We start from the raw sequence: 144,179 nt of genomic DNA, 5'->3' as shown, positions 1-144,179 counted from the left end.
ACTCTTACCTTTCCCACTCTTGCTCATGATGTGACCTTTCCTCTTCCCATCCCTAACCAACCAATCCCCTATTCCAGTGTCATACTTTCTTATTTGTTGGTTTGTTGTCTTTCTTTGTTACACACTGTATTTAATGTAGGTTACTTATAGAAGGACGGATGAAGGGTTATCTACTGGATCATGGGCTCTGACCAGTGCAAATAAACATTAAAGAAAATGGTCTTTTCTTTCTGTCTCCACAACCATCAACTGCCTTTATATTCTCAGAGAGGAACAGGGCCTTATGATCTCCATGTTCAGCAGGAAAATGGTGTCTGGCCCAGTCTTGTTCAGGATCTGTGCAGGTAGTCATAGCTACTCAGAGTTCAAGAGTTCAAGAACCCAGTCATGCCTAAGAGACAGGTGTTCCACCACACTGTGCCCTCTTCCAGTTCTGATGTTTGTTTTACCTCCTTCTCCTTTGTGTTCCTTGAATTTTGGAGGGGGTATTTTAGATGACTCAACTTTGATCAGTCATTGTCTCAGGTACTTGAATTGCTGTGATAAAACACCACGGCCAAGCCAACTTATGGAAAACGCAATGAATTGAAGGCTTAAAGTTCAGAGGGTGAGCCCATGCCCATCAGGGTAGGGAGCATGGCAGCAGACACACAGGCACGATGCAGAAGCAGTAGCTGAGTACTTACACTTATGGTTGTTGAGATAACAACTTAAGGCAGAAAGAAAACTAACTGAGAATCGCATGAGCTTTTGAAACCTCAGAGCCCACTCCTCCTCCAACAAGACCACCCTTCCAAATCCCTCTCTAACTGCCCCACCAATCAGGAACTAAGCATTCAAGTATGTGAGCTTCAGGGGGTTATTCCCATTCAATCCACGACAGCATTCTCAGCACCTGATGCGTTATGAGCCTCTGCAGTAACGGCTGCCGAGGCCAAACACAGCTTCTCTAACCAAGGCTGACAGAGGCTTGATCAATGGGAATAAACAGAAGCAGTGAGAAGGCAATTGAACAGAAATATCATATCCAGACAGCACACTAGCAGCTGTAGCTTTCCCGCGATGGCCGAGATGATTCTGGCTACAGCTGCCCAGTGTGGAGCCCGGGCATCACACACTGCTCCTTTGCTTGTTTCCCTTGCTCCGTTTCGTCTCCGCCCATACTCTTCCAAGAATTGCTTTACAAATGGATTTCTCGCGCTTGTACTCTGGTATTAAACACTGCTTCTGAAGAAGTCAAATCACAATAACCGGATTCGCCGTTTCCACTGCAACTCTGGGACAGAAGGGTCCAGGATGTCTGCGAACACGGGTAGCCTTGTGTGAAAGAAGGGAAAGAAATCCTGACAGTGGGTAGAAAGCCCCAGACTGTCCCCAGCACATGGAGTGAGGTGGTGAAAAGTCACTTATTCAAAAACAAAAGCAAAAACCCAGATCTGACTCACAACTCTCCAAGTACATGACACAGGAAAGGTTCCTCTAGCCTCTTCCCATATGAAATATGTGGACAGTTATCTCCTCCATAATTTTTTTTCCGGTTTTAATCATTTACTGAAGTTCTTTCCCGGTTTAAGTAATGTGTACTGCCTCTTACTTTTAACTATATTTTTTCCTGAGAATTTCATACACATATACAACATATTTTGACAGAGTCTGTGATGGCTAATCTTGGTCATTCAAGTTGACAAAACTTAAAACCCAAGCAACTCAGCACACCTGCATGGGGATTGTTCTTGAATGGAATCAGTTAAGGCAGAAGACCCTCCATGAATCTGGGCCACACCTTCTCACAGAAGCCTACACAAAGAACATGGAAAAAGGAATCTTGATTTTTGCCAGCTTCCCCTCATTCTTGCTGGCAAGTTCATCTATCCCGTTGCTGAGTCGTCCCTTCACTGGGGTTAGAACCTGCTTCTGTGGGATTCCGCCACTGACTGAAGACCAGCTGAGACACTCAACCTTATGGACTGGATGACGACAGGATTCTTGGCATTGTTGGAATGGCTGACCATAGCCGGCACGGTTTTGCTTTCTACATGATTTACAGAGAGGGAGATTTTCATTGCATCAGTTCTGTTTCTCTGGAGAACCCTGACTGATACAGTGTCCTTCCCCAGTACTTCTCCCAGATTCCCCAGACCTCTCCCTAACATGTCCCCTACCGGCATCATCTCCTCTTTCTTTTGCTTTTTGATAACTCATTGGGCGCAGTTAATGTTGCCTATATGCACATGGGTGTAGAGTCAGCTCCTGGAGCATGGACAACCTACCAGTGACCATGTCCCCAAAGAAAAGTGACTCTTTTTCCTCTAGCAGCCATGAACTGCTAATAGGTCTGTACATGGGGGGGATGATGGTTCGTGAGCCCATCCTCCTCCATCTGTGTTAAAATTTTTAACCAGCTTCATCTCTTGTGGGTCTAGTACAGGAAACCATAGCTGCCGGGAGATGACAAGTTCAAGGACCTTAAAGATGGCCTTTCACTACACTCTTTCCTGACTTCCCCCAAGACTGGTAAGAGGAAGAGGTGATACAGATGTCTTCCTCATGGCTCACGGACATGGATTCTCAGCATTTCAGCAAGTTATGAGTCTGCTTTAGCCACTGCCCACCACAAAAAGTTGTTCTCTGGTCAAAGTTCAGAGTGCTAATATTTAGAAAGCAGTTTGATGTAGGATGTCCTTCTGTGTTCTGTGACTGTGTGTCTCTCTTATTGGTGGATGAATAAAGCTGTTTCAGCCAAAAACCAGGCAGAATATACCGAGGTGGGAAAATGGAAACAAAGAGACAGAGGCAGAGGCAGAGAGATGCCATGTAGCTGCTGGGGAAGCAAGATGTGAGGTCACTGGTCCACAAGCCTTGAGGTAAAACATAAACTAATAGAAATGGGTTAATTTATAGAGAGAGCTAGCCAGTAAAAAGCCTAAGCCATTGGCCAAACAATTGTAACTGATATTAAGCCTCAGAGTGGTTATTTCATAAGCAACTGCGGGGACCTGGTGGATAGAGAGAAACCGATTCAGTGGGACCAGTGGGATGGAGAAAAATCTCTATCTACAGCAGTTTGACAATATGACCATCAAAATGTTTATAAGCAGAGATTTTATAAACAGTTTTAGATACATAGGAAAAAAGTAAAGATAGTTTCCATATACCACTTTTCCTTACTGCTAACACCTTACATTAAAAGAATATCAAACCAATGTCATACATCATACCTTATAATTAACTGACCTGCACACTTTATTCAGATTTCCCTGACTCCAGAAGCCCATCTGAGGTATCATATCACACTTATTGCACACGTCTCTCTAGCCTGCTCTTGGCCGCAGCAGCACCTCTGACTTTCCTGGTTTAGCATGACCTGCTACTTTGAAGAGTACTGCTCAGGTGTTTTGTAGAACATCCTTCAACTGAACCTTGTTACCTATTGACCTTGTCATTAAACTGCAGCTATAGGGCTTTAGAAGGGAAGCCACGGAGGTCATTTTTTATCCCCTCACACTAACAGTAGATGGTAGCAATAACACCGTCAACGCTTAGGCTGTTCTTAATCACCTGGTTGGTTGGAAGGCAATGCTTATCAGCTTTCCACCCAGTACAGATGAGCTTATTCCCATCTGTACAATGGGTAAGATGAGCTTTCTTACCCATTGTAAGAAAGTGCATATGCACGGTCCCTGCCTCAGGACTGGGATCTTCCACTCTACTTCCTTGAGGATTAAGTGCATACAGGAATTGTTTGGACATTCCACCCTGTGATATTTACCTCTTCTGTATATTAATTAATTCAATCACGTGTTTATATCAGTAAAGACTCATGGAAATTTATAAGCTGTGTTAGAGTCTTTTTTCAGGTGTCTGTTTAACACAACCCCCTCAAAGTAAGGTTGCTTTATTGTTCTTCTTGATTTCTGGTGGTAAACAAGAAACATTTTGATCACTTGTTTCTATGACGGTGTTACTGTTCACCAAGATATTGGTGCTGTCTGTGTTCACTAGGATGTTTTAAGTCTGTAAGTTAAAAATAAATGAGCCTCAACAGGAACTTATAAAAAATATAAGTTAAATATGAATTCTGCCTCCTGCTAGCCTTTAATAAGATATTCACTGTTTTTTATTATTATTCTTGCAGGTTTTTGTTGTGTTCTACAATGTTGGGGATTGAAGCCAGGACCTTGTACACAGTCGGTAAATGTGTTACCAATTAGCTACATCCTCAGCCCCTGGTTTCTTGAGAAAAGATGATTGTGCAAGTCAAACTGGCCTTGAACTTGTCATTCTCCTGCCTTCATCCTCCAGAGCCTTGGGATGACTAGCCTGTGCCCCACAATTGTTCTCTTTGCTCCTGCAGCAGGAGGTGGGCTGACAATACCTTCTTTATCATCTTTATGAAGATAAATTCTATAAAACATTCAAGTACCGGGCCAAGCAACTACATTTACAGTTTTAACGCCATCTACAAAGACCTCATATGTGGTTAAAAAACAATGTGATAACCCAGTCTTCTTACATTAAAGCTAGGCATACACATAGCCCTTGTTTGTTTATCGTTGTGAATGGAGGGATCCTGGGCCCCAGGTCCCGCCTGTGTACAGAACAGAGAGCCTTCAGTACGCCAAGAACACAGAGATTCTGACATAATGAGCAACTAATCAAAGCTCTGCTGAACACAGTCTCTTCTAGATGTAAAAATACCATAGACCTCTCATCTCAAAAACTCTGACCCGGTGTGTCTGCTCACGTCGGTGAGAGTATCCTGTCTCACTTTCAGGATAAATAATACATTAGGATGGTCTGTGTTTGCTATTGTCCTCATTCCTCAAAGCAGACTTCATGCTGTGTATGCAAATCCCCAGAGACTGAGACTGAGGCGAGCAGTATTTCTTTTTCTGCCTTCTACATTCTTATGCATAATTGTATAAAACTTGAGTAATGTACAGCGCAACGAATAAGCCATGTGTTGAATTACTACGATGTATAAAGTCTCGGTTATACAGTAAGCATAGTCACCCTGAAGGGCATTCTGGCATTGCTCACAGGTCCACAATTATTACATTTCTTCCCCTTTCATACCAGAGGTTACAGTTATAATTTCCTTTTTTAAAAAAAACACATCAAGTTTGAGCTGGAGAGTTGACTCAGTGTTTTAAGAGTATTTGTTCTTGCAGCTGCCCCAGGTTCAATCCCCAGCACCCACAGACCACTACCTTCTATAACTCCAGTTTTTAGGGCTCTAACACCCTCTTCTGACCTCAGTAGATGCCAGGCAGGGATGTGGTTCACATACACACATGCAGGTGAAACACTCATACACATACAAATATTACAAATCTGCATAAAGTGTTGTAGTTTTTCCCATGGAGAGATAACATCCTTACTCCTTCATCCATAAGTCTTCTGCCTTTGGTTCCTTGATTCCCATGGTTTTGTGACATAGATTAACAGTGATGAAGTAGAGCCAGGGTAGCAGAGAGTAATCAAAGTAGAGAACACACCAATATTAGTGTCAGATCTCCTGAGGCTGTGAGCCCTCTCTTCATTAAACCTGGCCATATTAATTCTATCTTCTAAAAAAAATCATTTTATTTAATCAATAAAAAATAACTTATAATGGTTATATGGAAACTCAGTTCTGTTATATAAAAATGTCTTTTAAGCTTTTGAAATAACTAAACTGGGTTTTAAAAACCAGAGAAAAAGTTCCAAAGCTAAGATGTTACAAAACCAGATGATGCACGAATGTTAATATTCTAATAAAGATTCCTTTTGAACAAAGGTCTGCTTCCGGGGGCTGAGAGTAGAGAAGAAAAATAGGTAATATATTATGTTGAAAACTAACCTTTACTAAATTGCAGGCTCTAGAAGCCTTGCTTAATAGTGTAGAAAGTCACTTGAAAGTAGGGGCTGTATTCCGTGACACAGCAGAGAGGTGACATGCATAGACGGCTTCATCTTTCCAAGGCCTAATCATCAGCCAACCAAATAGAAACTATGATAGCAGTGTGTGCCTCCTCCCATCACGTGAAGACCTAATGTCTCTACAGAACTGTGAAGGCAGTATTGCCTCCTACAGTCACGTGAAGATAAAGGTGTCTACAGAACTGGGATAGCAGTATGTGCCTCCTCCCGTCACGTGAAGACCGAATGTCTCTATTCAATGATGTGTTTTAATACTAGAGATGGGTCTGAGAAAGCTTCATTCCACTTCCTTCCACTACTTGGTTTTCATGTCAGTATCACATGTGTGTACTTAAATGAGCCTCAATAGGCACAGTCCATCTGTGTGGCCTCCTGACATAATCAAGAGACATAAGCACAGGACAGAGGAGGCTGCTGCCCACAGAACATGGCATACTGCTTTTAATAAACACTTTTATAATTAAAAGGACTTCGAAATTAATGATAAGATGATAGTATAGCAAGCATTGTCATCAAGTAATATATGGTAAACATATTTTATATGCTCTACCTTCATTTGACAGTTTGCAGGTTTCTTTACATCAATATTTACACAGACAAGCATATTGCACTATTATGTTACAAAAGCTACCGTGTGACTAGCAATAGGAATGATCAGTTCCATTCGGTATTTTGTAGGGCTGGGTACCAACAGTAGGGTCTTACACATGCTAAGCAGCTGATACACCCAAACCACCACCAAGCACGTGGTCAGTCATGGACCAAACTATGAATATGCCCTTGGGGTGATCCAAGACTTTGTCTGAAGGTCAGAGAGTTTGAGGTTGAGCAAAAATTGTTGACAACAACCAGGGCTACACGCCCTGACCCAGGATGTGGTTACTTGGTTCTTTTGATATTAACACGGCCCATACAGGTAGATCTACTCCAATCTGTATTTGCCTAGGGTGAGTTCACTGCCTAAACAACAGAATGCTGATGAATGGATTAATGGCTTGATGGCTCAAAGTGCTGAAGCAATTAGTTGTTCAAGTTGTCCTTTGTATCATGTTGAAGTCTTTTATTGCCTTCTTCTCCACCCCCCCTTTGTATTGGGGTATAAAAGTGCATGGAAAATTAAACATTGGGATTTTTCAGTATTCACTGGAACTCCCTCCTGATACTATCCTATGTTTCTGTTTTATTATTTTTCACTCGCGGCTTTGTATTCTTTACTACTTTTATGATCCCCATGCCCCTACCCTGGTAAGTGGTATTTTTGTTGAAGCTGGTCTCCAACATGCACTAAACCAGCACAATCCCTAACTGCATTCTAAATATTTGTCCTTACACTCACAAATAAGTGCAGTCTTCACCTTCATCAAGGAAACTTCTCTTTGCAACAAAGATCACTACCCAGAACCACAACCGATATGAATGCGGTGTTGGAGAACCCAGTCCCAGGAGATACATCCACGCAATACTCCCACACCCAAGGCTCAGGCAACACTGCAGTCGAGGGGGACTGGGAGAGTCAGAGGATCAGGGAGTTTGCTATGAGGCTGTGTCTTAGGATGTCGGAAGCTACACTTACAAAATCCCACCAACATGACTGCCCAGATGAGAGCTGAACAAGAACAAAAGCAATAGGGCATGCCAGAGTGGATATTAAAACCCACAAAGCTTCAGTCCTACATAGAGAACTACAGGTAACTAAGGGATGCTGAGAAATAGTCTTCCCCAAGGAAGAGAATGCCAGTTGGTTATCCAATACCAAATGGTCAGCCCTGAAAGCACATACACAGGTGACATTGTACATACTAAACAGGTTGTATTTAGGACTAATGTATATGTATGTGTATGTATATGTATACATATATGTGTGTATATATGTATGTATATGTATACATATATGTGTGTATATATGTATGTGTGTATATGTATACATATGTGTGTATATATGTGTATATATGTATATGTATACATATATGTGTGTATATATGTATGTATGTATGTATATGTATACATATATGTGTGTATGTATGTATGTATGTGTATGTATACATATGTGTGTGTATGTATGTGTATGTATGCATATATGTGTGTATGTATGTATATGTATACATATGTGTGTATATATATGTATGTATGTATATGTATACATATATGTGTGTATATATGTATGTATGTATATGTATACATATATGTGTATATATATGTATGTATATGTGTGCAATAACAACTAATGAAAAAGGGGCCCATGGATTTTAAAGAGAGTAAGGAGGCACAGGGAAGAGTTTGGGAGGAGGAAAGTTTTATATATTTTTTTTTAAAAAAGAAAAGCTTCAAGATCCCCAGTGGCAGTAGGCAGCAGAGATGCTGTAGGTCCCAAATGGTGGTAGCGGGCCATGTGATGGCAGACAGTAGGCTCTGGGAGCAGCCAGTCCCAGGCAAAAACGGCTGCTGGTCCCTGAGCAATGGCTGGTCCCAGGCAGGGAGACACATGGTGGGCGGGCAGGAGACAGAGACATGGATAGACACAACATGCAGGGTGAGGTTGAATGTTTATTCAGGGAGTTATGAAGGTGTAAGGGAGAAGGGGAAGGAGAGAGAGAGGGAAAAAAAGACAGAGGGGGAGAAGCGGAGAAGTGGGGAGAGAGGCAGAAGCGAAGCTGCCTCTCTGAGAGGAAGATGAGAAAGAGGGCAAGCTCAGGCTGGAAGCTGAAGATCAGCCTGCCTCAGCAGATGGGGGAGGGAGTGGGTGTGGCTTGTCTCTTAAAGAGACAGAAAACCATAACCGAAAGGGAGGGGGGAAATGATGTAACTGTATTATAATCTCAAAAACAAAAGAAAAATGTAAGTGTGACATACAAGAGTGTAGTTGATTTTAAAAGATAAAATGCAGCCTCGCACCCCTCCTCCCCAACCCTTAAAAGCGGCGTTTGTACGTCTCTTGCTTCCTTATCCCGCTCTTCATTACATTGCTTGTCTTCCTTCTTCTCCATAAGAAATCTATCCATGTCCTCCGTTCCTAGGCTTCCGTGATACAGAATCAGAGTAAGTTTGGGAGCAGGTGTGCGCAGAGTCATAATGGCGCAGCAAAATGCACAGCTTGCAAGAAGTCAGAGGAGGTCACAGACTCCAGAGCAGAAGGGAAATTGGACGCTCTGTGAGAGAAAGGGACTTCTAAATTATGTAGAGGTTACTCTGCTGTAAGTTATTCACTGAATAATGATATTCACGAGATGCAAATAAATATTCATATTACCTTTGAATGACTTTTAGTTTTGGATGATGTTTCTTTGAATGTGATTCATTCTACACAAAGACAAGAGGCCTTAAACAGACATTATCTTTGAGGAGAAACAGGGATGTGAAAGGGGATTGAGCTATCAGAGTCCTGAGTGAGTCACACCAACTCTTACTCTCAAACACCTGCCATAATACCTGGTGATGGAGTGTAAAATTACATTTGGCATTGCTTTTAAAGGAATTATTTGGTTAGAATGTTTTAAATATTAAATTCTCCCTACAAGTTCCAAAGTGCTCCCAGGCCCAGGTGTTTAATGGTTGTGCACTTTTATAATCTGTCCAAATGCATGGAATTGATCCTGCACACACAGGATGTCCATCATGTGATTTTACCAAAAAAGGCCAATTTATAGGAAAGGCCATTTTATATAAATTATTTATTCAACTCTAGAATCTCAAAAGATAAAAGCAAAACACACCCAGGGAAATCAACTGTAGCATGAATTCTAATTGGTATTGAAAGACGCCCACTGTAGGAAGACTCTCACTCAGGTCTCGGGATAATACTACACCCCCAGTAACACACGAGAGACCGTCCTTGCTGCAACCACATGAGGTTTATTTGACAGGACAGGAACCAGTGCCCTGGGGCCCAGACTCATAACCCACGCAGCGGAGGAGTTCAACCTAGAGTAACTGGGAGAAGGGGTTTTTAAGGGAAGAAATCACAAACCAGTAATCCAAAGGGAGTAGGGGGGGGGCGTCATTGAAAATTCTGAAAATACCAGTGATAATCACAAAGGGGTAACTCCCTGTTTCTCAAGATTATAATCAGCTAGTTCCTGAAACAGAATATTCCAAAAATACCAGTGATAACCATGAGGGGGCAACTCCCTGTTTCTCAAGATTATTCTCAAGATTATAATCTAACTTTATCTTCAGCTAGTTCCAGAAACAGAGTCACAGAACCTAGATTTTTGGCTCTATTTTTCCTGCCAGAGGGGTCTGGATTTATCCAGGTCTTTCAGTATTAATAATAAAAACCCAGAGTTAGATATAGGGGTGAAAGAATCCTATCCTCAGACTGTCTCCTCGGACTGCATCTGTCTTCACCAAACCTCAGACTACACCGAGTTCCTATCTCCTCCCACCTTATATTCCTCTCTCTCTACCCAGCCATATCACTCCTGTCTCTACCTCCCTAGTGCTGGGATAAAAGACATGGGATCCCAAGTGCTGGGATCAAAAGAGCTCTGTTTCTCTTTTAGACAGTTGCAATCTTGTGGAATCCAGGGTGGCCTTGAACTAACAGAAATCCTTCTGTCTCTGTCTCCTGAGTCCTGGGATTAAAGGTGTGAGCCACCACTGCCTGGCCTCTAGGGGCTTAGCTCTGCACTCTGATCATCAAGCAAGCTTTATTTGTTAACACACAAACAAAATATCACTACAAGATAATCAGTAATGCAGGAGACAGAGAGTTTCAGCAGTTAGTAAATCAAGGGTAGGGTAATTGCAGTGATTGGGTTTGGGAGAGAGGTTCAGAAACGGGGGAATAAAAGAGAACAAACACTAAATCTCTTCGTGTATAAATGAAAAAAACAACTTAAATCCACAGAATTAGAAGTTAAAAAGACACGTGGCATGGCTGTTATTTTTAAATTATCGCAGCACTCACAGTCCCGTGTATGTCGGTGTACACGGTGTAAACATGTACTCCGTGTGTCACTGGCTCTTACTCTCTCTTAGGGGTTAAAATGGGGACATAGAAAGCTACAGTTATCAAATTTGAATCAAGAAGAAAATATACTGTATAACGTCTCAAGTGAGGTGATGGCTTCATGCCAAACAGAGAGCTTACAATATGTGGAACATTTGACCTTCATTTCGCTGGGTTATTTTGTTTCCACTTTTTGACCATTAAATTACTTTATAACACAATCAAGTGATTTATTCTGAGAGTCTGTTATGCCTACAATATATGTTTTAATTATTGCTATAAGTGGATTTTTCCGTTTGTAATCTATGAAAATGTATGTCATCAGTGCTTCCCTTACACACTTACACACACACACACACACACATACACACACACACACACATGCTTTCTATAAAAAAAAAAAACAAGTCTAATTCCATACTGGTATACTTATAAATTCATTAAAGTTTCAGAAAAAGATAGTCTACATACTAACAAAACCATGCAAAAAATATTTAAAACAATGTAATGCCAAAGCAATCAGAAGGAAAAATGCAGTTCTGAGAAGCCCATTTCATTCATCCTCTTAAGCCCCTTTGAGTCACAGGTTTAAAAGACGCGTGCATTTTCTCAGTTCTGTCTCTGAGACGATTCCTCAGCTGACTCAGACAGAACTTACATTCACTTTGCAGTACTTCGCTCTGATCCCAGTGGTGTTAATCCCTCCCACCAATCACCACTGAGCCTGCCTAACCCCAGCGGAGGGTCTGAGAGGATCTGCTTTGAGCCAAGCAGCTCAAGATGGATGGTCACTGGTCCAGAGGTCCGTGCTTCATTCTCATACCTAGAAAGGCCAAGTCACATCCCTGAACGCTTCAGCAAATTCAATGTCATATCTCTAGACATCATTTTTCTATCCAAATTCTCTCTACTGTCCACAGCAGTGTAGTTCTGTGTCTGTGTCTGTGTCTCCTCTGGATTCTATTGCAGCTCAGTCAAATCCTTCCTGTGAACTTGGCAGATAAGTTAAGGTTGTGCTTCCAAGAATAGAGCAAGCAGCTCCAGGATGTGGACATAACACAAGCAACACCTTCCTTCCTCATTAGCAGCGCAAGTGTGAAGTACTGCAAACTGTCATTTATTGTGGAACAGAAATGACAGGTCCCAGATCTCTCAGCCAACAACAACAACAAAAAAAATCAATAATATGTTAAGTTCCTAAATCTTTGCTGGGCTTATTCTCTTACAATGCGAAAAGAAAGCCATACAAAGTACTCAATATTTATTGTTAATCTGATAGGACACTTCCTCCTCTGATGTGATGAGCAAAGGATTGTGTCAATGTCTGGTCTAGGACCTCCCAGACTACATATGGCAAACAAGAGAATCACCACAGCTCTGAGCAAGACCATAAATGTGTACTATTAACCTGTTATTCCAATGTGAAAAGAATGTATTTTCCAGATAAATGCCCACATACCATTGTTGGAAATCACAAAACAAAACAAAAAAAGTATGATGATTTGAAATGGGGTATATCAGAAAAGCCCCTGGAATAAAGCCACTTCTGGCAATCCCTGACCTTTCTCCTTCAGAGCAAACCATGTGCCATAGAAATAGACCAACACCAAGGCCCTCGTTCCAAAATGAGACCTTTCCCAGACTCAGGAGAAAGGCACGCGTCACAGAGAGACCAAGGAGAACCATGCACACAGGCCTTGCTGGGTTCACTTCCCACCTTATAAACATAGTTCTTATCTGTTCTTCACTGAATGAAATATGGCTCTGTGGTATGGTGGTCTCTAAGATATGTCTCTGTGGTATAGTGGTTATTGTTCTGGTCTCTGAGTTATAATACAAAGAACTGTTGGAAAAATAAAATACATGGATAAATGGGTCCAGGTTATAGCAAATAGTGTATAGTTTTATATGAGGGACTTGATAGCCACAAGGTGTCCAGGAACCAATCCCTTGCGGGTACAAAAGGATAGCTCGGCAACATCAGCATAAATGAATCTATCATCTATTTCATTATAACAGTATAGTAAGTGTGAGTTTCTCCCAAAGACCTAAGGGAGTATAGATACTATCTTCCCAAGAATTGACAGATCTAATACAGAACTAACAAGGTGTAAAGAATAATTCATAAGCGTCATCTCCCCCCTACTTTGATTGTGTCAAAAGAAGTGTTTAGAGATTGGGGAGATGACTCAGCAGTTCATTAGTACTTACTGCTCTGGCAGGGGGCCCAAATTCTGTTGCCAGCAACCATGTCTGCTCCCAACAACCTCCAAGTCCCAACCCCGGTCTCTATAGGCACCACACTTGTGTGCATATACCCGTACAGACATTTATTGAAATAATAAAAATAAGCCATTTTAATTGTTTTAATACTAAAGATGTTGGGTTGTTGGTGTAGGAGGTCCTTCGTTCTATGTGTTGATTTCATTGGTTAATCAATAAAGAAACTGCCTTGGCCTGATAGGGCAAAACTTAGGTAGGCGGAGAAGACAGAACTGAATTCTGGGAGAAAGAAAGTACAGTCAGAGAGATACGCCATGGAACCACCAGAGACAGACACTGGGAATTTTACCTGGTAAGCCACTGCCACATGGCGATACACAGATTACTAGAAATGCATTAAACTAAGATGTAAGAATTAGCCAATAAGAAACTAGAGCTAATGGCCCAAGCAGTGATTTAATTAATACAATTTCTGTGTGGTTAGTTTGGGGCTAAGCTAGCCAGGTAGCTGAGACGAACAAGCAGGCCCTTCCCTTCCAACAGGTTGTTTTATTTGTTTTTGTGGATGTGATACTTTGAGGAGACCTCTACTCCAAGAATAAAAAAAAAAATTGGTACATTTCCTCTTTACTGAAGTGCAGAGAAGGAGTTCAAAGCTTTTCTAAGTCAGTAGATATGGTCATCTACCAGGAAAATTAAAAATATAAGAGACAGGTTTTGATCACACACGGTCACACACACACACACCCCACACACACACTATCCCTGCCCCATACCATAATGCATGCATTTTTCAGGACAATGAATATGTGTTTGGGGAAGAGTGGCGTGAACCCTCCTAGAAGAACCATAGTTCACTCTTGTGCAGGACTGTCTGTCTTGGCCTTGAGCTTCTACCAAGTGCATATGTGCTGATGTTAGATCCTAAAACAGTCACCAAATACCTTCATGTCTTGTTTGGCTTTATCATTGCATGAATTCCTCATGCATCCTTGAAATGAGGCTGCAAGAGACTAGAGTGCCCAATAAATAGGCCTGAGTCTGCACTGTGGGCAAAAGGAATGGGAACAGGAGAACCAAGACTAAAATTGTGTATGGCTGGAAATATTTGTTTGCCAGGTGCTGCGAAATCCAAAGGAAAGACAATTTATCCTTGAAAAGGGATGGAGATTAAATTAAGATATAAACCTGGTTCTACAATGCTCTGGAAGCATATAAACAAATGTGAAGACAAGCAAGTGTTTGCTGGAGGAGAGAAACACGAACAGTGGGAAAAGAGATTGGCCAGTTTGCACAAGCTCATATCTGCGAGACGTCATAAGCAAAACAGGGTATGAACAAAGCAGCGAGGAAATGAACTCGTATTGCGGTTGTTACCTAAGAAAGCCTGGTAAAGTGAGACACTATGCCAAATTTCACATTGGTAGACACTGTGGTGGAGGAAAATAGCACTGTGCATCTCACGTCCTTGGGCAGATATTTTAGCAAAAAAAAACCCCAAATGAGACAAATGATGATGGAGGAGGGTCATCTGTCTATGTGTTACTTTCATTAGTTAATAAAGAAACTGTCTTGTCCCTTTGATAGGACAGAAAATTAGGTAGGCAGAGTAGACAGAACAGAATGCTGGGAGAAACAAGCAGATTCAGGCAGATGCCATGACTCTCCTCTCCCAAGACAGGCGGAGGCTAGAATCTTCCTGGTAAGCCACCACCTCGTGGTGCTACACTCATTAGTAGAAATGGGTTCATCAAGATGTGAGAGCTGGCCAGTAAGAGGTAGAGCTAATGTTTAAAAGAATACAATTTGAGTGTTGTTATTTTGGGGCATAAGCTAGCCAGGTGGCCGGGCGGCAGGAACGCAGCCCGCCGCTCTTATCACTACAAAATAAGAACAGTAAAAGAAAGGTACATGAGAGGTGATGGGCTTGTGTTTGATTGGATCTGTGTAAGATACAGCAGGGCTAGTTTCCTGCTTGGTCATATCTTCAGTAGTGTGTCGAGAAAGATTGTAAGAGCCAGAGAGACAGGGAGTTTTGCTGTGAGATTGTGTTTTCTAGGAACATCAGAAGCTATGCCCATGACTTCTCACCAGCATGATGAACATGAGATGAACAAGGATGACAGCAACAGATATCGTTACACGCATGGGTGAAAGCTCAAGAGACCTCAATCCTAGACAAAGAACTATGATAACTAAGACATGCTGAGCACGAAAGCAAGTCATCTTGGTCAGAGAAGAGAGCATCAAATGGTTGTCCAAAGCCAAACACTCAGACCTGAAAACACACATGCACAGAAAGCAATGATGTATTCAGGAATATATGTATATGGATATGTGCATATGAATATTAAAGAAAAAAGGCACTGAATTTGAAATAGAACAAGGGGGCCCATGTGGTGTTGAAGGGAGGAAGGGAAAGGGGAAATTATATAATTGCATTATAATCTCAAAAAATTTATAAAACATCTCCCAGGTGGTAGCTCCCAAGCCTAAATGCCATGATTGGGGTAGTATCTTAGCACACAATCATCTATGGGCAAATGAATGTTAAAACCAAATAAATGCCAGGGGTGTATCACCCACCCATCGAGGGCTAGCCCTGCAAAGATACCCAGATCCAGTCACCAAGTACCCACTGGGCTGCTCCCTTCCCAGTGACACTCAGTACTTAGGTAGAAGTTCCTTTCTTTGATGGTGTTTAGGAAGGTCAACCTATACTTAAAAATCTGACTGAGATTTACATGAGGACAGACAGGTACCCAGGTAATCCTTTTCAAGAAAGCTCTGTGCGCTTAATCTGTACAACATCTGTTAACTTCTGATCTTTGATGATTAATTTAGGATTACATTAAGTAGCATCAAATCTTTGCTTGAGTTCCGATGACTAACAACAGACCCTTGGTTGAACTGTTCTGAGTTGTATGTGTTGTGTCTGTGTGTACTTGCCAACATGCTATCAATCAGACAAGCATGCGCTTGTTTCCAGTATGTGAATATTCAGTAGGAATCAATGCTCATAAGGAGGAGTCCCTTCAGCCAAGACATTCTTACAATGCTGCCAACACTAGAGTGCAGTGACAGGCACCGTGACATAGTCAATCAGCACATACAACCTGGTGGTCTGCTGCTGTGGAATGTTTGTGTACACTGTGAAGATGTGTGTTTGCCAAGGTGCCTTATGATTAGTTTAGTAAAGAGCTGAATGGCCAATAGTTAGGTGGCAAAGGTTAAGTGGGATTTCCAGGGACAGAGAGGAAGAGGAATCTAGACTTGCAAGAGTCATGGGCCAGACAAGGAAGAAGCAGGATGAGCAGTACAGAGTTGAGGTAAGAAGACTTGCGGAAGAATATAGGTTTAGAAATATGGGTTAATTTAAGTTATAAGAACTAGTTAGGAAAAAGCCGAAGCTAAGGCCAAGCTTTTATAATTTATTATCCCTTCATGTCATTAATTGCAGGCTGGTGGTCCTGATAAAAAAAAAGTATAACCACAAATGGCATCCAATGTGCAGTGTGTACAAAGAGTCCACGGTTGGTGGCATACAGAGACGCAACTTTTCTAAGAGGCCCTGCTATGCAAAAGAGCATGTGTGGGAGACTGGACAGAGATACTTACCACAGTGCAGACACAGCAGCTCCCTAGAGCTGGGATGGTTAGGTAGATCTGAAAGGGGCAGAGCCAGCCATAGAGAGCCTAGTAGGTTAAGGCTTGCCGCACATGGTCAGAGAAGGCTGCAGACACATAAAAAGTCAGGTCCAGACCAAGATTAACCCCTGAACAGATATAGTATACTTAAAAAATAGGCTTAGATGCTGAAGAAAGAAAAGAAAATGGAAGTCATAAAAATTAGTTTAAAAATAATAAACTTTTTAAAGAGAGAGTAAAGTAATTTAAAAAGCCATGTAAGGATAAGAAATATTATAACACAGGGATATGGATCTTGTATGGTGCTTTGTTAATTTTGAATTTTTTGAATGCTAATGAACAGAGAATAGCAGCTGCCGAGAGACACTGGACTGTGGAAGGGACTGCTGAATTAAACCAGCCTAAATACTTTAGGATGTCTTGACTTCAAAATGGAAGTCAGGAAGTTTGTTGTATCTGGGGAAGAAGTTGTGCTTTTGCAACATAATTAATAAAAATCCAGAGACAGATATTGGATTTCAACCTAAAGGTCAGAAAAATAAAGCAGCCAGCCACTGGTTTTTACCTATACCTTGATCTGAAATGGTGGTTCTGCCTCCAGGAGTCTCAGAATGAGACTGTGAGAGAGAGCTATCTCCTCCCATCTTATATTCCTCTCTAGGGCCGGGATTAAATACCTGTACCATTACTGTCCAGTTTCTATGGCAAACTAGTGTGACTACTGGGATTAAAGGTGTGTGTCACCACTGCCTGGTCTGTAAGGCTGAATAGCAGGGCTGTTTTACTCTCTGATCTTCAGGCAAGTTTTATTGATTAAAATACAAATAATATATCACTACATGCTTTTGTTCCTACAGAACTGAAAAGCTATGGATTCCTTCAAAACTAATAATGATCAGATTAGACTGAGAGAGACCTTCTGACTTGAAAGATAAAACTACAAGATATATAAGCTAATCCTTCAAGATAGGAACAGTTCTGAGACTGGCAGAGACATAATAAATCTTGTTGGCTAAGGAGTTCTCATGATTTATTATTATATGCCATCCTATTATATGGCATGGGCAGAGGTTTGGTTATACTGTCTAAACTTATAAAGTTAATAGATGCCTTTTACCTGCTCAACCACAAAACAAAAAAATTCATCTTTAACTGACTTGTACACATCACACATTCCACACTTGTGTTAATACAGATACGTATGTGAACTTTAAAAGTTTGTGTATTTTCAAAACAAAAAGAACAGATACCAATACAGACAAGTAGCTCAGTGATCCAGTCTCTCACGATGCTTCTGGTGCTGTGTCCTCAGAATCCTGCATCCAGAACAACTTCAAAGCTGCTTGTAGAGGTGGTCCAGCCTCACAGCCTACTCCATCTGAGACTTCAGATAAGCTCTATACTTTGGTATTACACAGACACTAAACAAAGAATAACATTGCTTGTTTTTCCAGGACTTGACCATTATCCCAGTTTTCTCAGGATCTCCTGAAGATGTTATCATCCCTAGACAATAGAAAACAGTCTAAAGAACATAACAGCCACAATCCCAGAAGGTGTGGGGGTGGCTTATAATCATTTAGTGAATGTTTGTCAACATTGGGGGTGGTGGTTGCAAATTGTTATTGGTTATGGTCAGGGAGAAAACTAAGCAAAGAAAATTAGATACAGGAATCTTATTATGAAAAGAGAAAGGCAAGTTATAGAAATGATAGGATAAAAGGGTAAATTATTGAATCTACTTTTAAACTAAAAAAAGCAACTACTAGTCTCAAATATTTCATATTGGTATGGATTTTATATATTGTTTCAAATTTAATGTTATTTTTGTTATACTGCATATGTTTCTACTTTTTAAGATATTTTAAAGATATATTTATAGGAATTTAAGGTTATTTTGTTATATTATATGCTTCTATTTTTTTACTTAAGGTAATGTACCAATGCAACTCATCAAAAAATATAATGTAAAGTTCTAGTCCTTGAAAGCTATTAGAGATAATAAAGAAGGGGAGGTTAATAGCCATTTGTAATAAATTTTATAGTCATGTTAGGTATGTTTTCAAGATCAGGGATATATTTTAAATACACAGATGGTCTTCAAACACTACAGAGACCTATAGAATATGGCATTTAATATGTGTTAGTAACCTAAGGCTTTCCATGGCAGTAAGATATGTCTGCTCCTGGCAGCAACAATTTATTTCAAAAGATGATGGCCTCCAAAAAAATCTCCATATGGAGTTTGTTTTCAGTAAATCTTACATGGAGACTTGTTATTATTTATGAATGTCTGGTCTTAGCTTGGCTAACCATTTGGGCAAGAAACTACTCTTGCCTTGACTGCTGATGGGATGCTATTCAAATTGGATAAGTAGGACACAAAAGAAGGTGACTGCTGAACTTTGCCAAAATGAGGTAGGGACAGCCCTTCAAAATTCTTGCTTTACAGAAGAGTCTGTTATATTCTAGGCCTGCGGGCTAAAGATGGATGCTCCAATATTGCAGAAGAACAAGACATTCAGATGTCTCTGTCATTTCTACAGTTTCAGAAGTTATTTGCTCTGTGCTTCCTGTTTATGTTTACTCAGATAATATTGTATCCTTCTCACATCTCTGATGGGGTTGAAGATTAGATAATTATAGTTATAATTTTCCTTCTTACCAAATTCAGAAAAGAAACTCACAAAAGAGATGCAAAGTGTATAAGGTCAAGAGACATAAAAACTTACGTTGTTTATCTAAGAAAATGTTTTAAGGTCTAAAAAGATATTTTTAGGATGGTAATATAAATTATGATAAAAACTACTTTAGGTATAAAACTTTGGACTTATCAGGATATGATAGGTAATTGATATGATAGGTAATTGCCCAATACAAATGGACTGGACATTGTGAATGTAATTCTTACCTGATAACTGTTCTTATTTTATATACGTTTACTAGGCTAGACTCGAACCCTTTTCTTTTTATTTAGACAAAAGGGGGATATGTTGTGGAATATTTGTGGATACTGTGAAGATATGTCTTTGCCAAGGTGCCTTCTGATTGGTTTAATAAAGAGCTGAATGTCCAGTAACTAGGCAAGACAGGACAGGAGGTATTTCCAGGGAGAGAAAGGAAGAGGAATCTTGAGTCACAAGCCAGATGTGGAGGAAGCAGGATGTGCAGTATAGAGATGAGGTAACAAGCCTTGTGGAAGAACATAGATTAAAAAAAATGGGTTGTTATGTGATGTTTTACTCTTTGGGGTTTCTTTTGGAGGTGGGAGGGCATCTCCCAGGTCCCAAATAAATCTTACATGGAGACTTATTATTATTTATGAATGCCTGGCCTTAGCTTGGCTTGTTTCTTGCCAGCTTTTCTTAACTTATATTATCCTGACTACCTTTTGCCTCTAGGCATATATATATATATATATATATATATATATATATATATATATATATATATATTCTTTCTATATAACTTTCTATACTTCTCTACTCTACCCTCCTTAGTCTCTTGCTTCTCCCATTTTTATTTTTAGATGTCTATCTAAAAACAAAATCCTGCCACAACCTTATTTTGATGATTTTTTTAAAGTTAGGCATTCTTAAATTATCTAGGCTGGTTTATTCTACAGTCCCTCTTTCAACTCCAGGTCTCTGAGCAGCTGTCCTTTGCTTTTCAGCAATCAAAAAATTAAAAATCAACACAATAGCATACAGGATCTCCAGACTCCTTGTGTGTTTCCAATCTTTACATGGATTTTTTTTCTTTTACATCACTTTTACTGTCTCTTTAAACACTTGATTATTTTTAATTTATTTATTTCTTCTTATAATTGCCTATACCCATTTTCCTTCTTTCTTAAACCTGTATGCATTGTGAAACACACTGGAATCTGCTTAGAGGTTTTTCTGAATAGACGTCTTTTACTGTGCATCTCAGCTTCTTTTGACCCAAGAGCAAACTTTAGACTGTCCAGCCTCACCGGGATCCCCCTCTTCGAGCTCTATAGGCTGGCTCGGTCCACTCTTGGGTTAGGTCGTGAAAACCAAGCTTAGCATTTGTAGCCAGGTCAGAGGTACCTGAGTGAGAACGGCATTAAACCTTTCTAGAGCTCTAAAACACCAATGCTTGTGCTATGGCGGGCATTTTTACTTCTTTTTATTACTACTTAACGTACTGGCTGCTCAAGGGCTCACCAGCAGGCACAAACTCTTAAAGGAGCCACTTCCCCCCTCCCTCCAGTTTTCTCTAGCTCTAGACGGTTATTCGAGCACCAAGATGGAACGCCAAAATGTGTGATGTTTTGCTCTTTTGGCTTTGTGGGGGCCTGCCACCCAGCTCTCAAAGAATCACACACGGATGCTTATTCTTAGTTATGAATGCCTGGTCTTACCTTGGCTTGTTTCTTGCCAGCTTCTCTCAACTTAAATTATCCTGGGTACCTTTTACCTCTGGGCTTTTATCTTTCTCTATTTCTGTATACCTTTACTTCTTTCTCCATGGTTTGCCTAGTAGCCGGGTGATTGGTCCCTGGCATTCTCCTCCTCTCCTTGTTTTCTTGCTCCTTGTTCTCTCAGATTTCTGCTGTCTATGTATACTCTGCCTGCTGGCCCCGCCTATCCTTGCTCCTGCCTCACTATTGGCTGTTCATCTCTTTATTAGACCATCAGGTGTTTTAGACAGGCACAGTAACACAGCTTCACAGGGTTAAACAAATGCAGCATAAACAAAAGTCACACACCTGAAAATAATATTCCCCAATGGTTAATTTAAGTTCTACGGACTAGTTAGGAACAAGCCTAAGCCAATGCCAAGCTTTTATAACTAGTAGTAAGTCTCTGTGTCGTTATTTGCAGACTAGCAGTACTGATGAAAAGTCCAACTACGGTCTCTTGCTCTCAGTAACCACCGTGGATGCTGAAAATGAGAGGAGGTGACAGTTTGGCACAGTTCAATATAGTCCCAGCTCCTGGCTTCAAGTGATGTTGCTGTTATTCTTTCTTTGTGGCGTTGGAAAGGAGACACGAGACTCACGGTGGTCCCACGTGGATAAACTTTAATGGGGGGTGACGACAGGTGAAGGACAGGGGTGAAGAGATGAAAAGGGGGCGAGTTATGGCATTCCCCGTTTTTAAGGGGGATCCAGGTGCGTCTGGGAAAAATGTCCTGCGCATGCCTGGCTTTCCGTCTAACTGGGAATTGTAGTCCAGTGATCCTTCTGCGCATGTGCGATCTTTCCACATGGAAATGTTGTTCCAAAAGGAACAACAGTTGCTACTTCAGCTTTGTGAGTAACTGGGGTTACAAGTGTGAACCACCATACTGAGCTAGTCCTTAAGTCCTGAGTTAGAGGAGAGAGCAGCTTCCAGGGAGCAAATCTATGCTCTCCCTGCATATTCTGTCTTAGAATGTACAAATGAGTTCATTTCACTGTGACATTTCCATACTTGGTTATACCTTAAATCCATGCCACTTTGAAAGAAAAAAGAACCCCAGTAAAATAGAATTTGGAGGATGTAATGGTTTAGTCAATTGAATTATTTAATCTCTCACCTGTGACATAATTCTCTTCTTTTTCCCTCTCCTCTTGCCTCATGTGTCAAAGAAGCATGAATTCCTCAAGTAAATAGAGCTGTCTACAATACAACTCTCGCCCATAAAAAACCATTGATCTGTTTTGAGATTCTTCTGTAATTTCTAAAGGCAGAGGTATACTAAATGTTAATAGAATTTGGCTTTCCTTGACATAAATTTGGACAACCCACACCACACTGACTGACAGAATGAAGTATATATGCAGACAGGCAACTTCCATCCGTCTTCTGTTTGAATCTGTGTCTCCTCAGAAACTCTTGATAATATATTGTCTGGTACATTCATCCGCTTTCCAGCGTGATCCCTTCCAGAATGTAGGAGACTAACTGCACCTGGAAATTACTCACCGAAGTCAGAGCAGCTAACAGCGTCAGTGACTGGTGTGTGGAGGTTAGCCAAGACCGTAAGAACTGCCAGCCCATGGAGTCCAAGCTCCTTAAGGCTGTGCGGCTTCCGGGTAAACTGAGTGGGCGACCTATGCACTCTAAAACCTCCCAAGAGGCTCCTGAGGGCATGCGCAACTCAGCGGCTCTACCCGCCCTGTTCCTCAAAGAAAGACTGTCAGGAGTCAGCTAATCCTGTGAGGATGTGCAGTTTTCAGAAGGGTGACATCTACACTCGAAGAGAATAGTACAGCCCCCCGCTGTTCATGCAATCCCCCAATGCTAACTCCTAGAGGAGAAAAGCGTCCCTGAGAGGGAGCAGTCGCGGGAAGGATAACCTGCTCTCCTGGACCGGACTTTCTGGATTTTCTGTATATGGCCATGAGACTAGAGCTGCCTGGAAATGTGGCTGAGCGTGGTGAAAGGCAGGAAATGGAGGAGACAACACCCCATTGTGTTCAGAGGCCAAAGAGTCAAGTTACAGCACTTTAGAGAGGGAAGCAGGACACCCTCCTGCTGCGTGGGGGCGGCCCTGAAGGTAGAAGACAACCAGCTCTAACTACAAATGCTGTCCTTGCAGTGCAGCAGACCGCGGGCACACTGTGCTGGTGGGACCCTACCCAGAATGCCTCGACTAGAATCTTCACTTCGGTCAGCCTGCCTGTGCCCTGTATTCAGGTTACAAGCTTGCGAAAAAGCCTACTAAAGAGCATCCTATTTGGGGACATAATATTCATCCATGAGCATCCACTCATGTGCTTGTTCTCTCTCTCTCTCTCTCTCTCTCTCTCTCTCTCTCTCTCTCTCTCTCTCTCTCTCTCTCTCTCTCTCCCTCTCTCTCTCCCTCCCTCCCTAAAGTAGATAAAGCAGAAGCTAGAGAGAAGGGCAAACAGACAATGACTGAAGAAAATATAATTAACTCCAATAAGTACACATTTCCTGAGGTCATGTACAGATATGACCTGTGGCTGTCGGGCCTCTGGCTAACATGTACAGAAACAGAGGGGACACTAGGAGACTGTGGGTAGGCTGTCGCTGGTCATCACATGTCGGCTGATGGGCCAACATCAAACCATACCTGAAAGAAGAAAGCCAAGACCGTGTTCTCACCGCTGCTCCTCCCCAACACTAGAGCGTCCAGCAGAGTGGACATGATAACAGACCCCACTTCCTGGGCTCCCAAAATCTCTAGACCTGTCTCTGGGATAAGGACCTATCCTAAATTCATAGACAAACACGAATTCTAAATTTGGGGAGAGTCAGGGTTGTGTATAGCCAAGTATGAACGGCTAGGTAGAACTCCTGTTTTTAACTTTTAAAAGAAGTATTGCTGGCTGAGTTACATTTCGACCTTTTGCTTTCTTATTGAATAACTTTTGGTGAGTTTGTATCAATCATTCCAAGAGTGAATTCAATTATTTCTGAATGAAATCTATTTTGTTTTCCAAACGTATTTCCCTTCTTCATCTTTTTCTGAAACTGGAGTCTGGCTGGCTCCCACTTTGATGGCAAACTGCCCAGTTCGACCAATTTCAGAAAAAAAAAAGCAAGAACTAATAATTTTGGCCCTGACGGAATGGCTCGGCACATCGTATACCATCCAAGATAAAAGCGAACTTGGACATCTCTTCTGGGACCATTCAGGCTTGTGCCAGATTCTTTGCCATTGAAAGGAGGAGCTGGGGCAGAAGACAGACAGACAGACAACACGATAGCAGTGTTCACCTGACCGTCCAGAGGCTTTATCTGAATGCCAAGAACACAGACGGTCGTTTCACTTAGAAGGTTACCAGCTCAGGGTGACTTAAAGTGTGTTGTGATATTTTGTTTGCTTTGTTTCACCTTTAACTCAAGTCCCAGGAGATCCAACACTTTCTTCTGACCATGGCAGGCACTGCACATTTATAGTACACGTACATACATGTAAGCAAACACACGTACACATAAAATAAAAAAATAAGTAAAACGTTCGAAAATATATAAATCCCAGCACACACACATACATATGCATACATAGGCACACATATACACACATGTGCGCACACACGCACACTGACTTTATTTCTCTGAAGAACTCTAATTTCTAATCTTTACCTTCAATAGTTGATCTGCCTCTGGAGACTCCACGTGATTCAGGTTGCATAAATCGTTCAACCCTTGAACAATCAAGAAAGGAAGAGCTAGGAGGCATGGACCTTTCTTGATCCACCTGCTAAAACAGCCTATAAACCATGGAAGTATTTATTCTCTGAGTAAATTCGTGGCTTCCGTAAATGTAGCCAAAAGCATTTCTCAGGGAAGGATGCAGAGCCCATACTCAGTCACAAATGTCTCTTCTCAACAGGGTACAATATCCATTTCACTTTTAAAACCATGTTGCATCAGAGTACAACACAAATTTGAGTAGAGTTTAAAATGGTTCATCTGAGAAAATAATAACGGTTGGTAGGTAACAGTAATTAAAGCTTTCAAAACCAGATGGCTAATGCCTACTTCAGTCAAAATTTTGGCTATCAAATGTTTACAGACATTATGATAAAAAAATAAAACAAAAGCCACCAGGGTAAGGGTGGCCCAGATGATGGAAGTGGTCAACCAGTGTCTGGTCTAGCCTGAGACCCATCCACGAGAGGGAGCCCACCCCGACCCAGGCTTAGAGACCTAGTTAGAACTGAACACAATTAGAGAGAAAAGAGTCACTGTAATGAAGCCTAACGATATTCTGCTGTACCCATAGACTGGGGACTACCCCAGTTGTCTTCAGAGAGCCTTCACCCAGTAACTAATGAAAACAGATGCAGAGACTCACAGCCAAACGTTAGACGGAGTTCAGGGAATCTTGCTGAAGGAGGGAGGAAGGATTCTAGGAGCCAGAGGGGTCAAGGACATCACAAGAAAACTGACAGAAACAACTAAGCTGGGCTCATAGGGGCTCACAGAGTCGGAACCAACAACCAGGGAGCCTGCAGGGGACCGACCTGAGCCCTCCATATATGTGACAAACATGGCTACTTGTGTGACTCCAACAGAGGGAGCAGCCCGCAGCCCTAACGCTTTGGCTGGCTCCTGGGAACCGATTGCTCATACTGGATTGTCTTGCTCAGCCTTAATACAAGTGGAGGGGCTTAGTTCTTACCACAGTTTGCGATGTCAAGTTTGTTGATGTTCATGGAGGCCTGCCCCTTTCTGAACAGAAACAGAGGGGGAGTGGAATGGGAGGGGGCAGTGGGTGGGTTGGGAGGGAGAATGGGAGGAGAAGAGGGAGGGGAAACTGTGGTTGGGATGTGGAATAAATAAATTAATTAATTAATTTACTAAAAAAAGGCCTGGGGCTGGAGAGGTGGCTCAGTGGTTAAGAGCACTCACTGCCTGCTCTTCCAAAGGTCCTGAGTTCAATTCCCAGTAACCATGTGGTGGCTCACAACTATCTGTAATGAGATCTGGTGCCCTCTCCTGGCCTGCAGGCATATACACAGACAGAATATTGTATACATATTGAATAAATAAATCTTTGTGCAGGCTTGGGGTACAAGCATGAAAGTGAGTAAGGTCAAGGATGAAGACTTTCCCATGGCACTGCACACAACGTCTGTCTGTCTGTCTGTCTGTAGATTAAAATAAAAACAGGAAACCTCCCCAAGGCTCACTTATCCATAATGTTTTCAGGAACTGTTTTAGAGATGCAAAACGGTAATTTTTCTCATGATTTCAATGTTTTATTGTTCTTTAAAAAAACCAGTCTGAAACCACAGAAGCTGCAGAGATAGATTCCACGGAGTCATCCAGCTCAGCAACTGGAAGCCAAGGCCAACGTCGTCACAATCATCCAGGGTTTACCGTGGTAAAACATCCTCACGCATGCTCTCTTTACACTCGCCAGACTCCTAAGGTGCCAAGGGTTCAGTAGCTCCATTTTTGCCATAAACCGAACTGAGACTAATCAAGGTGACTTCTCATTTTCCAACAAAACCAGAAGAGGTGCAGTATCAGCCCTACTGATAAAGATGACTTTACCTGTTGACATATCCCTCAGGACCGCTTTCCCAAACTCTGCAAACTACAGATGTCCCTTAACAGGCCAAGCACTAATTTAATTAATTCATTGTGGACACTCGACTATTTCTTAAATAAAATAATAAGAAAACAAATTAAACGTCCCCAAAGAATAGAAAGATAACCGAGTAGCTGGAGCCAAACTAGCAAAAAGCCTGCTGCTGGCCGAGACAGGAAATCTCCCCAACATGAGACGAGTAGCTCCTTATAATTAATATTTGTCAGTTATGTGTGTGAATGGCTCTGCTTGTCAGCACCCTTGGGCCGTTATCAGCTGTGAACGCCTTTTTCTTTTGCGGGTTGGTAATGCAAAAAAATTCAGCCGACCCACGGGCATCGTCTCATGGTTAGAGAGTGGAGGGAGATTGAGCCTGCAGTTTCGTTGTCTTACAGTAGCTTCCTCCTCAGCCTCCTGCAGCTGAGTTATTAGTGTTCTTTCCCCGAGGATGGGACTTTATTTTTAAATCTAAGATGCCATAAAAATAAAATACCTGTGGAAACTAATTTTGATCCTAAGAATAAAGGGTCAGTGCCTGTACCTAAGGCTGCTCTCGGTACTCTTCCTTTGGGATATCAGGAAAATAAGCATCTTGCCTTTATATTTACACAATCTTAAGAAGGAGGGTTTTACATCTGGGAAGTCGAAGCAGAAAACAGGGAAGTTGTAAATGTTATGGTTTAGGCCCCTGGTCCCTTTAAGAGACAAGCCACGCCCACTCCCTCCCCCATCCACTGAGGCAGGCTGATCTTCAGCTTCCCGTCTGAGCTTGCTCTCTTTTCCATCTTCCTCTCGGAGAGGCAGCTTCGCTTCTGCCTCTCTCCCCACTTTTTCACTTCCCCCCTTCTCTGTCTCCTTCTCCTTCTCCTCTCTCTCTCTCTCTCTCTCTCTCTCTCTCTCTCTCTCTCTTCCCCCCACTTCACCCTTTCCCCTCCACAACTCCCTGAATAAATATTCAACCTCACTCTGCAAGTGTGTCTATCCATGTCTCTGTCTCCTGCCCGCCTGCCATGTGTCTCTGCCTGGGACTGGCTGCTTGCAGGGTTCACTGTCTGCCACCACTTGGCCCGCTACCACTGTTTGGGACCTACAGCATTTTTGCTGCCTATTGCTGCCAGGGATTTTGTAGCATTTAAAAAATATAAAAGTAAGCTTTCTACAAGAGCTGGAGCGAAAACTGCAGTGGCTGGACACAGCCATCTTGGGTGGCTCTGAAATTGCGTCTTCATCCTCCTCCTTCTAGCTTTTCCCGTTTTGTTGATGTGAAAACAGACTTTTTTTTTTTTTGGTTTCTTTTTTTTTTTTTAGATTTTTTTTTTGATTTTTTTTTTATTGATAAAAGGAGGATAAAGAAAAGAAAAAAAAACAAATTTTCACCTCCTCCCACCAGCCTCCCATTTCCCTCCCCCTCCTCCCACTCTTCTCCCCCTCCTCCCACCCTTCTCCCCCTCCTCCCACCCCTCTCCCCTTCCCCCCACTCCTCTCCCCCTCCCTTTCCAGTCCAAAGAGCTGACAGGGTTCCCTGCCCTGTGGTACGTCCTAGGTCCTCCCCCCTCCATCCATATCTAGGAAGGTGAACATCCAGACTGGCTAGGCTCCCACCAAGCCAGCACATTGCTTAGGATCAAAACCGCGTGCCATTGTCCTTGGCGTCTCATCAGCCCTCATTGTTCGCCATGTTCCGAGAGTCCAGTTTTATCCCATGCTTTTTCTGGTAACAGTCCAGCTGGCCTTGGTGAGCTCCCAGTAGATCATCTCCACTGTCTCAGTGGGTGGGTGCACTCCTTGTGGTCCCGACATCTTTGCTCATGTTCTCACTCCTTCTGCTCCTCATTGGGACCTTGGGAGCTCAGTCCAGTGCTCCAGTGTGGGTCTCTGTCTCTATCTCCATCCATCGCCAGATGCAAGTTCTAGGATGATATGCAATATATTCGTCAGTATTGCTCTAGGGTAGGGTCATTTCAGGTTCCCTATCCTCAGCTGCCCAGGGAACTAACTGGGGACCTCAGCTTGGGCACCTGGGAGCCCCTCTAGGGTCAAGTCTCCTGCCCACCCTAAAGTGGGTCCCTTAACTAAGAATTGTGGTTCCGTGCTCCCCTATCCAACCTTCCTTTATCCTGATCCTCCTGTTTCCCCAAGTCCACCCTCCTTCCCTTCTACCTTTTCTCTCCCCATCTCCCCTAACCCCCATCCCACCCCACCCCCAAGATCCCACTTTTCCCCCCGGCAATTTTGTCTACTTCCCTTATCCAAGAGGATAACTATATGTTTTTCCTTGGGTTCACCTTCTTACTTAGCTTCTTTAGATTCGCCTATTGTAGACTCCGTGAACCCTATTTATGGCTAGAAACCAATTATGAGTGAGTACATCCCATGTTCGTCTTTTTGGGCCTGGGATACCTCACTCAGGATAGTGTTTTCTATTTCCATCCATTTGCATGCAAAATTTGAGAAGTCATTGTTTTTTACCGCAGCGTAGTACTCTAGTGTGTATATATTCCATACTTTCTTCATCCATTCTTCCATTGAAGGGCATCTAGGTTGTTTCCAGGTTCTGGCTATTACAAATAATACTGCTATGAACATAGTTGAACAAATGCTTTTGACATGTGATAGAGCATCTCTTGGGTAAATTCCCAAGAGTGGTATTGCTGGGTCCAGGGGTAGGTTGATCCCGAATTTCCGGAGAAACCGAAACACTGACTTCCACAGTGGTTGCACAAGATTGCATTCCCACCAGCAATGGATGAGGGTACCCCTTCCTCCACAGCCTCTCCAGCAAAGGCTATCCTTGGTGTTTTTGACTTTAGCCAATCTTACAGGTGTAAGATGATATCTCAAAGTTGTTTTGATTTGCATTTCCCTGATCGCTAAGGAGGTTGAGCATGACCTTAAGTGTCTTTTGGCCATTTGAACTTCTTCTGTTGAGAATTCTCTGTTCAGTTCAGCGCCCCATTTTTTTAATTGGGTTAATTAGCATTTTAAAGTCTAGTTTCTTGAGTTCTCTATATATTTTGGAGATCAGACCTTTGTCTGTTGCGGGGTTGGTGAAGATCTTCTCCCAGTCAGTAGGTTGCCTTTGTGTCTTAGTGACAGTGTCCTTTGCTTTACAGAAGCTTCTCAGTTTTAGTAGGTCCCATTTATTCAATGTTGCCCTTAATGTCTGTGCTTCTGGGGTTATACCTAAGAAGCGATCGCCTGTGCCCATCTGTTGTAGGGTATTGCCCACTTTCTCTTCTATCAGATTCAGTGTTTTCGGGCTGATATTGAGGTCTTTAATCCATTTGGACTTGAGTTTTGTGCACGGTGATAGATATGGGTCTATTTTCATTCTTCTACAGGTTGACATCCAGTTGTGCCAGCACCATTTGTTGAAGATGCTTTCTTTCTTCCAATGTAAACTTTTAGCTCCTTTATCGAAAATGAGGTGTTCATAGGTTTGTGGGATAAAGTCCGGGTCTTCTATACGATTCCATTGGTCGACTTCTCTGTTTTTATGCCAGTACCACCCTGTTTTCATTACTGTAGCTCGGTAATAGAGTTTGAAGTCAGGGATGGTAATGCCTCCAGAAGATCCTTTATTGTATAGGATTGTTTTGGCTATCCTGGGTTTTTTGTTTTTCCATATAAAGTTGATTATTGTCCTCTCCAGATCTGTGAAGAATTTTGATGGGATCTTGATGGGGATTGCATTGAATCTATAAATTGCCTTTGGTAGAATTGCCATTTTTACTATGTTGATCCTCCCAATCCAAGAGCAAGGGATGTCCATCCATTTTTTGGTATCCTCTTCAATTTCTTTCTTCAATGCCTTAAAGTTCTTTTCAAATAGATCTTTCACTTCCTTGGTTAGATTTACCCCAAGATATTTTATGCTGTTTGTGGCTATCGTGAATGGAGAAGCTTCTCTGATTTCCCTCTCTGCTTCCATATCCTTTGAGTATATGAGGGCGACTGATTTTTTGGAGTTGATCTTGTATCCTGCCACATAACTAAAGCTGTTTATCAGCTGTAAAAGTTCTTTGGTGGAATTTTGAGGGTCGCTTATGTACACTATCATATCATCTGCGAATAACGAAAGTTTAACTTCTTCATTTCCAATTCGAATCCCCTTGATCCCATTATGCTGTCTTATTGCTATTGCTAGAACTTCCAGCACTATATTGAAGAGGTATGGCGAAAGTGGGCAGCCTTGTCGTGTTCCTGAGTTAAGCGGGATGGCTTTGAGTTTCTCTCCATTTAATTTGATGTTAGCTGTCGGCTTGCTGTATATAGCTTTTATTATATTTAGGTATGACCCTTGTATCCCTAATCTCTCCAAGACTTTTAACATAAATGGATGTTGAATTTTGTCAAATGCTTTTTCAGCATCTAATGAAATGATCATATGGTTTTTTTCTTTCAGTTTATTTATATGATGGATTACATTGATAGATTTTCGTATGTTGAACCAGCCCTGCATCTCAGGAATGAAGCCTACTTGATCATAATGGATAATTTTTCGGATGTGTTCTTGGATTCGGTTTGCCAGTATTTTGTTGAGGATTTTTGCGTCGATATTCATGAGTGAGATCGGCCTGTAATTCTCTTTCCTGGTTGAGTCTTTGTGTGGTTTTGGTATCAGAGTAACTGTAGCTTCATAAAAGGAATTTGGTAATGACCCTTCTGTTTCTATATTGTGGAATACATTGAGGAGTATAGGTATTAGGTCTTCTTGGAAGTTCTGGTAGAATTCCGCATTGAAACCATCTGGCCCTGGGCTTTTTTTGGTAGGGAGGTTTTTGATAACAGCTTCTAGTTCTTCGCGACTGACAGGTCTGTTTAGCTTGTTCACCTGGTCCTGATTTAATTTTGGTAAATCGTATTTATCTAAGAAAGTGTCCATTTCTTTTACATTTTCCAGTTTAGTGGCATACAAGCTTTTGTAGTAAGATCTAATGACTCTCTGAATTTCCTCTGTGTTTGTGGTTATGTCCCCCTTTTCATTCCTGATCTTATTAATTTGAAATTTTCTCTCTGCCGTTTGATTAGTTTGGATAGGGGTTTGTCAATCTTGTTGATTTTTTCCAGGAACCAGCTTCTTGATTCATTGATTCTTTGGATTGTTTTTTGTGTTTCTATTTTGTTGATTTCAGCCCTCAGTTTGATTATTTCCAGTCTTCTACTCCTCCTAGGTGAGTCTGCTTCTTTTTTTTTCTAGAGCTTTCAGGTGGGCTGTTAAGTCTCCAATATGTGCTTTTTCTGTTTTCTTTAAGTGGGCACTTAGTGCTATGAACTTTCCTCTCAGGACTGCTTTCATAGTGTCCCATAAGTTCGAGTATGTTGTTTCTTTATTTTCATTGAATTCAAGGAAGACTTTAATTTCTTTCTTTATTTCCTCCTTAATCCAGGTATGGTTCAGTAGTTGACTGTTCAGTTTCCATGAGTTTGTAGGCTTTCTGGGGGTAGCATTGTTGTTGAATTCTAACTTTAATCCATGGTGGTCTGATAAGACACAGGTGGTTAGTAATATTTTTTTGTAGCTGTGTAAGTTAGCTTTGTTACCAAGTATGTGGTCAATTTTCGAGAAGGTTCCATGAGCTGCAGAGAAAAAGGTATATTCTTTCCTATTTGGGTGGAATATTCTATAGATGTCTGTTAAGTCCATTTGCTTCATTACCTCCATTAATTCTCTAATTTCTCTGTTAGGTTTCTGTCTGATTGACCTGTCCATTGGTGAAAGAGGAGTGTTGAAGTCTCCTACTATTAGTGTGTGCGGTTTGATGGCTGCCTTGAATTTTAGCAATGTTTCTTTTACATACGTGGGTGCTTTTATATTAGGGGCATAGATATTCAGGATTGAGATTTCTTCCTGATGAATTTTTCCTGTTATGAGTATAAAATGTCCCTCTCCATCTCTTTTGATTGATTTAAGTTTGAAGTCAACTTTGTTAGAAATTAGTATGGCCACACCTGCTTGTTTCTTAGGTCCATTTGCTTGATAAGCCTTTTCCCAGCCCTTTACTCTGAGTAGGTGCCTGTCTTTGTGGTTGAGGTGTGTTTCTTGTAGACAGCAGAATGTTGGATCCTGTTTTCGTATCCAGTCTCTTAGCCTGTGCCTTTTTATAGGTGAGTTGAGTCCATTGACATTAAGTGATATTAATGACCAGTGGTTGTTAACTCCGGTCACTTTTTAAGTAGTAGGGTTTGTGTGTTTCCCTTCTTTGAGTTGCGCTGGTGAAGGGTCTCTAGATGTCTGAGTTATTGAGGTCTTTGTTGGACTCCTTGGTTAGTGATTTTCCTTCTATTATTTTCTGTAAGGCTGGATTTGTGGCTACGTATTGCTTAAATTTGTTTTTATCCTGGAAAATTTTGTTTTCTCCATTTATGGTGAATGAAAGCTTGGCTGGATATAGTAGTCTGGGCTTGCATCCATGGTCTCTTAGTTTTTGCAGTACATCTATCCAGGACCTTCTGGCTTTCATGGTTTCCATAGAGAAGTCAGGTGTAAGTCTGATAGGTTTACCTTTATAAGTAAGTTGGCCTTTTTCCTTTGCGGCTCTTAATATTCTTTCTTTATTCTGTATATTTTGTGTTTTGATTATTATATGGCGAGGGGATGTTTTTTTTGATCCAGCCTATTTGGGGTTCTGTATGCCTCTTGAACCTTCATAGGTACATCCTTCTTCAGGTTGGGAAAGTTTTCTTCTATAATTTTGTTAAGTATATTTTCTGGACCGTTGAGCTGCACTTCTTCTCCTTCTTCTACTCCAATTATTCTTAGGTTTGGTCTTTTTATTGTGTCCCATATTTCCTGAATGTTTTGTGATGAGAGTTTGTTGGACTTGCTGTTTTCTTTGATCAGTGCGTTTATTTTCTCTATGTTATCCTCAGACTCTGAGATTCTTTCTTCTATCTCTTGTATTCTGCTGGTTATGCTTGTTTCTGTAGTCTCTATTCGTTTACCTAGATTTTCCATGTCCAGCCGGCCCTCTGTTTGTGTTTTCTTCTTTGCCTCCATTTCATTTTTCAAATCATGAACTGTTTCCATTATCTGCTTGATTGTTTTTCCTTGCTTTCCTAGGGTATCATTCACTGATTTACTCAATTCCTCGAACTTTCTGTTATACTTCTCATCCATTTCTATAAGGGCGTTTTTTATATGCTGTTTAAGGGTGTCAATCACTGTCATGAAGTCAGTTTTTTCTCCTTCTTCATGATTAAGGTGTTCATGTCCTCCTGTTGTGAGGTCGCTGGCTTCTGGTGGTTTCGTGTTGTTTTTCAGATTGTTGGGTGAATTCTTGCATTGGCGTCTCCCCATCTCTTCCTTCCAATATTCTCCTATGGATCTTCTTTTACAGGATCAGGTCTTCTTGCCAACTGATGTACCTTCCAAGTGATGTCACTCCCCCGTGATGTTTCTCCTGGAGTCCAGTTCCGATCTCCTTGCTGCTTGGTTAGCTTGCAAACAAAGGCCCACCCTGCTTGCTGCAGGCAGGTTATGGAGACAAAGGAGCTACCACCTTCCCCTTTGCACTCACCTTCGGGTTCAGTCCCAGCGCCCAGGCAGGCTGAACAGGGAGGCACTCTGCCCCAAGAAGGGAGGGATGGAGAGAGACAGGGGTAGGGGGATCTGGATGTAAGCTGGATGGGATAGGAAGAGAGAGGAGGTACCGGGCAGTGTAGCCCTGTAGGTTGATCAGGAAGTGTAGGCGGGCTGTTCCCGGGTGCCGCAGCACTCACTCACCACAATGATGTCTCACTAGGTGCCCTGATCGAGACTCCGTGCTGCTTGGTTCGCTCGCAGACAAAGGGCCCACCCTGCTTGCTGCAGGCGGGCTATGGGGACAAAGAAGCCCCCGAGCTCCCCTTTACCCTACGCTTGGGGTTAGGACCCAGCGCCCAAGCAGGCAGAGCAGGGAGGCTCTCTGCCACCAGGGAAGGGAGGGGGGAGAGAAACAGAGGGTGGGGGAGATCTGGATGTAAGCTGGATGGGATAGGAAGAGAGAGGAGGTACCGGGCAGTGTAGCCCTGTAGGTTGATCAGGAAGTGTAGGCGGGCTGTTCCCGGGTGCCGCAGCACTCACTCACCACAATGATGTCTCACTAGGTGCCCTGATCGAAACTCCGTGCTGCTTGGTTCGCTCGCAGACAAAGGGCCCACCCTGCTTGCTGCAGGCGGGCTATGGGGACAAAGAAGCCCCCGAGCTCCCCTTTACCCTACGCTTGGGGTTAGGACCCAGCGCCCAAGCAGGCAGAGCAGGGAGGCTCTCTGCCACCAGGGAAGGGAGGGGGGAGAGAAACAGAGGGTGGGGGGGTCTGGATGTAAGCTGGATGGGATAGGAAGAGAGAGGAGGTACCGGGCAGTGTAGCCCTGTAGGTTGATCAGGAAGTGTGAAAACAGACTTTTAAGGATGCTTCTAGAGCCCTACAGTAACTATACATGATGAAAATGAACCGCATGGTAAGAAGAGAAACTATTACTTACGTTAAGTGGTGAACTTAAGGACCGTTCCATAGCACTGCGTATCAAGCAATGGTGACGAGCACCAAGGTAGAGAAAGGTCAAGACACAAGCACCCCTGGCTCAGCAGAACCTGGCCTGGGGAAGAGCACAGAGAGCCCTAGGTTAACACAGTGGCAGAAACAAGCGGGAACCGAAGCAGATGTGATAAAGAAGGATTAAGCGGAGACTTAGAAGCCTGAAAATGGGGCTTAGCTTTTATTTCTTTTTCTTGAGACAGGGTTTCTTTGTGTAACAACCCAAGCTGTCCTGGAACTCACTCTGCAGACCAGGATGTCTTCGAACTGCCTCCCAAGTGCTAGATTAAAGGCTCCGCCACCGCCACCCCGCTAAAATGGGGCTTAGCTTTAAATAGAGAACGAAGATGATCGATCCACTGATTATCACACTGGTTAACTTTAAATAGAGAGAACGGAAGGGCACTGCACTGATTACCACACCGTTTTACCCTCAGTAACAGTTTGGCGTGTTCCGCAGTCCCGGGAGCTTCAAGCTCTGGCGCAGAGTATGAGGAAACTGCAGATCCCTTCGAGAAACGTGTCCGGACACCTGGGTTTGTTCTTTGCATTTTTTTCTGTTCCCGTTATATTAGCAACTCATTCAATGATTCTCTTCCTTTCCATTCCATTGTCTTGTCGGACCCTCAGTTACGTCCCTGTCTCCAAATTATTTTCTCAAAGCTTTATAACCATTCCCCCTGGCTTTGGCAACCCTCCTTCAAAGTGACTTTTTATTCAGCCTCGGTTTGGTGGGGCTACAAAATCAGCATGATTACATCAGTTTCCTTATTCTAGAAAAATCTATAAAGACCACACCAATCCTGCCCTATCAATTGCTAGGTCTCAAACTCAGGACAAATGGCCGAGTTGCTTATTTAATATACTAAGGCAGACTTTGGCTACCAGTTTCCCTGAGTCCCTACTCACAAGTATCTATTACAGAGTCACTGCCTGCGACTCTCAACCCCTCCAGTCCCTAGCTTCTCGGATCTCTAGAAACTTCAAACATTTTTGGCTATCCGGTCCCTTGGTGCTCTTTGCCCTCTTGGCTCCTCTCTCCTTGCTTTCCCCTCCCTCTCTCCTCTCACAACCTGGTTCAGGTTCAGTCTGGATCTTTCCAGATGCCGCTGGCTTTCCTTCACATCTACAATCAACCTTCTCCTCAACAGCACAGCTAGGAGCAGCCATGTCTCCATCTTTTCTGTCACCATCAACATTGCTTGGTCAGATTTCAAACATGCTTGTGGAACTAGCGAGCCCCTCTTCGCTTTTTTTTTTTTTTCAGTTTTATCCACCGAGCTTTGCTCCTGCCCAGCACAGAAATTTTGTTCCCTGTGTTGGCTGTGAACTGGGTTGAATCTCTTTCTTCTGCTCATGGTTCTCCTTCAAGAGCCAGGAAGTCAGAATTTACCCCTTGCAGCAAAAGGTCGGCGATGTGGGTGCCAGCGGGACCATTTGACTACATCTTGGCTCCTCTGGGGGCCCCGGCATTCTCCTCTCCAGACCTTACTCTAGACCAGTGTCTGGCTGTCCTGAGGCATCCTGTTGTCCCCTTTTTCCCTGGCGCTGGCCCATTTGAATCTCTCTTGTCCCTGCTGTTTGCCCCAGACACCATTCTGTTACAGACTCCTGCCTCCTTTCTTCAGACTTTTTGGGGTTAGCTGTAGTGACCACCTTCCTCGGATCTCTGGGACTTCCCCTCGATGTGTTTGAGCCCCTATGGGAAAAGCCGTTGCTGAATTCCAGCTTCTGCCTCATCTCCCAGCCCATTTACTATTCTTAGGGTTGGCCAGTTAGTTCCCTGAGCCTGGAGACCTTAAAATACCATGGCGGTTCCCGCGGATCTTCCCAGATCGTGTCTGCCATCTAGTGGATATAGGTAGTAACTACACAGGATCTGAGCGCAAATGACTGCCAAAAGATTTTGTTCCCTCTTTCCAAATGGTTTTGCAAAGGAGAATGCTACACATTTAAATCAGCAAGAGTGGGTATTATAAAGTGGATTAGATCAACCAGAGAGGGGATCATGAAGTGGGTTTTATTTCTTCTCCCCAAAGTCAGTTTCAGTATTTTTGCGTTTTTCTATTTGTATAAATATAAATAAATTTATATTTATATTGTATAAATAGGGCAAATTTTAGACATTTTCCAACCTGTAGACATTTGGATTCTTCTCAGTTTGGGACATGCATAAAGTTATTGTGAATATCATCTATAAAACTTTTAGGGACAAGTGTGTCCGCTTCTCTTCAATAAACAGCCAGGAGTAAAACCATTGTCAAAACTGGGGAGAGGTGGTTGAAAGGATGCCGTGATCACATTTCTTAGCAACATCACTGTGCTCTTGGGTACCAAGGCCCTCAGCCCGACCTCTAGGAGTTGGTCTAGTTGATCCTGTATGCTTTGAGGAGTAACTGATCTGGGTAATGTTGTGGATGCTTTCTATATAGTTAATACCTAATAGGGTCTGATACATATGTAATGGATGCTTTGCATATAGGTAATACATAAGAGATTGTTACTCACTATTGTCTACTTTAACATCCATTTGGGAATAGCATAAAAATGTATATGCTCTTGCTTGTCATAAGAAAAAACTCTGGGTGCTTACATAAAAGGCTAGTAGATGTACCACCTTTTCCTTATCCATTTTACGGTCGAGGGGCATTTAGGTTGTTTCCAGGTTCTGGCTATGACAAACAGTGCTGCTATGAACATAGTTGAGCACATGTCCCTGTGGTACAATTGAGCATCCTTTGGATATATACCCAAAAGTGGTATTGCTGGGTCATGAGGAAGGATGTTTCCTGATTTTCTGAGAAATCTCCACACTGACATCTAAAGGGATTGTTCCAACTTGCATTCCCACCAGCAACGCAGAAGTATTCCCTTTTCCCCACAACCTCTCCAGCATAAGTCGTCATCAGTGTTTTTGATCTTGGCCATTCTTACAGGTGTAAGATGGAATCTCAGAGTTGTTTTGATTTGCATTTCTCTGATGACTAAGGATGTTGAGCATTTCCTTAGGTGTCTTTCAGGCATTTTAGATTCCTCTGTTGAGAGTTCTCTGTTTACATCTGTACTCCATTTTTTATTGGATCATTTGTTCTTTTGATGACCACTTTCTTGAGTTCTTTGTATATTTTGGAGATCAGCCCTCTGTCTGATACATTTACACAGCAGAAAAAAAAAATGATGACATCTTGGAATTTACAGGCAAATGGATGGAGCTAGAAAACATCATATTGAGTGAGGTAATCCAGACCCAGAAAGGCAATTATCATATGTAGTCACTCATATGTAGGTTTTAAACATAAAGCAAAGAAAGCCAGCCTACAAACCACAATCCCAGAGAACTTAGACAACAATGAGGACCCTAAGAGAGACATATATGGATCTAATCTACATGGGAAGTAGAAAAAGACAAGATCTCCTGAGTAAATTGGGAGCATGGGGACCATGGGAAAGGGTTGAAGGGGAGGGGAGAGCAGGGAGGGAAGCAGAGAAAAATGTAGAGCTCAATAAAATCAATTAAAAGAAGAAAAAAAACCAAAAGATTTATAGTCACATGACTATAAAAGTTCATGTAACCTTTTACTCGATGGAACATGCCATTTAGAGTAATGTGAATTCATGTTCCAGCATGTTTTTCTCAGAATTAATTATTTTCTTATTTCCTTAAAAAAAAAAAAGACTGGTAGAAATAGCTACTGTAGAAACAGGAACCGAGGACTCCAGATCGAAGACAAATATTGTCAGCGAATACCTTTCTGCAAATATAATCTATATTGAGTATAGATTATTTTAGCTACTAGAGGCAAGCTTAAACCTGAGAGCTTTCCTACCCTGAGATCCTCAGAGCTAGAGCCTTGTGCGGTGCGCGTGCGTTCCCCGCTCGCGTTCCTCCCCTTCTCTCTTTATTAGATACCTTAAGATGGCTCTGGAGGTGCCCTGATGGGAGCAGGCAGCTGAAACAATGACGATTTCCATTGCAGGCTAAACCTTAAGAACTAACAGCGTTAGCAGCCTCCAAGAACCCGGAGGTGCGGATGAGGAAACCGCCTCTCCAAAGGTTTTAAATCCTCACCATGCCTGAGCAAGGGAGCAAAACCGCCCATCTGGCTCCAGAGTCATGGTCAGGGGCTCTGTGTACTCAGGCTGGGAGCCAGGCACCGAGGACAGAGGTCTGCCATCACCAGGGACGGGCCTGCTATCACCGAGGACAGGGGTCTGCCATCTCTTACTTGTCTTAGCTGCTGTTTCTTACCAACAGAGGACTAAGGGCATGGCTCGTCAATAGCAAATGGGTCATGAGGACCCGTACTTTATGTACAATGAAGATCTTGGGCCACCTTCTCCTCTGGAGGTCGTCCCTCACTGCAAGGTCCTTATAGGTCATTGAGAGATCTCTCTGAGTTTGAGGCAAAACCTTTGGTAATGAAAACAAACACTTTGCCTCTGCCAAAACAGTCCTATGTCCTCTGTTTTGCTTCATGGGTCCTGTGCTTGAAATGGGATGCTCTCAGGCACCGTCTGGCTCTGTCCTGTCCTTCCCAGTTCCAGAGACAAGCAGCTGCACCTGTTCTTCCTGCGCTTGGCTGACTCATCCACATTTCCCATCCTCAGAACTTCGTGTCTTCTGCCTGCTTACTTATTCCCTTTGGTTTTGTGGGGAGAGGGACAATGTCAGTGGCTCTGCCGGCAGCTTGGGGGCTACAAGGAGAAGTTGGATAATGTGCCTGTTTTTTTTTAACTCAATAAAAAAGCCTACCTCCAAAATCCCCTTTTCATTCTTCCTGGACCTGGACATTCAGTGTCCTGCCCTTAAGTGAATCCTGCCTGTGTATCCTTGCTCTTGGGTCACAGGGAGGTCCCCATTCCTTGCACGCTAGCTAGCAGCTGGTAAAGTCTTCACACCCTGATTTTTCTGTTTCCTGCTTAGTGGCACTGACATTAAGTAGGAGGGGACAGTCCATGCCAGGACACTCTGGAATGGCCTTCTTCCTAGGCTTGTGGGCAGTCCCTAACTGTTGTTTTCTGCAGAGTTGAGGCCCCCTCCTCCCATCTTTAGTTCCTGTATTCAAATCATTAGTAAAAATAAACATTTTTACACAGAGAAAAAAAAAACACTTCCTGGCCCATGCCTCTGTCTTCGCCCTGCACGGAACTGTGGACTAGGCCTCGGAGCTCTGAGGTGCCCGCCCAGCCATGTCCTTTGCCTTCCGGCCTGGCCTAACACATAGATGCCACATAGGTGACAAATCAGAGGGTGAATACGGGGGTCCTTTGCAAACCTGAATCATGCAGCATTCAAGAGAGTGAAATGGCTTCTCTTTTTCAATTACTAGAAGTAACCACACAAGTAAAAGTTGGGTTTGGTTTGCTTTTACTTTTGTTTTTATACTTGTCTTGCTCAACTTATTTTGTGCCTTGACAAATAAGAGAGATCATGTAAAGTATGATCATATACCTAGCCAGCCTTTAGACCAGCGGGAAAAGCCAGCCATGTCAGGTTTAGATGCTTAGGTGAGATTTTCTGTGTGTGATTTCTCTAAGCTACTTTTGCGCATGCTCAGAAGATACCAGAGAGGCTTAATGTGGTTGCTGCACCGTGTTTCAGTGGGCAAGCTCATCAGGTCAACATCAGTGGGGTGAGCTCTATCTTGATGCTTCAGGCTCCAGATAAAGCCATGCCCATAACCTAGCCTCAAGCATTTTGGCAACCCTGAGGAATCGAGACTGAAAAACATTCCTCAGAGGAGTGCTCAGACCTACCTGAGATGTGCGTACCACATCCCTTCCTCCAAGGCTCAGGGGTCTTCATGGAAGAAGAGGCAGAAAGAGTTGTAAAAGCTACAGGTGATAGATGACTTCAAGGAAATACCATTTTCTGGGTACCACAGGGCAGTCTGACATACGAACCCACAGTGAATGGGACAGCTTGCACAAGACTTGTGCAAAACCCCAGCATGGTGGAGGGCGATTGACAGAATGTCCCAGTACTAGCTAAGGAGTTATCAGCGTCTCATAGCAGCTCAGAGAGGAGAGAGTCGGCTTTCTTTAGTGGCATGACCCCCGGTCTATTGACCACACTCCAGTACAGGCCTCATGCCCAAGAGTAGTTGGGCAGCACACCTAGACACGAGGAGCTTTTCAGAAAGAAAAACAGGAAAACCCAAAAGTTAGGTGGGAAGGAAGGAAGGATAGAGAGGGTCGATCTGGGAAGAGTTGAGGTATGAGGTCAATTTGGTCCAAATAGATTGTATAAATTTCTCAAAAACAGGAAACCCTGACTGCTCTTAGGACTGGAGAGGAAGGAGGCGAGGGGGAGGGAAATGGGAGGAGATGGAAATTTTTAATAAATAAATAAATAAATAAGAAAAACAATAAAAATAAGATAAAAATAAAAAATATAAATAAGATTTGAAAGATTCCACAAAGCATAGATTTCGAACATAAAGAAAGATGGTAGAATACAACAAAATGAATCATGAACAATTCAGTGTCTTCCCAAGCGGAGGTGGGAAATGGGGAAGAGTGCGATTATCTTATGACGCTACATCATCTGATTTCAGGCAATCATTAGTCATGCCACCCTGCGCTCATTCAGTCTGGCAAACTTCCGAAGCACCCGAGACCATCATCATCACATTTATCCTGATAAAATTCCGCCGTTCCCTGATGTGTCTCATTCACGTCTTTTGCTGACTGAGAAAACAGTCTCTGCGAAGTTGAGCAGCTCCATACCTTCCAAGTGTGGACACTACCCCATAGCCCTGCCCCCCACTCTGGTTCATCTGGATTGTGCACAGGGAATAAGTTCCACAGCTTTTCTGGACATCTGAAGCCTGCAATAGTATACTACGAGTATACTATGGTTTTTCCTATACATAACTGTAAAAAAAGTTTAATATAGAAATTAGGTACAGAAGCCAAGTGGTGGCAGTGCAGGCCTTTAATCCCAGCACAGAGGCATCTCTGAGTTCAAGGTCAGCCTGGTGTAAAGAGTGAGTTCCAAGACAGCTATAGATACACATAGAAACCCTGTTTTGAAAAAAGGAAAGGAAAGAAATTGGATACAGTAATAGATTAAGAATAATTAATACCAAAATGAGACAGTTATAGCAATCTAATATAAATATGCCAAAATAAAAGTTATATGGTTATGATATTGCCCTTGTGCCCCTCCCCCCTCTTTTTCTCCCCTCATTTTGCCTTCTCTCTTTCTCTCCATCTTGTTCTTTCAATATCCTGCTATATTATATTACATTTTTCAGACCACGTTTGACCACAGGAAGCTGACATGACAGAGAAATAAATCATAAATGAGGGATCCAACCATTTGTAGACTAAAATGTGATCTCACAGCACATTCAACAGAAACAGAAACGAGTGAGAAAGAAACTCTACAGGCAAGAAAATGGCATCCCTTGGCTAAGTAGACGTCAGCTTCTACGCCATAGCACCTGCTCAAGTGAATCTCCCTCCCCCGGGGCACCAAGCACTTACTCCATCCTCCGTCTTACCCCTCAGTAAACGGGAGCTGCCTCTGCTCTCTGATGTCCTGTGACCTCCACACAACCCATCTCACTGCTTCCCCATAGCTCCTGACAGCCTTGGGGACTCTGATATCTGGTCCCAGCACAGATGTCTATAGCATCAGTCTCACGCCAGCCTGTTTTCCACTCTTTCAGCCACTTCAGACTTTCTTTTCAAATCGGGACGAGTCCCTGTACAGCAACGCCGGCGTGCTCTCATGAGCGGGGTACAGGGCTCAGTGGCTGTCCCATCCCATGCACTTGCCAATATTTCATTTTCAAAATAACACTGTGCATTTTTTGTTTGCTGCTTTTTTCTTGGTAATTTTTTCGTTGGCAAACAAAACAATAGGCTCTGTTATGACATTGGCCTACATTTATATCATTGTACACGGCGCTTCTCTCCCCGCCTACCACCCGCCCCAGTTTCTCCTCCCCTCCTTTTGTTGCTTATTCTTCCTCTCCTCACAGTCTCCTTTCTGCTTTATTTGTGACACACAGAAACACGCATCCTCCCCCTCTTGTCTCCTTCTCTCTCCCCCTCACGCACATTTACAATGAAATCTGAGCTCTGCTTCAAAGAAAACGTCCAATACTTCATCATGCCCCATCACCTTCCTTTTCATCTCCTACCTTTAGGCCTCTCCAATCCTCACAAGACCAGATACTTTCACACTCAAGTTGCTTCTTCTTTAACATAACATTTTACTATTCCTTTAAGAATTCCCCATGTACATGTGATATATTTTGATCTTATTTAATCCTCACTCCCTCCCCTAGCCCCACTGAGATCCATCCCTTTCTCCTACCCCTTCCCAACTTCATGTCCTTTTTTTTTTTTAATATCTCACCAAGTCTAGTTTGGGCTGCCCATATCCTCATGCATGTGGGGCCACCCAAAGAGCAAGGTGGCAACATCCTAAAAGAAAACTGAATCTCCCACCCCCAAAAGCCATCAGTTGGCATGCCAACTCAAGTGACATAAATCCCATAGGGACCCCTCTAGAGCTACAGGTTATTAACAGCCGCTGACAGAGGAAGATCAGTTCTCTCAAGGGCAAGCCCCTTGGTAAATTATCCAATCCCAAGTACCAACCCTAAATATACATACAAGCAGTTCTAAATGGGCACAGCAGGTTACACACACACACACACACACACACACACACACACACCACAGCAACAACAATAAGAAGAATTTAAGAGGAGTGGAAAGGCACAGGAGAAGTTGGAGGGAGAGAGAAAAGGGATGAATATTATATAAATGCAGTACTCAGGTAGGATAGTCCCCAGTTAGGGGCTATGAGACCCTCTCTCTCCTGCTAGAGCGTTGGCTAGGCCAGCGCAGCTGCTGTGAGTTCATAGCACCCAGGAAATCCGAGTTCCATCATTCTGCTCATCCCTGAGCCTCGGCTGAGGAGTAGGTGAATTTGAACCGAGATGTCCCTTCTGTGTCTGAGCAGTCCACAGATGTTTACTCTCTACCCTTTGACCAGTTTTAAGTCCATGTGTTAACAATTACTGCACAAAACGCTTCTCTGATGAGGTCTGAGGGCTGCATCTGTGGGCAGAGAGACTTGAGTTTAAAGGGCAGTTTGATACTATGTCCACTGAGCGAAATAATAGTAAGTCACCCCCGGAGCCTACAAAATACCCTAAACATAGGTTCATAGCCAGATTAATAGCATCAAGCATGCCTTGCTCCTATGGAATGGATCAATCAAAACGTGGTTGGCTATTCCCATAACTACCATGTCACTATTCCACCATGTGAATGCAGATGATAGGCACAGTGATAGATTAACAATAACTAATACTGACATAGAACAATTTTATCAACAGCCCATAAAGATGCTATAACAAAGGTTACGATAAGCCACAGGCATATTTTACCAGCCCAGTCCTTACTGTAGCCCACAGTGTTCACAGCTGATGAGATGGTTGATGACTTTTTTTCTTCCCACCGGACTGCATAACATCTTCAGGTGCAACCAGAACTTCCCTGCACAGGTCCTGAGACCACGGCAGGCCACAAAGGCAGCCAGGTCCCATGCAGGAAGCAGTGAGGCAGGTGAGAGATCAAGACCTATAGGCACACCATGTAGAGTGAAGTTGGATATTTATTTAGTGTATTATGGAAGGGAAGGGGAGAAGGGGGAAGAGGACAGGGAGAGAGAGAGAGAGAGAGAGAGAGAGAGAGAGAGAGAGAGAGAGAGAGAGAGAAACAGGGGTGGCAGGGAGAGGAGAGGAGCCATGACAGCAGCTACCTCTTTGGAAGAGAGATGGAAAGGAAGGGCTCAGACTGGAAGCAGAAGGAAGACCCCCTGCCTCAGCGGTGGATGGGGGAGGGTATGGGTGGGGCTTGTCTCTTAAAGGGACAGGACACAGACCATTACAGTCAGTATTGCATGTAAGGCCCTGTCCTGTGCATTTTCCACAAATCATCTCCTAGACTGCCCCTGGCATGCTAAGACAGTGAGCAATAGCCTCACTTCTACAATTTTATACGTGATAAAACCAAGTCTTCAAGAAGTTGAGTTCTTGTCCAGACAACCATGCAGCATCATGGGATGGTGATTAATAAAAACTCAGGATCAGAAATTGGGGTTTAACCTGAAGATCCGAAAAGCAAAATAGCCAGTCACGGGCTCTTACCTCAACCTCAGTCTAAAATGGCTATCCTGCCTCTCGGATCTCTGAATGAGACTGTTCCTGAGAACTGTCTTCCCTCATATTATATTCCTCCCTAGGGCTAGGATCAAAGGCATGCACCATCTGATTTCTATGGCAACTAGTGTGGCTATTGGGATTACAGGTGTGTGTTACCATAACCTGGTCTGCAAGGCTGACCAGTGGGACTGTTTTACTCTCAGATCTTCTGGCAGTCTTTATTTATTAAAATACAATTGAAATGCCACTACAGGATAGACTGTGCCTCCTCTCAGAGTCTGAGCTTTAACCAACACCTTCCTGCTTGTCTGTCTATATGTCTGTCTGTCTGTCTGTTTTGATCCTTCCATCCCCTCCTCTGTAATAATTACAGTTGGCCATGGGGTAGCACTGTGACTTTGAAGGAGACTTAGTGTGGATTCTGGGGAACAGTGAAGCTTCTGTCCAGCCATGTGGAGTGAAAATGAGGATATTGTGGTTCCGAGGATTCTGTGGCCTCCAGGGCTTCTCATTCCATGCAGTCAGCTCTATCCCATTAGTGTAGGGAATGACTAACATTGCCGAAGTTTATGCATGTTATCATATGACTTTATCAGGATCTGCTATAAATGAACAAAGTTTGAGTGTGTGCCCAAAAGACTCACTTGGTCTCCAATATGGTGATGTTAAGAGATGGTGGAGGGACCGGAGAGAAAGCTCAGTAGTTAAAAGCAAGAGGATTCAGGTTCGAAACCCAGCACCAACATGGCAGCTCACAACTGCCCTTAACTCCGATGCCAGGAGACCTGACACTTCGTCTCAACTCTGCAGGCATCATGCATGCCCATGGCAGACAGAAGCATGCAAGAAAAACATCTTGCACACACGCACGCACACACACACACACACACACACACACACACACACATCCACACCCCTTGGAAATACTAATAAAAAATTGATGGAACCTGTAAGAGGTGGAGCTCAGTGGAGGCCGTTCTAGGTGTGACCCCACCTTGTCACCTTGTCCCTTAGCTTCTCTTCTCTTTTAGAACTCTCTCTCTCTCCCCCCCTCTCTCTTTCTCTCTCTCTCTCTGCTATTTTATTTCACCATACTATTCTAGCTAATGCTCCTACTATAATGTCAATTTCTGTAATGACCCAGTCAATGGGGCTCTCACAAGAGGCCAAATCTAAATGGCCATCCAATCTTGGAGTTTCGACTTAATGGTCTGTAAGATAAATAAATCTCTTTGTTTTATAATATATACAGCCTCCAGTACTTTCTTAAAGCAACATAAATCTAATACAAAAGTCCATAGAGAAAATAACCTAAACTCAAGCTCAGTGTCATTTCTACTTTGTTCAAATCTGAGCCAGGTCCTGTGTGGCCCCAGCTACGGGTTCTGGTTCTGCAAGGACAGCTAACACTTGTCATTTAAAAGCAATTTAATATATAGTGAAGATCCTACAGAGGCCAATAAGTTATTGTAAAAGCAACAACAACAGTATTGGAAGCCATGAGGACAATAATAACAACTAATCGCTGGCAGACAATTATCTACATTAGACCACACTTTTACCCACAGCACCATAGGTGTGGCCTACTCAAGTTCTTATTTTGTGAAGAAACTGAAGTTCATCAGGGCTCAGTGATCTGACTGTGATGTCATCTCAAAGCTGCCACTTCTCACACAACTAAACCACCGTCAACAAGACACAGTCCTAGGGCCATCTCCCGCGGTGTCACCTTAACTCTTAAAGCGTCCTTGCCCTGTGAGTAAGCTAGGGGAAGTCTCCCACTGCTCCAGCCTGAAGTCAGCATCTGGGGTTGCCTGCCGCTGGTGACAGGAGTGTGGAAAGATGTGGGGAGCAGGGGACATTACTGTAATTCCAGAACATGGTCACCAGGTGACAGCGTCGCCCTTTGCTTTGCTATCGTTCCCAAGGACATTTTGCCCTCAAGTCATTCCACCTGTGAGCCCATTGTGAAAAGATCTGTCTTCTAGAATATTTCCCCCAACAAGGAATTATCCCAAAGAGAGCATAGCAATACAAAACTTCCCCGATTCTGTTTCAATGTTGCTAACAATTTGATCCTTCTAATTACCAAAAAAAAAAAAAAGAATAAAGTCATGGTAGGAGTTGCCCAAACTTTCTATATTTATAACGAATATCCATCTCATCTTACATCATGTACTCATGTCAGCTATGGAAACGCCCTGAGCCGTTAGTACCTTGACAACCTCAGTTTGCCTTTGCTGAACAGACATGATGTATTCACATCTTTTCTCCCTCTTGGCTTTGTAAAAGCAAAATTCTCAAAAAGCTTTTGCTTTGGATAGGTTCTGTTTTAAAAGTCAATATATTCTACTGAGAAAAATGTATGTTTTCTAACCACAGAGAAAGGATGGCTTCATCTATTCAGGCCCCATATTTATTCTTTTCTTTCCAGCTAATCCTGATCCTACAATCCTAGGCAGTTAGCAGTGAGGTTTGGGATCTTCTTACTTGCATTATCTTTAATCTGCAGCTGGGAACGCATGGCCTCCAGGCACGCTATGCCCACCTGCTCCTTATTAAGGCTAGCAGGGGCTATCCACACACAGTGACCCAGGAGAAATTGGACACAAGATTAATGCTGCATAAAATCTCACACTGTGAAGGTCAGCTCTGGACTGCAGGATTTCAGTAATTGGAGGGGAAATAAAACCTTACGGATCTTTTCTCTCACTGTAAAACGTTAATCAACAAAGCAGTCAGAATAAAGAGCTTCCAAACAACGGCACAAGAAGTACTATTAAATGGGAGAAAATTCCACTACAGCTACACGGGCCTTCGGAAGAATAGATCACTAGGGAAAATATGAATACAATTCATAGGGAAGCTATTTAAAGAACGAACAGACACTTAAAAATACAAAGGAGGCTAAAATGCTATTTCTGATACCACATGACTCCTTTCTCAACCCCAAGCGTGAGCATTTCTCAGAAGAAACCTTTCTTGTGTTCGTTCACAGGTAGGGTCTAGATCATCTTTAAAGTCATGAATGTAGAAGCTGCCTTTGGAGGGAGTGAGGTAGGAGGAGAAGAGAAGAGGAAAGAACGGTGAATTATATGCATGTGTGAAGATGTCACATGAGACCCATTGTTTTGTGTAAGTAACATATGCCAATAGTAAAGAACTCAAAGAAAGATGACTGGGGTTAAGAAGGGTAAAGGGCAAACAAGCACTCAAATCAAGAAGACATCCAGACTCCTTCCATCCTTTTTCTGTTTGAGTTGACCCACAGGCTGTATTTTTGTGATCCCAGTCTGCCCCTGCTTAATTAATTATGACTTTGTGTCCCAAAATAAAGAGAATATAGTTTTTGTGTCATTACCTCATGTTATTACCTCATTGTCTGGCTTTTAAAATAGTTATGGTATTGGAGTTTTCTAGAGACACAGAACTGATTAGAGTGAAGTGTGTGTGTGTGTGTGTGTGTGTGTGTGTGTGTGTGTATACATGTGACTGAGTGGATCACAGTGGTCCAACTCCAACAATGACTGTCTCCCCATGTTTTCATTTCCAGGAATATGGTAATTATTCAGTCTATAAAGCTGAATGACTCAGTTGGTCTTCAGTGTACAGCAGAATGCTGAAGAAGTAGGCTCTGATGCCAGTTCAGGAACAAAGTTGCCAGCAAGAGTGAGAGTAACAATCATACCACAAGGACATGTGCTCACCTATGTTCATAGCAGCATTGTTTGTCATAGCCAGAACCTGGAAACAACCTAACTGCCCCTCGACTGAAGAATAGATAAGGAAAATGTGGTACGTTTATGCAATGGAATACTACACAGCAGAAAAAATAACGACATCTTGAAATTTGCAAACAAATGGATGGAGCTAGAAAACGTCATTTTGAGTGAGGTAACCCAGACCCAGAAAGACATTATCACATGTACTCACTCATAAATGGGTTTTAAACATAGAGCAAAGAAAGCCAGCCCATAAATCACAACCCCAGAGGACCTCGACAACAATGAGGACCCTAAGAGAGACTTACATAGATCTAATCTACATGAGAAGTAGAAAAAGACAAGATCTCCTGAGTAAATTGGGAGCAAGGGAACCTTGGGAGAAGATTGAAGGGGAGAAGAGAGGTAAGGAGGGGGGGAGAGAAAAAATGTAGAAAAAATCAATAAAATTAATTTTAAAAAAAGAGTAAGGGGCTGGAGAGATGACTCAGTGGTTAAGAGCATTGCCTGCTCTTCCAAAGGTCCTGAGTTCAATTCCCAGTAACCACATGGTGGCTCACAACCATCTGTAATGGGGTTTGGTGCCCTTTTCTGGCCTGCAGGCATACACACAGACAGAATATTGTATACTTAATAAATAAATACATATTTTTAAAAAAGAAAGAAAAGAGTGAGAGCAAGCTTCCTTTCTCAGTGTCTTACATAGGTTGCCAGCACGGAGCGGCGGCGGCCAGACCCAGCGGAGCGACACCGCATTCAGGAAGAGGCTTTGGGAGACCAGCACGGCAGCAGACGCAAGTGGCAGGGTCAGGCGGGCAATAAGGAGAGCAGATCGCCCTACTACAATCAAATCAAAGAGGTAGGCCTTTGTTTGGCCAGGTCACTGGCAAACGGGGAGCCTGGTCCTGTCCGGAAGACCCTTCGGAGGGGTGAGAGGGTTCTTGGCCTGCGGCAGGAACCAGGAAACAAAGCGAGGGCATTTTGTAAGCGGAGCCCTTGGCCAGCAGGGAAACCTGATCCGGTTTTTAAAAGACCCATTAGATAGGATTAATAGGAAAAGATGGGCAGACGCCAAGGCAAGAGCTCACCCAATAATCTGAAAAACAACATGAAAACACCAGAACCCAAGGATCTTACAACAGAAGTATTTGAACAATCTAACACAGAAGAAGTGGAAAAAATTGACTTTATGAACGCAATAGAGTCCCTTAAACAACATGTAAAAAATGCCCTTATAGAAATGGATGAGAAGTATAACAAAAAGTTTGAAGAAATGAGTAAATATGTACATGATACCCTGGGAAACCAAGATAAAACGATCAAACAGGTAATGGAAACAGTTCAAGAATTGAAAACTGAAATGAAGGCAAGGAAGAAAATACAAACTGAGGACCAGCCGGATATGGAAAAACTAGGTCAACGAGCAGAGTCTACAGAAACAAGCATAATCAATAGAATACAAGAGATAGAAGAAAGAATCTCAGATGCTGAGGACACCATAGAGAAAATAAACGAACAGATCAAAGAAAACAGCAAAACCAACAAATTCTCAACACAAAACATTCAGGAAATATGGGACACAATAAAAAAACCAAACTTAAGAATAATAGGTATAGATGAAGGAGAAGAGTCACAGCTCAAAGGCCCAGAAAATATATTCAACAAAATTATGGAAGAAAACTTTCCCAACTTAAGGAAAGATATTCATTTAAATATTCAAGAAGCATACAGAACACCAAACAGACTGGATCAAAGAAAAACATCTCCTCGCCATAGGTTGCCAGCAGAAGGTGTGGCCCAGGTTAAAGGTGGATCTTCCCACCTGAGATGATTCGATCAAGAAAAATCCCTTGCAGGTGTACCCAACAGTTTGATGTTGTCAGATTGACAACCAAGAATAGCCATCAACAGGTACTAATTCTCACTCTCGTGCCTCTCAGTTTTGGGGAAAGGATACCATAAGAAAACCATCTGAAGTCAGGACTGACCAATGAGATCTCACAAGACAGAACCATCTGAAGTCAGGACTGACCAATGAGATTTTACAAGACAGAAGCTTTGCCAGCCATCATGCTAGAATGTTCATTGATAACGTCTATGGAGTGGGTACATCAGGTTCATAAAACAACTCCTAGAGAATTGCTTACAACACCAACAGAAACATCTAACATAAATTATATTTAATTTACCCTCAGATGAAAAGAGTCAGAGGCCTAAAAATTCCCACCAGGTAGAACCTGCATTCACTCATTCATTCATCAACCTTCCCTGCAGCACTCACTGTCGAGGACTTAAAGAGTAGGGAACAAAGTCGGCATCAAGTGCCCTGATGTTTGCTGTGTGAACTCGCAGAAGTGAAACTGGGTGTTGCTCTGTTTTGATGTGAGATGCCGTCAACAGGTTGCTATGGTTGAGCCTGGACCCCAGCTAGTGGCTTGTTTGGGCATGTTGTAAAAGCATTGAGATGTAGGTCCTAGCTAGCAGATGTATCATTGGGGACAAACTTCTGGGGACAGATTTCCTTGGGTTCTGGTCCAGAACCTCTGTCTGCTTCCTGATGGGCCAAGAGACATTGCTATGTTGTGTTCCAGCCACAATGGTGGAAGGAACAGTAATCCAAACCGCCTGTTTCCTTCCTTAAAGTCTTACTGTTTCTGTCGTTCATTTTGTCAGAATAGCAAGGGAAAATAACTAATACAGGAAAGTGACGCTGAACAGAAGGGCTGTTGCCGTGATAAAGCTGTCCGTGTGGGCCATGGGCCCTTCCAATTGGTTTATGGGAGGAGTGTGGAAGACTTTGGAGTCTCGGGCTTGACTCACCCTACCATGCTGTAAGCAGATCTTACGAGGCAATTCTAACATGAGCCTGAAAGGCCAGAACCCTGGTGGAAATGCAGAGTCAAGATTGCTCATAAGGTTCCAAAGAGTCATGACTTTACCAGCAATGGGACAGACCATTCGTGCTATCTTCTGACAAAGAATCTGACTACACTCGGTCAGATTTGAGAGTGAACTCAAAAGTCATGGACCCATGTCTTTTTTTTTAATATTTATTTATTTATTTATTATGTATACAATATTCTGTGTGTATGCCTGAAGGCCAGAAGAGGGCGCCAGACCTCTTTACAGATGGTTGTGAGCCACCATGTGGTTGCTGGGAATTGAACTCAGGACCTTTGGAAGAGCAGGCAATGCTCTTAACCACTGAGCCATCTCTCCAGCCCTGGACCCATGTCTTTGGCAGAGGAAACTTCAGGACAGTGTAACACTCAGAGTGTGGCGTGGCTCCTCGTCACTTTTCACTGAGTTTTAAGGATTCAAAGCAAAAAGTACAGCAGAGAAAACATTAAGGAAATGTTCAACATGTTTAAGAAAATAGCAGGAGTGCATTTAAGTTTATTGACAGAGGAGGTATAGGCAGACAAAACAGCTGTCAGAGTTCTAGAGATTCCTACTGTTGAAGAGAAGCTTCACGCTTTGCTTAAGGTCAGACAAGTGATTTTGAAGGCAAAGCCCCCGTACCCATAGCTTGGAGTGTAAAAATGCAAACTTCAATTTAAAATGAAAGTTCCTGGAAAGAGTGTCAGGAGAGAGCCACTGTTAAGGGTGGCCAGCCTGAGGGACCCCTGGGAGAAGTCATTCTCAGATTTAGCCCACAGCCATTGAGAGGCCAATGCAAATGTGCTTTAAAGAGAAGGCCAGATACATGGCTAACTGACGGCAGAATCTGATTCTGACCATATGCTGCAGAATCCAGTTACAGGGACATCGGGCTGGTGACAGAGTTCCCCGTCAGCTGGGCCAGACAATATCTCATAGGGTTGGGATCTACTAAGAGCAATATTCGAGGCTCTGACAGTGAAGACCAAGTTACAGATGAGACCTCAGAAAGGTGTCGAGGGAATGAGGACATATGCCAAGAAGAGCTGCAGGCACCGAGTGTCTCAGTCCAAGGGAAAGGCAATGTATGGGCCTCCCAAGTCTATTGGAGGACATGTGATCCATCACATGTAATTCTATAACATGTGGTTCTATAACATGTCCCAGATGATGGGCATGGAGCTGTAGGGGTCAGTGTTTCCCCAGCCAGATTTTGGTCTTGGTCCACTTTTCCTTGTGAAGACCTTGTGCCTTCCTTTTGGGGTAGATTATTTCTTCTGTGTATATTTGAAATATGAAAGCTGTTTTCTGATTTCATATATATATGTGTGTGTGTATGTGTGTATATACATATATATACATATATATGTACATTTATACACACAGATATATATATATATATATATATATATGTCTTTAACTTTAGACTTTCTTGAGTCTCAGAAGACACTGAACATTTTTTTTTTTTGGTTTTTTCGAGACAGGGTTTCTCTGTGGTTTGTGGAGCCTGTCCTGGAACTAGCTCTTGTAGACCAGGCTGGTCTCGAACTCATAGAGATCCACCTGCCTCTGCCTCCCGAGTGCTGGGATTAAAGGCATGCACCACCACCGCCCAGCGAGACTGAACATTTTTGAACAGTTTGGAAACTGGTAAAACCATATAAAATCTTAAAATTGGATATAATGCTGTTTGTATTACATGGCAGTCATGAGACTGCAGTGCCCTGGGGTGGAATGCTAATGAAGTAAATTAGAATTAAATTAAAATGATTTTCCTTCCCTTAAGTTGTTTTGATAGGGTATTTTGTCAGCACAACAATAAAAATAACTAATACAGACGAGAGAATATTTAGAAATTCTAATTGCTAGGACTTGGTAAGGGCCACGGGGTTAATTAAGAATATATCAAACAAGTTTCTGGTTTACATTTTCCCAACTAAACAGACATGTAAAACAGAGATGAAAACAAGGTGATTTCTAATCTGGAGGAGACCCTGCTGGACTGCTGACCCAGCAGCTGGATCAGAGCTCCTCAATCCTGCCCAAAAGAAATATCTGGTTTTCTGCTTCCCTGGGCCTAGGCAGACTCCCATTGCCTGGCATCCTATGCACCTCTGCTGAACTGATTATACTGGCTTCAAAAAAGATTCCGGTGTCATCTACACATCAAGAGGTCCTAAAACGTCTATCAGGAAATGCCTAGCAATGATAAATTTAACAATATTGCAGGAAACAGAATTAACTTTCACAAATCAATAGGTTTTCTAGATACCAACCACAAACACATAGAGAAGGAAATCATAAACACACTCCCATTCGCAATTGTCTTAAAGAAATAAGTCTAACCAAGGACTGTTGGACCCTGGAGTCCAATTACCGAGGAGGAGTCACCCCAAGAGACCACTCTCACACCGCAGTTGATGTAAAAGCATGAGGACTTTTATTAATTCTGTCGCAACAGGGTCTTTCAGCATTTGAGAAGCCAGAAAGACCCCGAATAGCTGGTACAGTCTACTTTTAAAGCAAAAAGCCACAGAAACAAGGGAGGAGTCTGGGGGTTGTTCTTTAACTATTATGATTGGCTTATTCAAAGGACTATTACCAATAATTGGCTGGAGAGCAGCTGCAAGATCAGGTGAGGTAAGGGGGAACAACTGAGAGTTACTTTGACCCCTTCCCAGGGACTGAGTCAAAACATCTGTGGATATCTTGGCCCAATTCCAGGAATGGAGCGCTATTTGGAGAACACTCACAAGGACATAGGGAGATGGAAAGTTCCCAACATTTCAGTACTGTGTGGGTAATTGTTAGATTCCTGGTTCCCAGGGGAGGGGGGAGCACTAAGGCTGAGGGGCCTCAGAGTTATTTTATAGTTCTACAGGACCACTACAATGAACACAAAGCATCCTGTGCTCATGGGTTGGTACAATTAACATTGTGGAAATGGCCATTGTGCCAGAAGCTTTTACAGATTCAAAGCAATTCCAATCCAAATCCCCACCTCATTCTTTTCAGAAATAAATAAATAAGTTGGATCATTTTAATGCACACCTTTAATCCCAGCACTTGAGAGGCAGAGGCAGGTAGATCTCTGTGACAGGCTCCAAAGCTACACAGAGAAACCCTGTCTTGAAAAACCAAACCAAACAAAAATAAATGAAATAAAACAAAAACCTATCCTGAGCAAAAGAAACAATGCTGAAGAAATTACAATCCCAGAACTTAAGATATACTACAGAGCCATAGTAATAAAAACAATATGGCATTGGTACAAAAACAGACATGTAGACCAATGGAACAGAACTGAAAAACCAAACATGGCACAATTGACTTCAGCCACTCAATATTTGACAAAGATGCCAAAAACCATACACTGGGGAAAAACACAGCATCCTTAACAATGGTGTTGGGAAAATTGGATGTCTACACATAGAAGAGTGAAATTAGATCCTTATCTATCACCTTGCTTAACAACTACCTTCAGATGGGTCAAGACCTAAACATGAATCTGCTAGAAGATAGGCAGGACCCTATGTGCTATGTGTGTATGAAAGGACTTCCTGAAAAGGACTTCATTTGCCCTAGAGTTAAGGCCAACAATTGACAAGTGGGACTTCAAAATACTAAAACACTAACTCCATGGTTGTATTTTATTGTTTATTATTCTTAACTCTAGCCTAAAGAATAGCATCCTTATTTCCAGACAGCCTCTAAGTACTTGTCACTCCAAGGTCACACAACTTGTAAGTGGCAGGGCAGGGAGTCCAATTCAGGGCTCTTCTGTTTCGAGAAATCTAGGCTGAAAGCCAAGGGTTTAGAAAAAACCTACAACAAGCAACTCCTGGTTGGCTGTAAAATAAATCCGTATGATTGTGGGTTACAATGAGTATTATATGAGATCCTCCGGGATCTCTTAAAGATAGGACAGATCATTGAAGTCTAATAAACCAGAAGCAAACATTATTCCAGGAAAAAACTTCAAAAATTAAAAAATTAAATCTCCATGGGGCATAAACACCTTATCAGCTAGCTGAGGCCACAGCCAGAGATGGACCTGTAAGGCTGTGGCAAAGGCTGGTTTTCAAACTCCTCCTTTTACAGCAAGCATTAGGCAATAACAAAAGAATTTTTACAATCTCAAGGTAAAATTCAGATGCAAATTGCCCTTCTTTGCAATTTCCATTAACAGAGTTTTTCAGTTAAACTAGTGTTTGCATTTAGTCCACTGTTTTTCCCTGGCGTTCCTGGATAGTGTTTACCAAGGCTCTGTACTTCCCTGTCACCCCCCCCCCGTTTTGCATAGCAGGGAAGGGTATAGGAAAATGCACAACCAAAAAGTCCAAAGTCACATATACCATCATTTAAAAGTTAACTCAGCTCACATCAATTTCTGGTCATCAGTGGCCAGGGGGTATCTAAAAGCTGATCCTCAGTTGTTTGCAGAGGCCACTTCAGTCTCTCAAACAGAGCTATGGGTTGTAAAGCAGAGTAACCCCACTGTTAATGGTTAATCCTTAAGCTGTTAACAGCCTGTTCTAATTCTCCTAGGCTTGCAACTTTATATTTCTTTATTTCTGCATTCTTATTTCTGGAATTTACATTTCTATATTCTTATTCTTGTACTCTTCAATTATATTTCCCTGTAAGAACATAAACTATGGGCCATATGATATAATGTATATCCCTTTCATCTTCCTTGTTATCCTTATACATACAGAAAAAATATTTCCTGTCAGGAGGTTAATATTTTTCAGAAATACCTAGCTCTCACTAAAAGCAGAAAAAGCAAATTAGTAGAAATGTAAGGAATTAAGTTGGGAAATATTTAATTTTAAAACCATGTAGGCCCATGGGACCTCATAACAGAACAATCACACTGGAGAGGAAGAATGAGCAGAGCCCATTAGCTTGCCTTCTTGAGGTGCAGGCCAGCCTTGTTAGCTTCCCATTGCTGTGACAGACAGTCTGAGGTAAATTGTGGGAGAGAGGGAAGGCTGGGAGATGGAGCTCACATTTTCAATCCTGTTCCCTCAGCCTTCAGGGAGCTCCTGGGGTGGCAAAGCTGTTCTGGAAACTGGTGAGCTGAAGGGAATAAAGCAAATAATTTCAACCGTGGTCTCAAAGAAGCGTCTAATTAAATGAGAGAAACGCTTAGACAAGATGGGTCAAGAGAGAGAATAAGAGGTCCGGAGAAAACAATAGTGAACTATGGATGAGCAGGTAGCTCCTCATGTCGGGGGACCAGGTTCAACAAGTACACTTACCAGGGTAGCAGCATGAGGATTAGAAAAATGTTAGGAGGAGCAACAGAGATAAAAAAGAATCACTAAGACATAGGATAGCAATGGGAGAGCAACTCAGCGAACACTAGATGCTGAATTCACCCGCAGCATTTATTGTCTGTACGCTTTTATACCCCAATACAAAAGGGGGAAGAAGACAGAGTCTGTTTTAACATGATACAAAGGACCACTACAACAGTTATTGCTTCAATACTTTGAGCCATTAAGTCATTAATCCATGAGAAAAGCATTCTGTTGTTTAGGCAGTGAACCCACCCTAGACCAAGTATCCTGAAGGCAGCCACTCCCTAGGTCAAGCCTCCTAATTCAAAAGAAGGAGCAGAAGTATGCTTGAATTTCCTGACCATTGGTCAGTGTTGGATGGATCTACCTGTATGGGCCCTCTTAATGACAGAAACACCACATAACCACACTCTAGGTCAGGATGTGAAGTTGTCAACAACTTTGAGCAACCTTAAACTCTCTGCCCTTCCGACAAGGTGGAAATAGGCTCATTTGGGGGCTTCCACATCCTCAGACTCCAGGTTCCAAATCAGCAGACATTCAGTGTTTGTTGGGCCTGGAGGCTCCATGCTGAGAAGGGACCGTAGATGAGAGGTGCCCTTAAGTGATGGGGAGGTGCCCTTATGTGGCATCTGTTACCAACACAGCCGCAGCTCCTTCTACAGCCGCTGGTAGGTCTCCTGTGCTCCCATGATGACCTCACATCTGTGCAGGAATAGGCAGCACTAGTTGGACTTTGTGGATAAACAGAAACACAACAAAAGATATGAGGAGTAGGTGTTGGGAAATCCAAAGGGAGTTGACAAGACATGGGAGGTGTATGTGATTGCATTCTCCTGTTTGCATGTATAAAATTATCAAAGAATTGAAAGGGAAGAATAAAAATATGGAGAATTTACTGACTTTAAATAAGAGAGATAAACCTTTATAATGTGGGTGGGTAGGGCCTCAGGCAAACAGTTGGAGGCCTAAGAGCAAGGACTGGTGTCACCTGGAGAAAGATTTGTACCCCAAGTGGTAACTTAGCCTTGCCACACCTCCACCAACTCATCAACCAGCTTTGAAAAGCAGCTTCAGTCTCTCTCTCTCTCTCCCTCCCTCCCTCCCTCCCTTTCTCCCCCCTCTCTCTCTCTCCCTCTTCCCCCATCTATGTGTGTGTATGGGGTGGGGGGCAGAGAGAGAGATTTCTACAGGACTCTAACATTGGAATCACTTCTACAGTTTTGAATGGTGCAATTTTGTATAACTAAGATATCAGGAAGAGGTCCTTTTGGGGTGGCGTGAAGCAGGCCAGAAGCGACAGAGTCAGTTGGTTCCTGTCTCTTTTGTAAATTACTTTTTGTTTGCCACAACATGTGCATAAAGGTCAGAGGACAGCTTGTGGGAGTTAATTCCTCCATTCCGTTATGTGGGTCCCACAGATGGAGTTTGTTCGGCTTAGCAGCAGGCATTCTTGCACACACAGGCCTCTCAATGACCCCACTATGTGGGTTTTCTTTATAGCCCATGTTTGCCAGAGCTAGTGAGAATGGTCCAGACTCATGCCCACAAGACCGTCCTGCTGAAGGACTTGGGCATCATGTGTGGACTTTCAGAATTCCCCACAGGAACCTTTGTGTACTTGCTTATGTTCATGTGCACCGCAGGTCAATAGAACCATTGTTCCCAGAGCCAGAGCCAATGGGAACATGTGGAGGGAAGTGGCTACAGCAGAGGCAGGGGAAACTGTGAACTTGCGTACTGCTGTGCACCGCGCCCCTGTGTCTGCGCTCTATGCACTGGCACCCAGTTCGCGAGCTTCAGGCAAGGGGACTGGAGGTTAAAATACACAGACACACAGACAGAGACACGGGTCATCCTTGAATTCCCCAAGAATGCTCCCTTTATTGTGTTCAGGGGCAGATTATATAGAGATAGCCATGCCCCAGCCAAACCCACCAGAAACCACTCTCCTGCCATCAGGAACTCCTGAAGGTCTCGTGCTCAGAGCAGCTGTAGGCACTCAGATCAGGGGATTACAAGAAATTCAGGATCTGGGGTCTCACTGCTCCCAACAGCGTACTTCTGTAGGCATCTCATCATTCACGTACTCACTCACGGCTCAAAAACATCCATACCCAATGCAGCTATTCCAGGCATTGTAAGATTAGCCTCAGGGAGACTTTCTGTGCTGCCTGGGATTGATACAGGAGCATCCAAGTATAAACAGCCCTGGGAAACCTGTTCTTTGCATTACAGTTAAGAAGCCTAACACACATTTGCTTTCTTCCACACAAACAGCAGCACAGGGCCCAGAAGGAAGGGTCTCTCTTCTTAAGAGAGACTCAGTCCATCTTTGGGGACTAACCCAGCTCAAATTTCACAAAGCAGAAAGCAGAAAAGATGCGGGTTTGGTGAACCACCTCCCCATCCAAGCAATTAAGAACCATATACCTCATGTCCTCCTCATCCCCCAGAAAACTCCAGATGAAGGTCACAGAATGTCATTTCACCACATTGCTAATGGACACAGCACATAAGTTATTACCCATATCTGCAGTGTACAAGATCTCTTCCTCTTCTTGCTGCACACTTCCTCCCCTTCTCTCACCCCCCCTCCCAAGTGTACCTCCTCCTCACCTCTACTCCTGAATTCTCTCCTGCCTGTGAAGAACTACCAGAGCAGAAAATGACATAGATGGGTGATATATCACTGAGTTAGGAGCACAAATGCCCAAATTATTTAAAGTTCATTGGCCGGGAAAGAGGAAGAGATGATACTGAGCCTACTGCTTCTGGGACATTCTAGCATTAGTCCCACCCTCTGGGAGGACTATCCAAGACATCATGTGACAGGAAGTTGTTTTCTTGCTGAAATGGCACAAGCATCTGGGAGTTGTTAATCTTGAAGACAAGCAATGTTCTCTACCCTCCAGAAAAAAATCATGTCAAGTATTCTGAGTTTCTCGCTGCATCTCTTGCACAGCAGTGTGGCAAAGCACAATGAGGACCAAGATGCAGGAGTCAAACCACAAGTGCACCCAGTCAGGTGCATGATGACAACATGGGACACCAGGAGCAGGGGACAGTGTTGAAGAACTCTACTGGAAAAGCAGGATAGCCCAGAACATGTACAGATCTACCAGTACAGACATCTTTGCCTGAAAGCTCATCCGCATCTCAACCTCCTGTTAGTAATTGAATCTGTGATTGAACTAAAGACCTACTACAAAGAGCAAAAGACCCTTGACTAGATTCTTACGCTTGTCATCTCCCCAAAGTTTAATGTAAGCATGTGTTGTCTTGTTAATCACATATTAATAGCTTGCTTTTCTGTTAATTAGATTTGCCCTTGGACAATATTATATTGTATATATGTATATTGTTATGTACACATTACATTCTGTTGACTCGCATACCTGCCCTCTTTGATCTCCCTCCCACCATCCTCAACACCCGCCACCTTACAAGTCCCACGCTCATGTCTTTGGTTTGTGATCCAATGAGTTCAACCACTGCCATAGGGGTAGCCACGGATTTGGACCAAGTCACTGGAGTGTGGTTGGCACCTCAGTAGTATACAGCAGAAGACAAAGATTCCCCTTTTCTCAGAATGTATCCATAGCCGCTAGTTCAGCGGCCAGGCTTTATAAGGTAAATGTACCTCCTCAGGTTGGAGCAGTATTCCCGTGAATGCTGCCCAACTAGGCAGCTGCGTCTTCTTCACTAGACTTCATAGCTTCTGTTGCCATATGTTTCACAAGTGATTCCAGATCGTGAGAGGAATGAACCAGGATCTCTCAAAAAGAAAGGACAGACACATAATTGGATTGTAAGTTCAGAATCCCATTTTATAATTCAGAGTCTGGGTTTCATCAAGATACTTTAAAATATATTTTTTTATCCAGTGTCTAAGAGTTTCACTATAATCATTTTAAAATGTATTTGTTTTTTTCAGTGATGCCAACCCCAGAGCTTATCCAGGAAGAGTCTCAGAAAGCCAAAAGGATACCTGGGTCTCCACGTGTACAAATTAAATGAGAAAGGAAATCAGACCAAAGTCATTTAAAAAAATAGGTTTCCTGTTAATATTTCAAGTCGGCTTCCTAATTCACAGAAGCAAAGGCTGGAAAAGCTTGCAAGGAAAACCATCTATGAAGACGCTTGGAGAGTCAGCAGGCTCAGCTGGCAAAAGATCCGAAGAAACAAGGAAGTCAGCTCATCGAAGCCTCACAATTAATTGGAAACTATCACACTAAATGCAGAGGAAAGAAGTCTCATTTTCTCAGAAAGAAAGGCCATAAATCTGCACTAAAAGAGGAAAGTGGGCTCTCTAAAGTGGTGCTGTTGTGAGCGACGGAAGCCCAGCTAAGCGAGGAGGAGACACTGATGGACCTTGCACAAGAAGCGCCAGCGAGTCTCCAGAATGAATTGATATTATATAGTGGGTCCCTTCATGATGCTCATTCTTCTAGACCTGGTATTTCTGTTTCAAGAGTCTTATCCTTGAGAAAGAATGAGGGAACAAAATAAAGCTTAACCACAAAGACATTCATTTCCCTGGATGCTTAGAATTAGTGAGGGTATTGTATCAGAAGAGGCAAGCAGACAGGCTGGAGAATTGGTTTGTTCATCAAAGCCAAACTTTACCTAAGCGTGTATGTGTGTGTGTGCGCCCATTATCTGATCGGTTTTTTTTTTTTTTCAGTGCTGGGTATAGAAGCCAGGGGCTTGTGCATGCTAGACAAGCTGTCTACCACTGAGCTATATCCCTAGCCTAAGATCTTCTGATTCAAATGAGAAAGGAAGTCAAGGCATTCCTTTTAATTAACCAACAACCCAAGAAATTAGCCCCTTGTAGTAATCAATGAAACTTAACCTCATACATGATCCTTTATTGCCTTCCTGGAGTAGGCTTTTTCTCTCCATATAAAGAAAGGATTTGCACGATGACCCTTCAGTGAGCAGGGATCCCACATTAGAATGGGAATAAAAAACTCGTTTCACTAATGACAATCCACCCATCCTGTTACTGAAGCAATTCACCCATGTGTGTGGATGGTGTTGATGTAAGCAAACCCACTATGTTGCCTCTCAAAGAAGTCATAACTTATAAAATCACACACAGTGCATAACGTTTGATACTAAGCAGATATAATGCTGGCTAAGGTATGTACAGTCTTAGTTTAGCATTGCATTAACACACTCTTCCTACTTATGAAAAGAGTTGACCGTGGGTAGGATGCTAAGTCATCTTACACTGGCAGCAGCGGGCAGCGTGAGTTCACTGTGTCTCTTGATCCGACCATTTCCTCTTGAGCTTTTCCTGATTTCACGTTGTTTTTATTTGTCTGAAGAACCAAAGCCTATACCATAGATCTGAAATTACCTGGAGCGAGTGAGAAGGAAACAAGGAACACTCAACAAACCCACTTAGGAGTTTATTATATTAGAGGGGGCGTGTACAGGCCTGGGGAAGTCTGTGTTCAGAGCAGGGGAGGGGGGCACACGTCCAGCTTTTAAAAGCTGCTTGGCGCATGCGCACAGGGTTTGACGTGCCTACATCATACGCAGACGACAGGGCTCACACATGCGCAAGGGCTTAGCTGAGTCATACGTGGATGATGACTTTCGCACTTCTGCCGGAGGGCTTGTCCGCACATGCATGGCCCTAGAACCCGGATGTGTCAGCCTTATTGTGGCTGAAATCATAATAGTGTTTACCTACGTGGCATGCAGCTGGACCTTAAAGTCCTGATCTGAGCATGCTCTGTGACCACGACTAACACAAGCACACACTGGCGCATGGCACTTTATAACACAGTGATGGTGGCCAGGACAGGTCTGGGTGCGGCCCTGCACGCCACTGGCACGTAGGGACCAGGTAAGCGTGTCCCACACTTGATGGCTTATTAGAAAAGTAAAGGGTATTGCGTCTGTTTGTGAACCAAGTTACAACCAAATCAACACTCCTGGGGACTACTTACTGTTCGTGACTTTCAGATAGTGGCTTGAACAGATGATTTGCATGTTCTGTGGGGTTTTCAGTTTGGCTTTTGCCTCAGACTAACAGATGAGAGAAAGAAAATAAAAACTAACATTTGGGGTATTTTTCCCCAAGTAGGCAAAAAAATAAAAAGAGGTAGAAATGAACTATTATGTCTAACCCAGTCAAAGTGTGTGTCTATCAACTCATGTAATTGGAGAAAACTCACAATGCAGGAAAAATTTAAGTGATCGTCACTGAAAAATCTGAATGTCTCATCTCCCAACCCCTCCCATTTAGTGACCCCCTTCCTTCCCCTCCCCCCTACCCCAGTTTACCCAAGAGATTTTATCTAATTCTCCTTCCTAGGATGATTGAGGTGTCTCTCTTAGGGTCTTCCTTGTTGCCTAGCTTCTCTGGAGCTGTGGTTGGAATGGAAAATAAAATTTAAAATAAAATTTTTTTTTTTTTTTTTTTTTTTTGGTTTTTCGAGACAGGGTTTCTCTGTGGTTTTGGAGCCTGTCCTGGAACTCGCTCTTGTAGACCAGGCTGGTCTCGAACTCACAGAGATCCGCCTGCCTCTGCCTCTCGAGTGCTGGGATTAAAGGCGTGCGCCACCACCGCCCGGCAAAATAAAATTTTTTAAAAGGGAAAAGCTGGAGGGCGTCCAGTTCCAAGACTCACCTGGAATTTTCTTCTTAACCTCTAGGGCGCCATCTAGTGTCAACTTGGAGAAGTGAGTCACTCTCAGGAGTCCCCTGAACCTTTTCTCTCTGTTCTTCCCTAGTTTCTCTTCCTTCTGGATCAAAACGCTCACTCACGGTGTCCTCCTGTCCCAGATTTATGGCAGAAAGCTCTGGGCACTGCTGAGAAAGTCATCAGACCTGGGAATGTCTGGACAGGGAGAAACTTAATTCCTGTGATTCAGAGAGAGAGTGGCATCCACTTGTAAATCCAAATTAGTCTGAGATCCAGAAATACTCTTTAATATAAGATGTATTAAATCATGAGAAAGCCCTTAAGGAAAATTCAGCATGATTTGGATTAGAATGACTGTTCACACAGAGGAAATATTTATGATATTCTGCTAAGAGTGAGGAAATAAAACAAAAATGCCAGATACAGAACATTCCAATAAATGTGTTTGAAATACATAAAAATTCCCCAAATGAACAGGCTTGGTGAGACCTTAGGAACCATAGTATTTCCCTGTAGGCAGTGTGATTAGGTTTTTTTTTTTATTACTCTTCTTTTAAACACTTTTTTGGTAATAAAAACAGTACAAAGTTTTTACAAAGGGTTATAATATGAATAAATAAGAGAACTGGGTTATGTTATTCCTTCATAAATGAGATAAATGGAAGCTGAAAATACGGAGCAGAATAATACATACTTGGGTAAGAAGAAAAAATACATTCGTGAATACCAAGTCATCAGACATGACACACGTCTCCCTGAGCCACGAGCGCCTTTACTCCAACCTTTCTGTCTCCCCCCCCCCCCCCAGCAAATTTTGGTACAATGTTGCCACCTGAATTGTCCTAAGGGTCAAGGATATGTTAAATGCAGGTAAATCAAATCACAGACTGTAGTGAAGCCTGCGGGAATCTAGACGGATTTACCTCCTCAGAACACATTCAAGCTTGTGTCTTACATCTCCCGCCGTTCACCTCCTAATCACTTCTAAATCAAGGCCTCTTTAACGCAGTATTATGATTAACCCCTTCTGAACTTGGCATGTCACACCAAACCTTAATTTCACAATGTGACAGTTGAATCAATACTCACTCAAGAGTACCCAGCAGTACAATCTTTCTATTCAAACGTCCTGGGCAGTCAGGGTTAGCAGCTTTCCTGGACACTAGGAAGCTAAGCCAGCAGCAACGCGGGTGAAGGCGCAGAACTTTAGAAACAAGCAAAGCAATGGAAACCCCCGCTCTGCTACCCTTTAATACTTTTGAAAACTCTACTTCCTTCTTTAAGTCTTAGTGTTCACATTCGTCTGAAAGCAATGGCTTCCTGAGGCTGTGATGTCAGCTCTGGAGATTCCTGTCGTGTTCTCCGTTGCTCATCCCTGCCTGGAGCTGATGCTCTAACTCCTATCCTCGCATCAAGTAGATACCGAACCAATGCTGGTTAAGATCTGGGTCTGTAGATCCGGTTCTTCCACTTCAGGTCTTTACCTTCGCGTTCCTCAGACTTGCCCATCATCTATTCACGCCGGGGGCCACTCGCAGCTTTTCTGCAGGGTTGGTCCTCAGCCAGGAAGTCAGGCAGTAAGCATTCCACCGGACTGAGGAAAAGATTCGGAATTGATATGCACACAGTGCCTACTCACACTGCTCGGCCTCAGTCCTCCCCCTTTGAGGCTGAGCCCCTCGAAATCCTTACACTGCTACTGTAGAAATCTCAGCTCTGGTGTGACTGTAGCCAAGGGTTAACAACTTCGCAAGCATTCCAGGTCTTAATGACTGCTATTTATACTGCTATTCCTGCCTTCAATAAGATAGCTTTGATTTTGTTGAGTAATGTCTCAGTTGGGGTTACTATTGCTGTGATGAAACACCACGGCCCAAATGTTATTCTTTCGGTCCCTGCCGTAGCCACGCCCACTCCTTTTAACTTCTGACCTCCGCCCCGCCATCTCTCTCTTCCTGTTTCCTCTCCTGGTGTACACACGGGGCTTTGCCTCTCTCCTCCTCTCTCTCTCCCTCCTTCTCTTTCTCCTCTCTCTCTCTCTCTCTCTCTCTCTCTCTCTCTCCCTCCCTCCCTCCCTCCCCCTTTTTAATAAACATTTATGGCTACCCACCGTGTGCGTGCCCTCCCGCTGATGGGAGGCTGTAGCCGCTTGCTCGGGTGCCAGAGTTTGCTGCGGGGCGGGGGGACCTCAGGTATATTTTTTAAGAATAACACCAAGCACCTTGGGGAAGAAAGGGTTTATTTGGTTTACATATCCGCATTGCTGTTTGTTGTCAAAGGAAGTCAGGACAGGAACTCAAAGAGGGCAGGAACCTGGAGGCAGGAGCTGATGCAGAGGCCATAGGGGGTGCTGCATAGTGATTGTTCACTTGGCTTGCTCAGCCTACTTTCTTATAGATCCCAGGACACCAGCCCAGGGATGGAACAACCCACAATGGGCTGGGCCCTCCCCATCAATCTCTCATTAAGAAAATGCCCTACAGGCTTGCACACAGCCCACTCTTAAGGAGGTGTTTTCACAATTGAGATTCCCTCCTCTCTGATACCTCTAGTTTGTGTCAAGTTGACAAGAAACTAGCCAGAACAGATGACCCATTGTCAATTTAACATAAAAAAAATGCTTTGCTGCTAAACCACAACCTTTTCTTTTTCCTCATTCCTAGGATTGCACTAATAGAGATACCACAACATAAAACATTGTACAAACTTAAAAAAGTTCCACAGCCTTACAAATTAAAACACATTAAAAGTTGTCTGCTTAAAAATACCCATCACAGGATTTATCCCTAGTGCCTGAACTAGCATTTTGGAGCCCATTCTTTTTGGAAGGATACCTTGCTCAGTCTAGATATAAAGAGGAGGGCCTCTGTCCTGCCTCAAAGCGTTGAGACAGACTTTGTTGACGCCCCATGGGAAGTCTTACCCTCTCTGAGGAGTGGATGGGGGACTGGGGTAAGAGGGAGGTGGGGGAGTGGGAGGAGAGGAGGAAGTGGGAACTGGGATAGGTGTGTAAAATGAGAAGATTGTTTTTAAAATATGAAATTAATAAGAAACATACCTGGTCTCCAGGACTTATCCCTAGTGCGTGAACTAACTTTTTGGAGCCCATTCCCCATGGAGGGAAACCTTGCTCAGCCTAGATGCAGCAGGGAGGGCCTGGTCCTGCTGCAATGTGATGTGACCGACTTCGTTGGCTCCCCATGGGAGGCCTCACCCCCTCTGAGGAGCAGGTGAGGTGGGCGGAGTGAAGGTGTGGGGAGAGGGAGGAGGGGAAGGAGGGAGAACTGGGGTTGGTATATAGAATTATTTTTAAAAAGACTGTTTTAAAAAAGAAAATAAAAGTAAAAAGGAAATAATGGCAAAAAAATAAATACAATGATAAATTTAAAAAGAATACCTGGTTTTTTTCTTTCAAAATCCAAATTCTCTATAAAACTCAAAAAGCTTTTTTTTAAATTTTAGGTCTCAATGGTGGCTGCCTATGAAATCGAAAATAAATGAAACACGTTCTTTCTTCAAGGAAGAAGAACCTGGGCACAGTCACTATCTGAACAATACAAAACCAAGCTCCAACACTATAAATAACTCAATGTCTCGTGACTTCCTGGACTCTTCCAAAGGGCCTGGATCACTTCCCTGGCTCACCTCCACGGCTCACACAGCTGTCTCCTAAGCTCGGGCAGGCTCCACCCCACCACAGCTGTTCTTGGTGGCCATCCCACGGAACTGGCATACTCAAATGCTGGCGTTGAAGTAGCGGTGGGCTGTGTCCCGCCACCTGGCTAGCTTTACCCAAAATAATTACACAGAAACTGTATTCTTTTAAACACTGCTTGGCCCATTAGCTCTAGCCTCTCACTGGCCAACTCTCACATCTTGATTAACCCACCTCCAACGATCTGTGTAGCACCTCGAGGTGGTGGCCCACCAGGAAGGATCCTAACCTGCATCCATCTTGGCGAGGAGAGCTATAGCGTCTGCTTGGGGAGGAGAGGCATGGCATCTGCCTCACTGCCTTCTTCCTCCCAGCATTCTGTTCTGTCTACTCTGCCTACCTAATTTTCTGTCCTATCAAAGGCCAGTTTCTTTATTAATTAACCAATGAAAGCAACAGATAGACAAATGACCCACTACCATCACGCTGGAGTCCCTTGCTGCAACTGGGCTGCACTTTCACCAATAGCCTCCCATAGGCTCTCTTCATGGTGCCAAGCCTCAGTTTCTTTGCATGACCCCTTCTATCCTGAGCTATCAGCTACTACTGAGGCTGCAACCTTCTCAATGGTCTCTTGTAGGACTCAGCCAACAATGACCTGCTTAATAGAAACAGACCACCCAAAGGATGTTCTTAACCATTATCACCTGGCAGGGTAGGGCCCAGTCATGATAGTTTAATGGAGACCTGAGTCTCAGTAGTTTATCCTGAGGCAATACTGGTTGCAACAAGGACCACAGACTAAGATTACCCAGGCACCACCCAAGAACAGACCATCCAAAGGAAATGCCTAATGTTTCAACCTGTGTAGATAGGATCATCTGCCAGCACACATCCATCGCTCTTCACCAGGACATCCCTAGACAAATGTCAGCCAGTCAACCCAAGGGGGTCCTAAACCTTAGAAATCCCTCACCCCCACCTTTATTACCATAGAAACCCAACTCTAACTGAGCTCCGGGCTCTCTGATTGTTCTAATACGCTCATTGAACACACAAAGAGACCGAATTTGCAAACTTGTATAAAATAAAGGCTCTTTGCTTTTACATATGGGATTCAGTCTCCTTGTTGGTTTCTGGGGGACTTTGCGGATCTGGGCATGATATTCTCAGTGCCAAGTCCCAACTGCTCCCCATGACTCCTGCATGCCTTGGAAGCCAGTGCCACCTGGGTGACCCTTACACACTGTCAAGTCCAGCTGCAAGCACAAGGTACAGTGGTGGATGCCTCTGGAACACAGCTTCTCTGTGTTCTCAGGAAACACTTCCCAGAAGATTTGACTTCAACAAGGCCCGTCTCTTCTTAATCACTGCTCCAGTATCAAATGTTCCAGTAATACAAAGGCTTCACTTCAATCTTGCCAATCTATCATTAATCATGGCTGACCAGAACGGCAGAATCTTAATTCAAAATAGCAAATGGCCCTGATAAAAATTTTTAAACTTCTCTCTCAAACTTCACAAGCCAGGCTTCCATAATCTACACTGATCTAAACATTCTTATCTTCTAGGCCCCTACAGAACATCCCACTGAGGTCTCACACTCGATGGTTTTTTCCCAGCCCAAACTTCCAAAGTTCTTCCACAGTCCTCCCCAAAACACAGGTCTGTCACAGGAATACTCTACTATCTTTGGACCAACTTGTCTTTGTTAGGGTAACAATAGCTGTGATAAAGCACCAAGACCAAGACAGCTTGGGGAGGAAAGGGTTTATTGGCTCATGCTTCCACATCACTGTTCATCACTGGAGGAAGTCCTGGTAGGAAAGCAGCAAGGCAGGAAGTTGAAGGCAGGAGGTGATGCAGAGACCCTTGAAGGAGTGCTGCTTACTGGCTTGTTAACCATGACTTGCTCTGTCTGTTTTCTTATAGACCCAAGGACTGCTAGCCCAGGGATAAAACCACCCACAATGGGCGGGGCCCTCCAGCCTCGGTCACTAATTAAGAAAATGCTCTGCAGGCTTGCCTACAGCCTGATCTTACGGAGGCATGTCCTCAGATGCGGCTCCGTCTTCTCTGATGACTCTAGCTTGTGTCAAGTTGACATAAAACTATCCAGGATAGGTAGTAAGAATGAAAGTACATTAAACTGGTCAAAAATGAACCGAGTGTATATGATAACTTTTCAAGACAAAAAAAAAATATAGAAATGCTGTGGCGTTAAAGTCAAATTGTGGTGTTATAATTTGGGTCTTATGTGTTTAATAATCATACATGTGGTAAATCCTGCATCCCCAGTATCTTGCTACTGGGAGGTGGGGCCTAATGGGAGGCCTTTATGCCATTAAAGGCATGCCCTTGCAGGGAGCACTGCGCCCCAGACCTTTCGGTCTTTATTTTTCTTTCTCTCTCTCTCTCTCTCTCTCTCTCTCTCTCTCTCTCTCTCTCTCTTTTTTTTTTTTGTCTTTCCTTGGTCATAATGAAAAGCAGTTTTGCTTGACAGGCATTCCAGGTCCTGGTCATTCCTAAGTAAGGAGCCCAGAATTTATTTGGCTTATACTTTTCCCCCATGGAAATGCTCATTGGCTCAGGACTCTGCTGTACTAGCACAAAGCTAACTAAAGCGATGGGCACATTATAAACACATCTTTAAATTTTTAACCTGTTTTCTAAAGCTTAAAAGGCTAATATAAACACACATATTAAATTAACTTACACATCATAAATGTTGCTATGTATCACCACATTGATCTAAGCATAAAACAATGTTCCACCTTGTTTCTTTTACAGCTAAAAATTGCAAGGAGCAAACAAAGGCTAAGAGGACAAATGAACCAAGATATTGATGGAGGAAAGTCATTGGTTAATTATAATAAAGAAACCGCTTGGCTCTCATAGGTTAAAACATAGGTGGGTGGAGTAAACAGAACAGAATGCTGGGAGGAAGAGGATGTGAGCTCAGACTCGACAGCTCTGCTCTCTGGAGAGAGACGCCATGCTCCCCTCTCCCAGGCAGACGTGAGAGCTGTGCTCTCTGAGGCAAACGCATGAAGCTCAGACTCGTGGGCTATACAGATTATTAGAAATAGGCTAGTCCAGGTGCGAGAGTTAGCCTAGAAGAGGCTAGATATAATGGGCCAAGCAGTGTTTAAAAGAATACAGTTTGTGTGTTGTTATTTCGGGGCATAAGCTAGCCAGGCGGCAGGGGTGTTGGGGATGCAGCCCCGCTGCCCCTATTACAACAAGATATGTAAAGTATTAGTATAAGAGTATATTTAAAATATTTAAATATCCAAACCAGATTATGTCAGGGGCCTTGGATATATACTTTTAAACCACTGAATATTTGGAAAGCCAAAACAAATTTTAGGAGTCAAGGAACTGCAGAGTTGTTTAAAGTTAGACTAAGGGATTTGATTAAAAATATCTTAGAAGTATTGATTAAAAATATCTTAGATGTATTATAGAGAGGATTTGTGAACGCATTCATAAAAAGATAATCACCAGCAGTAATCTTGTGTTCTCTAAAACTAGGCCATAACAACTGTATACATATTCATATGTGGTAAGATATATCGGGGATCCTGTCAGTTCAACAAGGAGTGATGTGTTGTTATCTCAGGGTGCATGCGCATTGTAAGCACACTGTCGGTTTCCAGGAGTGGACCTCCGTGTGCAGTCTTGCAGCTTTATTGGCTGAAGAATCATTTCCAACCCGACTGAGTGCAGCATGTTCTTGAATATTGTAGAATTCTGAGAACATTGTCTAAAAAGGCTCCCGATATCGGTATTTTATGGTTAGAGCGGGTCTACTATAAACCTTTGAAATGAGAATGTTGAGTAGTTAGAGCACACCGTTTATAAATGGGGTGGGACATTTTCAATCAAAGAAACACAGAAACAGCTTTAAGCTTTCATTACTTCTCAAACTGTGGAATTTATATATTAAATGACCCAAACAAGATTCATTTTCAAACTAATGTTCAAAGCAGTGCTGGCTTAAGTTAAGTGTATTTTCCTATTTGTTGCTATTCTGGGCTCGTAAGATCTGATGGGCAAGAATACATCAAATTTAATCGTATGCTAACTGACTTACAGAAAGAAGCAGGAGGCGGGCAAGGAGCAGTCAGTGGTCCCTCTACAATTCAGTTAGCCAATCTCACATCGTTAATAAGAGAAAGGCCTTTGTTCCGTATTTGAATGGAACACTGAGATGTGCCACAGACACGATACAAACAAATGACACAAATAGCCAACAGGTGCACCCTTCTAGCCTATAACTAGACCCATCCCCCAAGACGAAGTTAAAGGACAATTGTGTGCACAAGAGCTTTTAATGAGACGACTTGAAGCACCGAGCAAGAGTTCTTACACCCAGCTGGTATTTATGGTGCTTCTGTGTGGATGCGTCCTGCAAATACCAACATTTCTGCCTCTCTTTTCCTTCCACAGCTACTCCTCTCAGTACTCCGGACTCTAACCAAGGTGTCTAAGGAAATCCAAAGCCCGGGCCCTACTCGAAAAGAGAACTCCCCTCCCCTTCCATTCTGCCTCTGCATTTGCAGAGCATTGTAGTAGTAGGAGCGGCGGGGCTGCATCGCTGGCACCCAGCCGCCCACATGGCTAGCTCTAGCTTATGCCCCGAAATAACAACACACAAACTGTATTCATTTAAACACCGCTTGGCCCATTATATCTAACCTTTTCTCAGCTAACTCTCACACTTGGACTAGCCCATTTCTTATAATCTGTGTAGCCCACGAGCTGGCTTACCAGGAATGATCTTAACCTGCGTCTGCCTGGAGTGGGAGAATCATGGCGACTCCCTGACTCAGCTTCTTTCTCCCAGCCTTCTCTTCTGTTTACTCCTCCCACCTATGTTTTAACCTATGAGGGCCAAGCAGTTTCTTTATTACTTAACCAATGAAATCAAAAGATTGATATATGACACTCCCACATCAGAGCATTTCAGAAGCACCTCGGCTTTTTCCCCCAGATATCGCTATATTCAGCTTGCTATGAATAAAGTCTGTGGCTCCACTTGGGCCCCTTCACACTCACGCAGCCCCACCCTGAACCATGGCCACAAGCTACAATTTGCAGCTGCAGTGAGCTTTTCTTCCGCTCTGGTCTTCCTTTCTGCTGGAAGAGTGACTTGGGGTCAGTAAGTTGGCCTTTAGTTTGCACAGAGAGAACTTGAGCGACCTGCGCTGCTCTAGACAGACAACCAGGGACTTGACTGGTTACTATAGAAAAGAAACCAGGGTGTGGTATATAGGAAATGCGAAACATTGAAGGAGTCAAAGGTCTATCAGGTACTCAATGTGGGACAAGCAAACGGCTCCAGGTCACGACCTTTGTGGATTCCTTAGCAGCTTGCTGTTACTATTGATGTGATACTGCAAAGCTGAAGGAGAGGGAAGACAGAAGGAGAAGATGGAAGGAAGTAGGGCCTCGTGGGAGAAGGAAAGATACCTCTAAGTTAACCAAAGTCTTAAGCCATAACGGCAGTGTTCAGACATATTAAACTCATTCCACTTTTCTAATAATATTTGTCCTGTTTTCCAAAACTTCATCTCTTCAAACTGACCTCCTGAGGGCAGAACCTCTATAACCCCACTTGGGCTTAGCGAGTACTTTAAACTCAGGTGGGGTGGTGACAGGGCTGCAAGCTCCACCCACGGGCCTGAAACACCCTGCACATCATAAAGAGCCCCAGTCTTGGGTATGTTTTTCGGCCCCCAACAGACCCATTTTCATTCAGACTTCAGTTGACTTCTGTCTTGATGGACCTTATTACAAATCCCAGTGGGTCCTCTCCAGCCAAACCCTGTTCAGCTTCTGCTTGGCAGCAATTTTTTCCTCTGTAACTTAGCAATGTTTCAGTGCCTTGAAGGTGATTTTTACTGACAGCAGAGGCAGTGGGGTAGTCAGGAGCAATACAGGGAAAGCCAACATTACCAGAAAGGAAGTAAAATGGAACCCTCAGGTCTGAGAACCCATCTAACTTACAGGCTGCGAAGAAAATGGAGTACGAGCGACTTCAATGGCAAAAATACATTAAAGTGATTGTTTCCTTTATGAGACAAAATTGATACTGGAAGACATGGAAAATCCAGACTCCTCTAGCAGAAAAAAATAGAGCCAAAAATCTAAGCAGGAAGAGGAGAACCAAAAATCTAGATTAGCCAGTTCAGTGACTCTGTTTTAGGAACTAGCTGAAGATAAAGTTAGATTATAATCTTGAGAAGAATCTTGAGAAACAGGGAGTTACCCCCTTGTGATCATCACTGGTATTTTCAGAATTTTCCAATGACACCCCCCCCTTTGGATTACTGGGTTGTGGTTTCTTCCCTTAAATACCCCTTCTCCCAGCTACTCGGGGTCGAACTCCCTACTTCTGCGTGGGAAATGAGTTTCGGCCCCAGTGCACTGGTTCATGTCCTGTCATTAAACCTCTTGTGATTGCAGCAAGGACGGTCTCTCATGAGTTCCTGGGGGATCGTGTTATCCCAAGACTTGAGTGAGAGTCTCCCAGCTCCGGAGGTCTTTCAATACTTTACCTAAAGTTCTTTTAACTATTAATTTGGGGCATGAACTACTGTGAATACTTTTAGCATAAGGATTTCACACCCTAAGACAATACAAACATTAGTCCTCACATACCTCTTAAGTGTTGCATTGCAATTAAAAGTAATCAAATTCCACCACTTAAAAGTAAATAAAGGCTTCCAAAATTTAAAAAAAAGAAGAAAGAAAAGCCGGACGGTGGTGGCGCACGCCTTTAATCCCAGCACTCGGGAGGCAGAGGCAGGCGGATCTCTGTGAGTTCGAGTCCAGCCTGGTCTACAGTAGCTAGTGCCAGGACAGGCTCCAAAACCACAGAGAAACCCTGTCTCGAAAAAAAGAAGAAGAAAGAAAAAAGAGAAAGAAAAAGAAAGAGAGGAAGGAAGGAAGGAAGGAAGGAAAGAAGGAAGGAAGGAAGGAAGGAAAACTTGGTGGAAATGCAGTGGGAGAGAACAGGGTGAGGTCACACGCACGGGTGTGAAGGCAGGCAGAGATACTGTGAGCATTTTTAGGTCACTTGAGAATAATTTGGGAGATAGGGCATAGAAGTGACGGAGCCACAGAAGTGTTGTTATAATGTTGTATGTGAAAAATGTCGTTTTGAAATCTGATAGGAAATCATATCAAAACCGCCGATTTCCTCTGGTTTTCTGACTCGTCTCCCGTGGTGTCGGTGGAGGCGGAGCCGGTGCGGCCTTTGTCATTTTGTCCTGCCGTGTCCATGGAACCACTGGGGCTCTCCTTCTCTGTTTTGCAGCTTGGTAAGCCTGCTGCTTTCTTTTTTATGATCTGTGCATTTGCACGAGTGTCTTCATCTTCACACGCCTTCAAGGCCAAACAGGCACTCTTTCCAGAAGCTGCTTTTGCTCAAAAGCGTTAACACCTCACTGGGGGCTCCCGGGTGAGTAAGAATACGATGAAAGCCCCGCCTTTACTTTGTGTCCCCAAGTGCTCAAAGGTGCAGAGGTCACAATCCTTAACCTTCCTCTTCAGCCGAATTCCAAAAAGATGGAAACTCCCAGGACAGACATCCTCACCGCCAGATGTGGACGGTTTTTCTGAGTGTTGGGTTGCACCTCATTGACAAATTACCAGTTTAACAACTTACCAAAAATGATTGCAGCCCGGATCACACCACTCAGTGTGAGGTGGGGCCACACATTGACCAGGAAAGCTAACAGAGCACACCTTCTGTGTTCTGTTTAAACATAAAGTTTATGTCAGTTCACCGAAGTAGCTCTTGGGTTCATCTGTTCCTCTCCCAGTATAGCCACAACCGATACATCTCTCTTTCTGCTTTCTGTAATTCCTTGTGTCTTTAATAGGTGTGGCGAGAAGTGGGGGTTACCCTAACCTGCTAGGGCTGTTAGTACCTGCCTTCCGCTTTCAAAACTCCAGTAACAAATCGGCCTTGTTTACTCTATGTGGTGCCTTGAACTTTTCTAAGCATGCGGATTCCTGTGAACAAATCCCTCAAAGTAGCATGCATGACACTCTCTTACCCCTAGAGGGAGCTCGACACACTTCTGCCTGCTCTAAAGATGTTTTAATGGACCAAGAGCAAAGGGTAATCTAAATCTAGATCTTTAACCAAAAGATGTGTCTTCTAAAAGACTGTGTTCAGCTTTATGGGGAAAAGTAGAACTGGGCTCGTCTTTCTTCCTTTTGTATGGGGACAGCCTTTTGATGACTCCCCCTTTCCTGAACCTGGTAGAGGAAGACCTTGCCTAAGATAACACACCCTCAGAAGGCAGCAGGAAAGATGGGAAGTTATGTAAAGAGCACAAATCAAGGGCATAAGCAGCAGAAATACCTTCTTCTAGTGTAGATAAAAGTCTTGCCCTTCCCCAGAGAAGGAAACCAGAGAGTGAACTGGCATTTCTGTCTAGCTAGTATTAAAGGCGATTCATCTACACAGCTCCCCGTTCGTTAGTCCGGGTGAGTCCCCGGGGAGCCCAATTTAACAATAGCAAAATTCTGACGTCAATACCATACCACACTGACGGACAGCAGATGGGATCGGTGTAATAATCCCCTTTCTCGGAAATAATGAAAACAAAGGCAGTCAACAAATGCTCATTTGCCTGAGGTGACAAATCCAATTAGTGTGTATAAATGTCAACACAGTCATTTATAACAGTTAATGATCACATGAATTCTAATGTTCAACCCTAAATTCAGAAAAAAAAAATAGAAATATTTGAGCCAATTCAGGATCTGAAGCTACTCCAGAAAGAAAACCACCTTGTAAAAATAATAGTGTTTCTGTTATGCGGACTTTCTGTTGTTTTTCTGTTGGTTTTGTCTTATTTCCTAAAAATAATAATAGCAGGACTTGAACTCTATCAAGCATCTCAGGAAAATAATTCTTGGGCTAGGAGGTTTGTTCCATGGTTGAGCTCTTACCTAGTGTGTCCAAGGCCTCTTGGAGGTGAGGGGAAGAGGGAAGAGTTCTCTTTGGAATTCTGGCTGATGGAAATCTGTGTCTAGAGAGAATTACTTTTAATTTTCCTGATACCATAGAGCCCCGTCACTGGAAAGAGATCAAGCTACAATGTCCTTCTATAAATTATTCATATCTTTAGGAACTGTTACAAAATGGGCTTACTTTGTCACTTAGAACCAAGATTTAAAAAATTTACTACTTTCAACCTAAGCCTACGTGTTTGGATTTGGAAGTTAAATGCAAGCACACACACTTACACACATAAACACACTCCTTTCCGCAATCATCCTAGCCTCTCACCCCGCTTCTTCTTTTCATCTCCTCCCCTCCCTGCCTTTTACTGTTATGCTCTAAATTGTTTGGGGATGATGGTGAGGAAGAAGGTCCGCAGAGGCAGGGAAAAGATTGTTGAAGAGCAAACATGGAAGGATTTGAAGAGGGAGGGAGACAGATGGAAGATGAGCTGTTGATAATAATTCCGAGTGTCTGTGACTTCAAGCATAACTTTAGCTGACTTTGAACCTATAAAACAGCCTCATGAAGAAAACATCGGTGGAGTACCACAAATGTCACGGTTCTAAAAGAAATCGAAGTAGTTGTCTACACTTGGGTTTTACAGCAATATCAACACATAGTGCATTCTGAGGATGATGCATCTCAACACTCTCATTGCAGGAACTTCAAAACGGGTAGAAAATTTACAGAAAGCGTGGTTTAAACAAAGCAGATGTGTATGTTCGGTAAGACCGAGGTGGGCTGGAAGACAGACCCAGCGTGGCTCCTCCTCAGCGATTGGGGGGGGGGGGCGTGTTTTAGAGACAGGGTTTCTCACAGCGAGTTCTTACGAAGGAAAGGGAACGGCTGTGTTAGCCCACTCACTCCCGACACGGAACGGAAGTGAAACAAGCAAGGGTTTGAACAGACTGACGAACTCAAGATGACTGAAGCGAAATCGGTTTTCCCGTAAGGACGTCTGCTGAGCTGTGGGTGGCAGCGTGCGTGTGAACTAGGATCCAGGGACTGCCAAGGGAGAATGGAATTCACCAGAACTTTATGCTGTTTACAAGCAAAATTGTAGTAGGTAGCTAGGCAGACATTAGCAGGGGGCTGGACAGTGCCGTAGACAGTTAGGACACCCTGCCCGAGTATGCAGGGAATGTCACGGGAGGCACTCAGGAAGCCATAGCTCTGTCGTAGGAACTGTGTCTTACAAACTGTACCCCTGGTGGTTAAAATGACCCTTTTGGCTTGACATCCTTAAAGCTGCAGCTAGGTTCTTCCCACCAAATCAGAAATTAAGGTCCAAGGTCACTTTCCAAAATGAGCACACAGTCCACCAGCAAACACCCTGATAAGCAGGGAAAGAAACCCTAGAAACATCCTAACTGCGGAGTATGCCCAGTGGAGTGGGCTGAAACAAAGACGATACCCAAGGGTGGAGTGTCAGCAAAGCTGTCACAACACTGCAGGGGACCGTTAAAAAAAAAAAAAAACCTTAAAATTCCACAACTCAGATACCATTGGCTATTCTCTCCCCTTGAGTCTGCCCACACTGGACCTTCTCTGGAACATGGAGTTTGCTTTGCTAAGTCAACTTTTGCTTAAATTGTTTCTCAGTTCAATTCTTTCATTTAGGAACTGGGGGGGGGGGGGGACTCCATTTGATAATAGTGAAAAATAAAAAAATATATATCCTGGCGATGCTGAAGCATGCAAGGCAATCCGTATATGGCAGTTCTGTTGAACTTGTCCATGTTGGGTTTCATGGTCTAAGTTGATGAGGATGACTGACCAGGTGTACCAGATCTCATTACAGATGGTTTTAAGCCACCACGTGGTTGCTAGGAATTGAACTCAGGACCTTTGGAAGAGCAGGTAGTGCTCTTAACCACAGGGTTATAATAATGGGAAGATAAATTAGTACTACCACATTGGAAACACCTTCAATGGGGTGCTGAAAATTAAATGCATACAAGCACTGTGTCCCTGAAATTGGGTCCCTGAAAACCTACCCAAGGGAAATGTAATACCTGACCAAAGATGTATATAAGAATATTTATAGGGCTAGAGAGATGGCTCAGTGGTTAAGAGCATTGCCTGCTCTTCCAAAAGTCCAGAGTTCAATTCCCAGCAACCACATGGTGGCTCACAACCATCTGTAATGATGTATGGTGCCCTCTTCTGGCCTGCAGGCATACAAGCAGACAGAATACTGTATACATAATAAATAAATAAATGAATGAATGAATGAATGAATGAATGAATATTTATAAATAGCTATATTTGTGATAATCGAGATTGGGGTACCTTAACATTTCTTGTTAGAGTGGACAAATAAGTAGCCATATATTTATACAATATGGACAACACATTACCACAGTTTCAAAGCCAGGATGAAATCTCTCATTGAGCAGAAAAGAGTAGACACTGCGATTCTAGTCATGTGAATTTCACAATGAGTAAAGCTGTTCTGTAATTACATAAGTCCCGCCACTGTTTCATTTGGAGGAAGCTAAAAAATAATCTTACTGGGGTAGTGGATATGTAGGTCATACTCACAAAAAAAATTATCAAGTTGCAAAACTTGCTAAAGCCTCTGCAAAAAAAAATGGAACACACAAGACAGAGAAAGCAGCTTAATCTCGGCCAGTTTGGATCCCAGTGTTAACTCCCTGGGCGCTAACCCTTGGCTGTATTCAAATACTCCTACACCAGTGCAATGGGAAAGAGAGAATCCTAGTTTGCGTTCTGTTGCTCTGATAAAACAAGCGAACTTGGGAAAGAAAGGCTTCCTTTGGCTTAGGAGCTATCGTTCTTCATCCAGGCAGAAAACTAGAGTCAGGAACCAAAGCGGAGACCGCAGAAGACTACCGTTTACTGACATGCTTTCCATGGCTTGCTCGGCTGGTATTCATATACAACCAAGGACCATCTGCCCAATAGTAACACAGTCCATAGCGGGATGATCCCTCTCACGTTAGTCACTGGTGAAGAAAACATCCCATAGACATGGCCAAGGACCCCTCTGATGGAATCAGGCCTTCAGCTGCAGTTCCCTCCTCCCATCTGTCTCTAGTTTCTGTCTAGTTAACAAATAACCTAAAAAGACAGACACTGATCTGTTAACATTGTGAATGTCAATCAGGAGCACAGGTTATTGGGAGCAAGTAAGCCTGAAACTGGAGACAGACCCTTGTCTCTCAGAGTCCTGTGCTCTTGAATCAATCCATCCTATCTTTTATTCCAAACTCTGTAGACTTGAAAAATAAATCTATAGGCCTATAATGGAGAAACTTCTCAACATCTCAAAGGCAACCTAATAAATGAAGGGCTGTCTCTGCCCTAGGATTTTCCTCACAAATATTCCATTTCAGCAAGAAGAACACTGATGGAATTATTGCTCCTGAAATGTGATTTCTTTGCACTGGTATCTTTTATTTAGATTTGTAAATCATGTGACCTGGCACTTGTCCCTCTGCCACCTTTCCTTAGGAAAGCAGCCTCCGATGCCTGTTTATTTGATGTCTGTGTGGTTCCAATGTCTATCAATTAGCCAGCTTAGAAAACAGAGCCAAATCAATTAATCCTGAGATAACAAAGACATCTGTGATAAAATTGAAAGGTACCACACATCAGACCTCTTAACCATGCCGAGAATGACAAGCCACTGCTCCGTATTTGACTGGCACTGATTGGCTGTGGAGAAAGGCTCCTCCCATTCCCATGCATGGAGGCACAAACCATAAATAGTTTCAGCTTTCTTTGATGGAAACATGGGACCCTCAGTGTGGGCTCCTTTGAAGTAGATGGTGAGACAGAATTGGAGTAAATATGGTTGGTTGATTTGACCAAAAGAAAGCAGGAGAGACAAGAGAAGGAGAAATAAAGGTTTATACACATCTGGCCTCCTCTAGAAAACAGCTGCTAGGACTGCTGGGAAGCCAGGAGATGACTTCTGAGTTGGTCCACCTGAGGCTAGGAAAGCTGGGGTGTTTATGCCCCAGCTCCCATTCACCAATGCCTGGGGCCACTCTTGTATTTCCAGCTGGCCCCTTATGTGGGCTGAGAACACAGCTATAGGTAGAAAAACCCGCAGGACAATTCGACAGCCTTTGCAGCAGGATGCCATCTGTGCATAGAGAAAGGGCAAGTTTGAGGACATATGGATGGATTTCAACAGTGTCATCACACAAATAACTCAATTAGTGAATTGTTCATGTGAGCGTATGCAAGGGAACCATTCTTTAAACACAAGACACCAGGAGCATAGCCTACGTTCCATTCAGTTAAATAAAAACTTGGTAAGTATTCAGTTAAATAAAAACTCAGCTGGAAAAAAGGCATAGGCCACACTGTTGGACTCTGGCATCCAAACACCGAGAAGGAGTCGCCCGCAGAGACCACCTTACACACCACAGCCGATGCAAAAGCATAAGGATTTTATTAATTCTGTCATGACAGGGTCCCCCAGCATTCGGGAAGCCGAGGGACCCCAAATAGCTGGTACAGTCTACTTTTAAAGGGGGCACAGAAGCAAGGGGGGGGTGTTCTTTGACTATTCTGATTGGCTTATTTGAAAGGGCTATTACCAATAATTGACTGGAGAGCTGTTGCCAGGTCAGATGAGGTAAGAGGTCATCTGACCCCGTTTCCCAGGGTATATGGGTAATTGTTCAGGAACTGAGTACGTGCGAGTGTAGCTGTTAGGTCCTTGGTTCCCAGGGGAGGAGGGGAAGCACTATGGCACAGAGGCTGAGAGGATTCAGAATTATCAAAAATGGCTTTAGGATTGTCTTAAAGTCTTACAACACGAGCAACTGCTTTCAACACTGAAGAATAGTAAAAGAATAGAACATTCTTTTCTCTCTCATTACTTAAACTGTGAACAACCTTCGGCCTCATTCTAATCGTCAAAAGAAATATTTTCCTCTGCAAAGGTACCATTGACCATCATATCCAACAAAATTCATTCTGTTCATCAAAGGATTCTTCTCCTGGCAAAAGACATGATTAAAGTCTGTTGTAGGAAGCCACTTGTTCATTTCCTGGCCACCCAAACTCCCAAAATAATCACACAGAAACTAAATTAAATCACTGCTTGGCCAATTAGCCCTAGCTTCTTACTGGATAGCTCTTACATATTAATTTAATCCATCTCCATTATTCTGTGTACCACCACGTGACTGTGGCTTACCAGCTAAAGTTGTGGCATCTGTCTTTGGCTGGGCAATATGGCTTCTCTCTGACTCTGCCTTCTTTCTCCCAGCATTCAGTTTAGCTTTTCCCACCTACCTAAGTTCTGCCCTATCAACAGGCCAAGGCAGTTTCTTTATTTACCAGTGCTATTCACAGCATACAGAGGGGAATCCCACATCACCCCATCTTTTCTGCTTAAATGAAAAGAAAGGTTTTAACTTTAACATAGTAAAACTACATATAACAAGACAGGCAAGAATTATAGTTACAGTATTTATATCTACTTTATATCTTATCATAACTAAGGAAAACATAGCTATAAATGCTTCAACTCCATCAAAGATTCCAGAAGGGTATAATATTACCTAAGAAAACAGGAAGTGCATTGTAGGCTACTTCCAGAACTCTAGAATTGACAGAGACTTCTTGCTACCTGGACATTATACTCAATTTCATTTGAATTTATTGGAAAGGTAAAAAGAGAAGGTGGAAGCCAAAAGAATAACTGAGATTTGCATAACTCTCTCCTGTTCTATTATTTTCTGAGGCACTGCTCTACAGCTAAGAAGGAACTAGAAAAACTAGTAAACGTTGGAACTCTTTTATTTACGAACTAGATCATTCTAGTTGAAGCCATATAAATCCTTTCTTTAGCAGGTGAAATCATTACCATGATGTCATTTCCCTTACCTGTGTCCTGGGTTTTGTTAGTCATCCTGCCATGCCGATAAGACATGCCAGTGTGCATTTTTCCTTTGTGATGGAATGGTCACAACTCTCTTTTGTCCACTTTGTACTGGTAGGAGCATTCACCCTGTCCACACACCCTCTCCATTTGTCCTACTGAGGGTTTCTCCTGCTGTGAAGAGACACCATAACCACAGCAACTTTTAGAAAGGAAGGAAAACATTTCATTGGAGCCGACTTTCGGTCTCAGAGGTTTAGTCCATTATTGCCATGGTGAGACTGCATGCAGGCAGACATGGTGTTGGAAAAGGAGTTGAGAGTTCTACATCTTGACCCGCAGGCAGCAGAAGGAGGCTGTGTCTCACTCACACTGGGCAGAACTTGAGCATATGAGACTTCAAAGCCTCTCCTCACAGTGACAGACTTCCTCCAACAAGGCTGCATCTACTCCAATCAGGCCACACCTCCTAATAGTGCCACTCTCTATAGGCCAAGTATTCAAACATAGGAGTCTACGGAGGCCTTACCTATTCAAACCATCACACCATTCCTTACAGATTTATTTTCACTTATCTTTTGTCAGCTCAAATTCAGAGTGAGAAATTTGTTTGCCCAGAGGATCATGAGCACAGGTGACCACTAAGACCTTCCATGCTTGTTTTTATTGTAAAACAACATCCTTTCTGTGAATGACAGCTGACCCTTACCCTGTCCTTCTTCTTTGATTGCCTTTCACGCTCGTGTTGGGGCATTGAACATCATTCTGAAGAAACCTGATTTCAGTATGGAAATTGGTCCTTGAGTGACTTGCTCTCAGCTCACAAGTTTTAAGAATTCTTCTTATACTCTGGTAGTATGGCCATTAATAATTTTGGCATATATTTTCTAGCATGTCATGTACTTTAGAAATATGCATATGTCCTTCTCTTTTCTTTCATTTTTTTTTCTTTTTGTTAGATGAGTTTGCCAGATTTGTCTGAAGGTTGTCTCTCCTGCCTTACATATTTCCTCCCAACAATCTTTTCTATATTGCACTCTACCAAGAACAAAAGGCAAAACCACCCCAATGTCTTCACATCGGGCTTGGAGCACTGTGTACAAACTGATATGTTTTCTAACAAATGGCAGAAAAATGGATGCACTTCCTGTCCTCTGGTATGATTTTACTCTCTACTGTTTCCTGTTTCCGTGTGAATAGTATGGTTCAGCTCAAGAGAGGAGACATTGTTTCTATTGCCGCCTTCTCTTACAGTAGGAATTTGATCACATACCAGTTCTCTCCATCTATGGAGCCACTACAAGTGCTAAAGGAGTTGCCCTTTGTTGGGGATTTCGTTTCCTGTGATAGCTATTCCAATGGAAAATCTGTAGCTCCCTTCATTATTATTTTATCACAGAGGTCATAAAACCACCTTGAAAAGCAGCCAGGCGCTTGTTCGCTGAATGGCACGAATTCAATGATTTTTAAATATCCCCTTAATTTATTAGTAACCTATAAAAAAAATCCCATAATGAAAAGGCTAAGCAACTGATGACTTAAAGAAGTGGGGAGGTAATGAAGACTGAAGCCCAGGAAGCCAGCGAGTTGTTCTGTGTCTCTTTGCAGTGGTGTTTGTACTGAAGAGAGGGTTACAGAAAAGCAAAGCCACATGGAAGGATCCCTTTCTTTAGTTCTCTCCTGGAGATAGGCAAGCCAGGCATGAACAGCTGAACACACAAAGCTGGGAAACTCACGTGTGCTTTACCTTGCAGTAAATCAAGGTTATAAAAGACATTAAGTAAACGTTCCCCCAATTCTGAAAACAGAGCCGAGTACTGGCTTATGACAGTAACCGAGAGGAAACTCGCAGCAGGTTATGTGGTGAGAAACTCCACACCCACTTGTGAAACCCGATAGCCTTATCACTGGACTGAGGGTGTCTCCAAGAGTACAACAGCCACACTGTTCTTATGACTGGATCGTCATAGATTCTTCATGATTCGCATACTCCTAAAGGTGCTGGTCACTCCACTTCACCCTGGCCTCTCAGCACTCGGTGTCACTGTTCCTTGCTTCTGACTTTCCACTTCGGGAAAATCGTAATAAACACTTGACAGGCCAGATCTCCTTACCTCTCTCTCTGCTTCTTAGTTCATTTCTTTTTCTTTTTTTTTTTTTTTGGTTTTTTTTCGAGACAGGGTTTCTCTGTGGTTTTGGAGCCTGTCTTGGAACTAGCTCTTGTAGACCAGGCTGGTCTCGAACTCACAGAGATCCGCCTGCCTCTGCCTCCCGAGTGCTGGGATTAAAGGCGTGCGCCACCACCGCCCGGCCTTAGTTCATTTCTTGCATTGTGATGCACACCTTTAATCCCAGCATTCAGGAGGCAGAGGCAGGGGGATATCTGTGAGTTATAGGCCAGCCTGGTCTATATAGTTCTAGGACAGCCAGGGCTACACAGTGAAATCCTATCTGAAACAAAATGTAATAACTACGCTCCTTTTCTATAGTCAAAGCTCTCCTTAGTCAAGGTAAAGGGACATTAAACAGTTGGCACTTTGCCTGTGGTATGGAAGAGTTTGAAGATACATTTCCCTGGAAAGCCTTTATGCAGGTAAGAGTCACATGTAATACGAGCCAAACAAGAACGTATAGAAAACTGCTTTACACTGATACATATTTCAAAGCTAGATATAATTTATTTATAAATAGTATTTAGATACAGAAATCAATAATATTTCCCAGATCCCTTGTTTATTAGTACATACACGCCAGAGAAGAAAGGTAACATATTTATGTTCCTGCCATTTGACAGTAAAAGAAGGTTGGGTAGAGTCAGATGTCTTAGCAGAGACACAGTGTCCGGCCACCTGCAAACTACAGGCACGGGGTGTGTTTCTTATTTGTGGGCACGTATGAAAAATTTATCCAAATACACTTATTCCCATTGCCCGTGCTATGAGACTGCCATAAATTCAGCCATATGATTTTAGGTTGACTTAAATTCGTTCTTTAATTGCCATGAGTTCTGCTTTAAAAAAAATTGATGAATAAACAATATCTAAAATTTAACCCTCTCTTTTTTCCCAGGAAAAAAGAATTCTCTCCCAGGATTAATTTGTTCCACCTGTGCATCACCAAATATAGTCTAATGTGGTGAAGGTAATTTTTTTTCATTTATTGTTATCTGTAGTATCCCTGGCCGCACATAGTAGGGCAGATTTGAATCTCGGAGATGTGTCACTAGCAATATGTGGCTTTTAGAGTGAATGCCAGTGTAGACACCGATACTCTGTAGCCTGGAGGGTTTTAACCAAGGTTGACGTCTTCCTCTGTCCCCAGTAGCACCAACTCAGCAGTTTTCACGAAGCACAGTAAAGGAGGCTCTAAAAGACTCGAGAGAGACACCTGTTGTCCACACGGGAGCAGCAGGAGGTTATCATGGTGAATGGAGGTGGCTGTGTTGGCACGCCTGCACACACGTCTCTCCAAATGCCTTCAGCCCGCAGCCAGGTTACTCTTCTCATTCTGTTCGCACGGCTCGGAGAATTAAAAAGAAAAAAGCAAAGTTTCCCATGTCTTCCCAGTTCTTATTCCCAGCCTTATAATTTTGATCATGTTAAAAGAAAAAAGTCACGCTGATTCTTTTTGTGGGAGAGGGAAATCTATCAGTAAGGGACTAGCGAAGATGCAGAACTGGGTGATAGCATAGCCATCACCGGGCTCAGCCTGGCCAAGGAGACTGCCCTCTCCAGCTTCAAGGGTCGGTAAGTCCAGGATAAGGAGCAGCTAGAAGCTCAGAGTGTGTGCTGTTCCCTTTAGACTGCCGAAGAAAACTCATGTGTGCAGGTTCGGCCATCTCTTTTCATCTCGAGTTAAGAAGAAATATCTGTACTGTCCCCACCAGATCTCTGCACAGAAGGTAAATGCCAACAAACAGCTCAGAGAACAGAGAAAAGACTGAGGTCTCTCACACGGCTTAAACACAGTCCTTCCCTGGAGAAATATAAACGTAAGCTCTAGTACAGGGCTGGGGCTGGATTCTGCTCTGTGCAGTTTGACCTTGAACCTGAACTCTCAGCAGAAAAGTCACCAAGTGTCTGTTTGAACAGAGCTAAAGCTCCAGTCCCTCATCCTTCTAGTGTGTCTTTTGACATTTATGAAGAACACAGAACCACCCTCAGTGACTCAGAAGGGCAATAAAGACCGCTGGTTGAATTCATGGGAAAAATGCATAAATAAACAAGACATAGAATCCCTTTTTTTTTTTTAAAGAAATAGGAAAATAGGCTGTGTGACAAAATGACATCTGCAGTGTGAGAGCCACATCTGGCTCAGCTGCTCCCAGAGTCTCCCCACAGATAGGAAGAGTCCCTAATGCAGGTTTGCAAACCACAGCTCATCACGAAGACTAGCATGAACTCATCCTACTGATGGGCGTCCATGACACTTTGGCTTGCTCTTGGCAACATCGGGTGGCACGTCCTACACTACCAGAAAAGGCAGAAACCAAGATGACAAGAGCCAGACCCAGCACCTATTACTTCTTCTCGTGCTTCTTGATCAGCTCGCACCCTCCCGGCTGGCCCCTGGCCCGGCCGTCACCGGGTCTGCCTTCCCTCCGCAGGCTCTCCTGGGAGACTTGCTGCATGGCGCGCAGGATGGCGTTCTGTACAATCTGCTTGCTGGCATGCTGAAGCTTCACCTCCTCTGGCTCAGTCCCAGGCTTCTCCCCTAGGCAAAGGCATGAAAAGGAAGAGAAGAAGTCCATTTTAGGAGCTGTGTCTCTGGAGGGGTAGCGGAAGCCCTCATAACAGAAGCTGCTATTGAGCCACTCCATTGATTTGCCCTGCACTGCATCCTAGTTAATGTTCTCGCCATCCTAGAATGCCCAACTGCTAGAGGTGGTCACAGGACAGCCCTGGGCATTGAAGTCCTCTGAGAAGTCTGTTAGGAAGGGACATTGGCACACCTCAAGTGTTCATCCCTAAGGACACGTGCATGAGAACACTAAATGGACTAGGTAGGAGATATACATCATATATATCATACATGCAGCACATGATTCTATATATATTACACATAATCAAAGGCAAAGGGGCCATGAAGTCAAGAGCGAGGGTAGAGGGACATGAGAGGAATGGATATGATGTGTAACATGATTATTAAAAACCTAAGGCAGATATTGGGGCTCAACCTGAAGATCAGAAAACCAAAACAGTCAGCCACTGGCCCTTACCTTGACCCCAATCCAAAATGGCTATCTACCTCCAGGAATCTCAGAATGAGACTGTGAGTAAGAGCTGTCTCCTCCCATTTTATATTCCTCTCTAGGGCTGGGATTAAAGGCGTGCACCATTACCACTCGGTTTCTATGGCAACTAGTGTGGCTACTGGGATTAAAGGTGTGTGTCACCCCTGCCTGGTCTGTAAGGCTGGCCAGGGTAGCTGTTTTACTCTCTGATCTTCAGGCAAGCTTTATTTATTAAAATACAATGAAGTATCACTACGATGATGTAAATAACATAGTCATATAAGAAATTTTCAAGAAAATAATTTAAAAAAAGAAGAAAGAGACAACAGGGGACTGCTAGTAGAAGAATGTTATTATTGTTGTTGCTGTTTCTTTTAATTTTTTTTGAGAGTTTAATATAGTTACAGCATTTTCCCTTTTCCCATCCTTCCCTCCAAAATCTCCCATATATCCCTCCTTTCTGTTCAAAGTCATGGCCTCTTCATTAAGTGTTGTCATATATACATATATGTATATATTCCTAAATATACCCCACTCAGTCTATTTCATGTTACTGATATGTGTATTTCTGGTCTGATAAAAAAAATCAGAAACTACACCCAGAAAATTTCAACAACATTGCTGCCTACACATGGGCTGAATTCAAGGACAACAGCAATAGACACACTAAGTAAGGTGGATGTGTGAAAGCCCCGGAGGCCTCACCCCTACACTAAGCACTCCAGGCAACTAAGGAATGCTGAGTGCAGTAGAAACAGTGTCCCCAGAGAAGAGCACACCAACTGCTATCCAATAGCGAATGGTCAGCCTAGGAAAACGGGGTTTAAGACACATTAGGGCCTCATTCCAAACCTCCTACCCCACACAGCCATGCAGTCTTGTGCAAGACCCTTAACCTTTTGACATTCACTTGCACACCCATTACAGAAGATTGCCATGGGGCAAAGTGATGTAACATCTATTCAGAACTCTGAGCACATCCTGGTACCAGGTAAGTATCTAGGGAAAGACTGTCACGGTGTATTAGTGAGGGGGCAGACTACATTGTGGGAACAGAGAGACGGAAGCATGAGACTGCTCCAAGGACGAGGAAACTTGTACTCTCTCCTGTAGCACTGCAGATAGACTCCAGTGTGTCTGGTTTGTGGCTCTGGGTTATCTGGGGACTTTTCTCCCTCCTGTGTCCTTATCCCGATGTTCGATACAATATGACCTTCACCTGCAGGAGGGAAAAAGCACCATCCCAGCTGGAATTGGAAGGAAACAAAAAATAGTTTCCTTTTGAAGACTTGTTAAAGAAGCCAGGCATAGTGGTGCACACTAATAATCCTTCCCGTGGAGGTAACGGCAAGAGGGTCAGGATTTCAAGGTCGTCCTCGGCAGTGAAGTGAATCTTAAATGAGAAAGAGCGCCATCTACGTTGAGCACTGACCTAATATTTAAGCTAAGTTATCCATTCTTCACTCCGCCATTACAAATATAAAGGGATTAATAAGTCAAAGTTGGTGTACGCCATAGTCTATGGGGCCCCTCAATAGCCAGGCTGGCATAGCTGATGCCCTCTGTGAACTAACCTCTCATTGTCCTCATGACCTTTTTGTCTTGGGTCATGAATATTCACTTGCAGAGGAGATGAAGAACAAAGTCACTTGTAAGGAAGGCGCAAAGGAAGAGAAGCGACCAAAAGCACTTAAGAGACCACTAAAGAAAAAGAAACTTGCTTACTTATGCATCCAGCATTTCAGTGCAGCCCCTCCCTCTCTCCTAGGCTATAAAGAAAGGGACAGGGCAATGACTGTAGGGACATGAGTCCCATAGACAACTTCTAGCTCCAGCCATTGCATTATCTGGGTTATCCTTTGCCAAGACAGAGTCAGCTCTCATCCGTGGCTACCAGCCGACAACCTCTCCTGTTCTTCTATGCTCTCCCCAGTTCCATGGTGCTCACTCAAGTCTCTGCTTCTCTGTGACTTGTCTTGTTTCCTGATTTTACAGGCTTCTCAGTGGCATCCTGTATCATGAGTTCTAATAGGTCTTAATAATAAGCCCAGAGTCAGATATAGAGAAGATGCTAAGAGATCAGAGAGACAGAAGAGCAAAACCACAGCCGCCTTACCTACTCAGCTTCCCAGCCAAAAAGAGAGTGAGTTCCTGTCTCCTCCTACCCTATCACTCCCTCTCTCTGCCCAGCCATATCACTTCCTGTCTATAAAGGTTGTTCTGATTCTTTAAGAGACAAGCCACATCCCCTCCCTCCCCATCTGCTGAGACAGGCTGATCTTCAGCTTCCAGCCTGAGTTCTCTCTCTTTTCCAGCTCCCTCTTGGAGAGGCAAATTACATCTCTCCCTTCTTACCTCTCTCTCTCTCTCTCTCTCTCTCTCTCTCTCTCTCTCTCTCTTTCTTCTTCTTCTTCTTCTTCTTCTTCTTCTTCTTCTTCTTCTTCTTCTTCTTCTTCTTCTTCTTCTTCTCCCCTTCTCCCCTCCCTTCCATATCACTAAATAAATATCCAAGCTCACTCTGCATGGTGTGCCTATCCGTCTGTCTCTCGCCCACCAGCCACCATATGGCTCACTGCTGCCGGGGAACAGCCACCTTCAGGGACCTGCTGAGTGGTCCCGTGCACCATTCCTGCCTGGGACTGGCAGCTTTTGGGATCCCGCAGCAAGCTACTCGGGGATCCGCAGCATTTTTAATTTTTTAATTACACTGTCTGTCTGTATAGACCTCCAGGTCTGCCTCTACGTTTAGCTAGTGGCTAACTGCCCTCTGATCTTCAGGCAAGCTTTATTTGTACAAACAAGATATCACCACAGTATCCCAGCTACCTGGCCCTTATATCTTAAGCTGAAATTTTTAGGAGGGAGTGTTAGACCTAGCGCATCACCACCAACCTTAGAAAGGCAGGGTCAATTGTTATAACTGATCCTCTGTCTGTCACTTTTTCTGATCCGTTCATCTGTGGTTAGGGAGGTCAAACCTCCAGGTAAAAAAAACAGCTCCTTGAAAGAAAAAAAATCACTTGGGCCCTTGAAATGTAGGCAGAACATGTGTTCTTTGCCCAACATAGTACTGATGTCTAAGCCAAGAATTCATTTGCAGGAACACAGTGTTGGAGAAAATCCTAGTGGAGATGCAGTTTCTCCCGTGAATATAGAGTGAAGATGTGTAGTACAACCCGACAGAAGGCAGAGGCAGCCACAGAAATGCTTGGAGGCTTGCCACTTACTTACAGGCATTTAACTTGCTGCAACGTAATGTTCACCTACGCATTTTAGGTGGCCCACTGCCTGGTTTATAATGATGCAAATGTTCTCCAGACTAGGTGGCATTTTAAATACTATTTACCTGTTCCACAAAGATGACGAATTGATTTAATTAGCTCTGAAGTCAAAATGCCCAATGCAAAGTCAAGAATGTGATACAGTTCAATTGGTCTTCAGTGTCTTCCTGTGGAGAATTGTTGGTCCCTCCCCCTGCCTGAGCACCCAGAATGCCTTGCTTTCCAGGGTCCATCAGTCCTAATCTGTGGATGTCCAGCATTTCGGAAGTCAACATGAGCTCTGCTACTTCCTGCTATCCTTGCCAGAGCTTCCTCCTCAGTGCCTGTCTCACCCCCCTGGAGCTCAAATTCTAATTGGTCTTAATAAATAAAACCCGGAGTCAGATATTAGAGGACGAAAGCTGAGGATCAGATAAGCAGAGAGGTCAGCCCCTAGAGAGACCTTTTAAATCTACCGATGCTCAGGGGACTGCATCTGTCTCTACCAAGCCTCAGACAGCAATGAGCTCTTGCCTCCTCCCGCCTTATAGTCCTCTCTTGCTCAGCCACATCACTCCTGTCTCCACCTCCCTGGTGCTGGGATTAAAGGAGTGGGATCCCAAGTGCTGGGAGCACCTTTGTCTGAATTCTGTTTCTCTTTTAGATAGATTCAATTTGGTGTGGCCCAGGGTGGCCTTGGACTAACAGAGATCCCTCTGCCTCTGTCTCCTGAGTCCTAGGACTTAAGGTGTGTGCCACCACTCCCTGGCTTCTAGTGGCTTAGCTTTGCACTCTGATCTTCAGGCAAGCTTTATTTGTTAAAAACATAAACAAAATATCACTACACCCATCCTAGTGGAAAGTGTCTAAAGAATTTAATTGACGCGTGGTTCATTTGGTTGCTGTCTAGATGGGATTAGGAATTTCCCTGAGGCCCTGATGATTGGATACAGGTATTTTACCCCTCACCTAGCCGGGTCATGCACGGTAGGCCAGTTATGGACTGGCACTAGGGCCTGGGGGTTGCCAGAGTCCAGGAACAAATTCACCTTACTAAAGGTGAACTTGAGGTAACTTGAATCTTTCTCTCTCTCTCTCTCTCTCTCTCTCTCTCTCTCTCTCTCTCTCTGTATGTCTTTCTCTCTATCTCTGTCTCTCTTTCTCTCTGTGTGTGTGTCTTTCTCTCTGTCTCTGTCTCTCTCTCTCTCTCTCTCTCTCTCACACACGCACGCTTGAGAGTTATAAAAAGTTAATAAACTTGTTAACTCTTGCCGCCCTCCAGACCCCAGCTTTAACTCTTCGTCAGTTCTTTATTTCTCTTTCATCCCAATTCCCCCACCCCAGGACCCTGTCAAGAACCCTTTTTGAGCTGGTCCTGCTCAGCTAATAATTGGTATTAATCTTTATGGATAACTTAAAATTATGCATCTAACAACTATAGGAAGACACAAATTTGCATCAGTCCTTAACTCCTGAAACCTAAATGCTGTTTACCTCTGACAAGTTCACCTTGTTATACTCTCCTGCAGTGGGGGTTGATACGGGGTCTTGTTGCCATTCAGTTTAGAGAGAGGATCTGAATGGTGACTTTACCTGCATCACACAGAGAGCGGCAGAGGCTGTGACATCAACGGTACCTCTAGGCTCTCATCACTGTCTGACGGGTCACCAAATCTGCCAGGGGGTCACCAAATCTGCCAGAGGGTCACCAAATCTGCCAGGGAGTCACCAAATATGCCAAAGGGTCACCAAATCTGCCAGGGGGTCACCAAATATGCCAAAGGGTCACCAAATCTGCCAGGAGGGTCACCAAATCTGCCAGGGGGGTCACCAAATCTGCCAGAGGGTCACCAAATCTGCCATGGGTCACAAAATCTGTCAGGGGGCCGCCAAATCTGCCAGAGGGTCACCAAATCTGCCAGGGGTCACCAAATCTGCCAGAGGGTCACCAAATCTGCCAGAGGGTCACCAAATCTGCCAGAGGCTCACCAAATCTGCCAGAGGTAAACGTTCTCATCAGGACAGCAGAGGGCCCACCACCTATGCCCCAACATGCTCTCAATATATCAAGTTGCCAGTGGCAACCAGCCAGGCATTTGTTATCATCTGACATTATAAGGACTGTGTTGTCATTCGTCAATGACCAGAAGATGAGACACAGAGGAGGAGAATTAATTCTGGCCCCTTTAATAATGGAAAACACGGTCTTTTCTCGGCTCGGTGCACACAGGAATTTTTCATGAAGGACCAGATGTTAAGTCTCGCCCATCTGTGCCCATGGCTAATGAAGCCCTGCTGCCTGCCCCACTTTGGAACTGAGAATGGTAAAGCTCCAGCCCCTGCTTTTCCAGCTTGATGCTAACCTCCCTAATCCACGCTTTCCCACACACACCATAACCACATCAGGGGGGACAGTTTAGAGTCTCCAAAAGTAGTTTTGATGACATAGTATCACCAGCAAGTGAAGAACACTTCTGATCATATTTAAGCAGTATCCTGTTATTATAGCTCCCACACATATCAAATCACGTGTGGGGCAGCAAGAAGGCCCAGTGTCTCTGTCTGCAGTGGCAAGGAATACTATTTCTGTCGGGTCCAGCCCTATGGGTCCTTGTGCTCCAGAGGAGGGGATGTGGATTGAGGAGAGGAATAGACAAGAAACAACAGAGGGAATCCATAGAGCATCCAGTGAATACTGCATTCAGCCTCGAGTTCATTATTCAAAGTTCTCATATACCCCCGTCACAAGGGGGATGGCAAAGGATTTCTTTACCATGATACAAAGAACAAACAAAACAATTTCCTCCTCACCTCTCCAAACATCAAACCACACACTTGGTCAAAACATACTTTTGCCCAGGCAGAACATCCTGTAACCACTACGTAGGTCAAGCATCCTGTCCTACAACCTTGAAGGAGCAAGGATAGATCTGAGCTCTCTGACCTTTAGCCAAGGTGGAACAGATTCGTTCTGAGGGCTCCAGCATATGTCAGGGCACGGCTACTGTCATAAACTGTATGGAGCTTGTTAAAATGTCCTACAGTGCAAAATAAAAAGAATCACAAAAACTTTTTAATTAATAGTTTCTTCGATGGTTTCACACACAAATGTAATACGGTCTGGTTACGTTTGTCCACCACCCATTTTTGTCCTCCTCCAACCCACACAAGGCCCTCTCCTCCCACCAAATCTCCACCCTTTCTTCCTGTCATTTTTTTGTGGTTTTTTTTTTTCACTTTGTTATCAGCTGGGCTTAACCAGTGTCACCAGAGCCCCATGAGCTGCCAGGAGTGTGGCGCTTTCCTCTAGAGCATGGTTTACATGGTGGTTACAGCACAGAAGACAATGAATTAGCTTTTCTCCCCCAGTAGCCCTGGCCTGCCATCAGTTCCCCTATATGGGAGCCCCTCTCTCATCTATGACTGAATATGTAGACGCTCAGCCTGAGAACCACAGAGATAGTTACAGAATACTTCAGTGCAGGATACCGCTCAGAGGACCAGAGTCCTGCGGGCTGAAGCATTTCTGTTTGTGTATCCACCCACAAAATAATTACAGGGCATTTTCTGTAGCATGAAAACTAGCTTGGGAGTTCGGAGGTCAAAATATTGAACAGAGCCGGGCGATGGTGGCGCAAGCCTTTAATCCCAGCACTCGGGAGGCAGAGGCAAGCGGATCTCTGTGAGTTCGAGACCAGCCTGGTCTACAGAGCTAGTTCCAGGACAAGGCTCCAAAGCTACAGAAACCCTGTCTCGAAAAAACAAAAAAAAAAATATTGAACAGAACAGACATGAACCCTGCCTTTTTTTTTTCTCTCATATAATCTTACAGAAGAGTAGGGTTTAAACTGAGTAACTGAACAGGTTTAGAATTTTTGAGCTGGGGCACACACTGTGACAGAGGAAAAACCACAAAGGTGACTGGTCTAGTCCAGGGTAAGAGCAATAGCTTCCCAGACAAGAAGCCTCTGTGTTAACAAAGCACTAATCTGTGAAAGTACAGCCACGAGAACAAGAAAGCAGGAAGAGGTGAGGCCAGGAGGTCAGAGTGGAAAGCCCCAGACGCGTGCAAAAGCGAGGCTCACCGAGACATGAGGAAACCTGTGTGTCTGGGAGGAGGAGACACGAGGTCCCACAGGAAAGGAGGCCTGCCCAGACGGTTCGAGCTATGGAAGGACTCAAGATGCCTTTGAGAGGCTTTTGTGGCAAAGAAACATGACCGTCAAATCTATACCACCACACATCATAGCTGGGGAAACCCAAGGAGATCTGAGTCACTGGAAATCCGTAGGATCTGGACAAGGCCTGGAAAGACAGATGGAATTTAGACTGCCAAGGGGAAAACAAACTGAGTCTTTCTTGGCCCCAGATAACAGGGTAGGCACGGGGCTCGCTACTAGCGCCAAGGAAGGCTTTTAGCTTTAGAGCCGCTAAATGATTTCAGCGCATAATTTAATTTCTACAACATCACTGGGTTGCAGTGCCCTAGGGAAGCCATACAGAATAGTGCCAATATAACCTGGAAAGGAAACAGCAGTTTTAATCTAGGAATCGGATTTGATTATTTCGGGCACAAAAGACCGAGGTAATTGGAGAAAAGTCAATGAATGGAAGGATCCAAGTCAGCAGCTACCAACATCAGTTATAAAGCAACCTACTCAGGAAAGTGCGGGAGTATAGTTTCCAACCGTCTAGAAAAGCATCGTCCAGGAACAACCCAATAAATACGTGCGCATTTGATTCCTGAGACACACAGCAACGGGTCTGAGCCACCCAGAACTTTGACTAATTCACACTCTGCATAATTATTTCCAGGTAGATTTGATGTCTATATTAAATATAAATTTGGAGCACAGAGGATGTTTTGCGCAGTGAAACTGCTCCTATGTAATAATGGGCACTTGTCATGGTCTACTTGCCCAAACCCACAGGGGCTCGTGTGGGGAAAGAGCCTTAAGATGTCACAGACTTTAGATGTGTGATACCTACCCACGGGTCACTGTGTGCAGTGGAGGGTGGTAACTGTGGGAAGTTGTGCATGAGCAGAGATGAAGAGCGCATGGAAAACCCGTGTCTTTTTAATTCTGTTGTGAACCTGAAATTGCTCCAGAATAGTAAATTCTTTATTTTTGTTATTTCTTAATATGTTGATGGGGCACTCGTGTGTGGGTGTTGTTTTAGGTAGAGGTCAGAGGATAACCGTGGGTATCCGTCCTTTTCTTCCACCGTGTGAGGAAGGATTTTATTGTCCTCCCCTGCACTCCCCAGGCAGGTTGTCTGCCCTACTCCTCTTCCCTTCTAGAAATTTTATTTCTGTCTCCCATGTACACTTGGCGTCTAGGTGGATCCTAAGGGTCAGAACTCCAGTTGTCAAACCTGCGGAGCAAGTACTTAACCCATTCAACCATCTCCCCTGCCCTAAATACCAATGAATTCTTAGAAGAAAAGGGCACAACAAGCAATGTTTGTTAAGGGGGGGGGGGGGGGGGGGTTAGACTAGGGAAACACGGAATGGAGTTGAGGGTTTGAAGGGATGGGGAGAGTCAACAAATTCTGCAGTGGTAGAAGTTGGAGCACAGCAAATGTTCATGAAAATCTTATGTTGGTGATCTTTAAATGTTGCATCTTTTCTGAGCACGTGGAGAACAAGAAACTCAAGCCAAAGTGGGTTGAGTCTACAGAGCCCCAAAGCTGGGTTCTGTTGAGTACAGGGCAGAATGGAGTTAGCAGAGATTTGGGTTCCTGCCTTTCACACCATCCCTTCCAACGCCTACTTTCGGGTGGTCAACAGTTGGAGAATATTCCAGAGAAGGGCGCAGTTAGGAATGGCGAGCCACCAGAATAGGAAATCAAGAATCTGTACAGAGTGGAGCTTGTGAACTTTGGGCAGAATAAACCTTCCCTCCCTTCTCCTAGGCCAGAGTGCGTGACACTTCCAGGCGCGCCCCCAGGTACGCGTCCTCGCGCAACACAGCCTCAAGCGAGGCCCCGGGGCCCGGCCCCAAAGGCGCTCGGTAGCGGCCCCGTCGGGTGGAAGGGAAAAGCCAGCACCGAGTGGCCTTGCTCGAGTCCGGATGAAAACCAGAGGGACGGAGCCTCCGCTCATGGAGCCTCTGCTGCGCCCTGCCGGTCACTCAGTGCTGCCGCAGCTTCGAAGACCCAGAGATCGTAGGGGTGAGCTGAATGTCCTGATCCCTGGACTCTAGGAGACAGGGGTGTTGCGGTTTCATTTTATCAAACCACTTAAACTGCCCCAAGGACCGTGTTTGCCAGGTCACTTATTAAAAATGGACTTACAGTTCCTGTTTTGAGATCAGAAGCAATCCAGAGGCTTCTTGCCCTCAGATTTGAAAAAAAAATTTTACTTGACCGCACTGCCAGAGATTTTTGTTGTTGTTGTTTTGGTTTTTCGAGACAGGGTTTCTCTGAGGCTTTGGAGCCTGTACTGGAACTAGCTCTTGTAGACCAGGCTGGCCTCGAACTCACAGAGATCTGCCTGCCTCTGCCTCCCGAGTGCTGGGAGTAAAGGTGTGCGCCACCACCACCCGGCTTTTTAAATAGTTAACAAAATACTCTGCTCTCCTAGGTAAAATTAGCCAGATACTGGCCCTCCTCACCTACCGGGATGGTGGGAAGAATCAATATGAGTACAAATAGCACGAATCGTTTTAAATGAACCCTTAAAACCACCGCCTCACGCTGCCCCTCCCTAGAAAGCGCTGCGGCATAGCCGTAGTCACGATCTTCGGCTAAAGAGAGATTCAAGTTCCCGGAAACAGCCATTGGAGAGTACGGTGTCAACCAAATCAGCTCTCACAAGTCACTCGTGGTCGCTGGAGGAAGAAATCACATAGGAAGAAAGATAATAGAGGAAGGTGTATACTGAGCTATTTCCTTCTTTTCTGGAACAAAGAGGCTCCAGAACTTTGGAAATAATCCTTCTGTAATGTCAAAGTATCTCGTGTGTTCTCCTTACACACCGATGAAAAGAGGCTATGAATTAGGTCATGTGTCCATGAATTTGGATAGTAATAACTCATATTCATTTTAAAATATTCAGGTGAGGCCAGGTGGTGGTAGCGCACTCCTTTAATCCCAGGACTCGGGAGGCAGAGGCAGGTGGATCTCTGTGAGTTCGAGGCCAGCCTGGTCTGCAAGATCTAGTTCCAGGACAGTCTCCAAAGCTACAGAGAAACCCTGTCTTGAAAAAAAAAATTTTATATATATATATATATATATATATATATATATATATATATATATATATATTCAGGTGAAACTACGTTTCATATATGGACATCCATAGCACAAACATGGAGTGGTGGTTTGAATGAGAATGGCCTCCCCAGGAGTATTTATTAGAAGACTTGGGTCACAATTGGTGGACCGGCTTGGGAAGAATTAGGAGGTGTGGCCTTGTTGGAGGAGGTGTTTCTCTGGGGGCAGACAGGCTTCGAGGTCTCAAAGGTCCACACCACTCCCAGTTACCTCATTTTCTGCCTCCTGCCTGTGAATCAGAGTATAAGTTCTCCATTGCTACTCTAGCGCCACGCCTGCCTACCACCGTCCTTCCTGTCATGATGAGGATAGATTAAAATCCTGTGGAACCATGAGTCTGCAGATCAAATGCTTTCTCTCTTAAGTTGTCTTGGTCATGGTGTCTCTTCACAACAATAGAAAGTAATTAAGACACACAGCATTCTGTCCCCTAGACAGTGTGTGGGCTGCCTTGTGCCCTACCAATCCTGTCCCCTAAATAGTGCATGGCCTGCCTAGTGCCCAATGGGCTGGCATCTGAAGCAACCTTAAACAGCAAAAAAAGAAAAAGAAAAAAAGTGAATTAATTCCTAATGGTGAATTTGCAAAACCCTTATGGGGTCGGGGACAGGGTCACGATCATAGGCGTCCACTAACTGGGTATCGTTTCCAGTCTCTCCCATACAGCTATGGCATGATAACTAAATGGCCAGTTCTTTAATGTTTGTACATAGTAGATACCTTCAGAGGTGGCTAGGATTTCTCTCAATTTTAAAATTAAACTGTATGTATTTGTCTTGGGTTGGGGCATGCTCAAGCATGTGTCACAGGACACACATCAATATCACATACAACTGGTAGGAGTAATTTTTCTCCTTCCACTGTCTGGGTCTCAGGTCAAACTTGGGTCATCATATTTGGTAGCAAGCACCTCTACCCCAGACCATCTTGCAGGCCCAATTTCTTACGTGTTTTCAGTGTACTGTGAACTATGTTTAGCATATGAAAGAACTAATGGATCTAAACATCAATCCCATTTTCAATTTCTTTCTCTTGTCTGGTTGCTCTTTATAAAACTTTTAGTGGTGTTAGTGAGAACACCACGAATATTTTAATAGAAATGCTTTCAGGTTCCCCCATTCCTTAAAATGTGGCCTGTGGTCCGTCATTGGAAGCCTTCATTGTGTTGAGGTGTGATTGATTCTTTTATTCCTAGTTTGCTTGGTGCTTTTATTTTGAAAGGATGTTGAACTTTATAAAACACTTTTTACTGAATCTGTTGGATTGATCATGTGGTTTTGGTCCCTCTTTCTGGTGTGATATATTATGGTCATTGATTTGTGTGTGTTGAAACACCCTTGCAGCCCACATGGTCATGGTGTGCTGGTTTGAGAAGGTATGGCTTCTATAGACTCATGTCTTTGAATGTGTAGCCCATCCAAGGGAGTGGCACTATTAGAAGGTGTGACCTTGTTGGAGGAAGTGTGTCACTGTGGGGGTGGGCTTTGATGTCTCCTATGTGCTCAAACTATGCCCAGTGGGACACAGTCTCCTTCTACTGCCCGCAGATCAAGATACAGTACTCTCAGCTCCTTCTCCAGCACCATGTCTGCCTGCATGCCACCATGTCCCGCCATGAAGATAATGGACTAAACCTCTGAAACTGTAAGCCAGCCCCAATCAAATGGTTTCCTTTATAAGAACTGCCATGGTCATGGTGTCTCTTCACAGCAATAAAAGCCTAACTAAGACATGTTATGACTAACTATGACATTTATGATATGTTATTGAAATTGACTTGCTAGGGTTTTATTAAGAATATCTGCATCTCTGCCCCCATGGGCTTTTTGTTGCATCCTTGTTTGGTTTGGGCAAGAAGATGGTGCTTGCCTCATAGTGTGAATTTGGCAAGTGTCCTTCCCTTTCAGACTTGTGGAGGAGCCGTGCAAGAACTGGCACTGGCTCTTCCTGGAAGCGTCTTTGGGAACTAGAGGCACAGAGTATCAAGTCTGATCCTGACTAAAGTAGTTGGTGGTGTCCTTTCCCTGTGGCCTTGCCTGGGGCTCTCGAGCTCTGCAATAAGAACTAAGAGCCCAGGGGCTTTCTCCTCTCCACAGGAAACAGACAACACATTGAAGTAGCCTCCCACTCACTTCCTCATAGTCCCTTGTTCCAACTTAAGTGGCCATCTTGTCTTTGAACTTCCCTTAGCTCAGCCAAGAAGGCCATTTGAAATCTCAGCACTCTGGAAGTGGATCTCTGTGAGTTCAAGGCCAGCCTGCTCTATGGAGCAAGCTCCAGGACGGACAGGCTCCAAAACTACAAGGAAACCCTGTCTTGAAAAAAAAAAAGAAAGAAAGAAAAGAAAATGAATCATGCAAATCATACCCTGCTCGGGACTCTCTCACCAAATTTGAAATGCATGCTCAGTATCCTGATACGGAGTCCTGGCTTTCAGTGCCTGCTTGACGGCCTTGCCCTTACTCCCACCCCAGCTGATGTGGGTCTCCCTGTGATTTTCAAACTATCATACAGGAGATCTGGTTCATAGTTTGTGACTGGCATGTGACCACCTACTGTGGGCCCAAGCCAGTTTCTTCCTTCCTATGAAAAGAGAAAACCCTCATCTGGCTGTAATTCATAGTGAATGTGGCCGCTCTCCTTAGCACAGTCAAACCCAAGTGCGACACCTCTGCCCTGTCTTGTTCCCTTCTCTCCCCAACACCTTACGTTCCCAGGGGACAGTTAGTAAGTGAGCCTTGCTCAGGGGATGACAATACCAGTAACTTTCCATTTCTGCTCTGACTCCTCCTCTCTTGGCTCCCATTAATCTTCGTTCTTGCCCTTCTTGGCCCTTCTGTTGCTTGGCCACAGTGGACTAAAGAACATGAAGAAAGGAAGGGCCTGAGAGATGATCTTTGAACACCAGTTCCAGCTGTTAGAAACCTTCAATTTCCCGGCCTCGGCCACAGAGCTGATGTCTAGCTTCGAGATTTTTATACTAAGTTCCCATCTCAATGTAGCAGCTTCAGAATCCCCCCATCTCTGCCTCCTTTTGCATCTCAGTAAGCCTCTCACAGGGGTGGGGGGTTCCTGTTCTCTCCTCATGCAGGGGTGGAGGGTTCCTGTTCTCAGCTCACACAGGGGTGGAGGGTTCTTATTCTCTGCTCCGTCCACATGGACTTGGGTGCTTTTCAGAATAAGAACACACTGGCCCCTTTTAGTTGGTTCTAGGGAGCTTCCCAGTTGGTTTTGCTTTTATCGCCCGGCCACTTCCTATGAGCACACGCTCCATGAGGTTATGAACTCCCAGAACCCTGAGCGTATTGGTCATGACTACTGAAGAGTCCAAGAATAAGAATATAGAAATGTAGATTTCAGAAATAATAATGTAGAAATAAAGAAATGCAAAGTTGTAAGCCTAAGAGAATGAGAGCAGCCTGTCCGCAGCTTTCTCAGCAGCTTAAGGATTAACTATTAACAGTGGGTTACTTTGCTTCACAGATAGCTTTGTTTGCAAGTCAGAAGCAGCCCTCTGCAAACTGGGGGGTCGGCTTTTAAATACCTACCCTGGCCACTGATGGCCAACAATTGATGTTAGCTGAGTTAACTTTTAAATGATGGGATGTACCTGACGTTTTGGTTGTGCGTTTTCCCATACCCTTCCTGGCTATGTGAAACACTGTATCAGGGGAGATGCAGAGCTTTGGTAAACACCATCAGGGAGCAGCAGGGGAAATCAATGGACTAAATACAAACACTAGTTTAACTGAAAAACTCTGTAAATGGAAATTGTAAAAAAAAAAAAACAGGCAATGCGTACCTGAGTTTTATCTCAAGATTGTAAAAATTCCTTTGTTCATACCTAATGCTTGTTGCTTTCTGCTATTGAAAAGGGGGAGTTCAAAAACCGTCCTTTGCCACGGCCTTGCAAGTCCATCCATCTCTGGCTGTGGGCTCAGCTAGCTGATAAGCTTTTTCTACCCCAGGGAGATTTATTTCTTTAATCTTTTATTTTTTTTCCTGGAATAAAGTTTGCTTCTGGTTTAATAAACTTTGGTGGTCTGTCCCTCATCTTTGCGTGACCCCTGTAAACCCAACAATGATCAAGTTTTGCCGACTTCTGAGGCCCTGTAACCATCAGCGTGGCCTGAGAAAACCCTCATCCAAGACCCCATCCATTCAAATCTCACTTCTGCAGCTACCCAGCTTTGACTGAGCACACGTCAACCTTCTCATCCTTTCACAAAACAAAGTGAAAACATCTGACCCATCTTTCAAGCATGGAAGAGAAGACAGGTCACCATTGCTTCATCTAGAAACCGGACAAGGAAATACAAAAGTCCTGCTCTGTTCACGAATTTCCCATGGGTGAAACTCTAGTATGTGTGGCTTTTTCTTGTACCTTTATTTTTCTCCAAGCACGAGAAGCTTGACTCCTCTGGCTGTGTTGGGGTTAATTAGAAGGATAGAACAGCTGGCCTGAAGTCGAAAGGGAATCGAAGAGCAAGATCAGATGTTCTGTGTCTCCCCCCACCCCTTCAGTGGCATTTCAGAAGGGAAACGAAGTTGAAGAAAAAGAAACTGACTTTATCAGTGCTCATTAGAGTTTTGCACCACACGCCTCATGCCTCTTGTTTCACCCTGTGTTTCTGTGAGTTTTGAGTTGCCAGGAATAAAATTCTCCAAGTTAAACGCACTGAGATTTTTGTCTCAGAACTAGATACTTGGGAGGCGGGGAGAGGTAATATCTCAGAGCATGACAATTAGTTACCCCAAAATAACATTGCTCCCTGTGTCTAGTTGTAATCGGAGGTAGTGCCCTGAATATTTCTAGCAAACACACAGAAGAGAGAAACGAATTACACAAGACACAGTAACCAATAAAGGGCTTCCGGTGTCAGCACGGTAAGAGCTGGAGTTCCTGCTCTATCAGGGGGAAGATAGTCCACTGTGTTCACAATTTTCTCCTCATCTCAATTTTTCATAGAACAGGACGCCTCAACCACAAATCTCCCATCATGCATTACTTGGTTGCTATCTTTAGCCACCATCAACATAAGACCCAGCCTGCAGTACAAGCTTCCCAAGTGTCCCTGTGCAGTTACGCCCTCTCTTCTCACTATGTAAGAAATCACCTGGATTTTCTCACAATCACTTCCTTGCTTTTCTTTAATATTGTTCCAAAGAATTGCACTGTTGCTGACAGCCACGGTTTGATTGTCTTTTTTGGCGTGTACTGTCTCAACCACGGATCAGATTCACAGAGCAAATCTACAGCTAGCACAAGTTTTGGGGTGGGGTTGTACACCGTTATTTTGTTAAGATCTGTTTGTATTTATTTATTTATTTATTTACTTGTTTGTTTTTTGGAAAAGGATTTTAATCCAGGTTTGACCCGATAAGCCATGGTTAGCCTCCTCAGCAGAAAGCTAACAATATCACAGGCAGTGAATTTGGTTGGAGAAGGAAGACATGGAAAACCCTTGATTTCTTCAGCTTTCTTTAAAGCAAATTAAAAGGTAAATATCTAGAATAGATACAGATAAAATATATGGAACTATTACCCTTTAAGGAGAGCCAGATGTGGCAGAAGCCAGGTCTGAAGACCAATTGGAAAAAACAGACCAGCGTGAGCCCCTTCCTGCTTGGGAAACCAGAGATGGGAAGGGTAGAGAGACCATTTAGGAATCAGCTTTGCCAATCAGCTGGCAGGCCTCAGTTGGGACCAAGGATAAGTCTGTCCCCAAACCCTGCCCTAGAACTTGGAGGCTGGGATAGCACCCAGGCTCAAGATCTGTGTAGTTAAAACGGGGCACGGTTCCTACCACCCAGTCAGGCACCATAGCCCCTAGCTTCAGAAGGCAATCGTTTCTCTCCATCCAGGCTCTGAAGATTCAGGACCCTGAGTGGGTACCACAGTGCCCTCCAGTACCTGGCCCTGCCGTCACCGGGCCGAACCCTCCAAGGCCTGCACCCAGTGAAAGGTGCAGGCCTTGCTCTCTTCCCATGAGAAGAGGGGCTTGTAGCCAAAATGGCGCTGTGACTTGTTGGTACTGACATTAAAAATGGTGTTGGCCACTGTCAGAGTGTAGGGATTTGGTGGGGGTGTGTACAGCCCCAGTGGGCGGAGCAGCCACTGAGGCAAGGCATTGAGGGAAGCCAGCGGCACCAGCAGCCAGTAGGGCAACAGTGAGTGGGTGCCTATCAGCCGAAGCCCACAGGTACCCTGAAACTCGGTGCTGAAGTCGATTTATCATAGCAGAAGTACATCTGGCCACCTGTGAGTGCTGCCCGCTGCTCCAGCTCTAGGGCCGCCAGCACATGCATTCAAGCCACGTTACCAACATACACTCGGCCGTGCTCCACAGAAGCTGGGACGGCCTGTGGGTCGAAGGGTGCATGTCACCAGGGGTAGCCCTCCGTTGACCTTCCTTCCATTGGCCTCCAGGACCAGTTGCTCAGCAAGGGCTTTGCTGCAAGGGTAGGGGTGCCTGTGAACTGCCTCATATGTGGTATCTTCATTGCCCCGTAGAAGGGGTGGCCCTTGATATTAGGTCCCACAGTGTCCATGTTGCTTGTGTAGACCAGGAACTGAGTTCCAGTCTGTATCCAAGCCTCAATCACACTCTGTGTGCCCTGCACGTTCACTTCGTTAGACTGGCCTTCTCAAACACATTCACCAGCCCAGCTGTGTGGAAGACCACATGAGATCCAGCCACGGCAGCTGCCACCTCGTGGGCCTGAGTCCAGCCCGGAACTGAGGTGCAAATCAAAGACACACAGCTCTCAGAGCCTGGGTTCCGGCTCCTGCAGCATTCAAACAATATGATCCCCCAGGAAGCCACAGCCACCTGTGACCAGGTAGACCAGTGTGGGCACCTGTGCAGATTCTGCCATGCCCAGCTATAGCAAGTCCAAGGTAGTTCAAAGTGGCCACTGAGAGAGGTTGTGGCCTGGGCTGGTGGGCCAGCTAACTGCACACCGGCTTCCTTCCTTCCATGTGCTCCTCCTCCACTTATTTCTATTTTATGTGTAGAGTGTTTTGCCTCCCTGTGTATGCATATCATGCGCATGCTTGGTGCCCACAAATACCAGAAGAGGGTGTCCAATCCTGGAGCTGGAGTTACAGATGGTTGTGAGCTACTGTCTGAGCGCTGGGAACTGAACCAGGGTCCTCTGCCTGTAACATGAGGGCCTGCTTGTTGGGGTTTCTGTCCTCCCACCAGGTCCCACAGCCATTTGGCCCCAAAGAAAGTCACACGAGATTCTATATTAATGATAAACAATTGACCCATTAGCACAGGCTTCTTATTAGCTCTTGTAGCTTATACTATTCTTATTATCATCCATTACTATCCATTATTCTTATTATCCATTATTCTTATCTATGTTAGCCACATGGCTCAGTACCTTTTTCAGCGGGGCAGATCACATTCTGCTTCTTCAGTGGTCTAGGCAGGACTTCGAGAAAGCTTCCTTCTTCCCAAAATACTTCTGTTCTTATTGCCCCGCCTCTACTTCCTGTCTGGTTGACCCACCTATACTTCCTGCCTGGCCAATCAGCGTTTATTTAAAATATAATTGACAGAATATAGAACTGTCCCGCACCATCTGCCAGAGCGGCAGTGCTCTGAAGTGCTGAGTCCTCCTTTCAGTCCCAGTACCCTCTTATTGGATGGTCAGTTTTATACTCACAGACGATGCCTTGTGTAATTAATGGAGACAACCAAGCAGATGATTCAAGACCCAAAAATGCAAGGTTTGCCTTTTGCATCTAAGCAGCTAATTTCCAAATGTGCGCTGTACTTTGAGACTCGGTAACCAAAAATTAACCTTTGCAAAGGTTTAAACCATTCTTTTCAAAACGCTGAAGATTCTATCTGCATCTCTCCGTGCCTCAAGCCAGGGTGTCACTTTGAGGTTTGCCTGCTTTAGTTATAGTTAAATTTGTCGAAGCACTTGGTTTGTGAACAACATTTTTTTGGAAAGGAATTGTAACTACTTCTATGATAGTTCTCTGATAGTTTTTTTTTTAATCCCTGGCAAAAATAAATCACATGAAAATATTCAAATTGATTTTGTGGTGAAGCCAAAGGCCAGAAATACCTTTATGTGCCTATCCCCCACAGGAGACCCTGTCCTTCATTTTCTCAGCCTTCCTTTCCCTGTTAGTATCCTCTGTCCCCTAGGCAGTTTTACTTTTGTGTTATCTGTCTGTCTGTCTGTCTGTCTGTCTATCTATCTATACATACACGTGTGTGTGTGTGTGTGTGTGTGTGTATGTGTACACTCTAAAATCTAGGATCCACAGATGAGAGAAAAATATGATACTTGTCTTTCTAAAATTGGTTTAACCATTTTCATACTCCTAAAGAGCCATTTTAATTCATTACTATTATCTCTAATCAAATATTACAAGAAGTTGTTAGACGGCTGCCAACAAGACAATGTCTTTAACCTACAGAGAATTCAGAGCACGGATATGGAAGAAAGTTTTCAGCAATTAATCGGGGAGTCAAAAGATACTACTGGGAGAAAAGAATCATGAGAAGGGGAAGACAAGGTTATGAGAGGAATATTCTCACCATACAATATGAATATGAAAGGATAAAAAAGAACAGACATTTTAAAGACCAATTCCACAAAGCCTTACTTTCCCAGGAGAGTAAACCTGTATAAAACAAGCAAAAACCAGAGTTCATTAAATTCTATAAAAGTAGGAAAATGAGAGGACCCGCCTCCCAATACCGTGAATCAGGAACAGGTGACTCAAGACAGAGACTTCCAGAGGAGGAGAAACACATGCTGGCAGACAGCATGATCAATACGCGCGTTCAGAGGCTGAACAATATGACTCAAAGTCTCTGGGATCCATCTGGGAGAGTTATTTGGATCACATAATGTACCGGACAGTTTATTTTTAAAATCCATTAGGACAACAATTATGCCTTTTCAGAAGGCTGAGGAAAGGGTACGATGCCAACATTAGATGAACGGAAAGGCCAGTTCATACGTGAGGATGTGTGATAAGACCAGTACATATGTGAGCATGTATGATAAGACCGGTACATACGTGAGCATGTATGATAAGACCGGTACATACGTGAGCATGTATGATAGACCAGCACATACATGAGGACGTGTGAGAGACAAGTGCATATGTTAGGATGTGTGATAAGACCAGTACATACGTGAGGATGTGTGATAAGACCGGTACATACGTGAGCATGTATGATAAGAACAGTACATACGTGAGGACGTGTGATAAGAACAGTACATACATGAGGATGTGTGATAAGACCAGTACATACGTGAGCATGTATGATAAGACCAGTACATACGTGAGGACGTGTGATAAGAACAGTACATACGTGAGGATGTGTGATAAGACCAGTACATACGTGAGGACGTGTGATAAGAACAGTACATACGTGAGGATGTGTGATAAGACCAGTACATACATGAGGACGTGTGATAAGAACAGTACATACGTGAGGACGTGTGATAAGACCAGTACATACATGAGGACTGTGATAAGAACAGTACATACGTGAGGATGTGTGATAAGACCGGTACATACGTGAGGATGTATGATAGACCAGCACATACATGAGGACATGTGATAAGACCAGTACATACGTGAGGATGTGTGATAAGACCGGTACATACGTGAGCATGTATGATAGACCAGCACATACATGAGGACGTGTGATAAGACCAGTACATACGTTAGGAGGATGTGTGCTAAGCAAATAAGACGCTGTTTGTGAACTAGACACTCTACCCATGTGCAGAAAATCTAGAGTAAGATGAACAAATCCATGACTTGAAAACTTCCTATCTGAAGACAAAACGTACAGAGAAGTGAATTTATGTGCAAGCATGCTCTCTCAGGCTGTAGGTAATTCCGTGTGCGCGAGATGAAAATCCGTGAGAAGCATACTTACGAGGGCCTGTGCTTGTAATGAAGTTCTCTTCCATTAGCAGGCCAGGAGTCAACCAAATAGAAGAGGGAGCATCTGATTTCTCCGGATTTGGGGTACGGTTAACACAATTTCGGGACATGCTTGTGTTATAAATATATGGTAGTTTGGCATTTAAAAGTGTCATTTTCATGCAAAAAATCCTTGAAGGAAAACAAGTAGAAGTATGATAATTTATTCACTATATGGAACTCAATTAACTCAGCTGTTTTCTAGAGGGTTCAGGACAAGGCCATGCCTATAATTACAATGGAACAGAAGTTCAAGTCCCCTCAGTGACTTGAGATATCCTCAGTTTAGCCCTCAGTTGTCATGGAGAACCCCTCATTGAAGGGATTTAGCTTAGCAAACATTTGAAGGTTATGGCACCTGCCTTCTAACCAATCCATGGTAGGAGACGTAACAGCAGTTGCGCCACCCAAGTGTAACATAAAAACCAATCAAAGCAGAGCAGACCCTGTGGAGCCCAGGGGAAGACAGCGGGACAGAAGCTGCCTCCTGTGGCCAGTGGACAGCATCAACAACAGACCCTGCACCCAGAGTAAAATCCAGCAAGGAACAAACAGAAAGTATTGATAATCTCAGTTGATGGAGAAAAGGCCTGGACAAAGTTTGCCATCCCTGTATGAGATAAGCTTTAAGAAAAGTAGGAAGAAACTAAACAAATCTCGATATAGCAAAGGCCAGACCAAACAAATCAAGAACAGCATCCGAACTTTGAATGAAGATAAGGCACCCACTCTTCTATTCGTGCTCAGTGCAGCTCTGGAAGCCTTAGCTAGAGCTGTAAAACAGGAGAAAGAACAGAAAGGAAGACAAAAAAAGAGAAGAAGAAGTCAAAGTATCCGTGTTTGCTGGAAACATGATCTGATATTTCAAAGACCTTCAGGCCTCCACCAGCAAATCTTTGAACTCACAGTAAGCAAAGTAGCAGGATACAAAATCAATGTGCAAAAATCAGTAGCTTTTCTATAGCTCATGAAAGAGCTTTCCAAGAATGAAATCAGGAACAAAAAAAAATCTAATGCATAATGGCTTTTAAAAGATAGTAAAATACGACTCCATCATTGTGATGCACACCTTTGATCCCAGAACTTGAGAGGCAGAGGCAGGCAGATCTCTGTGAGATGAGGCCAGCCTGGTCTACAAAGAGAGATATAAGCCAGGCAGAATTGCACAGTAAAACTCTATCTCCAAAAAAATTATAATAATAAATAAGCAAATAAAATGCCTACAAAAATCTAACCAAGGGGTAAAGAACTTCTACAATGAAAATGTTACGACATTGAGGAAGACACTAGCCCACAGGGTTGCCTACCAACCTCATGGATTGGCAAAGCTGATGCTGTAAAAATGTATCACCAAAATAAATCTATAGGTTCAATATAATCTCCCACTGAATTCCAGTGGTGCCTTCACAGACCTAGATAAAATAATCCTAAAATTCATAATAAACTAAAAACAAAAGCACTTCTAAGCAGAGAGTGTTAACAGTGGAAGTATCACAATACTGGGTCTTAAATTATACTACAGAGTCATAACAGCAAAACCTGCATAGGACGGGCACAACAGAGATGTGGATCTTAAATTATACTACAGAGTCATAACAGCAAATGCTGCATAGGCCTGGCATAAACCAGATGTGTGCAATAATGGAACCAAGAACGAAACTGGCCAGGCTACAGTCACCTGAGTTCAGGGGGAAATGTCAAAAACATGGGTGAGAGGAGAAAAGACAGCCTCTTCAACTGATGAGTTCTGCAAAAACTGTAGACTAAGGAAAGCAGGCCCATAGCTCTCGCCCTGCTCCAAAACCTATTCAAACACCTTAGAAATACCTTTAAAGACCGGAAACTTTGACACTGTTACAAAAGACATCGGTAAAACACTTCAAATATAGGCATAGAAACGAGTCCGATAGCACGAGAAACAGCCCCAAAAACTGAAACATGAGATTATAAGAAATTTAAAAATTCTTATAATAATGTGATTCTTCATATCAAGGAAAAGCAATCCCCAGAGTAAAGACTACCTGCAGGGCAGGAGAAAACGCTCACCGAGTATTCATCAGACCAGAAGGAAATATGCAATATATCTATATCCGGATAGATAGATAGATAGATAGATAGATAGATAGATAGATAGATAGATAGATAGATAGATAGATAGATAGATAGATAGATGATGGATAGATAGATGATAGATAGATAGATAGATAGATAGATGATAGATAGATAGAAGATAGATAGATAGATAGATAGATAGATAGATAGATAGATAGATAGATAGATAGATAGATTTGCAAGACTGTAAAATCCAGGAGCCCCCAAATCATCTCATCACTATATACACTGATGGACTGATCAGACACGTCTAAAGAGAAGGGATAATTCCAACTATCCGTAAGTATTTGAAAAAGAGCGACACCGTTAGCTGTCAGGAAAATGGGAGTTACAACTCACTGAACCCTCTCTGCCGGCAGACGGCTTTCACCGAGGAAAGCAACGCCAACAAATGCTGGCGAGAACACAGGAAGAGGGGCACATTTGTAGTGGGAATACAAACCGGGGTGTCCATATACAAGCCGGTGTAAAGGTTCCTCAAAAATAAGCCTAGCAAATGACTCAGCTAAACCACTCTTGGGTATTTACCCAAGGACTAGCTGGTCTACACACCACAGAAACAACGCATACCATGGAAAAAGCGCACACCACGGAAACAGCGCACAGCCTTGTTTACTGCCGCACTCCTCATTAACCAGCCTAAACATCCATAGCAGATAGATAAGTAAAATATGGTACGTGCGCAAAAGGATAATTTTGGCCATTAGGAAAAATGAAAGTATAACATTTTCAAGACTTTCAAAGCAACTACAGATTATTGCATCAAATAAGATAAGCCAAACTCAGACAAACAAATATCACACGTTTTCTCTTATGTGCAAAGTTTAAAATAAAATTTCTAGGTTTGTATTTGCACCCATGTACATGAAGGCCAGGAAACTAGGAACAGGACTAGAGAGACGAAGTCCTAAGCGGTGAGGGGACAGAATGGAATCCATAGGTCACAAAAGCAGATAGGAGGCCTAGTAATACTTGAGAGGAAGAAATGGACCACAGAGAGGAGGCCAGAGTAGATGGGTGAGGACCATGATGGCGGGGGGTGTGTACGAACAAAGTATAATCATGCCTACGTGTGGAAATGCCGTAGCAAAACCCTGTCATTTAGTTGTCAAAATTGGTATGAAAAATACAGCCTACCTTCATCCAATTAAGTCTAAAGACAACAAAATGGATAAGTAATGTTGCCCTCTGTGGTCTGAGCTCATCTCTGCTCGCCTCTCAAATCCAAGGACTGGATAATTTTAAGATGTCATTTCGTTTCCTGTTGGGTATTACTCATGTGTTTATGCTGCTCTATCATACAGAAAACAGGTCATAGAACACAAAAACTAACTGAGGAAGTATGGACCTATCAAGGGCTTGCGAAAGGAAGTTGCCAGAAGGAACGGCCCCTTCTTCCGCTAAGCATGCCAGGAAGAACTGCCCCTTCCACTTAACCTGCAAGGCAGGCTTCAGATTAGGACTTCAGGCATATACAAAAATTGGAATGTTGCTGGTCCAGCACCAAATTACAACTTTCCTTGGGCTCTCTTTAGCCCCTTAGTAGCCATTCCTTGCTCCTCTCTGCTCTTCTCTTACCTCACGTACTGGGATTAACAGATAAAAACCTTTAGAAATGTACTAACTTAACAAAAATCACAACTCCCACCCACCGAAAGGCTCCTCCCACCATTGGGCAGCATCTATGGCCTCTAGTAGGATTCCCCTGCTCTCTGTAATCCTCTGACGTACTATTTCAGGCTATTTGAAAAGTGACTTTCTTTGTTACATTACTATAAAAAAAATCACAAAACTGTTACCACATTGAAACATAGACTTTGGGGGTAACCTAATCTATGTCCCCCGGGCATGGTCTCTTATATTTGGATCCAGAATAAACTATCTCCTATCCTGTTGAGATAAGAGCTGTTTTTGCACGAACAAGCTGGCTGAAATAGAGGTGAATTGAGAATACCCTATTCAAATGTTTCAGCCTGTATGAGTAGCTTATCCTGGGGATGCCCTGCAAGACCTTTATTGGGAGCTAGTCTAACTGAGAGAAATGGTCCAGCAGTTCAGCCCGATGCTCTACTCATAGATGGAATATGGTCCAGGCTGTAGCAGCATCTCCCAGAGCTCCCACAGTAGTGGGAGATGATAAACACAGTGTGAGAGGGAGCCGTGCCAGCTTTGCAGCTATGCAGCTATGCAGCTGTGCAGCTGTGCAGCATGGCCCCACCTGGTCACACACAGACACACACACACATACACAAACACACACATGCAGCATGGCCCCACCTGGTCACACACAGACACACACACACATACACAAACACACACATGCAGCATGGCCCTACTTGGTCACACACAGACACACACACACACATACACACACACACACACATGCAGCATGGCCCCACCTGGTCACACACAGACACACACACACACATACACACACACACACACACACACATGCAGCATGGCCCTACTTGGTCACACACAGACACACACACACACATACACAAACACACACATGCAGCATGGCCCCACCTGGTCACACACAGACACACACACACATACACAAACACACACATGCAGCATGGCCCTACTTAGTCACACACAGACACACATACACAAACACATACATGCAGCATGGCCCTACTTGGTCACACACAGACACACACACACACACACACATGCAGCATGGCCCTACCTGGTCACACACACACACACACACATACACAAACACACACATGCAGCATGGCCCTACTTGGTCACACATACACACACACACACACACAAACACACACATGCAGCATGGCCCTACTTGGTCACATACAGACACACACACACATACACAAACACACACATGCAGCATGGCCCTACTTGGTCACACACACACACACACATACACAAACACACACATGCAGCATGGCCCTACCTGGTCACACACACACACACACACACCTGATAATAACGTTCTTGGGCTATGCCCAATTCTCCAGGAAAGCACAGGTAAGAGTTTTCAAAGATAGGATGCCAAGGAATGTGTCCCACCTCCTTCTTAACCTATGTTCTAGTCCACTTGATAGTAAAGCGCTTCATCCACAGACCCAAAGCGGCTTACCCAGAATCCTTTGTAGGCTAGCCAAGAGTCTCTGCAAACCCATGTCCTGAAATAGTAGAATAGCAGCACAGGCAGCATATTACCACAGCTCTGCTAAGGAAGGCACTGCAAAGCTACTGGGTAACTTGACAAAAGGCAATGTGGCTATGACCTTGAGATCCTTCTACACTGTCCTCCAAATGTCCTTTTTCCTTTAATCCTCATGGAAAGATGTCTGCAGTTATAGGACTGAGCGTGAAGGTCTGGGGACACAGCCACCCTCCCCTCCAAACTACGTGATGTCAACAAGACACTGACTGGGCCCAAGTATTCCTCCCTAGAAAAGGAAATCCCTCCCTCACTCAGAACTCACAGATGTGCTGGACAATTTCTGCGAGAAGCCATTATTTTCACTACTTTGAACTGATTTCTGAGAAATTCATTAAAATGTAGAGTATGTAGGAAAAAAAACAAGGTGGTGGCAGCGCGCGCCTTTAATCCAACTTGGCAGGGGCAGAGTCAGGTGGATCTCTGAGGTCAAGGCCAGCCTGGTCTCCGTGGTGAGTTCCAGGACAGCTAGGACTACGTAGAGAAACCCTCACACATGCACGCACAACACACCTGTATATGTGTGGTACTAATACACATTTATATATGTATATAATACATATATTATTGAGACTCTTTCCTAAGCTAAACAGCAAATTAAGTAAGTGTCATGTGTGTATCTGTAAACTTTCCTCCAACTAATTGCTGATTTTTCTTAGGCGTTAAAATGCTAAAGACATACCTTAATGCATTTGGATTTGTCTATTTCACAACAAAATGCTGGAGTTTTGTTTCTTTCTGAGTAACTTTGACTCTTCTTGAGACTATCAACACCAGTTTCCCCCACAAGATGAAGAAAGAGATCTTCACATGTTTTCCCTATTCCTTCTTACCCTCCAGCCAGACCCAGAACCTCCAGCCAGCGCTACTTTCTAGAACAAGATTCCATTCTGTGCCCCAAAACAAAGGACTTCTCAAACACCCTACCTGCCAGCAGTTCACTGGAATAAGAATCAAACCACATCTCCACCAAGAGCATGCATGAGGATGAAATATGTTGATAACCATTAATTTCAGATATGAAAGCCTGCTCAACATGGGAGAGAAGGTCAGAGCCGGACCTTGACCTCTGTCTCATTGCTCTGGTCCTAAGAATAACAACAGTTAGAGACCAACTTCTTTTTTGTTTTGTTTTTTGAGACAGGGTTCCTCTGTGTAGCTTTGGAGCCTGTCCTGAAACTAGCTCTTGTAGACTAGGCTGACCTCGAACTCACAGAGATCCCCCCTGTCTCTGCCTTCCGAGTGCTGGGATTAAAGGCGTGCGCCACCACCGCCCGGCTGGGACTAACTTCTAAGGAGAGGCTAGTAGACGACAATTTAATGTCACAAAATGACACTCACAGCTAACGTCTTCAGTAACTGCAGTTCGAGTTCACTGAAACGTGAGCAATCTGCTTCCGTCTGACTCAGGGAGGGCGCTACTTTAAACACGCTCTGCTCCTGAATCCCCATCTCCCAAATGTTTGAGCCATCTGCAAATGTTGTGCGCACTTGGCTTCAGTGACCAAGACTAGTAATGTGCTACGCAAACATGCATCAATGTGCAAATGATCGAAGAACAACTCCCTTTATCGTGTCTAAAAGAGACTGAGACACGGACGTGATGCAGAATACCTTGCTACTCATAGTAAAATGTGTCCCGTGTGATTAAAGCAGTATGCTACTAGCGCCGGAATGCGCAGATGGCAAACGGAACAGGTTGAAAAGCCTGATGCTCTCTATGTGCTAGAGATGAATGCTCACACGAGGAAAGGAACAGAACAAAGTGGACACGTCTTCTAGCCATTACATCTACGGCTCCAGGCGGGGTAGCGAAGCAGGCAGTGCTTCCTGCCGTGTATCCCAACTGGCAGGTTCTGTCCCACAGCTCTGTGGTCACAGGACCGGAGCAGAGCCCGTCCCAGGGAATGGGAATGAAACCATCAGTACAAGCAAGGAGGATACTTCTGCCTGAGTCTCACGGGCAGAGGCTGGATACCAGAGAAAAATCCGGAATGAAAACCTTTCCCCTTCAGTGTGAACAAGCAGGGAGCTGCGGTTGGCTCGGCAAGCGTCTGCATCTGCCCTGCACTAGTATTGCCAACTGTGCAGAAATACCAGGCAGCAGGATCCTACCGGAAGCTCGAAACAATGAGCTTATAACAGAGACAATGTTTTATGGCACAGATTCTCAACTATCACCAAATGTTGACGACAATAACCAGATAGCCAGATAGGAGTCTTATGGTATTGTCCTACCATGTCTCAAGTATTTTTCTTTTTACTGATCTCTATAGAAACTGCTTGAGTGCAGATGATAGCAGAATAGAACATGTGTATTTTCCCATCTAGCCTGCTTTCCTTGTTGCTGTCGTTGCCTGTCCTTTTCACTTTGGACCTGGACCAATCTTTGCGCTAAAATTCCTGAAGTTGCTGCTGGCTACTAGTCTTAGGTAACTAAGCGCTTACAATGATCCCGGCATCACTAAGTGCTTTTTGTGAATGATTCCAGGGGTTCCTCTAAATGACATGAATCAGGGCCATCTTCCCTTCATGCAGACAGAAAGACAGCCACATGCAGGAGTTGACTGAAAGGAAAACAAACATCATTTTTTTACTGTGTCTCCTAGGTTATATATGAACACACAACTTTTCCTGAGTTCTGGTTACTACCAGAATTTTGTCACTGGCGTATTCCTAAGCCTTTTTGCCAAAAAAAAATGTAATAAAAGGTGAAAGGGTGTATTTTTATTTATCAAGAATGAACAACCCCATAAGCAGGGTAAAGTAGGGTAAAGAGAAAAGGCTCTTGAAGAAGACCTAGAGCGCAGGGCCAGCCTGGGCTACCGCCTGGGCTACAGCCTGGGCTTCACGGTGAGTTTGAAGCTACCCAAGCCTATACAGGAAGGGAAGGGGAGAAACAAGGGGCATAGAAAGGGAGGAGGGTGGAGAGGGTTAACCAGTGGCCTGATGCAGTCTTGCTGAAGGAGCCGCCGATGACTGAGTACTGTGTCTATGCCTGCCAGAAGATGAGAGCTGTGGTCTTTTGTTACAGAGAAAGAAAGCTGCAGCTCTTAAAGGTTAGATAACTTGTTGAAGAATGCTCCGCTGGGAAGTTTCAGATTTGGGTTCAAATTCAAGGGACCCAGATCCAGAGCCCACGCGCATTTGATGTGGGAGTGATTTCTTTCTGATCTGTTGCTTTCATTGGTTAATTAATAAAGAAACTGCCTAGGCCCATTTGATAGGCCAACCCATAGGTGGGTGGAGTAAACAGAACAGAATGCTGGGAGAAAGAAAGCTGAGTGAAGAGTCGCCATGGTTCTCCCACTCCAGACAGATGCAGGTTAAGATCTTTCCTGGGAAGCGCACCTCATGGTGCTACATAGATTATTAAAAATGGGTTAAGAGGCTAAAACTAATGGGCCAGGCAATGTTTAAAAAAGTACAGTTTCCGTATAATTATTTCGGGTAAAGCTAGCCGTGCAGGTGGCCGGATGCCAGGAAAGTAGCCCGCCGCTCATACTACAACATGCATTCTTCCTCAAAACCACTGGTCCCACTCTGTAGTGCACATTGCCTAGTGGGCAACTTCCTCCCGGAGTCTGCGTCTCAGTCAGGGTTTCTGTTGCTGCAGAGAAACACCAAGACCAAACGCAAGCTGAGGAGGAAAGGGTTTACTTAGTTTACACTTCCGCATTGCTGTTCATCACTGAAGGAAGTCAGGACAGGAACTCAAACAGGACAGGACCCCAGAGGCAGGAGCTGATGAAGAGGCCCTGGAGGGGTGCTGCTTACTGGCTTGCTCCCCATGGCTTGCTCAGCCCACCTTCTTTTGGAACCCAGGACCAGCAGCCCAGGGAAGGCACCACCCACCATTGGCTGGGCCCTCCCCCATTGATCACTAAATGAGAAAATGCCTTGCAGCTGGATCTCAAGGAGGCATTTCCTCAACTGAGGTTTCTTCCTCTGGTGACTCTAGCTTGTGTCAAGTTGACACACAACCAGCCAGTACACTATGCTACTCAGTCTTCCTTCTCTCTTAAAAGAGATAGATTCACCAAAACAAGAGAGACTTCTTGTAAGGACTTAGCTAAAGTGTGCAATGAAAGCCAGTGGGGACACAGTAAGAGTTCATGTCGCCATCTTGAACACCAGTTCATTAGGGCAGCATCTGGGGAACGTGACGTAATTTCCATGTCTCCGTCTTGAGAATTACTTCAACTTCAGCAAACCTCAGTTGACCTCAGTCTGTCAACTAATGGTATGAGATGCAACCACATTGAGGAGGATAGTCTGCTTTACCCAAATGTGATGATTCAAATGTTAGTCATATCTAAAAATTATCTTCCCCTCAACATTTAGACCAGTGTTTGACCAAATCACTGACACCACGGTCTAGACAAGTTACCATATCCAAGTAACCACCACATGAGGTGTAAGCAAAACTCAACAAAGCATCAAGGACACAAACCAAGTTATGGTCAACTCCTCCACCTAAGACCTTGACAGATATTCCTTGTCAGCCCATATCCCCTCCCCCAAGGAGGTGTTCACATCTCAGCTCCAGGAAGCCATTTTCACTGAGGAATAACTTGTCAGTAACCCAAAGATTGTCTGTCACATGGATTACCATCACATGGCCACCGTCAACTCATGGGACATGTCAGTCTTCTCAGGGCCTCTCCGAATATAGCAGTTATTCCAGAAAGTCTCTATAAATTAATTTTATAAATCCAGTTTTAGTTAACATATTTCAGAGAGAAATGGCGAAGTTTAACAATAAGTCACATTCATTATTTGCTAGGGAAGAAGTGAACACTAACACAGCAAATCCATTTGTGTCACCCACCCTCACCCTAGGCTCTGCTTGCCTGGTCATGGCAGTTCTTTACATGTGGCCTTTCAGATGTGCACTGGCCTGAAGGTTTATTAACCATAAATATGTGCACGCCTTCTACATCATCAACTCAAATATTTTAATACTCAAAGGTACTCTTATTTAAAAAAAATTGTCTATTATATAGTAGTCGTGATCTTTGCAGAAGCTCATGAATTAAACTAACTCACAAAATAAATGCAAAAAACCTTTATGGATGAACATAATCCACTCCAAAGTGAAGAATGCCTATTTCTCTAGGCTCGGGGCTATCAGAAAGTCATTAAAAATGCTCACACATAGGGCACACCTCTGGAATTTTTGTTTTACAGACCTGTGTTGGAACCCAAGATTCCCAGAGAATTTTAATGAGTTCTTAGCACAGAAAACCCTGAGCCACAGCACAAAGGGTGACTGGGTAAGCTGAACATGGACTAAGATAAATTACCTGTGATAAAAATCAATCTCCTAACCTTTTCAAAGGTGGTGTGTATGTGGGGGGGGGGGTGAGAGAGAGAGTACAGCTGTGTGTATATTTGTGTGGGTGTGGATACAGGGGTGTGTATGTGTGAAAGAGAATACAGATGTGTGTGGGTATGTTTGTGAATCCAAAAATGTGTGTGTGTGAGACAGGAGTGTTTGTGAGTGTGTTTGTGTGAATGTGTAAATACAGGCGTGGGTGTATTGTGTTTACAGGTGTGTGTGAGTGTTTGTGTGAATGTGTAAATACAGGCGTGGGTGTGTTGTGTGAGTGTTTGTGGGTAGGCCGAGTCACGTGCCATAGGTGGAGGGGGACAGATTGAGGACAGTCTCTAGCATCGACTCAGGAACAAGATCCATCCAGTCAGAGCCAGGTTCTCTCACTGACCTTCAGGTTACTGACTGGCTGAGGCACTGAGCCCAGAGCTCCTTCTGTCCCCAGCTCCTCAGTGCTTGTGCCACAAACAGAAGACACTATTCCTGACTTTTGACATGAGTCCTAGGGACAGAGCCCAGGTCCTTGTGTGTGTAATTTTACTATTTTACTGACTGTGCCACCCTCCTACAGAGAGACACCCTTAAGATGTTCTTATGTTATGTTTCTTGTTTTTTCTCCTACCTTTTGGTGAAAGTACAGCTTAATTTTATTTAGAGGGATGAAAGGACAGCTACGCCTGCCTGTGCTTGAGGTGCCTCTTTAAAGGGAGCCTAGGGCGCATTTGTCCTGTCCTGGTAGTAGCAATTGTCACTGAAGGAAAATTACCTCTGTCAGGGCCAGAATGAGGAGGCAAATCAAATATACCTGCTCCAATTAGAGAACCTCTCCTGTTCTATAAGACTGTGTCTCCTTCTTGAGGATGTCTTCATGGTCATTCAACGGTGTCAATGACCATTTCTTGGGGCTGGGCTGTGTCTGACTGGCAGAGTGTTTTTCTTGCATGCACAAAACCCTGGGTTCAATCCCTAACATCCCTTATTCAAACATAGTACAATTCTTCATAGGGCGCATTGTGTACCTACACAGACATAAAGGAAAAGGCTCTTTGCCATTATCCCTGTCTCCCCCCCCCCCCCCATGCTCAACTGTGCTAAGAGAGGCAACAGAAGAGAAGAGGATTTTCTGGATCTCGCATCTCTTTCCATTCCCCCACAATTACTCTCTCAAAGGGAATTGGGCCCAAGGCAAAACAGTGGCCACTCAATAGAATTACGCATTCTTTGTCAGGACCCAAAAATATAAGCCTGTTCCACCTTATGTGAAGGTCAGAGAGTTTGAGTTTATTTTGCCTCCTCAAAGTCGTTAACAACAAGTGTGGCCGCATACCTTGACACAGGGTGTGGCTATTTGGTGTTTTGAACATTAAGATGGCCCACAGGGGTAGATCCGTTCCACTCTGACCATAGGTCAGGGAACTCAAGCTTATTTCTGCTCCTTCTTTTGAAACAGGAGGTTTGACCTAAGAAGTGGCTGCCTTCAGGATACTGGTCTAGAGTGTGTTCACTGCATAAACATCAGAGTACTTAACTCAGGAAACAGTTGCTTGATGTCTTAAGTATTAGGACAATTAACTGTTCTGGTTGTCCTTCGCATCAAGTTAAAATAGTCTTTTGTCTTTATAAACCCTCCCCCCTTGTATTGGGGTATAAAAGTGTATAAAAAAATAAACTCAGAACTAAAGAATTTGGGCTTCAGTATTTGCTGAGTTGCCCTCCTGTGACTATCCTGCGTCTCTGTGTTTCTTTTTTATCTCTCTTCTTCCTGCCTGACATTTCTAATTAATCCTCACACCCCTACCCTGGAATGTCGGAACCCACCAGAGTTAGGATTGTGGCAAAAGTCACCTTCAAAAAAGGTGGCTCCTAACAATTCTTCCTTTGACCTCCCTTTACCTTCTTACCTCCAGACACAGAATTCTAACTTGTAATGTCCTTCATATTACCATTCCACTGTCCACTGCCTAGTAGACTGTAGGATTCACAGAAGATGAGCAATTTACTGCATAAATAGTGAAATTATCAAAAGTGAGTGCCACCATCGACATAAAATACCACACACCACACACAGTCTTGGGCCTCCCTGATATTCTAGCTGAGTTCCTACCACGGCAGCTATTTCGTTCCCTTCAGGACAGGCTCGTGTGATTTTTGCTGACAGTTCTGGCCCTTTATAAGGCAGTTAGAACAGTGGTTATAATCCTGTCTTTTTGATCACTTCAGATGCCTGCACGTGGGCTCCGTGCACGAATGAAACAAATAGCAAAGCAAATGGAGCTTCAAAGTCTGACTTCTTTGATATAAGTCCTTTTTTGTAGTAAAATAACTGCTATTTATTGACGTTTGTAGCACAGCTTCATCATCTGGTAAAATAATATATTCTGAGCTATGGAAAAGGAGTTCAGTCTAAACTCCAGGGTAGGTCATTAAGACCTCGCTGATGACGCAGCAGAGAGTTTTATTATTTATGAAAATGTATAGTTCAGACAGAAAGGGCAGGATGTGATGATGCGCATCCCTAAGGGGATGCATTTGGATGGATTCCACAGTCAGAATGGTGCATCTCGGAGTTCAAGGTCAGTTTGACCTACATTGCAAGTTCCGGGGCTACGTGATAGGACTTTGTCTAAAAGAGGAGGAAGGAGAGAAAGGCAAAGATTACCGAAGAATGTTAAAAATAAATCCCACGGAAGCAGAAATATCTTCTCTCCTCCAACACGAGATGTGGGTTACAAAGAGGCATCCTTTCTAACTACCAAACAGACCACCGTTTCCTCCCAGGAAGCAATACTGACTCGAATCTGCGTTTATTTCTCGAGAAGCATAAGAACTATTGGTCTAAGTTGCGGGGGGTGGGGGGGATACGTTTTAAAGAGAATTGGAGAAATTGTTTCATTTTCGTCTACTTATTTCAGCAAACAAATCAGCTGCAACCCCAGTGGATGCAGGCAGCCTGGCAGCCGCAGGTTAAAGGACGTGGTAGTTTGACCTGTCCCTATCTAAGGTCACCCTTGCTTTAAAGAGTCGTGCAATGTGTCTGGCATGTGACAGGCTGTCCCACAAATGCAAGCTCCCTGCTTTGTGTTCATTTTCTCTTGTATTCATCTCCTCAGTGAAAAGTCTTAACCGAGAAGGAAGAGGCTAAGCCTCTGAGTACGCTACAAATGATGGTTTAGAACAGAAATGGAGATGAGGACTCAACCATCTAGCAAGTAAATATTTCTAAACTTTGGTCCTCTCCAAACTGCTAGAGAGGGATGTGTGACTGCCTCACCAATAATGCTGTAGCACGACTAATAAATACCCAGAGACAGATATTGGGGTTCAAACTGAAAGATCAGAGAAGCAAAGCAGTCAACCACCAGAGAGCTCTTACCTCTATGAAATCTTCAGACTGAAAAGAGAACAAATTCCTGTCTCATCCCGCCTTATACTCCTCTCTAGAGCTGGGATTAAAGGCGTGCACCACCACTGCCCAGCCTCTATGGCTAACTAGTGTAGCTGCTGGGATTAAATGTGTGTGCCACCACAGCCAGGCTTGTATGGCTGACTGGTGCAGCTAGCTTCGCACTCTGGTCTTCAGACAAGCTTTATTTGTTAGATCATAAACAGAATATCACTATATACTACTGTGGCTTTTTCTTCCTAAGAGCATTCACATCATGCCAAAGATGGGGTTCACTGAATAGCACCTAAGAATGTGTGAGCAGCTAGGGCACAAAGCCACAGGATGGGAAATGAGTTCTCAAGCAAATCATGGACACCAAATGGGGAACGATGCCTTGATGTACAAGTCTGCCATGACTTGATGTGAAATATTAGAAACACGGGGTATGGTGTTCACATCAGAACAGCGTCCCCCCTGTGCTGCTCAGTATTCTTAAGGATTCATCCCTGTACCTAAACCCAGTCAGCTTTTAAATTTAGACAAGATCAGAATTATTCAGATCAGCGAGATGGCCATCTGCTCGCAAGCATGCAGCTGCTAGCCTCGAAACAGCAGCTTTTCGTGATTCATAACTTATTCATCCCAAGATGCACCCAGACATCTGCTTTATCATCAGCTCAGCTTGGTGAAGCATTCTGCTTTCAGGTTTCATAATCTCCACCCAGGTAAGTGAGCTTCCTCCCACAGAAAGAGTCCCCAAGACTGACAAACATCCAACTCTAAAATAGCAGCGATGACCGCAACAGCTACTACTTGGCCTATTGTCCCTCCGTTTTACTAGCTTGCGTTGTTGGTGATCAGGCTCAACCCACTCCGCCAGTGTGCAGTCCATCTCCTTGTGCATGGAGCTTCTGGGTTCTTTCCTTTCTGTGTCCATAGACTCTATAACAGCTTACTGTAGTTTCCGGGCATCTGTGGAACGGCAGCAAGTTCATTCTTTCCATGTCTGTTGTCTTGCCTCCCGTACCTACCACCCCTTCTTCTCGTGGCTATCTTAATTCAGATCAGCATTGTTGTGCTTCCAGCTACAACAGAGATGTGCAATATTATCATTTTGTGTCTGGCTCGTTTCACGTTAAAGGATGGCCCACTGCAATGACTCGCTTTCCTTATTTAGTAGGGAATAAATATCCACTGTGTACAAAGAATGCATTCTCTTCGGCCATCCTTCCACTGGTGGGCACCTAGGTTGATCCTATATCATCTCTATTTTTAATAGTTGACACATTCACTTTATTTTTAACTTTGGAAAATACATATTATGGTATTTATTTATGAGAAAATAAGACTAAATAATCTACTCAATGACATTAAGTACAGAGATGGCTGAAGCAGATTGTTGAAAACCAGACACGTCTGTTCTCAAATTCAAACTTCGACAACAAGCAATGCAGTTTTCTATTGCAATTCCCATGGAGCAGCTGAAATGTCCTCATAATATCTGTAATGTCAGCACAACTACACTGTCCTGTGCCATTCATCCTGAGTCTTGGAATGGCCCTGGATTCATGGGAATGCCCTATGTACATTGATTGAATCGGTTTGCTCTGCTGAAGCTTAGGCAGGCTCAGCCATCCAACTTCTCTTCCTTATTGAGAGCAGCAGCTGGGGAGATGAGGAACCCAGGAAGGATGCAAAGACAGTCTTTTATGAGATCTGAAAGTAGATATTCTGTCTACTCAGAGAGTTCTACTATAGAACCTCTCCAAAGAGAAGCAATTGTGCTGAGTAATGGCCAGGGAGATGACTCAGCAGGGAAAGTGCTTGCCACCAAGCTGATGACGTGAATCTGATCCTCAGAGCCATGGTAGAGGGAGGGAATATCCTGGTGTGTGTAAGCCTACACACATGTGCATGCGCATGCACTCAAAATAAATACACAAGTTCAAAAACGTATTCTAACTACTGCTGTCTCCTACCCACTCCATAACCACGCTGCAGGAGCAAACCAAGTGGACCCACGTTTGGGTCCTGGTTCTGCAGCCTAAACTTCCGGCTTCTGGGTCTCACATTTGTCATCTGAAGTAAAGGAGAATACAAAATCTTTAGCTCCATCTTTTAAGAAAGTAAGATGTGGGGAGACAGCTGCGGGGCACTGAATGCTGATGGTAGCACATGGGGCAAACAACCACAGCAAGAAATATTACGTCAGGGTTGTTTTGTTTAAAAAAAAAAAAAGAAAGTGTTCATGAAAACGGAAGCTAGAAATTACATATAAAATGTTAGCATTTGTTTTGTACGATGGTGATGTTTATTTCCTTTGTTTTGGTTAGCTAAACTCATAGCAACTCAAGTTTCCAAACGATGGAATGTAATTTAAGTGATAATGGAGAAGTAGAAAATGGGGTAATTATGGAGGAACGGCATCTAGGCAATTAGTAATTGACTTAACTCACCTCGAAGATAGTACATCAGATTAAAACGAAACCAATAATTCCCTGTGTCCAAGATGGCCACACTGAATATGGAAAAAGCCAGTTTAAAAGCCAGAACGAAGCCAAGCATGGTACTGTGTACCTTTAATCCTGCCACTCAGGCGGGAGAATGAAGCAGGATTTCAAATTTGAGACCCACCTGGGTTGTGTTGAGACTCTGCCCTATCCCCCCCCCCCACACAAACAATATGTAAAAGAATAAAAGATTTTAGTCAATTATTATTATTGGCCATGGTCCACCTGTAGAAAGCCTTGCAAACAATGAATTAACAACTCTGTGACCACCACTCTAAAGGGAAACAGAGTTACATCCTCTGACCCTCTATGGCGTTTTGTCTACTAATCAACACATAACCTTGATTTGCGCTTTTCCTCAAAGACATAGTATTTGATACGTATGATCTACTTGTTAACACTGAGCCCACACAACAGCACTGCAGCACAGACATGGAATGGAGCTTCTGAAAATGCATCTATAATCTTGCAGACACCACACTGCATCTAAGCGGAATGTTCGGGGCCATGTGAACACTGATATCACCAGCCAAAAGTTGGCAATGAGGAAAACACTCCAGTACATAGCGGGAGAGTTGAAAAGCTAGGAACTTCAACCTCAGCTGGTAATGGAGATGTCAGGTGACCCAGCTCTTTCGCCATTGGTAGATACCTAGGCATTAATTTAAGAGATACAGATAAATTTTAGTAAGTAGACCAATCTCCATAAATAATGAAAAGCCATGATTTTGTGCAACTATGAGATTAAAGAAACATGGACTCATTTCTTGTCAAAATAGATTGCAGAACGATGTGAGAGTTGGTTTACTTTAGTGGTCCAGCCTAGTGGATTGGCTGTGCTCCTGTGAAGGCCCTCACACCCAAGTGTATATAAGCAGTGCAAAATGGAGTTGATAGTTTTTTAAATATATGTAATATTAAGGACACATAATGAGTATGGCTGGGTGAGTGGATCTTGAAGGAGTTGCAACAGGAGTGAATACGATCAAAATACAATGTATTGTATGCAATTCTCAAAGAACTAACTAAAATAATAAAATTTAAATCCAAGTTTAAAAGGAGAGAGAAGTGGGCCAGAGAGGTGGCTCTGCAGTTAGGATCACTGACAGCTTTTACAGAGCTCAGGGAACTGATTCCCAGAACCTACACGGCAGCTTGTTTTCTACAACTGCAGTTCCAGGAGATCTGGTGCCCTCTCCTGAACTCCGTGAACATACAAGTAAGTGGTGCACATATACAAGCTGTCAAAACACTCATCCATATAAAATAAAAGTAAATAAATCTTTTTTAAAAAACAGAAAAATAACTTTTTAGGTTTTGTGACAGGCGTTGCTGTCCTGGTGGTTGGTAGAGCCACCCTCACAGAGCGAAGCTTGCTTACTGTCAAGTGCATGTGAGGTACTCACTGAGGTGAAACACATTGTGTATCGCAAACATCCCACCAAACCAAACTTTCACCGCTGAAATAGAAAGGTTTTTCCTAGTTTAATAATAGAATTAAACTAGAAATAAAAAGGAAGAAGAAATTAGAGACTCCTCCAATAACTGGAAATTAAGAAACACACTCCTAAATCAAGATTCTGAAAAAGAAATTGAGGAACCAATTCTACTCAAACTGTCTACAAAATAGAAAGAGTACCCGTAAACCGAGCAGTAGCGGCGCATGCCTTTAATCCCAGCACCTGGAAGACAAAGACAGGTGGTTCTCTGTGAGTTTGAGTTTCAGGGTTAACAGAGTGAGTTTCAGAGCTTCAGGACAGCCAAAGATACACAGAGAACCCTGTCTCAAAAGGCCAAAAGAAGAAGAAGGAGAAGGAGAGAAAGAGAGAAGGAGAGAAGGAGGAGAAGGAGGAGGAGGGGGCGGGGAGGGGGAGGGGAAGGAGAAGGAGGAGGAAGAGGAGGAGGAGGAGGGGAAGGAGAAGGAGAAGGAGAAGGAGAAGGAGAAGAAGAAGAAGAAGAAGAAGAAGAAGAAGAAGAAGAAGAAGAAGAAGAAGAAGAAGAAGAAGAAGAAGAAGGCCTATAAATAAAGTGAATCAAGCACGTGAACCATCATCCCTATGAAGGAATCATAAACACCAACAAAACACTGGAGAAGACATGAGGGATGGAAAGACACACAACACATGGGGAATATTATTCAGTTACCAAAAGAGAATGAAATATGTCGTTAGCGGGAAAATTGATGAGATTGGAAGATGCTAACTTTAAGTAAAATGAGACAGACACAGGAAGAAAGCAACATACATCCTCTCTCGGATGCAGAACCTTAAGGACTCACTGTAAAAAGAGAATAAAGTCGTGATGACTGAAGTCTGTGAAGGATGAAAGTCCACATACTGAAAAGGTGGCCTTGGCTCCAGGGCTCCACAGCACAGTGGGGCTGGCTGTAGCTCACACAGACCTATTGTGCATCTCTCCAGGAAGAGAGGAACTCATGCTCCAAACCTATGAAAGTCAGAGGGAGGCAGAATTGCCGGCTTCCCTGGAGTGACCAGAGTGTCCTGCAGACACAAGCTGAAGTAACATTCTGCGCCCCACAGACACGCTCCGCTACTATATTAACCAAAAAGAGCAAAACGGGTGAGAGGATTTTCCAATGCAACCAGGCTGCCCTGGAACTTCCTATGATCTGACAAACTCTAGCCCCTCCGGGGTGCAAAATTATAAGTTTACCATCACAACTGGATAAACAACTTTAAAAAGCAACTGAAAATAGATCAGAGGCATGAAATTATAAAACTTGTGAGAAAAAAATCTTGAAGACTTTGAATTAGGCAAAAGTTCTTAGATATGCCATAAAATATAGCCTATTAAAATACATGAACCCCTCTAATATTAAAAAATTAGTTTGAAAACAGTGTTGATCAAAACCCCGTGCCATTGTCCTTGGCTTCTCATCAACCCTCATTGTTCGCCATGTTCAGAGAGTCCGGTTTTATCCCATGCTTTTTCAGTCATAGTCCAGCTGGCCTTGGTGAGCTCCCAATAGATCAGCCCCACTGTCTCAGTGGGTGGGTGCACCCCTCATGGTCCTGACTTCCTTGCTCATCTTCTCCCTCCTTCCGCTCCTCATTGGGACCTTGGGAGCTCAGTCCAGTGCTCCAGTGTGGGTCTCTGTCTCTATCTCCATCCATCACCAGATGAAGGTTCTATGGTGATATGCAAGATATTCGTCAGTATTGCTATAGGATAGGGTCATTTCAGGTTCCCTATCCTCATCTGCCCAAGGAACTAACTGGGGACATCGCCTTGGGCTCCTGGGAGCCACTCTAGGTTCAAGTCTCTTGCCAGCCCTAAGGTGGCTCCCTTAACTAAGAATTGTGCTTCCGTGCTCCCCTATCCAGCCTTCCTTTATCCCAATCATCCTGTTTCCCCAAGTTCCCCCCATCCTCCCCTTCTCACTTTTCTCTCCCCATCTCCCCTTACCCCCATCCCACCCCACTCCCAAGATCCCACTTTTCTCCCCGGCAATTTTGTCTACTTCCCATAGGCAAGAGGATAACTATATGTTTTTCCTTGGGTTCACCTTCTTATTTCGCTTCTTTAGGTTCACCAATTGTAGTCTCCGTGACCCTTATTTATGGCTAGAAACCAATTATGAGTGAGTACATCCCATGTTCATCTTTTTGGGTCTGGGTTACCTCACTCAGGATAGTGTTTTCTATTTCCATCCATTTGCATGCAAAATTCGAGAAGTCATTGGTTTTTACCGCAGCGTAGTACTCTACTGTGTAAGAATGAAAAACTCAGCTATCATCTATCTATCTGACAACAGCTTATACAAGGACATTCCCAAACCCAACATCAAGAATGCAAACATTCTCCTATAAAAATTACAAAATATTTAAACAGATACATCAAGAAAGTAGACACTTGGCAAACAAGCTCTTGAAAAGATGATCCACGAACAGGGGTCAAAAATAGTTCATCAGGAAAAGATGCTGTTCACAGAGTCCGGCAACCTGAGGTTGATCCCCAGGACCCACATGGTAAAAGGAGAAAACCAATAAAACGTAGTCCTGAAATTTATCTTCTGACTTTCATTTGTGTGCATGTGTGCACACACACACACACATGCACATGTATACACATACACACATGCATGTGATCACACATACATACACACACATTAAAAAACAAATAAAAACAAAAATATTTTAAAGGTCCACAGTCATCAGTCTTCGGGGAGATGCAAATTGAATCATGCTGTACACTATTACACATCTATTAGAACGGTGAGGACGAGGAGAATGGAGATTTCTCATGGATTAATGATGGCCTTGAAATCAAACTAGTTTTCAAGAGAGAAGCTGAGGTTTAACTTCCTATAAGCCCCATCATTCACAGCCTGGTATATTTGCCTCAAACAAATTAAATATAGGACACAAACACATGTGAATATTTAATACAACCTTATTCATTACTGCCTTAAACTGGATATAGCCTAAATGTCTCTCAGTTGTGGAAGCAGAAGCCATATATCCAAACGCCAGGGGTCTCCCATAGATCCTTCATAATGGAACTGGTGTGTAGTTGGTTGTTTTTTACTCTTTACTCTTTGGATGGCCCACCACACAGCTCCCAAATAAATTACATGGAGGCTTATTTTTTTTTTTATGAACACCCAGTCTTAGCTTGGCTTGTTTATAACCAGCTTTCTTAACTTTAAATTATGCCATCTACCTTTTGCCTCTGAGCTTTTATCTTTCTCTATTTCTCTATATCTTTTCTTTCCTTCTTATTCAAAGTCTGGCTGTGTGACTGGGTTGCTGTCATCTGGAGCCCTCCTCTCCTTCTTTTTTCGTTCATTGATCTCCTTTCGCTCTTTTTCTCCTTTTGTTGATTCTCTCTGCCTGCCAGCCCCACCTATCCTTTCTCCTGCCTCACTATTGGCCGTTCAGCTTTTAATTAGACCTATCAGGTGTTTTAGACAGGCAAAGTAACCCAGCTTCACAGAGTTAAACAAATGCAACATAAAGGAATGCAACACATCTTTGCATCATTAAAACAATGCTCCACCTCATAAACAAATGTATCACAACTTAAAATAATATTCCATAACACTGGTGTCATTCATGAAGGCACACCTCCCATGCTCTGCCTTGTGAAGTCACAGTAAGAAGGTGACTGTCCACAGGAGATCCGCTTTACCCAATCTGCCATACTTTTGGTCTTAGACTCCCCAGCCTCTGAATTTGTAGGGAATGAACTTCCATCGTTTATAAGCCGTACGGTCTGTGGTTTTGTTGGTGTGGCATCAATGGCTAATTGGAATCAATGTGATTCCAATTATAGGACATTCTGAACAATGCAAATGCTGAGGGATAGAAAACACATCTGTGATAAACTCGGGGAAAAACGGGGACGGCGCTGACTGAAAGGGAAATGAGAAGAAAATTTTAGTGTGTTGAAGGTATTCTGTGGCAATTACATGAGTCTATGCATATTTTTAAACTCATTCAACCATATGCAAAAAATCAAATGTAGTGTATATTAATTTTAAAGTAATGAATATGTTTCTAAAAGACTATAGTAACAGAAAAGAATTCATAAGGCTGGCAGATTATAAACCTGACAGTTAAGACAGTATGCTATATAATTTATTCATCACTTTATTTAAAGTGATAGATTTATATGCGTGTATAAAGGCTATAGCTACCTTGTAATAAATATTTTTTTTAAATATACTTGGCCACTGGCTGTAGAAATACTGTGCTTCTTAAATGTTCTCCAAACACAGCTTAGATGTCAGGGTCTGCCTAACTAAATGCTTGCGATTACACTATTTTATGTCCTTATGAAATCTTCATTATTATACCTTACATCATTTGTGTGCAAGAGAAAAGATATTTTTTGTTAGCACAGGATCCAACTTGAATAAGATCCAAATAAGTGCAGCCTATATGAAGCCCATCCACAAGAGAGGTGAGTTAATTCCTAAGTGTATGGTACTCGCTGGCAGAAGCAGCGTCGCCCGGAGATGAAGGGAATTCCTATTCCTCTGCTCACTCCCATCCTCGTTTCTACTTCTCATTAGATTACTCTGATTTGGGGATATAGGTGTGTGTGTGTGTGTGTGTGTGTGTGTGTGTGTGTGTGTGTGTCAAAACAACATGGCAGTGAAAACGCTTGAATTTGTGAGTGTACCTTCTTTTTCCATCCTGGAACTAAACCAAGAAATACACTCTGCTGCCCTTTTGCCAACTTTAACACAATTGGCCAGTGGTCTCTCTTTCTTCTTCCACGTTGCCTTTGTCTATAAATAGACAAGAACACTGTGATACCTGCTATGGGATAATCTTTTGTACACTGTGAAGATGCGTCTTTGCCAAGGTGCCTTCTGATTGGCTTAATAAAAAAGAGAAATGGCTAGACAGGGAGGTTTAGGCAGGAGAGTCGTACAGAGAGAACTCTTGGAAGAAAAAGGGCATAGTCACCAACCGGGTGGAGAGGAAGCAGCACAGCCTTTACAAAGTAAAGGTAACTGAACCACGTGAAAGAACATAGATGAAAAGATATGGGTTATATGAGCTAGTTAAAAACAAGCCTGGTTAGTTGGTATGTAAAATAAAATTTAAAATTTAATAAAAAAAATGTCAGCTATTGGCCAAGCTTTTATAATTAAGAAGTCTCTGTGTGGTTATTTGGGAGCTGAAAGGTGGGACAGAAAAATCCTCCTACAAGATATCCCTACTACAAACACCTGAGACACCGCGTGGAAGTCCAGAAATCATACAGTACTTTCCCACTTCCTAAACAGTAGCTATTGCTATGCCCACAGACAGGTGACGTGGGTTCGTTTAGCATCACCAATGGAAAACAAAGCCTGTTTCCATATTGGTGCATCGGTGATGTTTCCCTTCAGGCCTGGTCATTCACACTTGGAAAGTTTTTCGCACTGCTATGGAAATATTTTTAACTTCAGTTCTCTGTTACTTCAGAGACAGTAACAGAATGAATGGGGAAAGAAACACAAGGCTTCTTTTACCCATGTGACCCATGGCTTAACCTCTGTTTGAGGATGTTCTGTCAGTCCCAGCAGAGAAATTGATATGCCTTGCTGCTCATTCACTCACTGGCTTTGTGTAACTGCCATACGAGGCAGGAGAAATGAGTAACTGACTTCAGGCCCCTACCTTGGAGAATTTTAAAATTAGTTTACACAACTTAATTAAATCCTCCTAAGTTACAATGTCTATTAATCATGTAAGAGAAAGGAAATATGTGGAATTTATTTTTCTGTTCTAGTCAAACTGAGGAAAACTACTCAAGGCTCTTGCCCAACCGAAACCTTGTTTCTTCCGATGCATAGATACCAAGACATGAAAGTGCGCACATGGTTCACAGCGAATGGCGAGAGCAACTTCTAACTACGGTCACACCGAGCTCCGTCCTGGTGCTTCCCCATCCTGCTGCATTGCTAGCCTGAAAGTGGCTTCGCTTTTCCCCTTTGCGTGTGAGGTAGGCAGAGAGAGAGTCAAGCCTGCAGAAACAAGGCCAGAGCTAGAACCTAGGGCGCCTGTTTACTTCTGTGAAAATCCAGTAAGAACACAATACACACTAGACCAATTTTAGGATTGGCTGGTTGCTAATTTTTGAGTGATCATAGTTAATGACTCTCCTTGGCGTATTAGGTTAGCTTGGAGGAGTGTGATGGGAAACATTCTCCTTAACTCAGAGAGGAAAAAAAAATGTGTAGAGTCCCAGTCTACCGTGATTTGGAAGAATAACAAACCAACAGTGAAGTTTTAATGGCGTTCAGAAATCAGTCACTCTTCTGTTTTCCTTCCAGAATGATGGAACCACAGGGTTCGGAAGCGCATGGGCAGGAAGCACAATGCCGATAAGATATTCTTAGCTCCTGAATGCTTGTACTTTTCAAGAAAACCTCAAGGGCTGGAGAGATGGCTCAGTGGTTAAGAGCACTGGCTGCTCTTCCAGAGGTCCTGAGTTCAATTCCCAGCAACCACATGGTGGCTCACAACCATCTGTAATGAGATCTGGTGCCCTCTTCTAGCATGCGGGCATACATGGAGGCAGAATGTTGTATACATAATAAATAAATCTTTAAAAAAAAAAGAAAAGAAAACCTCAAAATTGGGGCAAGGGGAGACATGAGGAACGTTTTCTACGTTTCTGCACCTGTCCTATTCAGGCAAGTTTCTGAATGTTTTGGGGCAGATATGAATCACCACTATTTCCTCCACAGCAATCAACAGAAACTACAAACTTGAAAGTTAAACGGGAAGGACAGCTCCTGCTCAAATCGTGAGTTGCTTGAACCCAGACTGCCCCTCCAGAAAGGGTCTGCCATTCATTACCCTGCCCCCACCCCTTCATTTGTAGAGAAAATGTCTAGCTAGCATCCTATCCTATCCATAGCCATAGCACCAGACACAGCTCTGCCTCCACCTCTGTAGCTGGGGGAGGGGGGTGACCCCTCAGGAGGAAAGACTCCAAAGACTTGGTGAAACAGGCAGAGGCTGAAGGCAGACAGCTTCAGCTCAGCCTGGCCAGACTGTCTGGAATCAACCTCCATGGAAGTGGAAAAGCTAGGTGTACTCACTTTGCACGGTGCCTAAAGTCACAATGAGATGCCAGCAAGGAAGCTAAGTGTTTTCTGAGGTTGGAAATGGAAACCCAAGCTTCTTCCCAATTCACTGACCCTGGACTGCCTGTCTGTCCCCCACATACCCAGCCTCCACTGCACTCCCCTTGAGTTACCTGCTTTGGACAGGAGAAGGACTCTTGGACATTCCTCTAAAGCAGGGGGTTCTCAACCTTCCTAATGCTGCCACCCTTTTAATACAGCTCCTCATGTTGTGGTGACCCCGACCATAAAATTATTCTCGTTACTTCATAGCTGTAATTTTGCTACTGTTAGGAATCTTAATGTAAATAACTGATATGCAGGATATCTAATATGTGACCCTTGTGACAGGGTCCTGTGAACTCCCCCAAGGAGGGTCATGACCCACAGGTTGAGAGCTGCTACTCTCCAACACTACCTGTGGTAACTTGGAGCTAACATAGACTGGATCCTGCCGGCTGAGCTAGCCTCCTGAGGACCTGCGGTGGAGGGTCGTCGACAGATGGACAACTTCCTCTTGTTTTATTTCAGCGATCATTTTTTAAAGCCAAATCAAATTCCTTCCTTTTAGAAATGCTTTTCTTTTCTTTTCCAGTGTCCAGTTCCCTGGCCAGGACATATTCAAACCTGTTTCTCAAATTAAAGACACCTAACCAATCTATAGAGAGCCAACCCCTGTGTGTTTCCGGCTGCCTGTTGTCCACTGCCCTTAAATAAAAGTACAGCCTTAAAAATAAAATAAATAAAAAAGAAGGGGAGAGGAGGGCCAGGGGAGAGGGAAAGGAGAGGAAAGGTTAGAAAGGGGAAAGATAAAAATAAAAACACAGGCAGACAGACAGACGAACTTCAGGTCTAAAAATGTCAACTCTGACTGTGGTCCATGTTTCAGCTTTCCCTTGGATTCCCTCATTCTGCCCCTCGCCTCTCCTGCTCCACGCACACACATCAACCTCAGATAACTCTGACTCCTGGTCAACTTGTAGCCTTTACAGCAGCAAGAGGACCAAGGTCCTTCTCCACCTGCCCCCCAAAGACACTGCAAGAGCCCGCGGCGCCGCAGTAGCCGCCGCCTCCTGCTGCAGTCCGGACAGAGTTTCAGATCAAAACCCTGAGAGCTAGCGCTCCTCGGCCGCTCGCCCTGCTTGCCCTGGCTCCGACCTCTTTCTCGGGAGGCCCGGAGGAAGCGGGTCACTTTGCCACCTCTGAGGCTGGGGTGGAGCAGCAGCGACAGAGACTCCCACTGAAGGAGCCCGAAGCCGAGTACCCTTTGTCCAACTCTCCGCCCGCACGTCCGCGGGGCAGGTCCGGTGCTGCTGGCGAGAGGGGTCACTTGCCAAGGTGCTGGGTGCTCACTGGGGTGCGGGGATTCAGGTGGGATGGTGAGGAGGAGAGGCTAGGGGTTGCCGGGGAATAGATGGGGCGGGTAGGGAGAGGGGCGACTAGGTGCTCTTCCACCCCTGGCCACCGCAACTCCGCTGCGCGCCGCGCCGTCTTAAAGGCCTTTCCTTTCCCTGGGCGCTCGCCTCCCGCCCCGCTCCCCGCCTAGACGTCTGCGGGAAAAGAAGGTGTAAGAGTACCTGGAGCGAATACCATGACTTCCCTGAGCCACTTCGCTGGGTTCAGACAAGTGGGCCAGCCAGAGGGCGGGAGCCGCCCGGGGACGGGGATCCACGCGCGAACCGGAGCAGGCGGGCGCGCGGGCCGCGGGCGGGCGGGACGGTCAGCACCTCGGACAGCTCCCCGCGCGCGGTCCCGGGCCGTGGCTCAGCGCTGGGCGCGCGCTGCCTCCACAATGCACCGCTGCGCCGCCGGCGGGAGGAGGAGACCCAAGCCGGCTTTGCTCATCCTTGGTCCCCGAGCCAGCTCGGCGGCGTTCTGCCGCTGAGGGAGCAGGGCGCTTCTACCGCTTTCATCCGAACAGGAAGGACGGAAGAGGAAGCCAGAGAGAAAGGTAATTGCCCGGTTTCCCGACAGGGGCACGACTAATTACTTCTAATTACCTGCTGTCACTCACCCCCAGGGATGCCGGGCTGACATTTAAGATGAGTTTGCCCCTTTCTCCACATCGCACTGGAGTTTACTCCAGGGGCTAACTAAATCTGAGTTCTCGGAATCGGACTGGCTCTGAACAGAAGGCAGGGACCGCCAGGTTAACCCATCTTTGGTGTTCGCGACTTCTCTGGCTGTCCCAGGCCTCTCCAAATGTCAGCAAGAGAGCCAAAGGAGAAAACCAGGATGACTGCAGAGTGCGTGAGGAGGGCGCCACTAATGAGCCCTGCTCCCGGGTGACAGCTCGGTCAACTCCAGTAATTGCAGGTTCTCAAGGTCACAGCCTCCGGAGAAAACAGCAAAAGCCAGGGCAAAGGAAAAGTCCAGATTAGACAGGTCTTGTACAAACTCAAACTTCCACAAAACCAACATATCCCTGAGATTGATTACAAACCCAAAAGCTTGCCCAGAACTAGCTAGGTTAGTATCTTCTCCCTTTCTTCACACCTGGCTCCACCCTAAAGATACCAGGACATACCGGCTGATCTGTGCAGGTTCCTAATCCATTACTCACTAGAAAATATCTGTGCAATGTGGGCAACCCACATTAGATGTCACCAGCTTGCAGCAGGTGCGTGTGGGTTCTGATGCCAGAGTCAAACCACGGAAGGATCCAATTGCCTTGGCTTTTATCCTCCATGTCTGCCGTTGAGTGAGGTTGCCCAAGCACAAAGGCCGTCAGAGCAGTCTCTGGAGATCTTTGGGCATTCTTTACCTTTCTCTGGAAACAGTCTAGGTATTCTGAACACACCGTATTAACAATTTGGTGGGAGCCATGAGCTCTACTCTGCTTTGGCAAAGGTAAGTGTTCGAATAGCCAGGCTGGCGCTGGGTTTGTTCAAAGCCGTAGCAGGTGGAAAATACAAACGGTTTCACAGCTTTGGAACTACAGCGTTTGTAAAGGCGGACGGGCATCTTCAACACCATACAACCAGAACCGCTCTTAGTGCCTGGTGCCGTACAGGCTGAAACAGATGGGGACTGCCTCAAGACAGCTGGTGGGCAGGATAAATGATAGGCACGGAGGGATGGAGTCCTCTCATCCCCCAAAGTTACACTCACACCCGGGGCCAAAGATTCTTGACCTCTCTTGTTTCAGCACCGCCGTGCCACCTCGGTACCTTCACCATTTACTCACTGTGTGACCTTGGATACATCACCCAATTTCTCGTCTTATCTGTCTATAAGGACAAAAGTAGCTGGAAGGTTTGCTGTGTAAACTCTCTGAAATACGGATTGTGAGTTGAGTTTAAGAAAAAGTAAGGGGTCAGGTGTGGTGGTGTGTGTTTTTAATCCCAGCACTTGGGAGGCAAGCAGATCTCACGATTCCAGGACAGCCAGAGCTACACAGTGAGACCCCGTCTAATAAAGAGAGGTGAGGAGGGAGAGAGAGAGAGAGAGAGAGAGAGAGAGAGAGAGAGAGAGAGAGAGAGAGAGAGAAGAAAAAGTATGACCCAATTAAACTCATTCCAAAAATCACTGACACCCTGGGGAAAGAAATTAGTAGATCGGTGCCTCATGGATGCTAATGTGCCCATGAGTCCCATGGGGATCGCGTTAAACTGCAGGCCGTGAGTCAGTAGGCTACTGTAGATCCCGAGAGTCTTCATTTCTCACCAGTTTCAGGTAATGTCCATTCTGCAGGCCCTCGTGCTATCCTCTAGTAGCCAGGTAGCAGGCATATCAGCATATTTTTTTAAAAAAAAAAAAGTACTTACACCTCCCTCAAACCAAAACTTATCTTTTTAAGCATTAAACAGAAAAGGAACAAAGTCCCACAGAATGCTAGACTAGACAGTAGCCAGAATAGCAGGGGGGTTTAAATCATAATAAATAAATAGAAGCATGTCTGAAGATGGATCCATGTCTTCTCTTTTTCATGAGCCCAGAGTGCCAATTATATGGAATACGATTGAACAGAAACCAGAACAGCAGATCAATGCTAACAATGATTCTCAGCCCATCTTCCTCCATAAGAGTTACAGACCCTGTCCTTTCCTGAATCACCTCCTCATTGCCCTCCCCCAAACAAATACCACACTGCTACCAAGCTAGAAGACAGACAGTACTGAAAAGTTGTTGCACCCCAATAAGCGTCTCTACTGAAGCAATAATCTGTCAGAATCAGACCAAATAAGGCAGAATTAGAAAAAGCCCAGGTTTAATGAATACAAACGCTCCTGATGGCTTTCCAGCCCCTCAGAGAGGAGACAAGAAAGGAAGACCAGAAGACCACCACGTTTGTTCTCTGAGGGCAGTTTAAATACCCTGTGGGAGTGGTCCTGAGCATCTGTGGGAGGGGCCATCGTTTGGTGAGTTTTTTTAGGGGCTGAGTCTGTACTGAGGAAGCTCCAGGGAAGGGGGCTAGGGATAGAATTTCCATCCTAACAAACATTCCAGACTTTTTGAACATATGGATGCCAGGGGCTGGAGTAAAGCCTTCAGCCAGACAAGTATGTTTTTAGTCAAAGGGTGTGTGTGTGTGTGTGTGTGTGTGTGTGTGTGTGTGTTCAAATTTTACTTCTACTGAGGATCATTCCAGGGCCTCACACATTGCCAGCAGTGGCTGTACTGCCAAAATATAATTGCAGCTCCTGTATATAGTTTAGTCAGGACAATTAGTATCGTTCCTTAAAAACCCAAGTTACTTCAGTGATGCTTTGGTTTCTTCCAAAGATTTCAGTTGCACATCTCACTCAACATTACCTCTAATTTGCACCATGCCCACAATAATTCTGCTGATTTAATTTCCTTATTCTGATATAGCTTCTAGATTTTAATATCTTCATTTTTTTTTTTTTTTGGATTTTCGAGACAAGGTTTCTCCGTAGCTTTTTGGTTCCTGTCCTGGAACTAGCTCTTTTTTTTAATATTTATTTATTATGCATACAATATTCTGTCTGTGTGTATGTCTGCAGGCCAGAAGAGGGCACCAGACCTCATTACAGATGGTTGTGAGCCACCATGTGGTTGCCGAGAATTGAACTCAGGACCTTTGGAAGAGCAGGCAACGCTCTTAACCACTGAGCCATCTCTCCAGTCCCTGGAACTAGCTCTTGTAGACCAGGCTGGCCTCGAACTCACAGAGATCCACCTGCCTCTGCCTCCCGTCACATCTTGATATAAATGATATATTTAATAAGTGAATACCCAGTATGATGGTTCTTCCCTTTTATTCTACCATAATAGGAGCCAGAGTCCTTGACAGATCATTTGCCCAGACTTACCCCACACCTGGAGCTTGAGTTCTTGGTGTCTTTTCCCTCTGCCTCTGTTTGAACACCTCCACGCATGGCAGCTCACTCTACTCAGACAGCCGTTCTACCCACGAGGGACCCATTGCTACCATCTACCATACTCTGCCTTTCACAGTCATTTCTGCTCAGTAATAGAAGCAGCAATAAAATGTAAGACAGTAAACAAGCGATAATGGGTGCCCAACTTTCAATTCCAGCACTGAGTCCGTCACACTGGGCACTCTCCCTTCCAGGGGTGCTTGGCAAGGCTCTGGAAGGGCTAGGAGGCACATGTAGAGGATGATCACCTCACCAAAGCTATTGGGAACTTGGGAGAGTTTTTGGTTTATAATACACATGAAAACTTTTTTTTTTTTTTTTGCTTTTTCAAGACAGGGTTTCTCTGTGGTTTTGGAGCCTGTCCTGGAACTAGCTCTTGTAGACCAGGCTGGTCTCGAACTCACAGAGATCCGCCTGCCTCTGCCTCCCGAGTGCTGGAATTAAAGATGTGCACCACCACCACCCGGCTACATGGAAACATTATTAAGTAAGAAGCAGAATACTTGGGATACACAAATGCGAAATAATAGATTCTGGAAAAAATTCACTGCAGGCCCCCTGGAGCTGTATCTCTTGGGTTTCTCCAGACCTTCCTTTATCACGCTTCTCTTCTACTCTGCACTAGAGCTTTGACAAGTAGAAAATGTTACAATTCCTTTCCAGAACACACCTAGGCCCCCAATATGTGGGGCAATGTGGTTCCAGACAAACCCTGATTCTTCTCACGCAATACTCATTTTAAATACATTATCCAATCAACTAGACTTTAAAATAATAGTTCACCTCTGGGAACTATTGATGTAGATTGAAAAGAGGCATTTTCATTATGAGAAATTAAGCCATAGTTCTTTCCAAAATGTCTGAGCATACCAGTTTTGAATTATTACAGAAATAAAATGCTGGGAATGAACAACATTCTTCCTCTCCTAAAAGTCACTTGAAGCTGTTGAGTTGGCCCGAAGGAAGGACAGGGGGTGATGGAAAGCGCAATGAAAGGGAATGCGTACGTGCTACTGAGACACAGGAATAAGAACTGAAGAAGGCACAGGAAACTGATTGTTATACTTTCTGTTCTGTAAAGACACAAGAAAACTAAAGCAAAACAACACAGCAAAAAGAAAGACATCATCAGAGAACAATAAAGGGGAGGAGAGAAGATGGAATAAAGGAAAATAATGACATTAGGAAATGTTAAGGCATTTTTCAGGCTTGAAGGGTGCAGAGTAATGTCTTTGCAGGTTTACATTTATGAGCCAGTTTATGAGCCCTGTGAGACACTTTAAAATGGGAACTCATCATAGCTTCTGAAAGGGAAACAGCGAAACCTTCATATCGGATAAATTATATTGGAAAAGTTAAAGTTTTACATTGTGCTCACAGAAAATGAATAATTTCCTGGAGAACGTCAACTTCATTGAAAACCCTTTTCCCCTGTCAGTGACCTATCAGCCCATACTCATTTCTGTAGGTAAAATACTCCTGAAAGCAAAACTGTCTATTCCACTAGATAACATGGATGGAAAATGAGACAGTATAGGAGGCATGGGTGAGAAATGAGATAGCATGGACCAACTTCCTGGAAAGTGAAACCCATTCAAGCCATGGATGAAAAAAAATGAGATAGCAAGGATGGTATGGGTGGAAGATAAAATGAAAGCAATGATAATCAAACCAGCTGGATTGGTGTTATGCCCAGATCACGGAGTCCCTTCAAAAGCAACTAGGAGACGGAGTCCTGTATGTAAAAGGCAAAGAGCCTTTATTCTTATACAAGTTTGCAAACTTGCACTTTCTGTGTGTTCATCATATTGGAGTGGTCAGAGAGCCCTGAGCTCACTTAGGATTGGGTTTTTTAGTAGCAAAGGTAGGGGTGAGGGATTTCTAAGGTTCAGAACTCCTGGTTGGCTGACATTTGTCTAGGGGTGTCCTGGTGAAAAGCAATGGGTGTGTGCTGGCAGGTGATCCTGCCTACAATGGTTGGAAAGTTAGGAATTTCCATTGGGTGGTCTGTTCCTGGGTGGTGTCTGGGTGGTCTCCATTTGTTGTCTTTATCAACCAGGTATTGCTTTATGGTAAACCACTGAGACTTGGAACCTCTATTGATCTTGTCATGGCTGGGTCCTACATTTAGCTCTTTTTTTTTTTCGAGACAAAGCTTCTCTATAGCTTTGGTGCCTGTCCGTGAACTTGCTCTGTAGACCAGGCTGGCCTCGAACTCACAGAGATCTGCCTGCCTCTGCCTCCTGAGTGCTGAGACTAAAGGCGTGCACCACCACCACCCACCTTGATTAGCTCTCTTAAGGAGCAGTAAGAAGCACCCAACTGACAACATTCAACTCATCTTCAAAAACTGAGTTGACCTTATAAATTTTTTCACTAAATTCTGAGCATGTGAATCTATTTATAACTAGATTCTACAATCAGTCATGTTCAAATGGACAGTGGGAACAATAACAAAGAAAAATGGAGGGAGACAAAGAGAAAGAAATAGAACAGCAATGAAGAGGAAAAGATGAAAACAACAAATGCAAAATATACTTTCCTAAACAAAAGGAGAAATGCGGCAAAGAAAAAATGATAGTCTATTTTCTTGGGCTTTTTGCTTCTTGAGACAGGCTGTCACTATGTAGCCTTGTATAGTATCCGGGAGCTGACTACGTAGACAATACCGGCTTCAAACTCACAGAGGTCCACCTGCCTTTGTCCCCTGAGTGCTGGGATTAAAGGCGTGTGCTGCCACACCCATTGCTTTTAAGGGTTTTTGTTCAGTGTTGGCTTCTTGCTGAGACTGAAGCTCACAGGTGCCTTAAACTAAGTATCCCAGGTGGAGCTGGGGGTGGGGTGGGGGTAAAGAACATTGAGACCCAGCTGAGACCAGCAAAGATTTGAGTGGCAAGGTCGAAAGAGAATGCCACTAAATCAAGGAGCCCTTCGTTGAGGAGGAAAGGTGAGGAAGGAATAAAGAAATTAAAAAGCATTCTGCACTATAAGTAATGAGGTCAAAACTCTGGCTCCCTGATGACAAAGAAGAAAGCAAACAGGGCTAGACAGGGGTTTTGTGTTTAAAGTTTGATGTTTGGTTTCAGTTAGGATAACAAGACTGCTGAACAGGCAGAGACATGAAAACCCATTAGAGTGAAGCCCTGAGCCGCTGAGTCATCCTGGATGTGGACGCAGAGGAAGGCAGCCTTCCCCGCAGCATCCTCAGCACCAACCCAATCTCAGGTATACAGCCGTCAATCACCCCACACTGAAGGACTGTGCCAAATGCTTTGCTCATCTCTTTGCCTGGATTTACCTTATTTAACTCTCATGATTGTGTGGTGTGTCTGTTGTTGTTTTTTTTTATTTGAAAGGCAAGCATACTGAGGCACAGATAGATTAAATACCTTTGCAAAGGTTATACAGGCAGTCCATGGTAAAGCCAGAATTTAAATACAAGTTGGGGGCAGGGGACAAAGCCGAGTATGACTGATAAAACCACTTGCTCGCCTATATCTTACATGGCATCTCCTCCACAAGTGCGAAGATAGTGGCATGCATCTCTAGCCGTCCACGTGACACTGCAACATCATGTGACATTGGACATAGCTAAGGAAATTACTTTCTGATGGACACTGTTATATGGGAGCAAAACCATTCTCTACATCATCTCTGAAAGCCTAATGTGTCATGGCTATTTGGACCCAATGATGCAAAGGGTTTCCCTGATGACAAATAGAAGTTTCCAGTATTGCCTTATGTGCTGTTTAGGGTTTTTTGTTTTTGTTTTTGTCACCTTGATACAAAGCAGGATCATCTGGGATTAGAAAACCACTATTAAGAAAATGCTTACAGATTAGCCTGTAGGAAATTCAGTGGGGAAAATTTCCTTTTTCTTTTTTCCTTTTTTTTTTTTTTTTTTTTTTTTTGGTTTTTCAAGACAGGGTGTTATGATCTGCTGGTCTGGCCTGTCACCTGGTACCCTGTCCCTCAAAGAAACAAGCCCTGCCCACTCCCAACCCTCCCCTACCTTCTGCTTAGTCAAGAGGATCCTCCTGCCTCTTCCAGCTGGTGCTCTCTCTTTTTTCATCTTCTCTCTCTCTCTCTCTCTTTCTCTCTCTCTCTCTCTCTCTTTCTCTCTCTCTCCCCCAACCTCTCTCTCTTCTTCCCCCATCTCCCCTTTCCCCATTCCCTTTCCCCTCTATAACCCATTAAATAAATTCTATACCCATCTCTCCCACTGCATGGCATATCTGCTTGTCTCTCACCCGCATGCCAAAGGGACCCCCCCCCAAGACCTCAGGAGACCTGCCAAGGCTTAAGGGAAACTCTGAGTCCTTTGGGGACCCTCTGAGGCATCTGTAACCCCCCATGGGACCAGCTGCCCCTCATGGGACCGCTGCCCCTTATGGGATCAGTCCCCCACCACCATGTGTTTAAAAAAGAATAACACAGGTATCTCTATGTATCCCTGAATGTTCTGGAACTTACTCTGTAGACCAGACTGGCCTCAAAGTCACGGAGATCTGCCTGCCTCTGCCTCCCTGAGTACTAGGATTAAAGGTGTTGTGTCAGGGAAATTTTCCGGATCAATATTTGATATAAGAGGAACCAGCTCACCATGAGTCGTACCGTCCCTCATACTTATACTGTGAGGTGGTCCTAGAATAGTATAAGAAAGCAGAGTGAGCAAGCCATGAGGAGTAAGTCCATAAGCAGCATTCCTCCATGACCTCTGCCTCAGGTTCTTGCCTTGAATTCCTGCCCTAACCTTTCTTCAGAATGAACTGTAAGCTGTGAGATGAAATAAACCCTTCCCTCCCAGAATATTTTTAGTTATGGCATTCATCACAGCAATGGAAAACAAGCAAGATACCTTGTTTTCATACCATAAGGAAGAGATGAAGCTATATTTGATTTAGGAATCCTGTGGCATTGTCTTTAAACACAAATCATGGGAGTCAATCATTTTTAATCACTATATAGCAGCAACCACACTTGTCTTAATCCAGACCTTTTAATTCTCGAGCCTCATGAGTAAGGGTCATATGAGAGTACACTCACCATATTCAGAGCTAATACTTTAAAAAAAAATGTTGCCCTCATTTCCATAGTTCTCTGTATTCTTGCAGTGTCCCAGTGAGTAGCAGTCAAAGTCTACAAACGGGCGGTGGTGGCACATGCCTTTAATCCCAGCACTTGGGAGGCAGAGGCAGGCGGATCTCTGTGAGTTCGAGACCAGCCTGGCCTACAAGAGCTAGTTCCAGGACAGGCTCCAAAACCACAGAGAAACCTGTCTTGAAAAAACAACAACAACAAAAAATCAAAGTCTACAAACGACACCAAATTTGGCAATAGTTTTCTAAGTGTGTCTTAAAGTTACCAT

At 43.8% G+C, this 144,179-nt stretch overlaps 1 protein-coding gene and 1 pseudogene across 1 annotated transcript; both read right to left on the bottom strand.

The window, feature by feature from the left end:
* Positions 1–85,258: 85,258 nt before the first annotated feature.
* Positions 85,259–135,192, bottom strand: Akain1 (A-kinase anchor inhibitor 1). The gene is made up of 2 exons (XM_075955997.1): positions 135,044–135,192; positions 85,259–87,307 (listed from the first exon to the last, which is right to left on the bottom strand). Exons 1-2 carry the CDS (start codon positions 135,057–135,059, stop codon positions 87,114–87,116), a joined length of 210 nt encoding a protein of 69 aa, XP_075812112.1. The 5' UTR covers positions 135,060–135,192; the 3' UTR covers positions 85,259–87,113.
* Positions 104,292–105,244, bottom strand: LOC142839928 (3 beta-hydroxysteroid dehydrogenase type 7-like; annotated as a pseudogene).
* Positions 135,193–144,179: the final 8,987 nt, after the last annotated feature.

This window comes from Microtus pennsylvanicus, chromosome 22 (genome assembly GCF_037038515.1).
Source record: "Microtus pennsylvanicus isolate mMicPen1 chromosome 22, mMicPen1.hap1, whole genome shotgun sequence".
NCBI lineage: Eukaryota > Metazoa > Chordata > Mammalia > Rodentia > Cricetidae > Microtus > Microtus pennsylvanicus.
This window is presented reverse-complemented; position numbering and strand designations above follow the sequence as displayed.